General features: G+C 42.0%; 1 protein-coding gene across 1 annotated transcript; it reads right to left on the reverse strand.

Moving 5' to 3' along the window:
- Nucleotides 1-5,787: 5,787 nt before the first annotated feature.
- Nucleotides 5,788-72,326, reverse strand: VOPP1 (VOPP1 WW domain binding protein; the record flags this gene model as incomplete). The annotated part of the gene is made up of 5 exons (XM_080340118.1): nucleotides 5,788-6,490; nucleotides 10,268-10,404; nucleotides 12,480-12,557; nucleotides 27,796-27,854; nucleotides 72,276-72,326. The coding sequence occupies 5 exons, from the start codon at nucleotides 72,324-72,326 to the stop codon at nucleotides 6,309-6,311; spliced, it is 507 nt and encodes a 168-aa protein (XP_080196244.1). The 3' UTR covers nucleotides 5,788-6,308.
- Between the last annotated feature and the right edge of the window lie 51,654 nt (nucleotides 72,327-123,980).

A 123,980-nucleotide genomic window follows, 5' to 3' on the forward strand; every position in this document is an offset into this window, starting at 1 on the left:
ATCACCCCCCTCCTCCTTTTTTCCTTCCCCTCTGCTCTGACTGCAGAGCATATGAGGTGGCTTAACAGGGAAGGGACTTGCCAGGTGTGTAGGAACCACCTGCAAACAGAGAACAGAAGCCACCAGTCTTCCCAGCAAATCCTAAGCTCAACTAGGGACTTGACAGGCAGGTATTTTTGTTCAGTGGTTATAGACATGTATGACGCCTTGGCTGCTGAGCTTGGGATGGCACCTGTGGGAGCTGATTTTGGCTGGCTGGACCCCAAGTGGAATTAAAACTTTCTGGTTTAAAGAAGTATATAGGTGTATACACACTTAGAATAACTTAATACTGAGCAGATCTCTGAGATGCTTGAGTGCACCTGTCAAAATAATGAGCAAGTCAGCTACCAGCTCTTTCTGTACCATAGCCAGCCTTCTGCTGCGGTGAGGTCAGGCACCATCTTTCTCTGCAGAATCCTCTTGGAAACGTGCAGGACTGGAAATGTAATGTATCGAGTCAGGAAGCCTCTTGACAGTGCGTCTGCCTCATCTTCCTGATGTGACTTTCCCCATGGCTCTTTCTTTCTGTTTGTCACAGCGTTGTGATATCTAGGTTGCCCATTAAGAAAGGATATTGTGTGAAGGTGAAAAAATGCATTTCACCAAGGCATTGTTTTCAGAAATCACATCCAACTAAAAATATGGAAAATGTCTTAATATTCCCTGGTTTGCTTTGTCCGTGTGTAGTAGTCCATCTGTTGCAAAAAGCAGTAGTGTTAAAAATGGAGATGCTCTTTGGGCAGAAAAAGAGGAAAAAATTGCTGATGTTTTGTTCTTTGGCTTTATTAGTAAAGATCAAGCTATGTGGTGGTAATTGGTGTGATTTTTTTTCTTTTCCTGTTGTACTCCTTCCTTCTAGCGCTGCAGTGATAGCTGTCCCACTGATCCAGCACTGAACCGCCTCCTGATCTCATAGTCCTGCAGGATGGTACACATACCAGAGTATGGGCAAATTGTTGGGGTTTGTTTGGTTGGTTTTGTTGTTTTTTTGGTCTTTTTTTTTTTAACCTTCACCTTTTAGTAGCATTGCAGAGCTCACTGCTGCTTCTCCCAAGTGATTTTTAGTATATGTTGGTTAGTGCAAAGCACTGCTTGCTTCTCTGGTCACACAGGTCCTGTTGAACACTTTGCAGCTCAAGCCTGACTCCTGACTAGCTGTTTTTTAGGAACACATATGAAATTCCTCTGTGTGGCTTTCTAACATCTGTTTTCCAGTTTTGAGGAAGCTTGATGTTTTCCTTCTGTCTTTAAAAGAAGAAAATGTCAAGTATGCTGCAAGCGGTGGTCAGTATTTCACAAAGCCCCACGTGCCACTCAGCACGGCTGCTTTTTTGAGTTAATAGCATTATTTCTGGTCTGTAGATAAGGACCTGAAGGATAATCTGTACAAATTCAGCTATAGCTAGATAAATGTGATAGGGCTTTTCTAGCACAATAGTTCTCTGTAACGTCAAAATAGGGTAGGACAGGTGGGGAGGAAGCACTTGTGCTGCATGCTGCCAGAGCCCTTTCCCATCAGGGTGTTGTGAGGCAGCAGTCTTTTTCCTGGTGAAATTATCCCCTTTCACCCATTTGCTTTCATTGGTTTCATATCGATTCACAGGAACGTGGTCTCTGCCTTGGCAGAGCAGACATGATTTGCACGTGGGGAACAGCAGTGACCTATCTTCAGCCACTGCTTCTTGACATCTGCAAGTGGGCTGCTGTAAATCCAGCTGTAGCTATTAGGTAAGCTAGCATTAGGCAGCAGGAGAAAAACAGAGACACAGACACCTAAGGAGCTACCTCCATCTGCAGGGGCTGGGGTGGAAGGTCTGCTTGTCACTGTTCCCTCTGCTTTCTCTGCTGTCCCTTTCACCTTGCAGCTTGGGATGGTGGCTGCCAGTTGCACCTCTCCTCTTTAATAGCACCTTCCAGTCTGCAGTGCATTTGGCAGGCAGCTCATGACCAGCTGCTGGCACTGCCTGCATCTCTCCCCTGCTGCCTGGGTTTTGTGGCTGCAGCTGGCGGCAGGTTGGTTCACACATATGACAGAGGCAAGGAGAGGCAGGGGGTGCCTGCCCACCCTCCTCACCCTCAGCTTGTCTCCTAAAGCAAGATTTAAGAAGGTCTGTTTTGCCAAAGAGGTGCGTGGGCAAGTCCGGATACGTCCGTCCCAAGTGTTTACCCTCAGTGCTCATCAGGCAGCCAACTGATTTACTATAATCTAAAACAAATCTCAAGGCCTTCCAGTAGCTGTAGGCTGGTCAAATGAATGACTTGAAAAACACCGGAGAAATAAACTAGTCCCTCCACCTGGGGAGCAAAGTGACCCTGCACCACTGTGGCCTGGGAGACACACGACTGGTGGGACAGAGGTAGGGCAGTGTTAGATGAAGAGTTCATCAGGAAGCAAGGTGGATGGTGTGTTGGTCATTTGCAAGTAGCTACAGGTGAGAAACCCCAGACAGCTGACAGGAAAGGAAGCAAATGTGGCTCTTTGGTCTCACAAGCCATAGTGAAAGAAGAACTAGCAGCTGGAACCTGCTTGCAAACATGGCCAGGTCCATGGCCCTAAAAAAACACCCACAGTCAGGAAAGTTTGCTGTGTGAGGAGATAGCTGACTGTTGAGAGTGACAGTGTCTCAGGAATACCACCTTTAATAGCCTTTCAGAGACACATTTGATGACTATGCACTTGAAGTCATGAGCTGCACACAAGGATCATGGGGCAAGGTGTACCAAGAGTCCCTGGTAGCACCTTTTTTCTCAAAGTGGCATAGTTGGAGATTTCATTGTGGCAGAAAGGGACTGACTCCTCATTCTCTTTTCTGTCAGGGTCACAGCAGGGCAAACTCAGAAGTTTCCTTACCCATCTAAACATGTTCCTCCCAATCACTGCTCCCTCACAGGTACCTCAGACATGTTTTGAGGATGCACAACTGAAGAAATGACCTCAAGGAGGTACTGTTTGAGTTCCTGCCCCCTGCCCCAGACTCAGTGGCTCAGCTTAAGCATCTCCATTCTACTCAAGCCCTGCTCAAGGTATTTAAACCCCCTGTATCAAATGCCTCTTGCAAGAACCAGGAGACTGATCCACACAACATGTTAAACCAACTTCCTGATGTAGATGGTGAGATTTCAAAGGCAGGTGAGGAGTCAGCCTCATACCCTTGCTCTGGTGGCCCCTGGAAGGCACAGGGGAGAGCCCCACACATCCCCAGGGCTCCCAGCCATTGGCACTGACCTGGTTTTGCAGTCAAAACACCACCCTGCCTCGTCAGTGAGGCACCAAAAATCTGTTGTGTTACAGAGAGGACACAGTAGCAGCACCCAGAGAATCTGACATGGGAATCCCGATGGATAAAGCATCAACATATCACGCCAAAGTTCATGTTAGCAAAGCTGCAGCAGCTGGCGGCTCTGAAGGGCATCACTACTGCCAAGTAAAATCCTGTTGGAAGATGTTTTCCTTTACCTGTGGGACTGCACACCTTACCTGTCATCACTGCCTGTTGGTGCTCCTGCAGCCTGAGTGTCATATCTGGCTTGCTAAAGTGCTATCAAGTACAAATCTCTCAGTGGCATTAGCCCTGCCATCTTCTGCACTTAAGAGGTCACACTCTCTACTCAGTAACATAGTGAGCTTTAAACATCCAGCTCAGGAAAGAGCAATGAAGAAGGTTAGAGGTACAGCAATGTCCAAGCTTACTATAATAAAATGCATTTCTAAAGAAAGCCTGCACAAATTTTATGAACAACAGAAGCATCCGAGACTGTAGAAAGACCTGCTTCTGCTACATCCATCTTCTAACCCACCAACCTAAGCTTGCAAAACGTGGAATGTACACTCTCAATCAACTTCATATTGTTCATATCACCCTACTGAAAGTTACAGGGCTTCTCCTTTCTCCCCACCTTTTAAGCAAGACAACGAGAGGAAAGGCATGTAAACAGTTGGCAAGTAATTCATATAGGTGTTCACAGAGGTGCTGCATTTTCAAGAGAAGACCAAGCAAGTTTGCTAGTAGAGGAGTGCATGTGTTGTAAGAGGTAGTGTCATCCATCAACACCAGCAAATAAACCAGCCAGACTTCAGGAAAACATCACCAGAAGTTGAATTTCAATGTACAGCATAAGAATTCACTATAAAAGGCTTCTATTCAATGTGTCCAGTAAAATGCCAGCTGTCACAGATACATTTCATAATACAAAAAGACTTCACAGCATCTATCTACTAACATGAGGTCTGTTGTAATTTCTATTGACAGAAAAAGAAAGGTTGGATTTTGTTTTAAAAAATCATGTTGCATATACACAGCCATATTCAGTAACACATGCAGGTTTAACCTTCAAGTCCACGCTAATCTAGAAAATACATACAGTTGTGGTGTGCAGATGGGCCTAGTGATAAAATGTACTTTTTTGTCACCTTCAGTGCCCACCAAGCCTACACTGCACACACAGATGTACTTTGCTTTGTCCCTTGCTATGATGCACAGTAAGGGAAAGCCTTAGTTACTATTTCACCCAAGTCAGGGCTGCAGGAATGAGCTCCTCAAAAGCTAGCTGTGCTCCAGACGACTATTAAGTCCACCGGCAGCTTTTAGAAATAGTGACCCTTAGTGGTTTTCCTGCTAGAGACATGTTAATAATAAAAGGGATGCTATTTTCTGGCAGTTCTGCAAATCCAGCTTGCTGCCTCTGCACAAGGTCTCACAAGCCACTGGGATGCATGAACAGCACAAGAAAGCTTTGGCTCCCTGTGCAACACAGGTCTTCAGATTACTCCAAGTCATCTTGGTGGCCTCTGTGCCCAGGCTGGAGTGACACAGGAGCAGTCAGTGTATTGGCAAACTCAGCATTCATCTGGTACCCAAAGGACCATATCGGACTCCTAACCCTCAGCTATGCTGTTTCTGCAGGTCCTTCAGCAGTGGAAGGCAAGGGCATCATCTTTTTGTCACTCTTTAGTGACATGCCTCTGAATATGCATGGAGGGAGAAGGTTCCATTGATGTGTAGTCATGTCTCAGAGTAGCTTCACATCTTTGGTAGACATAGATGGGTGTGAGAGCCCCTCACAAAGGGGCTCTTGTGTGTATTTGACTTGTGGTCACTCCAAGAGTGAGCCACAAGCATGAGATGGTGAATTTGGGGGCTGCTCACAGCAAAACACATGAAGACCTAAGAGTCATTGAAAGCCAAACCATCTGCGCATCATATCAAGGAACTGCTCTTAAGCACCAGTTCCAAGAAGTTGTTTATTTGCCTGAACTAGAGAGGAGAGCAGTTTCACAGATCTGTCACCTGGAGATGACAGCTCTGCTTGGCACTCTTTGTGGCAGCAGTAAGACCAGGGACAAAACTCCCATCAATGTCAAAGGGAGCAGACGCAGAAGTGTGCTCCCATTCCTTCTTACTGTGATATCTACGTAGTTCAGTGTTTCTAACTGTTCTGTCACAAGGCACAAGTAGCTCCAAGGTTATAACACCTCCCTCTCGCTACCAACATTTAAGTCATCGTCTGTTTCACACAGTTTCACTGCTGGCAAAATGAGGGGAGTGAGGATGCCATCACACAGGCAGAGTCCAGGTGCTGACCAAGAAACACTCAAGTCCCCATCCTTCACTTTTCAGATGTATCATTTAAAGTAATGACTCCCTCTTTTCTAGGGCACTTGGCAAAGTCTCTGCCATGACTTGACCAATGCTGGTGTTCCAGTCACAGTGACTTCTATCTCAGCATCTTTCTGTTGTGCCTCAGAACCAAACTGTGCAAGAAAATTGTAAGAGAAAAAGATGGTGGTCAGCATTTCTGGTAAAAGCATTGCCCTGCCTCTTCTACATCTACCCTCTTTATATTTCATTTCCCTTAGATGAGGGCATTTCTGCTGTGGGGTCTTAGGAGAGCGCTCATCAGTCTGGGGTTGAATAAAGAACTGCTACCGGTAGCAATTAAACCCAGGACTGAAACAAACAATAAATAAAGAGAAAGACATATAGGTTTTAAATATAGGTTTCCATTAAAAGCATTACAAAGACAACTTCTCTCATTCTGAAGACAAAGAAAAAATCCACTTCTACTAAAAAAAAAAGAAAAAGAAAAAGAAAAAAAGTTTAAAATCACCCCTTTGCAAGTAACTTTAATGAGGAAAGGTGCAGGGAAGGGAGGGGGGGAGGACTTGGAGAACTAGCAAGTGTTCAAAAGGGCAGATGCCCTCCATCTCGCTCATTTTGCAATGGCACCTTCTTCTCACACAGTCAGGTCAGAGAGCCAGAGAGTCCTCATGTGGAGGATTTCACCACCTGCTCGTACGGGGGAGGTGGTGTGTTGCAGTAGGAAGGTGGGGGTGGGTAAACCGGGTTTCCTTGTGGGGAATTGGGCTGGACGTGGAAAGCCATAGCCATGGGATTCATCACAGGTCCACCTGGATCTGTGTAATACGGCACTCCAGGTTGTTGCGACCCTGAAAGAAAGAAAAGGAGAGAAAAGGTATCAACAGCAGCAGCAGCAGCATCAGGTCCTGCTCTTCCAGGGCCTGTGCTCTGCACACTCAGACAAGTTTTCTCAAAGTTTTCATCAAAGCAAAGACAAGGAACCACCTTTCAAACTCAGGTTTGCAGAACTGCATGCAATGGAAATCAATTAGTGACACAAAAGGCACCGATGCCCCAAGCAACAACCATACGAAAGAGAAAACAGCGAGAGGTGTGGGATCCTGGATGGATGACGGGGTTTCTGCTGAGCCCTGACTCAGGTGTCAAGTGTTGTGAAAGGACTTCACAGATTATTTTGTGGTGTGGTGGATCTGTAAGTCAGAGTGCATCTCAAAAAGATTATTTCCCTTCTAGGCATGAAATGGCTAAGGAATAGACACGTATGAAGCAAAAACCCAAGTTGAAGCCAATTATGACTGGCTAACACAATGGGACAAGATTGCTTTGCACTGATTAAATTTAGGAAATTATGTTGGAGCCTGCAGGGACAAGGAAAGGAAATGTATGCACAACTGCAAAATTCCTTAGCCATGACACATGCGGAGTAACAGAGACTGGTGCCATGAGGAATAACAAAGGTGGCATATCCTCAGATATCACAATTGATAGTGGAAGAGGACTCAATGCAATTCCGGCAATTAAAGTCACATACTGTCTTTATCTCAAGATATAATTAGTTTTTTTTCTCTTCCTCTCTGTTTATTTAAATAAAGCTGGACTGAAAAAAATCATGGCTGAGCAACAGGTTTTCTTCTTTTGTTGCTAGTCTGTTTTTCCTATGACGACACAGCCTCTAAGGGATTTTCCCCTCAATCATTCTCTTCTGTGACTTGGTGACACTGGGACTCAGCATTGCCACAGAAGGAATAAAGGCTTCTTGAAGCTTAGTACTTTAAGCACTCAGGAAGGAGCTACATACCAAACCCCAAAAGTGTCTCTACAATATTAAATCAGGTAGATAAGGCATAGGGATGCCAACTGTCCCAGAGCCTTGTGGGGTCTGTCTAGGGAGATTTGTTTGGACACTCAGGAGGAAAAGAGTAAGGAAAGCAGATTGGGAATGCAGCTATTTCTTTCTTAACGCAACGATTTTTAACACACCACCACAATACTTTTAACTTTTGCCTGTGTCACCAAAGTGGGCTGCTCTGTGGCCTCTCTTTCTTTGCCACAGTGACAAGAAGCCCTTGTTCTGCTTCCATGTACAGCATCAGCGCATGGCTGTGGGAGAGCCAGGCTGGGAAGAGCAGCAGAGTCCTACCTCTCCAAAGTTTGGGCTAATACCCTCTTCTGTAGCCTTTTTCTTAAGCATTTTTGATTTAAAGTTAAATCCTGCCCAGCTCTGCATTTCTGCAGTTTCCATCCGCATAGAGAAATATGGGAGAGGTTGATGCAGCTCACTGCAGTTTGCTCTTTAGGAAAAATAAATGTTTTCATTAAAACTTCTGAGTATTATTAATGTTATTGAATTGGGGGGAATAAATGTGAACACCAACCTTTTGAGATTTTTTTTTTTTCAGTTCACTAAACTCAGCAGAAAACAATATCTAAATATCAACTTCCTTGTGGGATCAGCTCAGTATTTGCTGAGTGCCTACAAAGCGACCTAACCTTCTCTAGCACCTGAACTGCCAGTCTGGGGCTATGTAGGCTAAGGCTGAAGTGATAGATACCACCAGGTCTGCAAACTGCTGCTTGTAGGTGGGGTGTTCAATCCATTTTCCCAGTCAGGCCCACAGAAAAAACACTCCCACCTTCCAGGCTGCTGCTGGGATAGTAGAAGATGCTGCTGTTGTTCCTGCAGGGAAAGGGGGAGATGGGCAAGGAGCCCTGTTTCACAGGGTCCACCTCAACAGTGAACTGGCTACTGCTACCAAATCCAGAAGAGGAGCTAGCAGAAAATGACAACTTGGTTGACTACTAATTCCCATTGCTGTTGAATATTCTTAGAATAGTAGAAAAAAAATGGCAGGGTTAGCTCAGAGCCCAAAGCTTTGAAGTAACAGTAATAACAGTCTGGAAGCAGGTGGCATAAGCAGGTCAAAGGGCTTGTGCTTACTTTATATTTACCCACAACTTGTGCTCCATAAAGTTTGAAGAAAAAATAGAACTGTGCTCTAAAATTAAATCTGTTCTTTTCCAATCCAGCCAAAGATGCTCCCTGTTCACATAATCTTGAGGTTATTTTTCAGGCTTAGAAATATTAGTTCAGTTAGTCTGGCTTGCCCCCAAATCTCCGCTGTTGAAAAATAAATACTCTCTGCAGAAACGCTTGTTCAGTCAAGCAGAAAAAACAGATACAGAATGGAAGCCCTAAAAAAAACTCTTAGGATTTAAACAAAAAGAAAGTGAATAAAGTGACAGTTTGTGTCTGTAAGATCTTTTTATCCATTCAGACCTGTGAGAGGAGGAGGAAATGCATGTCTATGAGTACACGCTTAAGGACACAAGAAAGAGCATTTCCAAAGGCTGCAGAAGGCACAGGTGTGCAACAGCTGGTGTGACAGCAGGGACAGCCTGAATGGTGCATCTCTGCACAATGCTCCTAAGCTAGAAATGGTTTTAGGACACTTTTCTAAGCAAGTTATCTTGAGACAGCCACAATATTGCATAGAGATGTAATGGTTCAGAAGATGATTTTTGATTGAGAGGTTGGAAGCAGCAAATTTTCAGAGAGATCCCCGCTCTCATTACAAAATAGTCCATTGTATTTCCACTTCTAAGACTGTGCAACAAAACCAAACTGACAAAAAGTTGTCAGAAAAGGTGATTATTCCGTGGCTTCATCTCTCTCTAATACAACGTGTGACAAAATGACAGCCTGGGAGGAGAAGTGTCAGGCTACCAAGCGTGTCTGCATATGTGTGAGTGTGCTTTCGGGGCCACAAATTAGCACTGGCTTATGCAATCAGGCCAGTGGTTAAAAATGTCTCAGTTTGGCTTTGCTGAGGCAGGAGGAAGACAAGAAAGTACACTCAGACATAATCTCAGCACTGCAGGAGGTCTTCCAGCTAGAGGCAGTTGAATTCAAAATGCACCCTTAAGGCACAAACATCTGCTTACAGGTGGGTGTCAATATTGCAGGCCTCTCCTAACCAGGACTATCTAACAGTCAGAGGGTAAGCAATATGAAACTTAGAAAGCAGTGTTGCTAGAGAAGCCACCAGCAGGTAGATCCTCCTGATGCTCACAGCCATTGCTGAGCAACCAGACTAACAAGAGGAGAAGGATCACTTCGCTGCAGTAAAACTGTAGCACAGAGCACAGAAGGCAAATAAAAAAGAGAAGACTTGTAAAAGAGACAGACTGTGGAAGAAAAACATAAGGCTTTCATTCACCTTTACCAAATATTATAAGCTGCATTTAAAACTCTTTCTTCATGTCACTTTTATTTTGGATACCTATCGTTTTGTCTATGCTGCACAGTGAGAACTTGCTATCTTCCTTCCATGCATGGACACACAGCTGTAAAGGTATTAGGAACCACAAGAGAAGGGAACTGGAAGTCCTGTCATGCTGGATTTCAAAAACACTTGTGTACACAGCAGTTGAATTATGTTGTTTGGAAGGCAGAAGGTGTCACTCATCACAGGAGGTGGCTGCACGGTTTAGTGCCGTGCAACCCTTTGTCCAAATCCCACAGTTTCCAAAAACCAACCAAACAAAACCTCCTAAACCCGCCGTTTTTTAAATGCCTTGGCAAACCTAAGAAATTAGTGAAACTTGTTTAATGAGCAATCTCTGACCTGATGCAGTGTTGACTGGTTGTCTGGTGTAAGACACGTTAAAAGTAGGTTCTTCTACTAGTGGAGGAGGGTACATCCGCCTTCGGATAAAGAAACCAGCTCCGCAACAGAACAAAACTCCCATCATCAAAAGGAACCTAGGCAAAGAGAAGAGGGAAGTCAAAACCCACCCACATGCAGGCAGCTCGCAAACCCAGACTGTTAGTTGAAAGAAACAGTGTCCTGTAATCATCAGCCTATGAGTTTTATCCAGATTTCTTAAACAGGTTGTCTCTTGAGAGCAGGCCTATGTCATTTGAGATACAGGCATTACTTGGGGCACCTATGGATATAATACAGACATCTTTAGCAATTAGTACTATTGGCTGATGTTTTCTGGCATGTAAAATACGAATCTGAAACTAAAATGCCCTTGAATGTTTGGAAAGTCCAGGCTCATACGTGACCTTTGCCACTGGGAAACTGAACTCACATTCCAGGTCCGTAGTTTCAAACAGCACCTCTTGGACACACACCTCACTTTCACAGCATTGAGGCTGGCCAGGAGGTTTGTAGGGGACTGGCTGTACAAAGAGGAATACTATTATGCAGTTGCCCCTAAAAGAATATTCTTATATGTTCTTCAATTACTCAACACCGTAATTTTGTCTCCCATAGAAATATGGTAGACGGCATTTAAGCTCAAGCCAGAATACTGAAGCATTCAGTATTGAAGATGACAAATTTTGCTTTGTGCTTTCTAGAGAGCATACACATTCCCAAGGAAAAGGATATCATTTTGCTTCAGTTCTTCTTCTCTCAGCTCCTTTTCCAACCTGACTAAACTGTCACCATTTCCTTGCTGTTGAAATAGGCACATGCAGCAAGAGCACGTCAGATTTTGTTTTTCAAACATCAGCTTTCACTGTGTTTCCTTGATTAGTTATCAGACAATGCTAGTGACTGATTGTGAGCTCCCGTAAACACAAACCGTTGTTCTGCCTGTAATGCCACTCCACTTGAGGGCTTTTTACTGGAAGACAGTGACAACTGTGCTTTGTTTGGAAGGGATGGAAGTTGGCCAGAGGCCACAGAAGCTGGCCCGGAGTGAGCCTACACACCACACTTATCTCCTTTGGAGCATTCCCAGGTTGCTCAAGAGGAAGAGTGTGATACACTGCACGGCAGCAAGAGGTATTTCATGCAAAGGGTCAAACTCTGTTCTTGTTTCTAGGGTGGAAATGAGAGCAGAAGGAGGTCCTGTTTCCCTCAGTCAATATTAATACATTGCCTTTTGGCAGCGTTCCTGCAAAGGATTTGTTCTGAACAGAAAAACAGATTTACGACGTCACCCCAGGGATTGGGATGCAGAGCTCTTCGGTTATATCAGTACGGATTGTACACCAAAATCCCACAGTCAGCTTCAGGAAATCTCTGTATTATAGTATGTATCAGGCTTCTGTTTTTCAGTGTTTATTCGTTTTAATTTTGAAGGCTTTTTTTTTAGCAATCTTCAACTTCTCCATTAAAAAAAAAGCCTGAAATCAGGCTTTCTAGGAGAGCTTTTGCTTTCTCTCTACTGTAATGAGAAGGTTTTATTCAGGTGCTTTCTTAAATTCCTCTCCAAAAACAACTTACCTTATTTTTTCATTATGCATGTAAGAGTGATTAGTTTAAGCTTTATCCAGATTACTGAGCTGCTGGTTTCACAAGCTCATATCTTTTTGCCTTCTTTTCCCTTGCTGTCATCTACAGCAAAATCCTCATAGTCATAAATGTACTTCTCTTCCTTTTTAATTGAAGTCTCAGTTCAGCTGGCAAGAATATCTTAAACCCTGCATAAATGCACAAGGCCCCTTATACAATCCTCTCTTAATACTGGGTGCCCAACAAAAACTGACAAATGCTGCCACATGGTAGTAGCTGGAACAGGCATAAGGAATTCAGCAGTTTTGGATAAAAGCAGGACCGCTGCTTGTACAGAGCAGTAGATGCAGAAGCAAGAAAGACCAACCTGGCAGAAGTAACCTCCTTTTTCAGTGTTTTCTCTCTACATCAGGAGAATTTTCTAAGCAAAAAAACAAAGTCCTTGCATTTCTATGTACTCATACATATTACTGAATACTTGTACCCACTTCACTTTAAAATACTAGGGCTGGCAATAGCCTGATTTCAGTCCTACAAACAAGACAAGAACAGGATAAATATGTAATTCCCAAATGCCCTGACCTACCAAAAATACCATAGTCGCTGGATAGAGAGAGCTCTTACACAGCATCTTGAACCACAGCAATCCTCATAGGAGCGACATCTGCAGAAAAAAATAAAGAGAAAAGGGCATTAGGTGAATGGTTGGCACAGATTAAAATGGCATCACTGACTCTGATGCAGTTCGCACCCCTGCCTGAGACATTATTTGTGACATCAGCATAAGCTTGGGAGGCAAAGCCTCCTGGGAGTGTTCAAGACTAGGCTGGAAAAGGCTTCGAGTGACCTGATGTAGTTGAACATGTCCCTACCAATGGCAGGAGGGTCAGACAAGATGATCTTTGGAGGTGTCTTCCAACCCAAACCATTCTGTGCGTCTGATTAAGAACAGACTGCCCTTGCTCATGTAAAGTTGTCTATCACATGTACATATCTGTGGCACAGCTCTATCACTATTGAAACTACCTTTCTATATACTTCCTTCAACGCCACCTTAAAAAAAGACTGAATGTAGTGCTTGATTCTACATAAAAGGACACGTTATTAAAAAAAAAAAAAAAGGCAGTACTATTATGTTTTCTTTCACAGTAAATGAACACTGAAAACCTCAAACGTGAGCCATTTTGGGGTTTATTCACTGCAACGGACACGGATTGCAAGGTCAAAACTGCCAAATCACTCATTCTTTGTAAATCAGTGGTTTTCAAACAGAGAAACAGAAATTTCAAATTTAATGTCATTTTTTGCTTCTCAGAAGTTGCACTGAACTGCAACTGCCAACAACTCCCATTATTTAAGTAGGCGTTCCTCTAAAAAAACAAACCAAAACAAAACCAAACACATTTTTAATTAATATTTCATAAGGAATAGAATAGTTTTAAAGGTATTATAGCATCAACCACTGTAAGCACAAGGTACAGCTCCACTATGTACCAGCAGCTACATACAGCATCCTCTGAACAATTTCTATGGTAACTGCCATTCCCCACACCAAAGAAACACTTTATGTATTTAGTAGGATAAAGGGCAGAGGTATCACAGAAATCATGCTATGTGACAGTCTCAGATGAACACATTCAGGTTATCATATCCCTATACCAAAGGAAAAGAGGAGGTTACTACAACCGGATCAATGTTTTTAATAGTGTTCACATCTGCATGCTCAAAGCAGAGATTTAATTAAGCATCTGGTTTGGGAAGATTTGCCCAACTAACTGCATGACTGTCCTGTATTTGTACACAAATATAAAAAAAAAAAAAGAAAAAAAAATCAATTGGATAATTGTACAGACAATTGCACATTTACACGCTCAATTAACAAGCCTTCACTCACAAAATACATCAAGTCACATAGGCTTCAGCCTCTAATTTGGTCCAGAGGAGGATGCTCTACGGATACATAATAAGTTGTTTTGCAAGTGAAAACAGTTACATGCTGTTCTGATGACAAGTAGGCAGCATTTATTTAAGCAAGTTGAAGGATCTGACATGATTAGCAAGGCAAGGTCCATTAATATACTCAGGCACTCGGTGTGAGATTCAAGCAGAGTAAGTTGCTCATGCCAAAGGACAAAATACCCACTTTGCTGTCCTAGAACTTGAAGACATCCCTATCTCCAGCCTTTCTTCTGTAAAGCTTGTCAGGACCCAAACAACTGCTCATACTCAAAGCTACCAGATCTCACAAAACTACTAATGAGACTTAGCGAGCCAGCATTAACTTCAGTCCCATCAGCACCAAGAAATTCAGCATCACTCCATGCTCCCCAACTGGGGTCAACCCAGTAAGAGCTTTCAAGACATACGTTAAATACATGCACAGGATCGGGCCCCTTACGAAACAGGGTGGCAGCCACTCCCTTCTGTATAAACGGTGGTCATGGTCCCCTTTTGCTTTTTAACACACTTGTGGTTGGAGCACCTCATCCACGTTGATGGGCACTTGTTCCTTTCCCTGATACTGCACAGCAAAGACTTCAAGGCTTGTCAGGCCAGAAAAGCAGAGCCAGGGCCAGGAAACAGAGCCCATAAAGCTAGAAGGAAGGAGGTGGAGGTGGCAACTGAACATTGATCTCTTCCTTTGTGGGCAACTTGTGCTAGCAAATAAAAAAAGCTTCCCACCCCTTCCTGCTGCTCCAAGTTTTAAAAGAAAAAGCCACACTCTCATCCATGAAAGAAAGGGAATGAGTTCCCAGCATCATTTGGGTCTGCCCTCTTGTAGCTTTTCTTGAGGCAGGTAAGGCCAAATTATAGAAGGATTTTATGGATGTGAGCAGTCTTTGTCTCTACATGCTGGCTCTGTCAACCTAGACACCTACGCCCAGCCATAAGTGGGACAGGGAGCAGGTAGGCCTCTCGCTCCAAAGCCATTCTGCAGATCAAGCCCCAAGAGGTGGACTTGTATTAAAAGTTAAACTAAAACAGAGAGCGTAGGGAGGCAGAACATACTCTTCCCCTGTGCCCACCCTTGCCAAGCATTTGCATCTGTTTTCTCCAGAGCCAGAAGAGATGGGAAAGGGCAACTTTAAGATAGGTAATTATGGCTGTTCAAGCCATCAAAATTAAATCAGTATCTGTATGGTGAGCATAGTAACTGAATTTACTTTTTAATCTCCAAATTGTCTAGGCTACAAGTCAGCACCATTTTTAAGCCTCAGTGGCTCAGCTTTTCTTCCTGCAAGAGAGGACTAAAGCACCAGCTGGAAGACAGTAAGGCTCAACTGCTGAATGTTTATGAAGCTCCTGAGACCACTGATGGCAAACAAACAGACCATCAAAGAGAAGTTTCATCTCCTACATGGATGACTGCACTTTCAAATGGCTGAAAACAATGATGCAAAGGCTGGAGGAGTCTCACTACAGCTGTGTTTAGAGAAGCTCCATTTTCCAATAGCCAGTAAGCTTTCTGAGGTAACTCATCCATGGCTAAGCACTGCATTTGCTGGGTGGATCTGTGAAGCTAAATCAGTATCATGACTTGGCGGGAAATCCCTTTGAGGTTTGACATTAGCAACCTGTTCACTTTTTACCCATAAAACCAAATGGGCACTTGATTTTGCATGCCTGTGAGTGTGGACACAGGTACCTGTATGTAGGAGCCTGGAACTGAGCATGACAAAATGCTAACAACCTGCTGTTTGTATTCCCCAGAAGCACCAAAAAAAGACTGAAAGAACAAACAGCCCATTTGCTGATACTGCCGGCAGGCTACTGCAGAAGCTTTGCTGATCTCTTGTTCTTGATCAATGCACCATGAAAAAAACAACACAACTTCTGCCAACATTGATCCCAATTACAAAAAAATAACTTAACAAGCCATATTTATTAGCAGGCAAAAGATGACAATAAAATCAGCTTATTAATGTAGTAACACACAAGCTCAAGTATAATCAGTCTTTGCTGTACTATCTCTTACTGCCTGACAGCAAATCCCAGCAGAATTAAGACCCTAGTTTGAAAAAAAAGCAAACAATTAAGCACACATATATGTATTTATTGAATTCATATGCATATTCTTTAAATTACACTCATGCTTTGACTCTGCTTAATAGGGAAGGACTGCTTGTGTCCAATGCCAGTTGAAGAAGAATGAGGCTTACTATCCTGAACTGAACACATCACCTACAGAAGATGTTTCTAAAGCCATTTTCCCTCTTTCACACCGGAGAACTGCATTTCCCTCAGACCAGTGTTTGTCTCATTGACAAAAATTTAACCCATTATGTGGGACAAGACGTGATCCATTAGTTAGCTGGGTAATCTGCAGCTTCACCAAGCATACGATCCCTATTTGAAAACTGTCTGCAATGTGATTTATGATGTAGAAGGCACATCTTGTCATTCATAATTCAGTAGAGTGAAATGAATGCATGTGCACGTCCAACAACTTGTTCTGCCAGCACACCAAGGAACCACTGTGTCAGAGATCAAAATTACACTGCATGTCAGATCACAGCAACAAGTTTTTTGTCTAAGTTTGCACCTAAATCATGACGCTAAATTTCTTTCCTTAATGGACAAGCAAGGTGTGAAGTTTCACATAAGGGTATATGGTACGACCCAAACCCCACAAACCAACACCAAACTTGCATGTGTTCTCTGGATAATAACTGCTCAGTGCAATGGTCCAGGAGCTCTTATCCATTTATATCTACATCTACAGAGCTGAACAAGTCCTTTCTTAGGAGAGCTACTGCAGGGAAGAACTGCACCTAAAAATAATTCCCTGAGTGGGACTTGCTGAAAACTAGATAAATTAAAGAGATAAAGGAGGGATTACAGTCTTCAGCAGACTGTATGGCCACAGTGGTCTGACAACATTGCCTCTTCTCACACAACATGGCTGTTCCCTATCAGTGCCATCTCTTTGACACACAGGCTGTAACATTCTTACGTTTCCTCCCTAAACTGTTTGCATCACATGTGCCAAAATCTGGTTTAACATTTAAGATGTTTGACTGGCAATGTCTTTTGGAAGAGTAAAACAGAACATAAATTGTTAATCCACACGTAGTGGCAGCAACCCTGCTGCAGGCACAGGGACCGAGAGAGGGTAAAAGAAAACCACAAAACCCACACAACAACCAGACACTGTAAACTGTATGACCTCTAACCAGTGTCCTGTACACAAGCATGACTTTAATTTCAAAAAAGGCTGCATGCCATTGAAAGGTTGAATGATTACCACATGTGTGTATTTTTGGGGGATGGCTAGCAGCATCAGATGAAGCTACAGAAGTCCCAGCTGTGGTCTTGATACTGGCACAGGCTTAAGGCCAGAAGAAGAAGCCCAAGTGTTCACAAAAACAGGAGGGGATAGACCGCTGAAGACTGCATCACCTCCAAGCAGACTCAGTGCTGAGCCCTCAAAGCCAGAAGGCTCAGGTCTGCTACCACCAAACAGACGAAGGCAGATAGCTGAAGTGTGCATATGTATTTACTTGTTCTAGGACCAAAAACACTTAAAAAAAAAAAAATTAATCTGCTTGGAATTCAACTGCCAGGATACAGTGATGCTGAACAGAGAAAAATCAAATGAGCCATGAAACAAAAAGAAAAACAAAGCAGGCAACCACCACAAAGCAACTAGCAGAAACAATTATGGTGAAGCTCAGTGTCTTGTCTGTGCTATAAGTGAGGAGTAATGCCACTGAGTTCAACCGGATTACACTGACACAAGACTCAGAATTAGACCTGAAGGATGAGGAATGAGGATCAATAGAAGGTGTACCAAGTATCTGAGAGAGAGTTATTTTTCTACCAAGCTTATTTCACCATTGATTAGTTCATTTCAGACCATTCCATACGTGCATTTCCATCTCCCAATAAAAAAGCAGTTTTTGAAGCAAAGCCATTGCCCATGCTGCTATGTAAGGAAAGATCAGGTTACTGACTGCATATATAGGGAAGACCACCAGACAAGTGGAGAAGCTTGATGCTACAAGCATGGTGGAGAGGTTATTCCAAGGAATCTATCTTGCTACAGCAGCCCACTAAACATGGAAATCCACAGAGAGTCCAACTCTGCCCTCAGGAGCCCGACCTAAGTAACTGTTTATGAGTCCCAAAGTGGTTTAATCTCTCTCCAGAAAGACACTGCAACACAACGGCCACATCCCTGCGCTACCATTCATTTAAATGTTTGAGGAGCAGCAACACAGGTAAGGTCTTTGCCTGATGGAGCAGAGTGATAGGCAACATCTGCTTTCCAACCTTGGTCTTAGAGCTGGTTGTGTCTCCTTGGCATGTCTCCATACACAGCCTAATTCTTAGCAGAGACACACCTCCATCACAGTTACCTGCAGTCAGAGGCACTCAGCATCCAAAAGAATTTATCAGCTTTTCTTATATATAGCAAAGGTGACCACCCAGTGCATATATGAACAGTGCCTTGCAAAATGTAGGTCTGATTTTGGCAAATATATAACTATATATATATATAGCTGCTTCATTGATGAATGAAGCCATGACCTCAGTGGAACATCTGTACTTGAGAGTAAAGCACTGTCACTGGTACCAAGGAGAGCACTAGAGATATAGTTACCCAGGCACTTGATAAATCACTCAGCCCTTAACTACATAAGAAATGGTAAGGCAAAAAGGAGGGAAGGAGCTGTCAAATCATTTTTCTACAGAGCAGAAACAACAGAGACAGAAGCAGTATTTGTTCAGTCCTGTCCTCTTTTACACAACTAAAATCAGGAGTTGGATTCAATGATCCTTGTGGGTCAGTTCCAACTCAGGACATTCTGTGATTCAATTCTATGAAAGTCTATGATGAGACAAGATACTTGACTCATGCCCTTCACACAGACAGGATAAACAAGAGCAGCCAACAGCTGAAAAAGGGATTATTTCTTAATTATTCTTCAGGTGAAGAACCTATAAACACAGTCTGTGCAAGAACTCAGCAGAATATGGTAAATCCTCCCTCACTTCTGATGGGATGAGAAGTATTTGCTTAGCTGTTCCTATCAAACTGACCCTTCTGCAAACCTTCTGCTACCCAATAATTTGCTGTAACTCCAGCCCTCTCTTCTCAGATCCCAGGAGGAAAGCTACTCTACAAGAAGGACCCTCCTTCTTGTCTGTAAAGGCAGCAGGTCTCTCCACATGGCTTTCTGGCCTGCTCATATCCATCTAGAAATTTCCTCTGCTCCTCTTGTGGCAGAACCTAGCAGGAATTGCTGTGGTTTAGACTTTGTTCCATGGCAGTATATGGTACCTTAAACAGCCATTTTTCAATATGGGATCCAGGCCTTTCTGCTGCAGAACAAAGCAGAGAAACAGCATAGCTTAAGGTTCCAACAAAAAGTAAGCCACAGATAACCTATACGACAAGTTTTAATTTTCTGGAGGTGGAATTGTGAATTTCTCATATGAACAGGACTGAGGACTTCTAGTTAATCATCAGGCCCCTTATTAAACACACAATTAGCTCTTCATATCTCAAGCTGCTCCCAGTGGGTGAGCAGCCCTACTGCATCTAATTGCTGCTCTGAAAGATTATAAGAAATCTGCTGGTAGGGGGCGATGGATGTCCATGAATTTGCTACCTGCCTGCACAGCAAATCTTTTTTCTTCACACAGCTAGAGCAGGATCATACACAGAGAAGGACATAGGTTCTAATGGCCAGCAGTTAGGTGCCACTAAGTCTTTCAAAATTTTAATTCCTGGTATCTCTATACAGCAAGGTTTAGAAGGTTTGAGATGACTTTGAGGTCAAGTGATCCTTGATGCTGTCCACTGGAGCTCAAACCAGGCACGAGCCTTCCTGTCCCACTGACATGTAGCCAGAAGAAATGGCTTCTCAGCCTCAAATTAGGGTTCTTACCCAGGACATGGAAGAGTTAATGCTTTGATGAATATTTCAAGTCAAATAGCCCCAAGAGGAAAAACACATGATGAGCCACAACTGTGGTTATTGCATCTTCTGGAAATGAGAGGGGAAGGACTGGGTTCCCTGCTCCCCCTGAGCCAGAGCAGAGCCTGGATTCAGAGGAATACTCCACGAGACATTGTCCCCCCTTCTTCCTTCCTCTCCTTTCTCAGAACAGGCTGCCTAAACCTGGTCAGCCTCCAACTCTGAAATTGTTCAGAGCTTCGAATCTCAAATTAGGTCAGTCACCTGCTTGATTGCCTGTGAAGGCTGAGATATTAAATCCCTCTCCTCTCCTCAAAACTCACTCCTAGCAAGTTGACTTGGTTGTTAATTTGGTAACCTAATTCTCCCCAGGCTGTGCATTGGACAACCAATCCATCGAAGTAAATTCAAGTGCTTGGCAAGGCATCTAGCAGCTGGGTCATTACAGCAGTCAGGACCACAACCTCATCAGATCCATCAACATCAAGGGAATCCAGTGCCTTATTTGAAGCAAGGAATGTATCACCTTAGGGCACAGACTAGTGAAGCTACTTGCAATGTTTTGTACCCTTATTGTTTATGGCCACATAGGACTGAGCAAACATACCAATGGTGGTACATTTTTGTTGCCTTTATAGACAGATGGTCTGATAATGACTGCTGTCATCCTTCACGATGCAAACTGTGCACTTGCGTTCTTGCCTTGAACGACATATGCAATCAGGTCCTTCCTGTGGCTGCTCGCTGCTAAATTGGTGGCCCTGGCCTGAATCAGGTCTCCATTTCTGTACGGTGCCGGCCATTCAAGGGCCCTGGAAGCGTGCAAAACCCTAACACTGCCTCCCTCTCCCTCCTCCATGCTGGCTTCAAATCAAATGGAAGATTAAATCAACAGCTAGATTACTGCCCTAAGCACACACCTGCTGACACTTCATGCAGCTGTAATTGCAATGGGAAAGCTAAGTGTATCATCAGAAAAGCCAACTTAATTAAAGGCAGTAAACATAACAGGATGTAGAGCACAGGAATTAGCTCCCATCCTGCAACATACCCTGTGTCTGGATTGGGGGGTTTTCTCAGCCTCTTGTACCCACACTGATGGAAGAAGTAATCTCTAAGCTATCTGAATAAAAATAACTTTTTTAATATTTTCATCTGGAACATTTTGCAGGTTCTTGATAATGCACAAAATTATTATTATAGAGTGATCACCAAGCACATAAGAGATTACATTCAAAACCCAGATGAACACGACTGTGTGATAAATCCCACAAAATTTAATCTGAAGAGAGGTGTGTGGAAATGCAAAAGAAATTTATTTCAAAAACCATAAAAACCCACAAACAATACAATCAGCATTGTTCTCCACAATAAGAAAAGTAATTGACTGTTCCCATGTAGGGCAGTAACATGTTTTAAACATGAAGAATATTGTTTAAACATGAAGAATATGCAAACATTCCTTTTTTAGGTTTACAATTATGTCCTCATACTAATTCTAAATGAAAAACAGATTTAATCAACATAAATGTGTACACGTGCAGCTGTCTGCTGCATGCTGTAAACTACTTTCTATGGCAAAAACACATTAGCCTAAAAATACAGGACTTCCATCTGCACATGCTTTTAACATTAATTCAAGTCCTGCTTCGGATAAGAATTGGAAGAGGTTACAAGATGCTGCTCCTCTATGTTTATTCTGTTCTTCATGCATTTACCAGCAGCGATGATTAACATTTTTTTTCTAAAGATAGTTTCTCTGTTTATTTCTGGAGGTCTTTCAACTAGTAGCACACCAGTGAACAGTCAAAACATACTTAGCCAAGGAACCCACGGCTGAGCTCCAGTTCAAAAGTCAGTATTCAGGAGGGGAAAGCAGGTACAGGCTACCAAGGAGGAATTTAGAAATCATCACATGCACAAGCAGGTGTGACGTTAGGAAAGCCAAACCTCACCTACAACTGATAGTTGCAAGGGACACCAAGTGCAGCCAGAAGAGCTGTTACCCCTACACTGGCAGTGGATGGTATCTGTGGACAAGCCAGAGAGCAGCTGATGTCATTTAGCTCAACTTCAGCAAGGCTTTCCTCACTGTCTGCCATAATACTCTTTTAACCAAGTTCAGATATTACAGTCTGGAGAGGTGGACAGCTAGATTGGTTTACACCCTCCCCACAATCCCCCTCACACAAAGGCAAAAAACAAACAAACCAACCCCACAAAACCACAAACTGGCTGTTTGGTGGTGTTCCGAGGGCAGTGGTCAACGTGTCACAATCTTCCTAGAGAGTATGAAGTAATCACTGGTAGTACCACAGAGGTTTGGACTTGTCCTGTTGACAAACGTTGCTGGAATTGGTCATAGAGTACTTTCACCAAGTTTTGGAGATGGTCCCAAACTGGGGATCAGTCAATGAGCTCAAGGGCAGGGGCTGCCACTCAAAGATTTAGACTGGTTGGAGGAATAGCCTGACAGGAACCTCATGAAATTGAACAAAACCATATGCGAAGTCTTGCCTGTGGGAAGGATGGACATCTTGCTGGCTGTGAAGCAGCTCTGCTGAAAACGCCCTAGGGGTCACGGTAGACAGCAATATGAACATGAGCTAGCAGTGTGCCATGACAGCAATAAAGGCCAACAGCATCCTGGACTGTGTCAACAGAAGCCTAGACAGTGGATAAAGGCAAGTAACTACCACCTTTCACTGAGAACTTGTTGGACCACATCTAAAATACCACATTTGGTTTTGCCATCCCCAGTAAAAAGGATGAAACTGATGAACTGGAGCAAGCTCAGCAACGGACCACCAAGATAGTCAGAGGCTAGGGTACCTGCCCTATGAGGAGAGGTTGAGGGACTTGGGCTTGCTCAGTCTAGGGAAGAAATGGTTTTAGAAGGACCCAAGAGCAACTTGCCAGTAGGCCAAAATGAGTTACCATGAAGATGGAGCCAGATTGTTCCTAGTGGTGCAGAGTGGGACAACAACGATGGATGTAAACTGAAACAAAAATTGGTTCTGACTAGGTGTGTGGGAAAACTTATCCACCATGAAGACAGCCAGGCAGCAGATCATGTTGCCCAGAGAGGTTGTGCTATCTTCCTCCTTGGAGTTTTCCCAAGACCTAACTGGTTGAAGGCCTGAGCAACCTGGTTGACCTCATCGCTGACGCTGCTCTGAGCAGGAGGGTGGACTGGAGGTCTCCTGAGAACCCCTCCCACCTCAGTTATTCTCTGTTCTCTAATCAGCATTAGTCTCCTTTCCTCACTACTTCTCTTAGAATATTACTTTATTAAAAAATTCAATACACAATAATACATCAGGATGAGCTGAAATAATGTTGACTTAATACTGGACAGCATCAAAGCTCTTTCCTCCCTCCTAGTGAGCCAACTCCCCCCCACCCCGTGGGCAACTACTTCACTGACCCAGTGACATTGGCCATGCTATTTCTAATGCTGTGGAGATGTGCCTACCACTCGTACTCAAAGATATTTGTGCTGCTTTATAAACATGCCACAGAGCCTGGGAAGGAGAGGATTAGAAACACGTAGGTTCTAGCATCTGGAATTTATCACCTCATTAAAATCTCCAATGTGACTGTAGCTAACAACAGGAGGAAAAGTAAACAGAGACCTATCAGATTGGTCCTTCATACCCAGGAATATGCTTCACCCTGCAATAAGGGAAACATTCACAATCACTCTAATGAAACTATTTTCATCAGCAAAATGTAAGGCAGCCTTCCCTCTACTATTAAATCACAATTTAGAAGTGGAAAAAACAATTGGGGTATCTTAAGTGCTGCTGGCATCTGCCTACAGAGACAGTGATTTCACAATCTAATGCATTCACTATATTATTACTAACATTATTGCCAAGTAAGAGAAGTATGTTGACTGTCTCTTCCACCAACCACCAGCACTTCAGGTACATCTACAATAACACTGAGCTGGCTTATTTAAGTGAGAGTGGGATGAGGATCCTTGTAGAGGATCGGAGTCAAATCTGTTAAGACGTCTTTAATTCTGAATTGCTTTCTGTGCATGTACACAAGCAGATGTATGATCTAGCTCTTTAAGCAAAGTCAGGAATAACTTGGCTCCCTGATTTTCCAAAGGATAAGAACTAGACTCCAATGACTAATTCCTTTCTCTGCTTCATATTTGTTTACTTATTCTTCCAGGCCACATAAATAAATGGTTTTTGCTGAAGCAGGAGAAAAGTAGCAACTGGCAATATCTTGTGACTAGAACACAGAGAAATGGTTGGTTTGGGTAGTGAAGTAAGCTAAGAGCAGTCTCGGAAATTTTCTTATCAACACTAGAAGACTAATGTATGTCTCTAAAATTCCCGGGAAGCTTTACATGATGGCTTCTAGCCTGAAATAAGCTGTATCTTAAATTAACAGATTGACATAGACGAGGTAGAAAAGTTTGGAAAATGATCAATTCCTCAGACCAGCCTTAAGAAACTTGCTTGAAATAAACTAAAGCTTACTGTTGAGCTATGAAGGCTAGAACAATTATGCCAAGTGTAAATTTTAAATTGTACTAATGCCATTAACTACTTGGACAGAGACATGTATCATTAGTTTTGTAACAGCGACGTCCAGCCTTCACCTTAGCTGTTAATACAGCAAGCATAACCGACAAGTTTTAAGAAAGCTTTAAGCAACATCTCTAACAGCTTTTTCTTTTTAAAATAATTAAAAAAAAAAAAAAGTTCAAGCTCCAAAAGAACAGTCAAATCACTGCAAATTTTACCCCCCAATCTAGCTGAATTTCCAGTACACTTATTTTGGCACAATGATTTCTTATCCCATGTTCCTCTAACTTTGCAGACACAGTCTTATCTCTGTGTTTGGATGGCTGAAGTAGAGCCTTTACAGGAAAGATTAACTCAGCTATCTTGCTTTTAAACTTCTGATAAAAGCAACAAACCATTTTATGTGACAGTCCACCTTGGACTTCTATTACTCTGAGCAACTGAAAGAGAAGCAGGCACCTTCGAGGAGGATGTGCCTGCTCAGAAGAGATAAAGCATATGGACATGTCAGTCCAGGGATGGCTTGGTCTGAGTACGCCACACTAGGTCTGTGAATAGACACAAGATGTGGTATTTCTGAGCTGACAAGCCAACCTTTTCATTATAATACAAAGTGTCCCCAAGAGACACCTGACACACGGTCAGCACGGGATTGAAATCACAGGGAAATCATTAAAAAGGATTGCATTGCTGGGTTTCATAACTCTCCAAAGATAGCCTCAAGACCAAAGGAGAGACTACATATGTTAATTGGGTAGAAAAAGCTTCTGTCAGAAAACCAGTGACAGAAAGGAATGGAATCTATTGCAAACTCGTTTGACTAAATATATCTGCTTCTTTCCAATTGTTGCTACAGAAATTGTAGGATAAAATAAAACCTGTTTCACTATAGCACATCCTTGTTCTCGATTTGCACAGAGCATATATTCTCAGGGTAAAGTTACATATTATGCCTTTAGAAGATTTAACATCTAACCATATGCTGATGGATAAGATCCTACTCATACCTCCTCCCCCACAATATGCAGAATACTCCTTTCCCATTTCACCAGTGTTCACCAAGAATCGTACCAAGCTGATTCAACACTGACTCAAATGTGCTGAAATGAACAACTTTCTGTGGGATCAGCAAGTTGAATTAATTCATTGAAGGGTCAAACAAGTGCCAAAGCAATGGGACTTCATTGTGCCCTTCCTCCACCATACAGGTGTGAAAAGACAGAACAGGTAGGAAGCAGCTGAGAACCATAGACAAAAGAAACTGAAATTGCAGAAGTAACAATGTAGGAAACCGCAGGAACCACAGACGTCAATGTCCTTCCTATCATTTTGGTGGAAGCACCCTTTAAACCTACTGGGCTCCTATGCACTCAAATACCCTCTCTTCCCTCTTTTCCACATTTCTTCACTTGTCACACGTTATCTATTCTTTGAGCTTTACTGTTCCCAAATCCTTGTTGTCTTTTCTTAGTGCTCCTTCTTCCCCACTTTAATTTATAATCGCAATAACAACAATAGCATTAATGTGACACTCATCACCATTGCAATCATCCCTGAGCACAAATATCTTACCCCTTTTCCCCTTCGTTTTTCCATTTACTTACGCTATCCAAGGGACTGACAATCGCAACATGCTCATACAATGGCTCAGATAACAGGGTGCTGCAGTAAAAACCACACACAAAACTACTACTAACAGTCTTCTGATTGACCTGACATAGTGAATATACAATAGTCTTCCCCCCACATCAAAATGTCTCCCAAACCAACCAGCAACCCACCAACACCACAGCCCCTTCTACAACTTTCTTCCTGCCAATATTTAAAGCTGTGCGCAGTTCCAATTAACCTCTTTGGCAGATCATAAAATAAACACACCACACTTTTCTGGAAGATACTCCATTTCAGCACATGAAGAAAACTGTGAACTAGTTCCCAAAAAGAAAACAATTAGAAAATAATCTTGCATGCATCACATCTATTGGAGAGAGTGAGCCTCCCTCTTGTACCCCTTGCTTTTGCAGCACTCAGTATGTATTTACCTATGGCATAAAGAGCCTGAGCTAACACCCCATATTCAAGTAGCTACCCCTTTGTATTACAAAGGGAGACAAACATGGGCTGAAAAAGCATGTGGGCAGAAACGTAAGCAGAACACCAAGGTGATGATGAATAACACACTCCTGAATGTCAAGGTGCAGTGGGATTTTCATTATTTCATAACATCCCAGCTTCTTTCCCACGTTGCAGCAAAATAAAATAAAATGTAGGTGGAACTAAAGTCCTGTTGTTATTAGCATGCAAAGAAAATGAATTTATTGAAATTCACCCATCTGTTCTGGCTGACCATTTATGAGTAATTCTCAACATTTCAGTCACCTGAAAAAAAGACAGTGAGTTCTAGGCACAAACACTTCCTAAGCAGTTAATAGTCAGGATCACAGATGATTAAGCCACACAGTGTTTCATCCTTTCAGTGAGCTTTGTTTCTTGCCTGGCTTACTGGCTGCTTTTTGTCTCTAGCATTTCTCTCTTGTTTCTGGCAGATGAAGTGGAGGTGGAGAAGAAAATGGAGGAAAATTCTTGGGCAGCATAAGGATTACAGTAATTTCCAATCCTTCAGCAAGGAAGAGCTTGCTCAGGGAACAGATGACCTAATGCTGCTACCTACTCCTCAACCTCACTATTTTTTTTTTTAAACTCATGTTTACAGATGTTTGCAATCATAAAGTTATACAACCCAGGGACAAAGTTTAGTACGTTCATGTCCTTTCTGCCCCCAAATCCACAGGGAAGATACCTCCTACCCACACTTTTCCTTCACCTTTTTGGTGTTGCTGTGGGCAATTTAGAACAGAAAACTGCAATTCAGAGAGACCCTCAGCCATGAACCAACAGGTCATTGACATATCGTTCACACTCAAGCCTGATGTGAACATATATGCCACTTATTAAATGGACAGGTATGCCACAGATAACAAATCATCCCAACTCCCTAAATTAAACAACAGTATTAGCAGAGGGACAAACTTACTGTCAAAGCATTCTTGGTATTCTGCTCGATTACCTGCCCTTGCTCAAAACAAAGGGAGAACTGTCCTCACAGGGCTCTACTTATGTTTCCCTTCCAGTGTTCTGAAATAAGAGCTGTTTAAGATCTTGCACTTTTGTTTTCAAATTGGAAAGGTCACCTGGACTGGGTGGCAAAACGAGTCTGTACACTATTTTAAATAAGGAGAAAGGGAAAGAGATGGGACACGGTGAAGAAGGGAAAGTTTATTACACCTTCATTTTAAATTAGAAAAAGTCTTAGGGAAGTTATGGAAAAAATAGAATTAGCGAAAGGAAAGAACAACACTCTAAAAGCCTACAGATTCTAATTCTCTCTTCAGCACTAGAAAACTCAACAAGGAAAGTGATGACTACTTACATATAATATGTAGGATATAATCCTTCAAAGTACCAGCAATGCTTTTTGGCCTCTGTACACTACAAAGAAAGAAAAATATAATATTAATATTTACATAAGACAATGGATGATTATAAATACAAGCATAGAGTATTTACAGATACTGTGACTTTGAGCAATTAGAGAAGGTTTCTATGGCCAAAGATTTCACAAGCCTGACACACGCAACAACTAGGAAGTCAGTTTATTAGAATGGCAGCGTGCCACATTAGGATTCACACCCATCACATGGGGCTTTGTCTGCAGGGCCTCATAGCTTCCCATGATTCATCAGCAAAGTCAGTAGATTCAGTGCAGACACAGGATCCCTGGAAGAACTGGTGTTTTAAAAGACCAGGGAGAACTTAATAGGCTGTTGTGGTTGTAGTTACATAAGAGAACTCCACGGCATAAGCTATGCATTATGACTATACAATAAATTAAATATTTGCAGTGAATGATTCATCTTTCTGTAAGTCTGTGGTGTGCAGAGCCAGGCTCAGAAAGGAGCAGAGTGGAGAACTCATCCATCCCATCTAGTCTTCCTACAGCTTGGAAATATCCCAAGTGTTCATTAAAGTACAGGGGAAAGGAAACTGCTTTCTGCAGCCCAGCAGTATTGTTCTCTTCTGCAGATTGCCAGCACATCCTTCTTCAAGGATGACGACAGGCATTTTCTCAGCATGTGGCAACACGGGAAGCGCACATTGTTAGAGACACTACCAGCGTACAGACGGCAGCTCAGAGTACTAGCAGCGCTTAAAAAAAGAAAACCAGATGTCAGGCCCAAACTCTATATACAATGCACAAAATATTTCTGTGTAACCCGTTGACATCGCTAGCATAAAATGCCGTCTTCATTGCAAATGTAGCTCCAGGAGCTCCACCACAAGTTACATTATCTGATCACACACAGCCAGGGCATTGTGGGACACCCTCCACAGAGCAGCAAGCAATATCTTGCTAAGGTTTTAGCAATAATTCCCTCTGCTACTCACACCTGAAACCCCATGTTGGAGAGCACTCAGCACACCAGCGGTGCTTGGATCATCCTTCATGTTCACTTAGCAGCTCACCTTTAAATAATAGCTCCTATAAGTTCATTAGCCTCCCTGAATATCATACTATGTGAATCCAGTTAAGACAAAGACAAAATGGTTTTAGATCCCCAACTCTCACTCCTCATGAATAAGAAAGGCTGCAAGCTCTTTAATGAGTATCTGATGAGCTAAATCACAGACAGATCAATTACAGCCCATGAAGACAGACTGCTATGGATTACATTGTTACGAGTGGTACAGGACATAGGGGAGAAGGAGAAGACTTTTGATGCGTGTGATCAGGCATTTTCACTAATATGACAGGCTCACACCAGTCTTCAAGATGCACAAGCTTTAGCTTCTGTTGAAAGGACTGGAGCTTTTCCCTTATGATAAACACTGTGGAAGCATCATTCCACTCTCAAATCGATGCCCTGGTCCAGGCAGTATATGCAGGAGGGCTCCACAGCTGCTCCTGGAGCAAGTGGTGTTCAAAGATAAATCTCCACATTTGTCCTATTCCTCTTTGCCCTGCCCTCCTTCAAAGCTTCCAACTTCTTAATGCTTCCTTATGAATATCTTCATCAGCTGGCTGTTTCGTCTCACTCTAAATATGCCAAGTTTCTCTCCATATCACCCTGCAAATGTATATGTATTGTAAACCCAGCAGGTCTGCTGCCAAGTCAGTGAAAAATACTTCGGCACTTCAACTTTGAAGGCTGCAGATCAGCAGGACCTGGCTAAAATCCCGGTGCCTGCAGGTTGACCCTTTGGGAAGCTCCATGTCAGAATCCAGCCCAGGGTGTACACTGTTAAGCGTTTTTCCTTCCTGCTTCTCAACCAATATGAGTCACCATTTACCTCAACAGCCTTAAAGCCTTTGTCAGTCTCAAGCATTTTAATTGATGTTTTCCCAGCAATGTTTCTGAGCACGTGGAGCCTGTGTACCCTTTACAAGTGTAAAGGAGACATTTATATTCAGCACTCATTCTGCTTGCCCTCCTCCCTGTGTTTTAATCCACTTTACGAGTTCTAAAATGCACTGGGAAGATTCCTCCTTCCCACATCTCCCAAGCTGTAAGATTTCTGTTCCTGCCTCATAATAATTCTCTGTTTCAGACAGCCAATATGCTGTGATGTGATCATCTGCTCCAGCCCAGGCAAGTTTTGCCAGTAACAGTTCTCTCTAGCTTACAGCACTTAGGTACCTGTACTAAAAATGCTTTGGTACACAGACTTTGCTTTTATATGGGCCCTGGAACAGTAGGTACCAATCCCAATTCTGCCTTAATAACACAGCGCTCTGAATACTGAATGGCAGTTGTCCAGCTCTCCTACAAGACAGACAAGCAAGTGGACCTCAAATGTGAGCAGCACAGCCAAATTTGATACACACGACATGTCAAACAGATTTACACACACAGGGCAAACTGTTCTAGTTCCCGCTCAGTTAAAACTCCTACCAATCTCCATGGCAACTCTATACCAGTAAAGCCCAACATACAGCAGGTGGTTACTAACCACTGTCTCTGTTGCTAGTTAGCACATCTCGCAAGAATTGACTGCTAAGAATAAGACAGGAATGTCATTGCCTCTAAGGATCTGAGCCTCTTGAATAGTCGGGTACCAGACAGATAAACAGAGTAGTCAGGCCACAGATTAGTTTTTCCCATCCCATGCACATCCTCTGAAGCAGACTATGATCATCCATCTCTTGCCAAGACCCATGTTATTCTTCTGAGTGGTACTGGCCCCTCAGTTAAGCTGGTGGAGAGGAATACAAGCATGTGACGGAATGTACACCATCAGCACCAGGCTCTCATCCTCACAGAGCCTTTAGAGGATGATGTCCTTGCAGCCATTTGAGACTATTTAAACCCTCAAGAAACCACAGCTGCAGCAACTCATGGCAGTCCACAAAACAGAAACAAAAGGAAGATAACTCCTATTACTGCAACACGAAAGGACCTCAGACATCACGGTTAGTGCTCACTCCACTAGCTCCTTTATGAAGACAGGCTATACCTCAGAGTTTCTAACAAGGTCACACCTTAAAAAAGTAATTTATCCGTTCATTAATAGCAAAAAAGTGTGTTTATGGTTTTTAAACAAACTTAGGTACAACACTGCTGATGCTTTCAGTTTTTCTAGAAGGACTCCACATTTTGCTTATAAAATTCCTCCTATGTCCTTTAAAATTTGTCACAGCTATAAAACATAAACACAAGACTACATTCTTTTTTTTTTTTTTTAAATAAATGATGCAGGTCTAATTGGGTGTGCATATGTAATCTTTAGAGAATATTATTGGTATGTGAATTAACCAGATGCTTGAATACATTCTTTAAGATTGCACATTGGGAAAGAGAAAACACACAAGACTTGGGGTTTTGTTTGTTTGATTTTAAACAAATCAGCATCTGTCTTGTAGCCTGTTTTATTTGACAGACTGCAGCAATGCGAACTTGTAAGTCATTCTTTTCTGTGGCCTCTATATTTATGCAGATTTCCTTTAAGAAAAGAAATGTGCTTCCTGCCACAGATTGAAAATGCAAATGTTACCACTGCTAGTAAGAACTGTGAGAAAGAGAACTTACTAAAACATTAACCAAAGACTGGTTTTGATCACACCATAAAATACAGAATGCAAGTACATATGTATGCACATGGTGTGGGGGAAGACAGCAGGCAGCCTGCTCAGTGAATGTCGGATGGTACTCCACAGATCATTAGTTATGCTTTGCAGGATTTGCAGAAATACTATCTCTAGCAGGAATATTCTCCACATTGCAGATCATTATCTTTCAGTCCACAGGATAGTAAAAAGAAAACAGATCAAATCAATTAATTACTCTTCACAATCAAGGGAGCAGTGAATTCATGCCTAGTGCTTCTATTGGATGTTTAGAAAATAATAATAATAAAGTAAAAACTATTACAGCCCCATCTGCAGATAGTAAATATTTTCCAAGACAAGTACGCTCCATTTTTGTTACGGATACCAATGAAAAAAAGCAGCCTGCTGTGGAGGGACACACTTGTGGAGGGCAGCAGAGAGGGTGATTTCTATCTGTATGCTGAAGGGACATTCAGAGTGAGTTTGTGACATCTCCTCAAAGCCAGACTCTGTAAGAGGCACAGGTCTGCTATCGATCACAAAGTCAATGAAACCCTATCAGTTAACAGCAGTAAAGGGTGTGGCTTTTTCTTTTTAACCAGACAAAAAGCTAGATGCTACACACAAATTCTATTATGTATTACAGTTATAAGGACCCAAATAGGTAGATTCAGAAGGGGGCAGGGGCAGGAAGTAGGAATTTAACTGAGTGATGTGCCATGCTGATATCAACGGCTCCTAGCATTCTGGGATGACCCACTTAGTGGCTGCTACCTCCCATTCAGCTGGGTATATGCTGTATGTTAGTAAGGTGCAAGCTGATCCAAATGTCACTCTTGTGGCTCCAGGGGTCTGCTAGGATAAATTCACAGATGATCAGGAAGAAAGTGTTAAAAGTATCTAAGACACAGAACAAGACCTCGTAATTTCTGAGCATCAAACAATCCTATTCCAACATACACCCTCAACACCATATTCCACACAGCTAGATCAAATTAGTAATTGCGGTAATCAGGACACATTTCTGACCATATGGCTCCACAGCATCTGAGAAACAACTGGCTGCATCTGCTGCCTCTTACAGAAAACCTCTTGCAAAACTCGCTTGAACAAGACTCTTCCAGTTTTATTGGTCACTGCACCTGGCAAGTACTTGGTGGAACCCAGACAAAAGGATGCGACAGTCTACAGTGCAACTCCAGACTAAATATTCAGTTCCAGAGGGCACATTATTGTCTAAGAACCACAATGTTTTATAGGATCTGGCCTTTAAAATTGTATCAGTTTTCAGAACACTCTCCATTTCAGTGCCTTGACAAGAGCTGAAAGCATTATGAAATACAAGGTGCTCATTAGATGTGGTGCACTGAAATCAGAAGGACTTAGGCATGCTGCAAGTTTGAAAGATTGGATTTGCAGAGACAAGAATATGAGCATACTGTTCTTCCATAGCCAAGAAAAGGGCAAAATATCATCCATTAGAGTTAAGAGACAACATATACTGAAACTGAAAAGTGCAGCCTAAGGGTGAAAACAATTTACTACAGAAAATACATTTTGCTTTAGCCTTGCTCGAATACATCAAAATTCATCCCTACTTCTTCCCTGGCGATGCTAGCAGCTGAGGGTAAAAGTAACCCATCTCCAAACTATTGTAAGAAACTGAGCTTGCAGGCATACTCTTCACACAAGACAGAAGCAACCCTTACTAAAAACCAGTATTATGTTAAGGTATTTTTATTTACTAAGGTAGTCAGGAAACCGCAGGAAACTCTTGTATAGTAGGATGCTGATCCTTTACCAAGATTTCCCTCCCATGTAACAGTAAACAGAACAGATACTATTCCAGATACACAGTTATTTCATCAAGACAAAGATTACAAAGTCATAACTCACAGTATAAAGAATGATTTTCATATATTTCAGAAGGAGTTGTTTCTGGTCAGTTTTTCTGGTTGTTCTCCAAGAAAAAAAAAAAAAAAAAAGATAATATTTCCCATACAGGATTCTTAAAAGCAGCAATTTTTCCACCTTGAATTAATCAGTGTGTGTTTTGCAACAGTAGAAATTTTCAGCACAAGCAGCTAATTCTTATTAATACTTCTGGTGCTCAGAGCACATGCATTCATCATCATATTTTTATTTAGAATTAATGTGAGTTTAGCACTAGATAGCCTCCCATCACAAAGCATTACTTTACATTTAGATCTATTAACCTTTCCCACAAGAGAAATACAAATATCCCTTCCATGCAATTTCATTTCAGGAGCCTGACTGGTTTTTTGTCCCCCCCTCCATTGTAGAGCAAATTGCAAATGCACTTCAGTTGCAGAATGATACCATTTCAATTTAATATAATCCTTTCATCAGTCTCCTAAGGGAAGAAGAGAAGGAAAAGCAAGAGATCCTCATTTTTCGGAGCCCCATGAGAGCAGGATGGGGCCCCTGCCTAGGGCGCCATCAGCACAGCGGACAGCACCCTCCCCCCCACCCCACTGCGCAGCGCTGCACACCCCGTTCAAAACACTTACTCCATGTTGTAAAGCAGCTTGGCGTGATAAATCACCTATAGAAGCCCTCACCCACATACATCACCTCACTCAATTCTCATGTGCGTGCAGCAGTCACACCTGCTAAATATTTCACAGCATATGGAAGTGTTAATATGAGCTATTAATAACAACAATTGACTGTCTTGGATGGAATAACCATATTCAGTCTTCAAAATGTCTGGGAAACCATAGTTATGATAGTTATTGTTGTTATGCGAAATATCCAACTTCGTCAGAATGTCAAGCCATATGCTTATGAAAGTACCAAGAGAAAAGGTTAGGACTTGCTTTACATTCTTATTTCTGCATCCATAAACTCAGAAACATTTGTACAAACATAAAAGCTGGAAGGTTTTAAACCTTTCTGATGGGTCTGACCTTAAAGTTCTTGTGGCAGATCTGCAAGAAAGCATGAGGCATGCCACATACTGAAAGCATTTTTCACCCAAGAAAAGCAAAAAAGATTCCACATTCCACTGGAGTCTCTGCAGCTTTAGGAGGGTAGTGGTAGTCTTTTGTTCCAACTTGAAGGAGACAGCTGCAACATTTTCCCAACTCTATAAGAACTGGTTGATCTATTCCAAACGATACTGCGCAGGTTACACAGCTCCAAAATTGTATTTAGTTTCTGCAATTAATTGTTTCCTTTTATATGTGCATGAGAAATAAAAGCAAGGTTATTATTTGCATTCTTTAACTACAGAATAAGTCATAAATCATCTTATAAAACAATCCATAAAGGAAGGTGCATGGGGGGAAGGGATCATTTGGCAAGAATTGAAAGTAAGATCATGTGAAGAGTGAGGATATTTGCTATTTCCACCCTCAGTCTCTTTAGAAATAAAACAAAACAAATGCTAGGTTTTACAAACAAAATGATTTGGTGATAGACTGATTTTACTTTTACGCCTCTAATGAATGTAGGCAACACTTTCAGAGTCACCATCAAGACACAGATGCCAAACTTGCTTTCCTTTGGCTAAGAACTGGAAGTTCGGTTCATCTCCAGCCTGCACCCTAAGTAGCCACTTATTCCTTGCAGGAGCTGACACTATCTAGAGCACTATTAACAGCAAAGTCTAGATTTGGGCTTCCCCCACTTTTATCTAAAACCATGCCAGCATTCATCAGCATTCATTCCCTTCAGTTCATGCTGAACTGGCAAATTTGCTTGTTTCCCATGTGTATTTCATTCTTCTGCTTTACCATCCCAAGAATGAAAACAGCATCTAAATTACCTAGTACTTAAACCCTCAGAGGGCATCTTTCATCTCCCCTAATAATAAAAGCAAAGCAAAGAAAGACTGAGCAAAGGAAGATGGATTCAGAAACCAATTTTCTCAGTCATTTGCTATACAGACAAGATTGGGGCAGTAGCAGCATTGTACTACAGATGCCAGCTAGTTAAACTATGACAGCCCATCCAAGACTTCAGGAAAATAGATTTCTTTGATGGTCACCAGGACTAAGGGCAGTTGCTTTGGGAATTCCCAGGCTTTGTTCTGTTGATGTTATACATCCTCCAGATGCTCATTTGTTCTGCAGAGAAAAAGCATGAGCTGAGAGGACAGAGCACAGATGCGTAATCGCAGCAACTCTTGCTCCCGTCCCTACTACCCTTGTTTTTCATTCTTGACATTTAATCCAGTGATGCACACTTTCCTCAGATCCTTCTTACAAGGAGTCATTGGAAAACAAAATATTATTTTAGTCAACTAAGACTTTTTCCTTTTCAGTTTTCTGACATTCCAAAACTGCATTTCTGATATTCCAAAACTGCAAATACTGGATCAAAATACTTTGTACTTTGAAGTCCTGAAAACATCTGTAATACTGAAGGTAGCAACTACTCTGTCCCACGAAACAAGATGCAGAGTCCTATGACCAATCACACAGCCAGTGCAGGGAACAACAAAAAAATCAATACTAATGAAATATCATCTAGAGAGCTGTTCCCCTTGAAGGTATGCAAGGCTAAGGCAAGTTCTCACCTTCAAGAGTTCATTCTAGAAACCCATCATGTTTAGTGTTAGATTGTTGTTAGGAGCATCTGTTCGTTTTAAATCAGATTACACATGCCGTGTGTGTTAAAAAAAGTGAGCATCTGCATACAGTGGAGAGTAAAGAGGTTACCTTGGAAACATTCTGATATTTGAAAACCAGTTCCTAAAAAACCCCAGCAAGTCAGAATCCAGGTGCTTCTTTGAGCAGAAGCATCTACTTCAAAACTCTACTGGGAGAAGGTTTGTTCTCAGTCAATCCCCATCTGCGTCACAGTGAACTGTCAGATGCCTACTTACAGATACTTCCATGAAGAGCCATTATTACTATGTTATTTACATCCTCACAAGGCATCTCAGTCTCTCAAATGAAAGGCACAGATGCATGATTTATGGTACAGGCCCAATCTGGTTTAATGACCAAAGTGGGATAGGAGAAAGTTCTAAACAAAACTTTCGTTCATTTGGCCCAGCTACATTAGACTAACTACCTTGAAGTAAACACTGAGACTCAAATAGTAACACAGCAAAGGTGAACATGGTCTGGTCTGCAAGGCTAGCTCATTGACCAGGGCTGAATTAGTGTATTAGAACGCTGAAATATGATCATCTCCATGTTACAGTCCAGAAAACAGTTTGCTTTGGGAGTCAGTTCCTGGAACACTGGGAGGAGTTTATACATTTGAGTTCATCCAGGCTAATAATCAGGTTTTTCTATTTTTGCACACAGCCTATTAAAGTTCCTACTGACTGGCATCAAACACATCTTTCTCAGGCCAAAACCCTCCTCAAAGAAAGAAACAGCAGAAAAGTTTAACCGAGTGTAATTTGAATTTGATAAACAGGTCAGTTCAAGCTTTCAGGGAGATGCTCTGTTGTGGCTTTTGAGCAAACACTCACCAGGTGGACTGAAATATCAATGCCTTTTAAATTAAACTAAGAGCCTAAACTGACTCCTACTCAGACAGTCCAATACACTGCCATAGTGATGACATATGATTATTAAATTCCAGTGAGACAGATCCAAGAGTTGTACCTCACAACTGCTTATCTGGGCAAGAAGAAATACTAAGCACTTGTCCTTGGAGTATTTACCATGAAAGGACTAGAATAGCAAATAAATAGTCAACCCTTTCTGGCAAGTAACGATGCCTACTAATGGCAAAGCATTTTTCCAAATGAAGTAACTTCCTACATAAGACCATAACATTTGCTTTTTTTCTATTAGGAGACTGAATGTACCTAAACAATAATCTCCAATGTCCCAGTTTGACAAATTTCAACATAATCCACTAAGAGTGTTGACAGATCTGTTCATTTAAATCAAAAGCATACCAGCATTTGGCACTTTTTTAACAGGATCTTTTCCTTCGTTTGAGTGATCACTTGAGTTTTTCTATACTTAAAATAGCTTCTTGGAAGGAGAAGAAGAAGAAAAAAATAATCTACTGCAGGTTCCAAAGATGACTGTCTAGATAGAGATACTGGATATACATAACCAGGCAAATTCAAATAATCTCTTAGTTTAGCAGCCATGTCACAGCTCATATTGCTTTTCACTCCTCAAACCACCCACTGCATAACTTGATGGAGGACATGCTTGCTGTGGATGCCTCCTCTCCTGCTCAGTCAGTGCATGCTCTTTGCCCAACCACACATCCAGATATGAGGATTTTCTTGGAACTCCATCAAGCTTTCAGTTTTCTCTAATAACACTTACAATGCACATTTCCTAGCCATCACTGTTGGACCTCTAATTACCACCCTTTTGGTCTGTGGTTCATTTGATGTTGTGTTTTCCTTTACTCCTGCTTGCAGATGATACATCATACTCGCACATGAGGAAGTTACTTGACAAGACACAAAGAAAAGCCAGGATGCTGCAATGAATCCTGATCTTACCTTTGACACAGGCATGACAAATTTCTTCACTAAGGCTATTTCCTCAGAAAGAATATCTGAGGCTGCCTCGGAGGTGTCCAGTAACTGAGAACTGTGAAAGCGAGATGAGGTATAAATGAAACATTCGCTGTCCATTAACACACAGTCCACACTCCAAAAAAAGCTCAAGATCCTTGCCTGGAGGTATTGCTATGGATGGATAATAGCATGAGATATGGCTATAAATGTTTAATTTATAAACCTAGCAGCTAGAAAATTAGTCAACTAGACTGAAAGTGTTGAGGATTTTAATAGTGCCTGCCCACATTAACAGATGGAAATAGCACCAATAGCTCAGAAATGTGCACAGATGCATTCATATACTTGGTCTGCATTGACAACGTCATGTAAATTGAACTTTCAGATAAAATTCAATCTCTAAGCAGTGGGCAACTCCAGAGGCACTGAGGGCATTGCTTCTGCTTCCACAGGACACAGCTTGGCTTGCTGCCCCTCTCTTCACAGGCCTGCTGGCTCATCTTTCAAGTATTACAGGGTCCATCCCAGAGGGGAAACAGCACCACAGAATGAAGGCACTGAAGCAGCATTCCTATATTTTTTCAGAGAAGTTCTGTGCAGCCAAAGGACCCTTTAGACTATAACTATAAATGCCAACTCAGAATGGGAAAAAAAAAAAGTGGAATAGGAATAGCAGGACAGAGAAGCAAGCAAGAAATGATGTGTCAAAAGACAATCAGCAAGATGAGAAGTGGAATAAAATTTGTGTCTAATTCTTCTTTCACCAGGGTGTACACCAGCTGGAATTAGCAGGTCAGAAGCAAAGCATCAAACCAGAATCATGTTTAGTCATCTCTGTGACCCCACAGGTGTAGTTTTCAGGATCTGGATTATCCAGAAGGATGTCAGACCCCAATCAGGTCACCTCACCTTCTCCCTCCTGCTCCTCAGAAACAAAACCATCAGGCAGCAGAAGAGGCTAGCCAAAATAAACAGTAACAGCTCTGAGCCACAGTCAAGGCTCCTTCCCAGCACTTCTCCAAACAGGCTTCAGAGGTCAAAAACCAACAGGGTGGCAGCCAAAGAAATCAGAAAGGCAGACTCTGAATGGCCACCACAGAAGAATGACAGCATGTTGCAAAGGGTATTGGCGAGGGGCTGACTTCACCAACTTCATCATTTTTATACTGCAGATAGATGGCTGGTTCACCTCTCCTCCATGTGAGGCAGTAGCTCCCATTTTTCACCAACAATAGAGTTTAAAACCAGGAGACCTTTCTGACAAAGAAGCATGACATCATGAATTAGCTACAGCTTCTCATGCCAGCCCAGGCTGGAAATCTTGTTATTTTCCCATAGTACACAGCAAAAAAACCCATCCAAGCAACACGACAACAATTTTTAAAAAAATAATAAGAAGAAAAAACAAACAAACAAACAAAAAAATCACAGCCAAACAAAAAGCAAACCCTTTGTTTGGAAAAGGAAAAGCCTGGCACATCACCATTGAGAGGCTGCTCTCCCTTGGCTCACGCCTGCCACAACACTGTTCTTTTTCAATGAAAATTTCTAATCGTTTAAATGCAGCGGTTCCAACTCATGTCAATAAAGCTGTGTTTCTCTAAAGCTGCAAAAATTTTAGTTTACAGACTCTCAGATAAGACATCAGATACCAAGTAAAGCTTCAGTCCTTCAAATATGTGAGTAAGATTTCACAGACGAAGAGGACCCTGTGTTATTATTCATGGTAGTGAACTTACGCACTTGCACAAGTGTTAGAGGGAAGTGGTGTGGCTTTGCCATTAAAGTTTTAGGTCACTGAGTAAGAACAGCAAACCACCTCCCTTATTCATTTCTACTCAAATTCAGAAATACACCACCACATTTTCAATGTTTTTAAAGGAATGACTATGCATTTTTCAAAAATGAACTCCAGCCTAAGGAATGGATGTCTTCCAATGAGCTGGGTCACATAAAAAGATGAAAGAACCAGAACAGTTGCCTCTTCAGTTAAAAGAAAAAACATTCTTGCTAACTTTCTTGTTAAACTGCTTTTCAGATAAACAAACAATTCACTTATTTCTACAGTTGCTCAATGGTTTCTAAGGAGAATCTTCTTGTACTTTCAGAAAGGGTAATGCTACAAGACAGGCTTCCTCTCATTCACTCCTGCTTTCAACAAGTGCTTAGTCAGAATATTAAAATGGCCACAGATTAAGCAAAAACCTGATTTTTCCCCTAAGTGACCCTTCCAGCTGCTGTTTCTTGCTGTGCTCCAAACTTCAAGTCAACATCCTAACTCCTTGTGAGGGATATTAATTCCATGTGCTCCAAAAAGCAACAACAACTAACACTGTGATATCCATTCTCCCCCAGCATCATCTCCCCATCTTCCCTCTGCACCCGCAGAGCTGCCTGGCACTGTGGGAAAAGGAACAGAGTAGGAGCCTGAACCCCTTTGGTATCAGGGCAAGATGCCAATTCACAGATCTGACCTTTTGTTTTAAAGCATGGTCTCCACCTTGTCACTCCTGACCCATGATCACACGACTTCTGGGAAGAAATCCGACTCACTGGACTATTGAAGGATAATTAAGAAATAGTGTTTTACAATCATCCTCTTAGGTTTTCTTAGCTTGATTTTTAGGGTCTCATCCAAAGACCGCTGAATGCAGTGGCTGCCGTGGATTTAAGTTTATGTGTCTGGCTAGGAGCATAAAAAATAAAACAGAAAATTACTTTGCTGCCACCAATCTTTATGAAATTCTAAGACAGATGCTACTAGCAGTAGGACTTTTAAAGGAGAGGGCTGACCATGGAAGGTGCCGGTTACCTCACCATGTGTCGAGGTGCCACTAAAACCCTGAGAAAGTCATACCAGCAACCAGACTAAGAGGCCCACATAACACTGAATAAAATGCTAGGCTGCTCTTGGTACTATTTGTTTTATGGATGCTTTTGTTCAGCATGGCCTTTTTTTAATTAAAAACAAAAAGACAGTCTCTTGGGGGATCTATTTTCCTTTCCTCTTCTGACTTCAGCTCAAACACACCAGAAAAATTACAGCCACAGTACAAATAAAAATAGCTGAAGAACTTGCAGCTGTTGTTAATTTCCAAAGTATTCAACATTGCCCATTTAATGATGGAATAATATGCTCTAGTTTCAGTCCTGGCACAAGGCTATCTGAGCAGGAGGCAGATATTTTAGCTCACGCAATTGCCAAAGGCAAGTCAACGACTACAGTAAGCAGAGAAAGGGCAGGAGGATAATATTATGTAGACCACTGGATGTCCACACCAAACATTTTCTCCTGCTTTTTCTTTCTCATTTATAATTGTTAGTCAACTCACCAGCTGACTAGGTCAGGCTTGCAGACTTACTAGCATGTATAGAAGGAAAAAAATCTGCTTAATAAAAATTCATGAAGTGGAAAACATTTTTACAGCTGAAGAGCTGATTTTTCTTTCTATTTTAAGTATTGAGTGTATCTGGTGTGTAATGCATTACACAGAGAGGTTTTGCTTCCTTATAGAATAATTGAATCCTTGTGGTTGCAAAAGACTTAAGATCATTGAGTCCAACCATTAACCTAACACTGTCAAGCCCACCACTAAACCATGTCCCTAAGAACCTCATCTACATGTCTTTCAAACAACTCAGGAATGGTGACTCAACCACTTCCTGGGCAACCTGTTCCAATGCTTGACAACTCTTTTGGTGAATACATTTTTTCTAATATCCAATCTGAACCTCTCCTGGAGCAACTTGAGGCCATTTCCGCTCATCCTATCACTTGCTGCTTGGTAAAAGAGACCAACACCCTCCTCAGTCTCTGAATAAAGTCTTTAACCAACTTGTCTATAGTCTGGATGAGTGGATTTCTCTAGTGTAGTACAGAACAAAGTAATAGCATGTATTTGTAGGGAACAGAAATGAATCAAAACATTACTCTTAAGATTGGCAAGGAGAATCTAAAAACTAAAACCACATCTAAACACAAAATCCACTTTTGAAGCACTGAAGTCAGATGCAGCAGAAATGCTTATTCAGTTATATCTCTGGCAGCTCTGTCTTCAGTTGCTAAGTATCTTCTCGTGCTTACCTGCTTACAAACTAGTCTGAGCAGAATTAGTAAAGAGACAATGCTTATAAATTCAGACACAACATCCACGAGTAGCCATGAAGTGCAAAAGAAAAATTAAGACTTAGGTACACGAGTAAAATTCAAAGGCTCAGAAGTGACAGGGAAATTGGGAAACTGTTGATTATCATTGGAAATACAGAGCTTCTGTCTCTGGTTTCATTCACCTCATTCCCATGCATAAAGGCACAGTCAGAAGTCACAATGTCAGAGCATTCAGCAGATAATATTTGGCGGGAAAAAAATCTGTTCTCCTCTTGCTAAGGCCGCACTGGCAGAGCAAAACTTAAAACATGGTAAATAACAGTTTTAAAGGGGAAGAGAGAAGAATAATTATTTTTTTTTTAAGTCAAACCTTGCAACATTGCCAAGACACCACTATTATGCTCAGATACAGTTTTAATCTACTCCAACCAAAAAAAATTAAAAAGGCCCCAACAACCCAGCCTTTGGAGTGGCTTCCACACCACTGGCTGAGGCAAGCAATGGTATCTTTCCTTGCAGAAAAAAAAGGCTCAATCCAACACTCAACAAATCAGAGACTCTGGTTTGGACCTCTCTAACATCAAATAAACTACCTGGTGAACAGGACTGAGGTGGGGAAGAAGATCCGGGGGAATCTTATGCAAAGGGACAGAGCAATGGTGACAGCTGTAGAGAGCTTCCTGGAGACAGCTTAGACTCCAGCTCTTCCTCGGGCTTTTGAGCTCTCCCCTACTTCATCCTGCTCATAGAAGGTGTCATGGGTCCTTCCTGCTTCCTTCTTCCTGCTGTTAAACAGACCAAAGCCAAATCCCTCCGGTGGCTACAGAGACAGCAGTAATACAGCTGAACTCATTATTCATCTTAGATTAATTGTTCTGGCTGTCTGCAGCTCGTTCCCCACATGCATGTCTGCTCACAAAATCACAGAATGTCAGGTATTGGAAGGGACCTCAAAAGATCATCTAGTCCAATCCCTCTGCTGGAGCAGGAACACCCAGATGAGGTTACACAGGAACGTGTCCAGGCAGGTTTTGAATGTCTCCAGAGAAGGAGACTCCACAGCCTTCCTGGGCAGCCTGTTCCAGTGTTCTGTTATGATCACTGTGAAGAAGTTTCTTCTCATATTTAAGTGGAACCTCTTGTGTTCCAGTTTGAACCCATTACCCCTTGTCTTTTCATTGGTTTTCACTGAGAAGAACCTGGCTCCATCCTCGTGACACTCAATCTTTGCATATTTATAAACATTAATGAGCTCACCCCTTAGTCTCCTCTTCTCCAAGCTGAAGAGACCCAGCTCCCTCAGCCTTTCCTCATAAGGGAAATGCTCCACTCCTTTAACCATCTTTGTTGCCCTGTGCTGGACTCTCTCTCCATCCATCTGCCCTGTCCTTCTGGAACTGAGGAGCCCAGAACTGGACACAATATTCTATATGTGGTCTCACCAGGGCAGAGTAGAGGGGAAGGAGAACCTCTTTTGACCTACTAACCACCCCCCATCTAATACGCCCCAGGATACCATTGGCCTTCCTGGCCACAAGGGCACAGTGGCTCATGGTCATCCTGCTGTCCACCAGGACCCCCAGGTTCCTTTCCCCTACGCTGCTCTCTAATAGGTCATTCCCCAACTTATACTGGAACCTGGAGTTGTTCCTACCCAGATGCAAGACTCTACACTTTCCCTGTTATATTTCATTAAATTTTTCCCCACTCAACTCTCCAGCCTGTCCAGGTCCCGCTGGATGGCAGCACAGCCTTCTGGTGTGTCAGACACTCCTCCCAGCTTGGTGTTATCAGCAAACTTGCTGACAGCGCACTCTATTCCCTCATCCAAATCATTGGTTAATATATTGAATAATACCAGTCCCAGTACCAACCCTTGAGGGACTCCACCAGATACAGGCCTCCAACTAGACTCTGCCCCCTTGACCACGACTCTCTGGCTGCTTTCCTTCAGCCAGTTTGCAGTCCACCTCACTACCCAATCATCCAGACTGCACTGCCTCAGTTTAGCTGTAAGGATGCTGTGGGAGACTGTGTCAAACGCTTTACTGAAGTCAAGGTAGACCACATCCACCTCTCTGCCATCATCTATTCACCTCGTTATGTCCTCATAAAAGGCAATGAGGTTGGTCAAGCACGACTTCCCCTTGGTGAAGCCATGCTGACTGCCCCTAATGACCCTCTTATCCTTGATATGCCTTGAGATGGCACCAAGGATAAGTTGTTCCATCACTTTCCCAGGGATGGAGGTGAGGCTGACCAGTCTATAGTTACCTGGGTCTTCCTTCTTGCCCTTTTTGAAGACTGGAGTGACATTTGCTTTCCTCCAGTCCTTAGGCACCTCTCCTGTTTCCCAAGACTTGGCAAAGATGATGGAGAGTGGTCTAGCACTGACCTCAGCCAGCTCCATTGACAAAAGATGCTTGTGCATATTAGGTCACATCACAGGACAATAAATATATCAAGGCATGTAGACACCTATCTAGCCAGGTAAAGGCCTAGAGGCTATAGTCCCCAGTGCTTAAAGACAGGGCCTTCATGGTTTGAAGCAGACACTGCTGCTGCTCAGCATTCTCAGACAGGGTTCATTCAGAGCATATTTTTCTGAGAAGACACCAGCTTGCTGAAATGGGGCAAAGAAAGAAAGTAGATCACAAAAGTGATTTTATTCAGCTTTTAAATTTACTACTAGAACCACCAATAATATAAGCAACTGCCTGTGCCACAGAGCAATTGTAATAACTAGGTAAATGTGACAAGGAAAACAGAGGCAACAACTCCACAGAGAATCTCACACCTGGCATCACAGCAGTGCTCCTGCACACACTGTAACGTGAACGTGATGCATGGAAGGGGTGAAACCAGACCCTGGTCATCACTGAACTCCAACAATCCACTTAATACAGAGGTTTCAGAAGGGGAACGTAGCTGGTATTACACTGATATGAATGGACCCTACAGGTGCACAAGCACACAGTATCTGCATCCATCTGGACTAGTTCATGAGCCATCAGTGGTACTTTCTATGACAGTCTCGAAACCTTTACACTAGAGGATGTTCACACTTCAAGCCTAATCCAGCCAGAAGCTTCCAACAAGACTTTAGGGTTTGGAACTATACCACCAGGTGATACAACTAAAGAGCTAACTTAGGTTTTCCTTTCAAGTAGGATGAGGACGGGGAAAACAAACAAACAAACAAAACAAAAAAAACACTCCCACAACACACCACACAGCTATTTTAGCATGGCCCCATGTTCACAAAGTATTTTTCAGCAAAACAAAACAAAACAAAACCCAACATCCAGAATGACTACATCTGTGAGATGACTCAATGACTTCTTCCAGGCACATCCATGTGGACTGCTCTTGGAACAGTACAATGTTCATTTAAATAAAAGGAAAAGGAAAGACGGAAAAGGAAAGACGGAAAAGGAAAGACGGAAAAGGAAAGACGGAAAAGGAAAGACGGAAAAGGAAAGACGGAAAAGGAAAGACGGAAAAGGAAAGACGGAAAAGGAAAGACGGAAAAGGAAAGACGGAAAAGGAAAGATCATTAGGAGAAACCCTCCACTTTCAAACTGAAATTAGTGGGACTTTCCAGTGGGACGCTGTTGGGATTTTTTTTACACGGTATGTTCTTGTGTTGACTTTTATATCTCTGTTCAAAAAGAATGAAATGTCAAACTTTTTTGTCTGCAAAGATCAGGCTACAAACCTCCCTGTTCATTCATGAAAATAATCATAACCCCATGACTCTAGCAGCTCATCTTGGTGGGGAAGAGGAAGGTCATCAATGTGAGACTGACAAGTAAATGTCAAAGATTACTAAAAATAACAAATCCACAATGCACTGAGAGTCTCAGGATGATCATTTGGAAATTCTTGTCCTATTTCAGGACAGCTCTACCAAAAAATGCAAATTTAAAAGTCTAGTAGAGTAAAGGCATTCTTAATAGGTTAGAAACATCTCTTTTAAACCAGAACAGACATCAGGAGCCTGGAAACAAAAGGACAAACATTCTCCAAGGGTCCACAACTACAAAGGCCAGTCAAAAGAAGCAAGGAGAGTAGCATATGGGACCAGGACATCAGATGGCGAACTCTCAGATTGCTGCCAGTGACACTGATGAACAAAAATTACTCTCAGAATAATAGTTTTTTAAAATGTACACATGCAACCTCATCTACCTAGATGACTGGCAGATGTTCTGCAGGGACAGTGAAACAAATCTTAACAGAGAAACAAGATCTGGACAAGAGGGAAAGGTGATGATGCTGTGCTGTTTACCCAGTTCTGCAGAAGCAAAGAGATGCAAAGGAAGAGTCCATACAAACTTCTTAAATGCTCTTCCAGATTACAAGAGCACAGAAAAAAGTCTCAGTTTCCTTATTTGTAGCTAGTGCACAAATACTAGAACATTACACACAACAGAGGGATATTAATTCTTTTCCCAAGCTCTATTTTGGGATAATTTCATCCTCTCTCCTATCCTCTCTCTCACCCTCAGGTCCTCTACATATCTCTTCCAGCATCTGGCTTGTTCTAGCTGATACTGCATTTTTAAATTGTTCCAGCTGACCAGACATTTTTGGGAACACCCATACTCAGTGAATGTTTTAGGACAGTTTAAAATGCTGAAAGCTTTTCCTGGAAAATAGCAATCATGACATCTTTAAGTGAAATATAAAAGGGGGGGGGGGAGGGGGGGGGGTTCAGCTTGAAAGAAGGAAGATCAAGGAAGAGACAGGGAAGAGGAGACCAAATCTCTCAGAACCAGGTATTGCCTCTGCAAGAGGTTTAGGCAAAGCCTAACCACAAACCATCCAAAAAAAGGGTGTCAGCAGAGCTAAGGTCTTCTGACAGTACCAGGGTGCAACCACCCTGACAGGTAGCCATGTCTGAAACCAGTCCACTGGGTGTCCATGCAGTGCTTTTGTTTCTTAAACACAGCAAAACACTAGAGGATAATATATATGCAGAAGGTACTGCTTTATACTCGATGAGGGTTAGTAGGTAGTTTCACAGTTTCTGCATACTTGGAAATACACAGTACACTGATTGTATAGGCACGTTTCAAGGTACACTTCACAAAGTTCCCAGGATTTTGTTGTTGTTGCTCAATACAGAAGTCTCCATGTGCTGGGTCCCATGAGATGGGCATGCTTCCTCTCCTGCCCCCCCCACAACTGGTGAGGTAACCAGGGGCCTCATACCATGGACATCTTGCGGCTCCTTTGGGCCTTATGGGGAGAATCCTGCTCTTCAAAGCCAATACACTGTACCTGGCACATGGGGTATAATGTTGCAAATACATTAGCTGCTAGTATTGCAGGGGGGGAGCATAAGAGGTGGCCATATGAGCCATTCTCATGCATAAAATGCAAAACCTGTCAGGTTTCCACTCACAGGTCTCCAAGTTAACTGGAAAAGCTCCTCGGGCGCCTGGGCAGTTGCCAGCATTGCTGGAAACACTGTGAAGGGTATTTATAGGAGACAAAGCCAGAATATAAAATAAATTATAAGAAAGTGCCGACTTCTTGACCTCACAGAGCTCATGGCAGCCAGCATGCATAAGAGTGGGTCTCTGGATTCACTGGCACTTGGTTGACTTCTTTTTGGAGCAAATTCCTGGACTTGTCACTGGTGTTTTTCTTTGTCAAGAGCCAGTAATGTTGTTTTGCTAATGGCTTACGCAGGAGTACTGGAGCCAGCAGCTTGCATGCTGGTTGCTTTTATTGGTCTATTAAAATGAAATGAAGCTGGTGCTAAAGCTTTTATAATCATTTAGGTTATTCCATTATGAGTTCAGGGCAGAAAAGTAAGCAATGGCGTGTTATACAACTGTGCAGGCATAGAGCATCTACCCCTAGGTCTAAGGAGAAATCTATATGGACTGAAGGGAAATGAACAGTGGGAAAGTTAGTACTTAGGAGTTTCTCCTGGTATAATAGAAGCAGCTGTTTCCTGTGCTGAGCACCACAGAAAGAAATAAAGGGGAAAAAAATTCACCAGAAAGTATGTCAGGATGACTGTTATTTCATATTTGTCATTAGTTGCATCTAGAAGCCCTAATGATCAACATTGCTGCACAGTAACTACACAGAAAGGGAACGAGGATTATTAAAATACAAAAGAAGCAACAGAAACCAAGATGCAAATAGAGGCTAAAAGCAAACAAAGAAGCAAAATTCCTTGTCATGACAGCAAACAGTCTTGACACAGCCGCTCAACTGCTGTCATGTTTTGCATTCATGGCATAGAGTTTGCATAGGACCTGCAGAAAATCAAAGGAGGAAATCGCAAGTGTTTACTGAAAGCCTTTACCAATGGTTAGGGGGAAAAGCAGCATGAAGGAAGCTTATTGAGGACTTCATAGATTTATCTGAAGGTTAGGCTGGCTTTATGAAGAACTAGGATCAGGACAATAGGACAAAGATGCAAAAAGCATTATTGACTACCTTATTTATGTTTTTATCCAAGCAGCAGCAAAGCAAGAACATCTTGCAGCATAAGGAACATCACAAAAACATGAGGAACATCAAAGAGTCTCACACCAGTTTCTTTCCTGATACCACAACGAAACTAAACACTGCTATTCATGGCCCTATGTTTCTGCAAGTCTTCTTTGGAGTGCAGTGTCAACAAATACCAAATATCCACAGTAAGTGCATTAGACTTGCAAGCCTAAAAACATATTCATTAGGGATCTAGTTCTCAACATGTCACCACTATCAGCATTCCTACAGAAACAGTGATCTTTTTTTTTTTTTCCCAATCCCATCTACATTGACAAGTTTTCTACTTGATTTTCTGGGTCCAGGTAAACAGAAAGGACTTTATTTTGGCATTAGGGTGTCAACTAATAATTTCCTCTATCTTTTTTTTTAAAGCCCTATCAAGAGGCATTCTTGAATTTGTAGAACAATTTTGAAGAGACCTAGGAACTAAGTAGAGGGTTGGTGGTGTAGTACTACTTCCAATTCATCACAAAGGAAAAAGTGCACGCATGGTGCTAAGTCTCAGAAGAATTTAGAGTTGGGATCAAACAAAGATTTCTGTGCTTGAATTTCACATGTCATTCATTATACTAGCTCAGGTCTAAAGCATGGTCATAAACCACTCTTAATTTACGTGACTGTCGTGGTTTAACCAGAGCTAGCAATGTAACCATGACAGCCACTCACTCACTCCCCACCCTACCAAACAGGGGAGAGAATCAAAAAGGGAAGGGAAAAACTTACGGATTCAAATAAACACAGTTTAAGAAAAATAACAAAATAACACTAATATACTAATAATAATAATACATATAAAATGGAAACAGAATGTAAAATAAAAAGATACTCAATGCATTTCTTCATGAACCCCATCTGCACTGAGCAGCCATTTCCAGGGAGCAGCACCTGGTCCTGAACAGCCGATCCCAGAGAGAAGAGAGAAAAAGGCAAAAAGGCCCAGAGGCCTCTGCAAAATGGCAGAATGGCAAAAGGCCAAACTGAAGAAACTCCTGAACAGAACTCCCTCAAACAGGTCTCTGTCTCAGCTGCAACCCGACTCCACGCCTAGCCAGAAGATCCCAGCTCTCCTTAAATATAGAGCATGATGCTAATGGCATGAAATATTCTTATTGATCAGTCTGGATATGAGTCAAGCTCTGCCCCATCCATGCCGCCTTTCCCAGCTGCCTCACACCTGTGGGCAGAGCTCAGAGGCCCTGGATCCCAGGCTACAGCAATTAAAAACATCAACTCTGTCCTGGGATGCTATCTTCTTCTCCAACTAAATCCAAACAATGACCATGCTAGCTACAAAGAAATAAAGGTTTCTAACTTCACAAAGAAAAATTAACTCATTTTCAGTCAAACCAGCACAATGTCATATAAACCATAGGTGTCTGATTTTAATATCAGATGTGCTTAAAACAGGCCTTCTTAAAAAAAGGTAGATGAAGTTTATAAAGATCTATGTGAAACAGACTGTATGTATTTGTGTTTAAAAGAATGGGCAAACAAGAGAGGCAGTAGATCCCAGAGGAAGTGGCACCCAACTTCTGGTTTTCCACAAGGAACATTAAAATCATGGGCATATGATTTATAAAAAAAAAAAAATATCTCTATATTGATTAAAAAAAACCCTTACAGTTGTAATACTATAGGCCCATACCTGGAGCTCACCCAAAAAAAACCCAAACAAAAAACCCACCATGTAAGGCATTTAACGTAAGATACACTCACAGAAGCAGTAGTTGTTAACAGCCCAACTATGTAATCTGTTTGATAGAACACACATCAAAGCATATAATCCAGTTCTTTCTCCAGCAGTTTGTGTTCAGATAACTAAATTCAGGCTCAAAAGGATCAATTCTCTTTATTTATAGCAATATTGAAATGGGTAAAAGTGACATGGATGTGAATGCTAACAATCTGTAGATGAGTTTCAGTTCCATCTGCAGCTGTACCACTGTGGTGACAGGGTTAGACAAGGAAGGCAAAATGGGCGGCAGAATGCATTTTGAGGATATTCCATTCACCTCTGACTCTCCATACACATCCACAAGTGGTTACATTTGCCTGAAGTTTCAGAGGCAGAGCACAGTTAAGAGACCCCAACAGCTTGGAGGTCTCACTTCATCCTGCAGACCATGTCTTGGCATGGGTGCCTTTGCCATCTCTCAGTTGAACTATGGCACAAACAGATGTTTGTGATATACCATAAAGGCTTCGGTGCCTCAGAAAATCCAACAGGCACTGAATATCAAAGTGCATTTCCTGAACAACACATGCTCAAAAAATAAAAGACCAACACCAAATCCAAACAACAACAACAACAAAAGACACAAAAACTTAACAGCAAAAGAAACCCAACACTTCCTCTTCACTCTCTACAATAAAGTTTCATACAATACAAAATTGAGCTCAAGGAATTGCCATGGTCTGAGCCTCTTATCTGAAAAGTCACTCAGCTCACTGGAAGATCTTGCCCAGCTGACTCCGGGTCAGTGTCTTCACCCAACTTGGCACAAGGCTCTCTAGAAAATCATCTTAGCTCATCTTCGAGAAAGCAGAGTGAGACAAGCTTCCCCTCTGATAGCGGCCCAAGTCTAAACTCTACAATCTCTCAAGCCTTACTGAAAGAAAGACAGACAGAAACCTTCACAAACACCACTGCTTTTCTTTCCAAATGCACAATGCATCTCCCTGACTTTGCCTTGGAAAAAAAAAAAAAAAAAGTGCACAACGATTTATACATAAAAAAACCAAACACATCCAAGCAAACCAAGAGCTCCACCACAAAGCCGCCTCCCTCAAGAGGCACAAACACCATAGGACAGATGTTAGCTATGTTGCTTGGTACGTCCCTGAAAAACACTGCAGCAGTACAGCCATAAATGTGGGACAGCTATATAAAACAAAACTTACTCATAAACAATAGTGTGAGCTAGAAATCACATAATAAAACTTCTATGTATGCAGTGCAGCTCTTACAAGTCAGACATGATGATAAGCAGCCTTCCTTCTGATGCTCAGGCCACAGTAGGCAAATGAGCATTTGCTGCAGAAGCAGAACATGTATTACAACCATCTTCTGAGAGCTGCACTCATCCACAGTCCTTTAGGCTAAAATCTGTCCATCTCTTCCTACAGGCACACTCAAGCAAGCCTCTGAGCACTGGGTTTTGAAAATTATGCTAGACTAGTTTCTCTCTTTCCAGTGTCAGCACAGGAGGTGAACACATACTAATTTACCCCCTAGCCAGCCATATCAAAAGCAATGAAGCTTCACCAGGCATGAGTCAACAGGTATTATTCAATGCAGGTTTCATGGTCTTTAGCTCTCTGTGTTGAAAAGTCCTTTACTCCACTAATAACCCCATACAGAGTAAGTTACAACCAGAAGTCAGTAATACTACTGGAATGCAACTCAAAACGTAGTTATTTTGTTATAGTATGATAGAATCAGAGAATGTCCTGAGTTGGAAGGGACCCACAAGGATCATCAAGTCCAACTCCTGTCCCTGCCTATGACAACCCCACAGTTCACGCCGTGTATCTGAGGGCATTATTGTCACTTCTTGAAAACTGTCAGGCTTGGGCTCATGACTGCCTCCCTGGGAAGCCTCTTCCTTAAAAACTTAGAAATTAAAATTAGCTTTATTTTAAATATCAGTTTGAGCTCTTTTTACATATAAGAAGGCAAGCCCAAATTTTCGTGAGATACTAGAGACCAGTTTCTCTCTTAGGAATTTGAAGTGCACCTCCAAGTCCTTATTTCCAAGAAGTGTTTGTACTTAGGAGTCCGAAGTACAGAGAACGGCAAACACAATGAATAATGAGATGGAGCAGGTACCCTTCAAGAAGGGACTAAAAGATTTCAGAACCTTCAACTTGGAAAACAGCTGCCTGGGTGACAGGCAAGAGCAAGGCTGAATGCACAGCTGAATGAGGCTGAACACAGAACTATTATTTGCCAAGCCCTGTAACATTAGTTTCAATGAATGTTCTAGCAGGAAATTAGTTTAAGAAGTGCTTCTTTACACAGCACACAGACAAAATCTGAAATCTGTTTCTGCAAGAGATTGCAGAAGCAGACAGGTTGAAAAAGGACTAGAAAAATCCATGGAAGACAGATCCAAAACAGTAATTAAAGGAAATAAAAAGGAAGTTCGACCCTAATATCTCTGATGCATGTGGTCCATACGCTGCAGAAGTATGAAGGCAACGGACAGGCTCATGGCCTTTGCTGGCACAGCACCTGCCACCGTCCAAGACAGAGCACAGGTCTAGATGGACACTTGTCTCAAGCATCTTATTTCTTTCAGTCTTGCAGTCACATATATTTCTCAACATGCAATTAGCAAGAGTTCAATTAATAAAAGGTGTGAACACAACACAACTTTAGTCTGTATCTGCAGGTGACAAGGCAAAAAGCCTTTATAAAGGTGCCAGAAGCATCCTTATAGAGCAAGACAACAAAATCCCTTTTAAAAAGTCCTCAAAGAAATATTTGCATTCTTGAAGCAAAAAAAAAAAAATTAGAATACTGAACAGGTTTTTAATATGCTAGTCTTAATGTCTTTTGAAACAAAATCATCATGGCAGCAATATATTTTATTTCCTATTTCAAACCAAATAAATTAAATATTCATCTTTCAGTCTAATCACTGTATAATCACCACTTAATTGAGTTTTAAGCACTACCACATATCTCAGAGGCAAGCATAAAGTATTAATCACCTAAAACCCACACAACATGTATAAAATATTTCAGACACATGATCTCTGACCCTACAGAGAGTTTGAGAAACTAACCAACTAGTCCCTCAAAACACCTTCTGCAAGTTGATAGATGGAAAAGCTATGCAGCATTCAATACTCCATTAAGTATTCACACTTCCTATATAGCTGCAGTCGAAGAATACAAAAGCCATGATTATGCAGATTTAAAAATCCATAAGCAACCACAAAGATGACCTTACGCCTGCAAGACACAGACCATCCCATTTAACGCAACAGCTCTCCAAGCAGGAGGAGCATCTCCACTCACCCATGCAAAAGTCCCATTGAACTTTATGGCCTGAGAACTGGCTGGATGAGGATGTAGAAAGGTATCTGATTTTGACCCAACACTTCCCAAACAGCAACATAACACATAGATGGGTCTGTGTGGTAGCTTATTGAGGGTGCTTTTCATGAAAGCATAATGATAAAATCAAAAAAAGTATTTTAGGTTTCAAGACAAATTGAAATCTCTGGAAGACCTTTCTCATTTAAAACATTTTCTGACAAACTTGGGCAAGCATCTGGGAAAACATGGAGAATCCATGATTTTGAGATAACATTATGACTGAATTTTGCTTGGAGCTAGAGATTTGTCTTCAAATGAATTCAAATCAAAGCTGCATGGATTTAAATAGGAAGAGTTTACTTTTTTCTTGCAACATGATGTATCCAAGTTCCAGAATCAAGATGCAACAGAAACAGGATAGCCCTGCTCTGATAAAAAATGGGGGAGAGTTTAAGACTACTCAATGGCAATGCCTGTGGCTCCTTAGGATACAACCTTATCACAAGTCAAGCACTGCCTAAGGCTTCTCAGGCCAAGAGGAAAGTTGATGTGACTGAGGCCATGAAACAAAGGTAAAAAGAGAATCCCAGAAATTAATATTTTTCAACAAAAGGAATGAAACTAATATCCAGATTTTTGTTGGTGGTGCTGGTTTTTGGTTGGTTGGTTTTAAGTTTCATTAGGCAAAAACCCCACAAACTATGAAAGAGAGCAGACCTACTAAGAGAGGACCCTAGACCATACTCAGTGTGAGTGTTGTTTGATGTAAGAACCAACAACATGGCAAGCAATAACTCTGTGGTCCTCGGTCCTCCTCCTTAGTACTCAGCAAAAGGCTACCAGAAATCCTTCTTCCTCACCCCTGTTAAAGGTAGAATCCGCTCAATTTTATTTAAAACAAATTTTAATTAAATAAACCAGTTCAGTCAAACTTATCTCTGTCTTTCCCATGGCTTTTAATCCATAGCTTCCAAGACAACCTATGAATAGAAGTTGATCATTCCTTAAGCTTTAAAAGAAGACCATGGGACAAAGATGGTGAAGAAACAGGCCCAGGTCTGGCAGCAGGGATGAGAGCAGAACCCCACTTTTCTAAGTGACACTGCCCTTAGCCATGAGGCCATACTTTTATACTGAAGCATGAAGAAGCATGAAGCATGCTAGATCACAGATAAGAACACTGGTTGGAAAAATATCTTCCAACATATGAAGAAAGGAACAAGGTAACTGACTGATTACTTCTAACATAAACCGAGCTCTAAAGAAATAACATACGTGTTTCTTAACTGTCATATCACCACACTAAGCTCTTCTGCACCCAACAAAAATGTCATCCCCATCATCAGGATTCATTATCGACTTTGTCGACAGCCTCACCTCTTGCACTGAGGAGGTGAGAAGCTTGGGTTGTGTATCCACCCACAGATATATTCCCTCCAGGTCAGGTTTGAGGTGTATTTGCAAGGCACACATGTAGGCAGCTTGCTTCCACATTGCCTGCACTGCATCTGCCTGAGAGTAGAACAGAGAAAACTTTGGGGACATTGTACAATTTAGCACTATTTATGTGCATAAAATTGTGACCACAGGCTGAAGATGAAGGGTTTCCTCTGAGCCTAAATCCACAGTGTGCAACAAGAAACCTTGAGGGTCCACTCTACACATTGGTACAAGGAACTTTAGGATTGATGTTGCTGATATACATACTTTTATTTGAAAACTATTTCTCTTTTCTCATTTCACTGCATAGAGCCCTTGAATGGTCTCTCTTGACTACAGAGCTGCCAGTACTAAATCAATCCTGATTTACCAGCCCTGTCACTGGCCACAAAAACAGAGTGGAAAATTGGACTAGGTCAGAAAAAGTGTAAAACGTTGGATTATTTTAAAATATTAGGAAAAAAACCCTGTCAAACAAAACCAATTAGAGCAACAGACATAGAAGAGACTTACACAGGAACGTATAAATTCACCATTTATTAAACATCCAGTACCAGTGACATTTGGTCATATAAATAACTTTTTTTAAAAAGTATCTAAGACTTCCTTGAGATTTTCATTAAAGGGAAAGGACAGCCCCCAAAGCAGCCTCATCATGAATTCCCTACCCCAGTCCTTATCAGGCAGGAAGGAGCTGAAGCAGGTACTCTGAACTGTCACAGCCATGTCAGCAACACCACAGCTCCACAAAAATCTGGTGCCTAGAAAAGAAACTACCAAGAGTCTAAGCCCAAATGTTACACACATCTGCTTTATAACAGTCTTTAAGGTTGGGAAAGGCACACTAGGCATTGTCTTCTCTGCAGTCTTCATTGTACTACCTTTCCTCTCCCCCTAGTTATTGCAGAGGAACAGTGATTATGTGAAGTAAATCTCTCCAGTATTGCCACACTCCTTGCCTGGATGTGCCACAACATTCATAATGCTCCTCCAAGACACTCTTAAGGTAAAAGAAGGAGGGGAGACAGATTTTTACGAGCTATTTATTAAATATAAATATTTCATATCAGCATATGAACTAATTATGTAGCTGCAGGTAAACTCCAGATGGTGCCAGCTTGATCTGAAACTTTAACAGAAATCTGAGAAACCCACTCATATTAGGGAGTTGGGCACATAACTGCATTCTGGGGGGTTCTGAAACAAATTATTTCTTGCATTCCTAAAACAGAAAAATATACTTGTTTTCTTGGCATCTGTTAAGTGTCCCAAAGGGCACATTTGCAGAACAGAGAGGTAAGGGAAGTGAGGCAGTAATGACTGTCAGCTTACAGTCAAGTTCCACCCAAACCAGTTAACATGCTCTTCCAGGATATGGAAATGTGTGTTCAAGTCTCTCTCTCACCCAAAAGACTCAAAACTCTCTCACGCTCCTAGAAGTGAACAAATACCACACTGCAAGCAATCGGAGACAACATCTCAGATTTTTTTTGTGCTGGCAGTGTTTCTGCCTGCATGAAATGCGTAAGTATAGGAGCAAATGCCCATCTACACCAGCATTCTATGTCTGCCAGGAGACAGTAGAAAAATTTTTGGGACAACATGTAAAAACCAGCAAGAACAGAATTACCTCCTTCTCTAACAGACCCAAGCAGATTCCCCAAATCCCTCACATAAGCGCTTCCCATGTCAAGGCCACGGTGCTTAGCAGTAACCAAGAGACCTAATATCTCATCCTTTTTTTGTCTTTAACTTCTATGTTCTTCTGTCTCTGAAGGGGTACAATTGGAACAAGCATTGCAAACACGTCTCCCTGTTCAAAGAACATCTAAACCACTGAGCTATTGTACAGCTTTGACTTAGCTTAGTGCATATTTCCTTTGTATTTTACACTGAGGAAAAGAGGGATAATGTCGACAATTGACATAAATCAATTCCAGTATACCCTATCTCCTGCAGGCTAGGAACTCTTCCAGAAGAGTGATACACACTTAAATCATCCTGAGGACATAAAGGAGATAAAAATCAGCCTCCCACACACTGGGTGAATGCCAGGGTTTTCAGAAAAAAAGTTCCAGTCTCCTCTGACCACATACTGTAAAGCTATACTTCCAGTTCCTTAACTTTCGGAAGTATTTAAACAAAACCAGCCTTTGAAAGTGCTGAAACTGTTTCAATGTGCTGTTATTTCTGTTTTGGCCACAACTACTTGGTGGCATTGACCCAATTTCGCACAACTTTAGACTGTCCTAGGACTGCATATTTCAATGAATGATTAATTAAAAGAAAAACAAAACAAACAAAAAAACCCTTAAATGCAAGTCTTAGTTCCTGTGGTATTTCAGTGTGAGTGAACACAACACTAAAAAGATAACAATAAGTTAAACAGATTGAGTCAGCTATCCAAAGGTGAGATGCAGGTGAAGACTCTAATTAGTTCATATTTTACCCAAATAAATGTTGCCATCACTAACAGTCTGATGTTAATTAGATCAACAGAAAGTCATGAAGTCAAGTATACAATCCCAATACAAGTATAGCTTAGTGGTAAATGTCCAAGTGCATAAATCAAAAGACCAGGATAAAGATGCCTATAGGATAAGAGTTTGGATGTATTTGTTGATCTTAGATACACTAGTAACAGGACGCACTGAACAAACATTAGGGTGATAACATGATAATTCTGCCAGGAGAGGAGTCCCAAGCCAAGAAACTTTCTTCCAGACAACTCACGTGCCTGGACTGATTCATCCTACCTACAAGATCTCTAGCATGCGACTTTCAAAAATGCCCATATTTAGAAGTCTGTAAAAAGGAAGAGCTTGTTGCAAAGCATGCGCTTAACTAAACCAAAGCAAGTGTTTACTGTGAAGTCAAAGGCAGTTTTCTTATACTGCACTGGAGTGGGAAACTAAGAATCAGAAATATTAAGCTTCTAACTCTCAAACATTGTACATGACACTTTCATGACTTTCTGCCCAGTTACTCATCCGTACAATGCCTATGAATCTGGCCTGGATGTGACTGGAACATGCTACAGCATATTTAATGTTTAAGTACTATGAAATCCTTCTGTGAGAGGTGCCAGACAAGCACATTTTTTGTTATTACAAATAATCGCAAAATTCTGGTTTCCCATAAAAATCTAAGTACTGCCATAGACTTCTGAAGCATAACAGCTCAATTTGTTCTTTATTTAATTACTTGTGTTTGAATAAAACACAAAGAAATACCATAAACGCACAAATAGGTTAAATCTAATTTGGAAGATGGATATTTGGAGAAGCCATTACCATGATCAAAGTCTAGGACATAATTAAGAAAGACCCACACCTCCACAACAATGTACAGCACTGAAAGTGAAAGGAATGGTGATTTTTTTTTTGCAGTTGAAGAGCCAGGTATTAAAGTCAGGTACATGATTTAGTTTTGCTGCCTTCAGCACGTGTGCTAGGAACAGGCATCTGGGTATGAGCACTAGGACCTCTGTCCCTGCAGACCTTGCAGGCAGAATTTGTAAGCACCACGCCAGCTCTGCAGGCACTTCTGTGACACGCTGTCACACGTGCAGCTTCCTGGCACAGAGGTGGCACATCCCAGCCATTGACTGGCTGCAAAAACACCTACAAGGCTGAGGGAGAGCCAAGTCCAGACAAATCTGGCAAGTCTGTGTAGAATGAGATCAAACACCTTGGAAGAGTCATTTGTTCCTGTGGATGGCTCAGGTCTCAGTCCTTCCTCAAGACCCATGTGTTTACAACCCTTACAAGTGAGGAAGTCACCTTCGAGGAGATGTCCAGGGAGTCATTAGCAGTTCTAGAGTAACACTTGCGGATGCTGACAATTAAATTACAAGTGCCACCCCTACTGCTGTGAATAAGGCTGCCAAGCTTTCTCCAGGTGGTATCAGGAAACCCAGTATTAATTGGCCCTTCATAACCTTGCTTCACATCGCATTTAAACGTTCTAGCCTGAAGGAAAGACTTTTTACAAAGGCTGCCTGTTTCCAAACCTCTCTAGATCTTTTTTAAAGCTTGCTGCAGGAGCATTTCAAAAGCAAACTTCTTAAAAGTTATTAATTTGGCTCCATCAGGCATTTCCAGACAGTGGGACATTTGCAGACAGTGCAAATTTTTTTTTCCCTCAGTCAGACTTGCTTTTGGAAATCTATTTAACTGAACTTGAACCTTCATAATAAATTTAATATCTTCACAGCCTACTTCTTCGAAGGGAGAAAAATCACTGATTAAGATTAGAGTTAAAACTCCGAAACACATAACCCATTATCCTCCATCCCACCAGTGAGTGTGTCTACCAAGTCTAATAGAACTGGCACATTCCAGCTGAACTCTGGGGGTTTGTCCGTGGACTTAGCAACCCACATTTTCAAAGCCTGCATCTGGAGGTCACAGAACATAGAAGAATATACACTCCTACTAGAATTAATATGATTACACATGCTGTATCAAATATTGGCAACACAGACAAAGAGTAATCTTGTACAGTGTGTCTGCTCCAGATCTGAAAATTGCCCTTATACCTCTTTATACCATATTTATATACCCTGAGCCCTCCTATCCCTCTGAAATTAAGAAATAATGTATTTCTTTGATCCTAGGCAGGGGTTTACAGACATGTCTCTCATGCTGATGTAAATGAGACACCATTTCAGTTTCACTGGTTTTAGCAAGTTAATATAGTAGATGAATTTGGTCTTCCTCCTCCCTTCACTACTTCACACTTGCCTCTCAGTTCCATTAGGATTATTCTTACTGTACCTGCACAGCTGCGAATTAAACAGTTTTCATGTTACAGAAGCTCCCACAACAGCTCTCACACATCCTTACATGCTCTTGCACAAAAACTCTCAACTCACATCTTTTTCCTCATGTGTAGCTTGAGACTGAGATGTTAAGTTCATTAAACATCTGAGAATTTAGATAGTATCATAATAATTTTCTATTACCCATGGCCTGTGCCTGCCCCCATTCTCTACAGTTCACAGAAAGCTTACCAGCTGCACACGCAATCTCCTCTGCCTATTTTCCATCTACATTATGCAACAACCGTATGTTTATTAAAAACACTCCCCTAACACTTCTTTACCCTGACAGCAACAGCAGTGTATTCCAGGATTGATATCCGACTAAAAAGAGGGAGTATAAATATGAAGCAGAAAGGGTCTGTATACAGGGCAGCCCACTGTAATGAGGGGTCACCCATGCTGCAAAGGGAATTCTAGTGAGATGCAGAAAGCTGAACTCTCAAACCTCTATCCCAACATACAAAAAGGGGAAAAAGACGCAAGGAAACAGATACTCCAGTAGAAGGGACAGGATGAAAATCTGTATCTTTCAAGTAAGAAGTATTTTTAATTATTTTTTTAATCTGTATACTACACCTAATTGCAACACGCAAGAAATGGATTTACAGGGCACTTCTAAGTGCAGATGGTACAGCCTTTCCATCTGCAAAAAGGAGACAGTAAAAAAATGAGAGGTGAAATCCATATGGAAAGGGGATGTGCCAGGGCTGAATCATAGATGGGACTGAAGAAAGCCTAGAAAAGAGAAGAGAAGAGCAAATTACAGAAAAAGTTAGAGCATTTTAAAAAAAAAAACAGGGTCTCAGCAGCCAAGGAAGTGAAAACTATTGCAAATCATTAAATCAATAACAGGGCAAAAGAGAGAAGAAAGCTATCCTAAGCCAAGAAGGGTGAAAAAACAGACTGGAGCAAGGCCGAGAGGAGTGGGAAACCAGGTCAGTGCTGTAGGTGGAGGGGATTATGTGGCAGCTTGAAGGTAAGGTTAAACAGCTTGAGCTTCAGGCAGCAAGAGATGAAGTGCCAATAAAGCATTCAAGGTAGACAAGATGATGTTACTGGAGCAAAGAGAAAAGGTGGCAACTATACCTTCAGGATAGTGCGCAGGAGGGAAAACTAAAAACCGGCAAAAGCAAGAATAGGGGAAGTCAAGAGGGAAAAGGAAAAAAAAAAACCAAAACCAAACACACCAGCAGCTACCTAGACTCTGGCAGTCGAGCTGAGAACTGCAGGAACATTTTCAGATCCAGGACTGATGTTCCTATATGAATCACTGGCGCTCAGCTCCTTTTGCTTGCTTCCTCTCCCTGCCGCAGCCTTTCACCCCCTTCCCGCTTCCTCCCAAGCTATCCTTAGTCCAACTCTGCACAAACTTCTCAGGGCTGAGAGACTGCAAGGAAAGGCACCCACCTCCTCCCCAGTTTCTGCTCGAACACTTCATTTAGCACTAAGGGAGCTCTTGCTAGCTTTGGCTGTATCCAATTTTTTCATGAGTCACCTTCTCTGCAAGTAAGGGATAAACCCACAAGCAGAGACACAGGTAGGATCCAGGCTGACGCACATGTTGCCTTCTCAGTAGTCTCAAAGCAGCCCAGAAGGTTCTTTGCACTTCAACGGGATCCTGGAAATTGTCCAACACCCACCAATACCACATGGGAAGGGTACTGGCAACTTGAGCACAAAAGAACAGATAATCTGGGAAACAAGAGAAAGCAAAAATGGCCCAAATTAATGGAGAAGCAACACATTTTCCCTTCTCCATCACCTGCTCTGCCTACGCATTGTGCATCGTTGTAAAGATGCCACCATCAGCTAGCACAGATTCACCAGAAGAGCCAAGACAACTTATAGTCAGAGCAGTTTTACGCCATCACCGTACCTGCATAGCAGGTCACACCATGCTACAGGGCAAGGAGAACAGGAGCTGACATTTCTCACCAGAGTGGCACAGGGGGCGATGGAGCTGAGAAGCCTCAGTGCAAACACACACACATCAAGTGCCAAGTATTTCACCCTGCACCACGTCCCGACACCCACAGTTTCCAGCGCTTAATCACTGTGGATGGCTATCACAGAAATAAACGCATATTCACAAGCTATTCTTAGCATTCACTGGAGAGGCGATTACCAAATTACCCAGTTACATAATCCCTTTTATATAATCACTACGATGCTCTTCTCCTTATGCAACACGGCGGGTGACCGTGGCCGGCTGAAGGAGCTCCTTCTCCAAGGAAAGCTACACCGGCAGCACCGTGGGTGGACGTGCTGGCTGCTGCAGGTACACGGATGAGCGACGGCAAGAGCCGACTTGAGGCAACCAAGCTCTTCAGAAGCAGTGATATATAACATGCCTTCAGCCCAGGGAAGACATGAGCACCCCTGCCCACACTGCTCCAGAAGATACACAAAGATGAGATCACCTGCACCTCAAGCTGGTTGAGACAGCAAAGTCAAAAGCACCCCGCACTCTTTGAGCAACATGACCCAGCACTCACTAAAAACAACTGAGATGTCTCCATTGACTTTTAATGGATTTTGGATGGGACCCAGGATTAGTGCTTTAATAAAAATAGGAGGTCAAGATTACTACAGAATTAAAACAAGCTTAATCCAAATGCCTCTGGCTTTGTGCCATAACCATGCCTACGGTTTCCGTGCACTGGGAAAGTCAGGCAAATCAGCAACCAAAATGTGCAAAATGTGTTCCTGTAGGGCACCTCATGATGGGCGTACACACACATGCTGGCAGCATAGGACAGCATAGCCACTCTGGGAAGTTTCACCCACCGGAAGATTTTGGGCATAGCCCAATGCATTTCCTAGAGCATTTTCAGGATCTCCTTTGATGCCGTCTAGGAATACTGCAGACATCTATGCAGACAATTGCCAGCTATGAGGCATAACGAGACTCAATTTACTAACATTCACCCAGTGCTTTAATAAGCCAGCACCAAAAGTGTTCCCTGTAGTAAGGGAGAAGCACAACTTGAGTCCCATATTTCAGAAAATACGGCCTCTGAGATCTGCAGATCACCTGCAAATCCTGGGACACTTTTACATTACCACACTGCGGGTTCAGCACTAAGCTCAGCTCACTGCGTCCTGCTGCCATTCAGGGAAAATCCAGAACTCTGAAGCCTCTCAACAACAAGGCATTAACACTGCTAAAAAACCAAGTCCTCATTCTGTAAATATCAAAGGAATGGAAGACAGAACAAAATAATGACACCAATCTCAATTCTCCTCTTCCAAGTGACACTCAAATCCAAAGGCATCTGCCTTCGCTTTTTCTCAGGGTTTTGCAACTAGTAGTTGACCATTATTTGGCACTTACTGCCTCCTCCTCTCCCTAGTTTCCCTAGAAATATAGGTCATCCTAAGCACTATGCAGGCAAACCCCCAGCTTTAGCATGGCATGATACACTTTATTCAGGGACACACATGCATGAGTTTGGGAATAGAGACTTTTATCTTTTCAGCTACAGAAAAAAATAATGAAGCATCTTAACGTTACCTTACACTATCTCGAATTACAAGATGACCACGTTCTAGAGAGGTTTAACCCAATCCCATATGCTATTATTACTTCTGTATGACAGCCAGGAGGTATGAGTTGCCTTAATCAAAAAGCAGATCAGAGTTTTGCCAGTCCCTCACACAGAATCCCACTGGCACATGTTAGTGCATGTTGTGATGACACTGCTGATAGCTCAGGACTGGCAGGCATCCTCAGCACTCAAAACATAGTGATCCTTGGTAGGGATATGTCTTTGGGACAGAAAAGGCAGCACACAACACAGGAGCAGCTTATGTCAGCCTTCAAAAGAAAAGCAGCCATGTAAAAGCAAATTTAAGACCTTTCACACAGCCCTTCCTCCCCCCCCCCGCCTTTTTTTTTTTTAGGCTAGGCAACTGGACAACCACTTGAAAGCAGCATTTTCAGAGAGCAAGGCTTCCCTCTCTCTTTTGACTGAAATCCTGCCAAACTTAACGGAACTTGAACAAATGAACATGGACTTTTACATCCATTACCTTTTCCTCCACTGGGTTGAATCCTCTGCTCAAAATGTGGTAGGGAAGTAGGGCCCTGAACTGGGAACTCACACTGTAAGAGATCCAGCAGTGAATTTCTGGATCTCATGCCAGTATTGAGATAATTATCTGTAGCAATGAGCAATACATTTTTCCCCCCGAGGAACAGAAATGAAAGAAAGCACTTGCTTGACTCATCCTTGCCCAGTTCTTGCAGCAAGAGCTGAAGCACGCTTACAGTCCCCCACCACAGCGAGAAGCGCCTGCACCCACTTTCTGCATTTACAGAGATATTGTGGGGAAAGCAGAAAGGAATTTGCCATGTTAACAAGTTTTCTATCCACTTCAGTGAAGAGATTTCATAAAATTTGGAGAAATGAAACACTGAGTTACACCTGGGCAATTCCCTAGGTAGAGACCTTTACACTGTCTGTTATCACACCACCATACTAAATAGTCACTGTGCAGCACAAGCACTATAGTATCAATCTGTTGTGTCAACACTAAAGGGACTGTACAAAAAACAGTGTGGTATAAACAACTACACTTGTCCAGTTAGGCAAGGCATGCCTCCTGTTCAGAAAGGAAGAAATACAAACTCAGGCCAGGACACACAAGAGAATTTTGTTGGCCTGCCTACATCCCTCAGGTGTGCAAAAAGAAATAACTGTGCCAGCGAAAAAAACAAGTTTGCAGCAACTTAAAACAAGCCTGCTTTTGCTACTACAAACATTGGCTTGTTTTTTTTTTTCCTAGTATACATTCTCTGACAGAGCTCCTAATTTCTTGAAAACTAAACCTTCTAGATCACAATCACACTACCAGCTCTTAGCTCAGTGGTAGCACAAATTTGTCACTGCAACCAGACTGCTACCAACACTGAGCTAAGCAGAGCAGGTCTACAGAAGCATCACCTTCCCTTAGGTGGCAGCACCATTGGACCCCAAGAAGAAGAACATGTGCAACAAAATACTCCTCTCACATCAAGTGTAAGGTTCTTGAAACACATGCTGCCCGTGGTCTTTGGTCTGCTGTCAATGAGAGCCATGCCACCCTCCCCCATGCTCACATTCCTCTCATATTAACTTCATTTCAGGATTGTCCAGCTCCTTCTCTAAGACAGGATCGAAACAGACCAAACATCTGTAACTAGAAAGGCATAAAAACACATTAAATGTACTTGCCTTAACTTAGCATATTGGAAAGACAGATTTGTACAGGTATGGGCTGCATACTTGAGGTCTGTGATCCTCACCTCTAACTCCACCAGTGCAAGGAAGGATCCACCCTCAGACTATTGCCAGCGATTTAGTTGCATGGTGCCCACCAACATCAGGGGTGAGAGACAAAGTCCACCCTGGCACATCATCATTCCTACTCTGGCAGGCAACGAACAAGCTGCTCATAGAGAGCTTGAGTGCAGCTTCCAAAAACAGAAGCTTTCCACTGTCATTGAACTTCGAACCAAAGGCGCAGATCACTTCATGGTCACCTCCAGTGAAAGGGATGTAGCCAAAGTGTGGTTTGTTAGGGTTTTTTTTTGTGGTTTGTTTGTTTTTTCAGACCTCCAAACAAGAGACATAGAGGGAATGGTGCGTTGAAGGACTGCTGGGTTCAGTTATCCATCAGCTGGACTGGAGGATGATGGTCCCTCCTGCGCTGCAGCTGATGGTGAACCTTCCCTGGGGTATGGCCTCCAGCCACAAGCCTCTCCGGTCGCACAGACAAGAAAGGCCCAGGAGGTCATTAGCTCTGTGTTGAGAACTTCTGCTCTGATGGACACTTGGCAAGTGATGTGGGAAAACAACAAGACACCATCTGGAGAAGTTAGTCTTATCTAACACCATCTTTCAGGGGAAAACAAGAAACAGACTCAGCTAGTCTTTCCTTCTAGCATTGCATGGAAAAAGTCCGTAGGATTTTCTTTGTTTACAAATGCAGTATTGTCTGTCCTGCAACTCTATCTAATGCACTGAAACAATAAGTGTGCTGGTGGGTTAGTCTTCCACAGCATCAGCGGGTTGATCCAATTCCTCCACAGCCAGATGGTACCTAGACCTGGGCAAGCATACTTGCCAGCAACAGCCTGCCCCTGTGTTGGATCAGACATAGACTAGAAACCATTCCTTGGTAATTAGTTTCCTTCTAAAAATCTACAAGACTGAAAGCTGAGTCATTGAGAAAGAGGAAGAGATTTTTATTTAAGTTACTTAAGGGTTTAGTTAACACCTATTCAATGCAAAGCCGAAGACACACTTGAGAAGACATTTTTAACTCAGAAGTGAAAACTTTTCCACTTAAAATGTGAGAAACCTGTCAAGATACATTGTTCTCAAAAAGAAAGAAAAATAAAAATTTAAAAAAAAGAGCATACAATAAACCCAGACCCTCGCCCTCTCACGGCCCCTCAAAATACCCGGCATGGTATTTCATCTTGTGTATTACTACCTTACTGATGGTAGGAAAGTGATCATATCCACCATTTGAGACCTTATGTTCCCTTGTCTTAGAAGGGCTGTTTAACGCCCAGGATCCCAGGCTGTATCCCCAGCCTTCAGACAAACCTAAGATTTGTTGCCCAAAAGGCACTATTCCAGCAAAGAAAAAAGATTGGTTTAGAAAGGCTTTACCTCTTGCGAGTCAGAAGAAAGTTTGTATTTGCCATAAGAAATACTAACAGGATTTCACCAAAGCCTTCAGCAAAACACAAAAGCTGTGGAAACAGATGCATTGCTGAGGATACAAAGCAATGCAGCATCAGCAAAAATTAGGCTTAAAAATTCCAAAATGCTAGCTTTCTGCAGGATTTTTAATGATACAGATTTTACTTTACTTTGCGGATTTCACAGGAGATCGGAAGCACATCAGTAGCTACCTTGTCTCAGTAGGAAATTAGAAATTTTTATTTTAAATTCTGTAGCATTAGCTCAAGCATTGATCTGTTCCTACCTGTAAACTCAGTCTACACAAATGAGCAGGGGAAACCTGTATGTTGACACAGTCATTCCAGTTTTCCTAGATCTCTTCCTAGTGGAGTAAACCAAAATAAATTTACAGTAAACCAAAGTTTCCATTGAGCCTTTTTTTTTCCCCACTGATCTTAGCTAAATCTGCTTTAAAAAAAAAAAGTAGCTGAAGACTAAAGCCTTGCTTTGATCAAGTTTGATACATCTGTCCAGATACCTGCATTAGCCAAGTGGGAAGTACCGAGATAAGAGAGTCAGAGGACTTTCCTTTTATAGAGAAAGCATAACGGAAGGTGCTAAACATTTTTGACTGCTGTAAAAAGGTTTTATAGATGCTTTTTCTGATTTTTAAAAAAACCCCACACCGAAAAGTCCCCACCGCATAGCTAGTCACACCTCCTCTTAGAGGATGCAAATGGCACTTGGCCACCGTTCTCTTCCTGTGGCAAACATGAATCCGTCTTCTCTTCAGCAAGAGCAAAGTGAGAAAAGTGTGCAGGCTCAGTCCTCCTGCCTGGAAATCACAGCCCATTTCGCTGCTGTCAAGACGCAGGGAAGACTTGCCAGCACCAGTTGGACCCCCAAATCATAAATCAGAAGCAAGCTCTTTCCTGCCTTCGCTCAGCAATTCAATATTTGTTTTTCAACCACCACAAGATTATAAGGAAAAAAACAAACCAAACCAAACGGAAGTTGTTTAGGCTGCTAAGCCCCTACATAACTAAAACTAACAAGCGGGAAAAGGTTAGTGGACACACCTGCACTAAAAACTCCTTTGCAGAGTTTTGGACATAGATGTTTTCCCACTAGTTTGGACAGGATGATTCCTCCCACCACCCACTGATGCAATGGCCACAAGAGTTAAAACATCAATAGGACATTATCAGTGGGCTTCCACAGAGAGGGACATCATGGAGATAGCAACTCTGGTATGCATACACATTTGTACATCCAAGGGCGTGTACATTCCTGTAATTTGCATGTAAAGGAAACCCTGACAGTTAATGGACAGAAATAATAGAAAAAAGTATCAGAAACTCAGGGGGTGGGTGTTTCTTCATAATCCTCACAACTTCTTGAACTCTATCTGTGTCTACTATGATCAAAATGTTGACCATCTTTATGTGTTTGTACAAGGGTAAAAAAACAAACCAAAAAACCCCACCAAACTCTGCAGAGATTCTAGGTTTATCTTATTTGCCAAAATCTGTCTTGCTGAAGTCCACTTACAAAAATAATACTAAAAAGCTCCACATAGCAGTTACCCGAGTGGGAAGCAGCTAGTAAACATTGATTTTATTTAAATAAATCTTGTATGACAGACTGTCAGGAGCGCTTGAATTTTCTTTCAAGATAACACATTTTGCTGTTCATATGACATGTCCATTCTTTCATTCTTTTAAAAAGGCACTTGACTCTTTTTGTAGTATCTTTCATCTGACAAATTAACAAGAGGACTATACTGATCACTTTTCTCCAAGTACCAAATCATCAGTATTTCTGTCAGCATCCACATTGTAATTTTTAGTAATGAGAAACTGAGTATGTAGAAATATCAATGTGTGATATCAAAGTGATAATCTAAATTTTATATAGCCATGTGGAAACCGTAGGGATGGGATTCTCACCCACATCTCATACCACCTACAGCAACCACCAACGGCCTCAGCTTACCTTAATACAGAGCACTAAAAAGCTTGACTTACATATTCAAGCAGATGCATTACTTCCTGGGTTCCTCTGGGCACACATATGGGCCAACCAGAAGCTTAGACACCTAAAATTATTCAACAGTTTGAAAGCTGAAGATGGTATCCAGCAAGCTAGTCAGCAGCAGTAACAATAAAACACCTTGTTTATTACCACTGTAGCACAGGCAGGGGCCTCTACTGGGCTTAAACAGCTCTGCTCAGCTCTCCTCCTCCCAGCAATTCTGCAGATAGTGGGAGAGAAAGCAAGCACTCAGTCTGAGAAGCAAGCCACACCAAGATACTCTGGTGCTCCCGTTCAGGCTGAAAATAAGCTTGTTTCATCATCAAGGGGGCGGGGGGCTGCATGTTTGGTTTTATTTTTTCCCTCACCTCAAAGATAACACTACTTAAAGTCACATTTAAGCTCAGCTGGCCAAAGCCCTTAGGATATCTGATGAAATAAAAGCAGAAAATCTTGATCTATACCCCAAACAGACATCACTTTAAGGACCTCCTCAAAGCTTTCCATAAAACTAAGAGCTATTTACTCATACAAAACTGAGACAAAAGACAGTCCTGTACATGGAACCATGAACTGCACTAGTAAGCGAGACCACTGGCTATTTGTGAATGTTGAATCCACGTACCCCGGTACTACATGTCTACCAGACAGCCGGGTTCCTGGTGAAAAACAGTGTTTCAGGCAACTGTGGTTAGTAATACACTGCTACCTCCAAGTAGTCAAAATAATTTGAAAAGGACAGATGGATGAAGATTCAATAGTATTAATTTCTCCTTGCAAGAACTAAAATCACCTGTCAACTTATCCACCTTAAAAGTTCTTCAGTTTAGCTTATGTGTTAAAATTTTCAATGATGCCTAAGTTGTGAGCAAAACCCATGACATCTCTGGCTTTCCTCTCTTAACAGCAAGGTCTTCTCAGAACAGAACTGGAGGGGTTTGAGATTTTTCTTCCATCATGGGAGGAAAATAATGTCTTTGTGGTTGTGATGGAAAACCCTTGTCAAACACAAAAACTCAGAATTAATTCCCCTTTCCTACCACCACAGTGCTCTGGGCATTTCTGTAATTAATGTATCTCAAGCTCTTCTGAAGACCAGCATCCCAGCATCAAGAACCAGCAATTTCTTATGTGTAAATTCTGCTTCAATAGCAATGCCTTCAGTTGTCTTCAAGAAACCACCTGTAAGCACATGCAAGCACCTTTCCCTGACCCTTGGTCCCTTTTACATCTCCTGCTTTTACATCAGGAACAGCAAACCATCACTTCTCTGTGAGAGCACAGCTCAACCAGTTTCTGACTTGGCTTCAACCTGAAAGCCACAAAGAAGCATTTCCTGCATCCAAACTCACACCCACCTTGAGTTTGATGTATATTTACTTGTGAAAGAGTTTATATTCCATTCATCCGTATAACCAGAAAGAGCACTTTCAAATGAACACAGACAGAAAATATATTAACATCTTGCAACATGTATTTTGGGTCATTTAAGCAAGGAGAACTTTAAACATCAGTAAACTACTGCAGATTGGTCTGAAGGGCTAAATGGCTCTTTCCCCTCCCATTATTTGGATAACAGTCAAAGCCTTTTCCAAAATGCTGAATGAAAAATATATTCCTCTGCTCACACTGTGTTAAATATTCACTAACATCATGCCAAAGCTGCAAACAGATTTAAAAATATGTAACAATGCTTTCTCAGAGAACAGCCAGTATGGAAGTTGGTGCAGAAGACAGCAAAAGTTTTAAATACCAAAAAAAAATCTTGAACAACCAGATGTTTCCAATTCAGTTATCTCCCAACATTTTGTTTCTGGATCTATTTTTTTTCTTCTCCTCTCTGTAGGGTACAACTTATAGCAATTTGTAATACTTATTTACATAGGACCTCATTTAAAAAGGTATGCAAAGCACTTCCAAAAAAGAAAAACAAAATCCACAAAACCAGATGGCAAAACAAACATTCTAGATTACCATAAATAAATAAATAAATAAAACTAAACCAGTATAAAAGCTTAAATAACAGCAACATGGGCTACATCCAAAGAGGATTTATGCAAATTACCTTTCTGAGGCATGAAGGATCTTTTTCAGAATACGCATTAAGAGAGCAGAAACATCTAATCAAACAGATCCTAGAGGGGCAAAGCCTTTCACACCCTTAGATGAATAAATTCCCTCTGGGAAATGCCAGTGCCCGTTTCATTTAATCAACATTTTGCCATTCGTAGAGCGTCTGCAGAGTCAAGGAGCAATTACGGGCCAGGCTCTGGGCCAGGTTTACAGCCAGGGTAATGAGATGCAGCCCAATTAACTTGAAAAGAGTTACATTTGTTTACATTAAATGGTGATTTGGATCTGAGTGTTTTAATGGGATGATGCTAGATGATATAGTGGGCAACATACCAGGAATCGTTCATCTATGTAGGTGGCATAAACACATAGTAAGCATCATTTTCATGAATTATATCCATTACCGAAAACAGTAATTACACAGCCAGCGCTCTAGTTTCCATGTATGGCTTTGGTGGCACGTTGTTTTTTTAAAAAAATAATTCATTTTTTGTCTGAACTGCTCCATCACAAAAGCAACACAGCTCTCCACACCTCCAACACCTTCAGCTAGACTGCTTCTGGGCTTTATAAATGTAAAGATGTACCCAAGACAAGCCCACAAGCGTTTCTGAAGTCACCCCAGTACACTGCCACTACATGTGTCCTGATGATGACTCTGGCACGCTGACAAACCTGCCACCACGAGCTGCACATGGCAGCATGTCCATGACGAACCCGTTCCAGGGTGGTCACCGATGCCCCCAGCCTGCCCCCAACTCAACCCAAACACTAAACCAAAGAGCGAGAGACAGCTCGTCACCAGGAAACATCTACGGATCTGCCTGCTAAAAATGGAGTTGATTTCCTAGTCCCATGACATAACTGCGTGGCACAAATCTCCCCTTCAAATTAAGCTACTAGGGGATTTTTTTTGTCGGCTTGTTTGCTTTAACTATTAAAGCTGCGCTATCCAGGCTTTCCGAGAAGTTTAACCACGCTGCTCCATGCCGCCTGGGCTCCTCCTGAGCTGATGCCACCGCACCTCTGCCTCGCAATGTACATTGTGTCCACTAAAGGACACTTAAAATAAAAATTTTAAAAAGCACCTCCCATTTAACCCTTACTGAAAAGCACACGTTTCGTGTCCCTTGGAGAGCTAACCAGTTGATTAGAAAGAGACAGCGTCCAACAGCCTCTGTCCCTGCCTACAGGTCCCGGGTTACTCCGCTCCAACACACCACAGATCATCTTTTACTGCTCCCGCAACAAAACATTAAAAAGACAGCAAGCCAGGTCGCTGCAAACAGCCGTAACTACTGCACCTCCTAAGGCAGCAGAGCCGGGTTTTGCCCAGCCCGGCCCCACTCCCTCACACTCCTGATGGGTCATTGTCCGGGAGCCGGGGGCGCCCAGCCCGTTCCGGCAAAGACATTAACCCCAAATGAATACTGTAACACTACCTCCCGCCCCCAGGCTGGGCACGGGCTGCCAGCTTCCCCTCCGCCGCCCGCGCAGCTGATGGCCGACCCCCGCGCCGCCCTCCCGGGTGAACCAGCCGCCGCGGGGCTGTCGGCGCCACCGCAGGGAGCCAGAGCCGCGCTGCCCCCCGCCCCGGCCCACCTCACCTCCCACAGCAGCGAGAGCAGCAGCGCGACCCCGGGCTGGAAGCGGTTCATCTCTCCTCCTCCTCCTCCTCCTCCTCCCGCGGCGGCGGGGGGCTCGCCCCTGCCGGCTCAGGCGCGCACGGGCGCTGTCAGCGGCGCCATCCCCGGCGGCGGGGGAGCTCCGCGGGCGGCGGGAGGGACACGGACACAGGAACGGAACGGAGGGGCAGCGAGCTGGGCGGGCTGACAGGCAGCCCGAGGGACGAGGCGGAGTAAAGCGGCGGCGGGGCGAGGACGAAGGCGGGAAGCCCCGCAGCGGGGCGAGGGCGAGCTGACCCGCCGATCCCCTCGGCGGCAGCAGCAGCGGCGGCTGAAGCCGAGCGGGCAGCGCCCCGACGAGGCAAGGCGACACGGAGGGCAACGCGACGCTTGGGCGGGCGGCACAAAGAGGCCGGCCGCCGCCGCGGCTGAGGGCGGGGAGAGGAGCCGGCCCGCCCCGGCACCGCCCCGCTGCCCGGCCGGGAGGTGGCGGTGGCGACGGCGAAGGGTGGAGGGAGCGGGATCACCGCCCCTCTCCACTGCCCCGAGGGGCAAGTAAACGGCTTCCCGGTCGGCTTCCCGCGGTCTGCCCCTGATGTCGGCCGCGCTGACCTGCCCTGGCCCCACAGACCGGCGGCCCGCCCGGGCGGGGTTGCGCGTTGTCCCCCGGGGGAGGTGACCAGCCGGTCGGGGCGTCTCGGGTGCCGGCCCCGAAGAGAAGCAGCAGGGGCCGCGTGAGCTTCGTGGAGTTCAACGAGGCCAAGTGCAGTGGGAAGACGTGACTCTCCCCCTCTGCTCTGCTTTCCCGAGACCCCACCTGGAATATCCTGTCCGGCTCTGGAGTTGTCAGCACAGGAAAGACATGGACCTCTTCGAGCAAGGCCACAGAAATTATCAGAGGGCTGGAACACCTCTCCTTATGAGCACAGGCTGAAAGAGTTGGGGTTGTTCAGCCTGGAGAAGACTCCAGGGAGACCTTATTGGGGCCTTTCAGTGTGTAAAAGGGGCCAATAAGAAAGTTGGGGACAGACATTTAACCTGTAGCGACAAGATGAGGTGCAACAGTTAGAAACTGGAAGAGGGCAGATTTAGATTGGACATAACGAAGACATTCTTTACAGAGATGGTGTTGAGACATTAGAACAGGTTGCCCAGGGAAGCTGTGGAGGTCCCTTCTCCAGTCAAAGTGAGCTTGGTCTGGGCTTTGAGCAGCCTGATTTAGTTGAAGAAGTCCCTGCCCATGGCAGGGGGAATTGGACTTTAAAGGTCTCTTTGAAGGTCCCTTCCAATCCAAAGCATTTAGTGGTTCTGATTCTATACCAGTGCTGCCTCTGTCAGCCTCGTGGGTGAGAACTGAAACCGGGCAGGTGGGCTTCACCCCCCTGCATCTTTAGCACTTCAAAGCAGAGACTGTGCCCCCACACTGGTCCTTCATTTCCTCAGCATGCTTGGTAGCGGCCCGGGGTTATCTTTTTATAAATGTCTCAGGACTGGTCCGAGACCAGATCGGAGGTGCACACTGACTAAAGCAGTGAGCCCCATGACAGGTGACTAGTGTAGTTATGTCCTGGGTTTTTCCTTCACTGTCATCTTGTCCAGGTGCTTTGAGCCTCCTTTTCCAAGCCTTTTCCCACCCTTACCACAGCTAGACGCAGCACTGTGTTTGGTGGGAAGGAGGCTTTAAGCTTAGGAGGGACCAGAGTTTGCTAGAGGTCTCCTGCCCTTGCTATAAAGCAAGGAGAGCTCGGTGCTTAGTCCTCAGGAAAATATCAAGATAGATAAGGGCAAGGGAAACTTTTACCTTCTCCTTGTTTCCCTCTGAATGATAGACCTTTCCCAGCAGCATTTCTGAAGGAGGTATAACCTCCCACTGTCCTCTTGGGGACTACCTATTTAAAAACAATCAGTTTATCATTGCAACACACAGCTCCTTTGTTCAAGCATTTCCTTGTTGTCATACTTTTCAAGGAAGAAACTTGCCGTGTCCTGATGCCAAGTTTCCCAGTGAAATGTCATCAGGTAGTTACTATTTCAATACACTGAACTTCGTGGGAGTTTAGGAGCAGCTTCCAGCTGTACCGTTAATCATACATCGCGGGTCATGTACTCTACGTAAGAAGTAAACATAAACTTAAACAAATTTCTGCACACTCTGTGACATTGTGTACTCCAAGGCAGTCTGTACAAATCCTTCCTGAATTACCACTGATTTTGATACCTCTATTTGATGCCAAACAGTCTGAGGCTGTGAGGTGCGTTTTTAAGATGAGCACTCACATCTCTTACTGAATTTGCTAGAAGGTGCCTGAGGTGATGTCACAGCCATCACTTTGTCAAACAGTGAAGGCTGAATGAGGCACCTACACATACAAGTCTCTATATATAGTCTGACTTGAAAAGTCACACTTTCTTATATCAGGGGTATAGAGTAAGACACATTATATACTGAGTGTCATCTAGGATGGATCAGATCGTGTTGCCTCAACACACGACTACAAAGTCAGGCATCACTTCAAAAAGGGTTCAATTCATACAAGTTTGAAAAGGACAGTTTTAAAAGCCCTGTCCTGACATACGGCTTTAATACTAAAGTCCCTTCCCATTCCCAGTTTCTGTGTTACATGACCCAGGAAGTGGTGTTTTAGAGAAACACTGAGACATGATGACTCTTCGTGGAGAAGCCAAACAGCCTGACCCGTTTAGGGACACCAGATGAATCTGAATGTCAGTGCTGAGCACTGGTGCTGCATTATTTACCAACAGGGATGCTCTGGCAGTCTGGAGATTGGCAAAAACCCTTATAGCACAAATTCCAGGAAGACTTGAGAAAGCACTAAGGCATAAAGAGAAGGTAGAAGAGGAATCTGGAGTCTGGCAATCTAGGACACTACTACCATGCTTGAAGACCAACACTGCCTGCACTTTCAGCTGATGGCTCACTACCCAATATGCATAGACAAGAGCCAACTATCAGATACATTTCAGTTAATTATTAACAGGTGAATCACTACCAACTTTAGGTTGAGAACCAAGAAAGCATTGGATTTTTTTTCTTCAAAAAAGAAAGTTTCAGCTGGGGAAAAAAAAATATGGGGGGGAAAAAAAAAGAATGCTGATTTCATCTGATAGAGAGATTAGCCAGAGTGAGATGTAAGCGGCAGGCTGGAGGAAGAGAAAGCCACACAGTCTGGAAGCATATACTTCCCAGTGCATAGTTTATTATCCAGCTTAGATAAGGGTATGGATATCCTATGCTCTAAAATGCTTTCCAGGCCAAGAGATAAGCTGAAAAAGTAAAACCAGCTCCTGACCCAGGAATAAATGGTTCTGTGTTTCATTTCAGTCATATCTCAGCTCCCTTAAGTGATGTCTTCTTTTATTTCAGCCTAGCCTCAAGAAACCATCTTCATCCCTGGGGAAAACCCATTAGCTGTAATGGAGTTTGAGTACAAATGAACTTAGCCCAGCACACAGCATTTTCTCAGCAAAAGTGCGAGTTGCAGCAGAGCCCCTTGGAGCCTGTCTGGGCGATAAATGAACGCTTTCTCTCCACCGTGCTGCAGCTCATTGCGAGGCAGGCAGGGCGCACACACCGTGCCGGTTTGACACAACAGTGAAATGAGATAAGGCTTTTGTTGGAGCCGAGGTCCCTAGGTAAAAATACATCCCCTTCCTTCATATCCTGATTCCAGTCTTTCTTTGGACACACTGTTCAAAGAGCTTAATACTGTAGAGCACCCAGAATCTGCGAATAGAAACAAATATATCTATTGTAAAAAAATTAAATCGTTTCAGGAACAGTAGCATTAATGAAGCGTTATTTTATCTGATCGAGGCTTCCTCTGTATCTGGAATATTCAGAATATCCCTCTCCTCTGTGCATTCTTAAGTGTTCCTCAATAATATTGCCGTTGTTCTCTCAGTGGAGGTGCTGATATCAATATATTTCTTTTACTTGGCCATCTCTATTTCCTGAAGCATAAAAGCATATATTATTTTTGAGACTGCCAATCCTTTACCATTTTTTTTTTCAAATTGAGTAACAGGCACAGAATATCCTAAGGGGGACTCACAGTATATATACACGTGTGTCTTCTGTAGGCATTATTTATTTTCAACTCAGACTGGTGAATATTTTTAAAGAATATAGTGCTTACAAACTGCTTTTGATTGAGTGTTTGTTTGTTTACATTGAAACCGTTGTTTCTAATACTATTGAGAAATACTCAATTCCACAAGGGCTGTGTGTGAAGCAGGTAACAACTTTATTATGAACAAACAAACACAATGTTGTCATTTGCTTCTCTGCATGAACTGTAAATTATGTACATCCACTATTCTGTATTTATTAAAGTATGCCACTGCCTCCTTCACATGTGCTATTAAAAATCAGTCAAATTCTTGTGTGCTTTCCAAACTCTCTATTTTAAGTGTAGGATCACCTCAAATACATTTTGAGATTATTTTGTTGTTGTTGTTTTTTATAACTATGTAAAGGGTGATACCCTTCAGTAAGGAAAATAAAGCTCTTTTAAATGACATAAAATATTCAGTAAATGTCAGCCTTCCAAAATCATCACTGATATCTGTTGAGAAACTACATTAGCATTATTCATTTAAAAACAGGTAGAAAAAATATTAATGAATGCAATAACCAGCTAAGACAAACATGATGTCATATTTCTACAGCTTCTGTATCTTGTTCAAAGCACTTTGTTTATCTATGGTGTGTTTTATTTGTTTTTTGTTGTTGGTGGTTTGGTTTGGTTTGGGGTTTTTTTTGTGTTTTGGGTTTGTTTGTTTGGTTTTTAATTCCTGTGCCTCTTTTAAGACATGTGGGACATTTTCAAAATAACCGTGACCATTTTTTCTAACTTTCTAGCAGTTTACACAAAGGTGTAGTGTCTTGGCAGAATAATAGTTGAATTCTAATCCAACTTCCCAGAATAAAAACAAAATTTTTTCGTCACTTGCACCAATAACTGCTCACTGTGACTGACTTTAAATGCAACTTCAAAGGAAATCTGACTCAGAACTTGCTCAAGTTTTAAGAACCTCCTACAAATTCAGTAGCATGTTATTCCCAGTACCTCTGTTATCTTCAGTAAGAGTCAGTGTAAGTTTAGAGAGATGATCCAGGCATTCTAGCCCTCCTTCAAATGATAATGTAAATATTTATACCTCCTACAACTTAATTTTATTATGGAAAGATTTATTGAACTGAGCAGCACCAGTCAAAAAACTGTACATGATTTGTATTTTAGTATTCCAATACATCCGGATATTAATTTTTTAATGTAATGCCAGCATCATCATTAATGTCTGCAAGGCACATGAAGAGGTCAGTTTTCCATAACTACTGCAATTAAATAGAATTCACTAAACAGAATGGCCGCTTACTGGGTTGTACTTGGAGACCTCCAAAGAAGAGTCCATAGGAGTCACAGTCACTATCTACTACCACACTGGAAATCTGTGACCACTTCAGACACCATTGCCAAGAAAACATAACAGATATGCTAAGAAATGAAGGGTGGAGTGATTATTGATAAGGCACCCTGTCTGGGCTCCCAAAGAACAACCCTGCTGCTCACACGCTGTGACTTTCAGGCTTTCTTGGTGGAGTCAGATATTTGTCCATCATATTAAACAAATAATTCTATAGCAAACAGTATTTTGAGGAGCAGCACATACAGTATTCTTGAGGACAAAGCTCATTGATTAAACATACTATCCAATGCAATGAAAATAGCTCTGTCAATCAGGTCAAATGCTTTTTTGTTCAGTTTTCTCAATCAAGAATGGAGTTTTATCCTCTCAGCAAAGATACTAATGCTTTATGTCAGAGAACTCAGGAGCTCAGAGGGATTATTTTTTCCTGCAAGATGAATCATTTGCAAATGCAAACTCTTTGTTTGCAGTCCATGGTGAAAGGTCAAATGCTGGCTTGGTGGAGGGATTAAGGAAGGTTAAGTTCATTCAGAGGATTGTTACAGGACTAAAGCACAGTGCCAACAAAACATTTAGGCTCTGAATTCCTATTTGAGCTCCTATTATTGATTACAATGGATATTCAGAAGTTTGAACCCATGCTGTTAGAGCTAGACATGGTCCACATTGCCTCAAACCTGAGCAGAGTAAGTATGAAATGCTGTCAAATTAGACAGTAACTTTCTATGTTGCCTTCAAATGATTTGTAAGGAGACAAAAGGAACAGGTCTTCTGGGTAGATGATTATGTCTGCCAGGGGAAGAAAACAGGGCTGAATTGCATCTATGGGAGGTAGGGAGATCAGATGAAACAGTCTAACTTTGGCCAGACACAACCAGGGTCAGAAAACGAGTAAGATTTTGTCGGGTCTGGAAAGCACAAGAGGACAAGGAGACAGAGTGGGGTGGGACTCCGATGATAAAAAGCACAGCACAACAAAGCAGGGTGAACATAAGCAGTATAGTGCACAAGGATGAAAATGGTCTGAAATGGAGATTCCCAGTGGTGAGACATGTACCACTGATGGTCTGCAAGCCATGGAGTGCTAGTGACATGGGGCAGATAAATGCAGTTTGCATCCTCCCTTGGGAAAGTGAGAGCCTGTGGTAGGTAGGCAGGATAGGGGAAGAGGAGGTGGTAGTGCTTCTCCCCTTATGGCCACTGCCTGCTATCGCTGAGGCTGAGTAACCCAGATGTAATTTATTTATAAATATGTACTGAGCCACTTTTTGTTTCAGAGTCTTTATTAGGTGGTACAGTAATCTGCAAATGGAAAAAAAGGATGATCTGGCTAAATGTCTATGCACCCTGTCAGCCCTTGCTTGCCCTCTGCTTTTTTCACCACTAATTTATTCTACTGATCAGCCACTTGTGGTAAAAACATGGTTATTCTCCCTAAGTGTTAAAAGAAAAGAAATGAGGAAAGAGGTGTTGGCAGAGACTAAGAGCTAGAACTGATCATTGTCAGGAGTACATCACGTATCCGGACACAGTTAGTGAGCTCTCTTAGCACTCTGGAGAAAATACCTGGGGAATGCAATTTCAAGCACATGGTGACATAATGGAATGCAAAGCCATACCCTTTGGCCTGCGAGGACGAGCTCCCTGGAATGAAATAGTCTGAAGCACTTAATTTTTGCTTTGTCTTCCTGTCTGTGCCACGAACAGTCTCTCAACCCTTACAGCATCCTCCTAGCCAGAGAATAAAAAGCTCTACCAGGTCAATGGTTACAGTCTGGAATAATGAGACCTCAGTGATCCAGTTCTTTTCATATCAATGTAAATTAGGATTAATTCCACTGAAGTCAACAGAGCAAATGTAAGACCAGTGCAAGTGGAGAACTAGGTTTTAGATTTCGGCTTGAAGTCAAACAAAAAGCTGAAGTGAGTCACATAATAGGGGTTTTCCTTCTTTTTTAAAGTAGTAACCATTTCCTGCTTTTTTTCTCTTCCAGTGTGAGTTTATCTGTAGCACACCGAGAATTTCTCCACTGCTATAGCCTGGATATTTCAATGTGAGAAATAACATCCCATTGAATAAAGATGGAAAAATGCATCAGTTGTCTGGGAACTACAGGTGATATGTTTATTAACTAATGTCCCCCCACCAATCTCAATTTTCTCATATTGTAATGAGATGGGAACACATTTAAGCTGTTGCTGGACTGAAAAAAATCAACACTAGATGTATTCTAGAAATCACAAGGGATAAAATGCAACCGATGTCAGAATTACAAGAAATCATAACAGTACAGAACAAGGACATCTGATCTGTAAAACAAACCATTTTCAATAATGGAAAATATGTAGGGCTTTTAAAAGGAGTGTGCAGTGATGCTGTTCACTCGGTCTGTTGGAGCAACCTTAGAAAGCCTCATGGGGTCCATTATGAAAAGGAATATTATTTAACCTTTAATCAACCTTCTTTGAGATGTGCAGTCTCCATCTACGTTCACACACATGCAACACTGTTAGTCAGGGAATATTTGCCTTAATAGTATCACCCAGTGGCATCTCCATCCACCTATTCTCCCATGTTCTACTGCTGCTACTACCACCACCACTACCAGGGTTACATGCAAAACCAAAAGAGGACATCAGACATATCTCCTTGCTTCCTGAAAATTCGACAGGGACTGAACCAGAGAATAGAAGGTCAGCGGTGTTAGATGAGTAACCTTTCCCTCTCACTTGAGAGATAGTCTGCAAGTGTGCCCAGTGGGTAACCCTAAGCCCTTCAGTAATACAAAGTCTACTTACCAGCCAAGGTTGTGAAGCAGTCTTGATGGCATGGATACACAGCTTGAATAAAAATATAGGGCAGGTAGATCTGCAAAGCTGGCTAGCATGAACAGCATGAGGTATAGCAGAGTCACGACTCATGTTGTTTAAATTCTGGAGAGGGTTGTCCATCACACACTCATGTCAGGTGAAGAAATGTCAGGCAAGGAAATTTTCAAGAGAAGCGATGAGTCAAGGAAAGCGAGTGGGGATTACAGGAGGCTCAATGTAGGTTTTGTCCCTTGAGCAGGGTTTCCAAATACTCATCTCAGAGTTAAGTTTCATAGAGCTAAACCACTCAAGCACAAAGCGCAGCATTGATATGAGTGTTGTCATCTGGATACCTTTTGCTCTCCTGAGAGGCTGCAGTATGAGGAAGCTTTAGCTTTGCTAGAATACAAGCAGTGAAGTGATTTCTGTGTCAAGAGTGAAGAAAGAAGCTCAATGGACTGTAGATTCAATATGTATAAGATTTCTTTGGTGAAGGTACTAGGTAGTGGGTTTTTTCACTGTTAAAACGAGTATCTCCAATTTTCTGTTTCATCTCCAGCCACCTTCTTGAGGAAACCTGAGGACCAGAGCCAAGAATTTCTTCCTAAGCAGTAGTGTGAAGGGGAGTGTGCAGGCAGGAACTGAGGCATGCAAGGCTCTGCATGAGGAAACTACTTTGATTTTCTTTAAGTGTGCATACTGCTCTTCACATAAAGCAAGCTGACACCTTCAGCTGAGGAGTATCAGTTCACTAACTCAAGAGGCATTAAGTCAGTCTGGGTCATTGAGTAAATCTAAATGCAAGGACTTAGTAAACAGTAAAGTCTGCTGAAGTCAGTGATTTATTATTAACTTGGCCTTAACAAACCACTAATGCTGTTCACTGCGAACAAACATCTCATACTTACCTAAACTCCAGTACAGCATTTATTATCCGAGGTGCTCCTTTCCTGGCTGTTCTGAACCACTGCAGTGTGCCATGCATTGTTAAATAACTTTCAAGCAGATTTATTTTCAACTATACTAGATTTTTACCAGCACAGCTTGCTTTATGTTAGCACATATTTGCCTGGCCCTCAGTCAATTTCAAGTCCGATCATTACAATCTGTATTTGTGCTCTCATGCCCATTTCTTGTAATGCTCTGTCCTTCAGCTGGCCCAGCCTTGAGAAACTACACTATGAGCATGCTCCAGGGCATCCTTCTGTTTTAGGAAAGAAGTCTTGGTTTTTCTAAGCTTGCTGATATTGAAGCAGAGGTAATGTGTGCCCATCTATAGAAATAAAGCTATTCCTTGAGCACAGGAGCCAGGATGTGGTGGGGGTAAATCACACTGCTGGGATATGGGGATGGAAATAGTCCTACCAAAAGCCAAGGGAAACTGATAATCTTACACAGCACTCTGTAGCAACTGCTGCTACACAAGGCTGGATGCTATGAGGGGCAGGTATCTCATCAGCACTTCTCTCTCATAGTAAAGACTACATTGCGTTCAGATAGAGCATAAGCTGGTAAAAATTTGAGGCAGAAACCTAAAATGATGCAGACCTCACAGAGAAGCAGCAACTTTCTGCTGCAGCCACTCAGAAATAGTACAAACACGAGATGGCTTCCTCCAAAAGAAAAAAACGAGAAAAAAAATATGTTTCTGTGTTCATTGCCACAAGTCTTTCCATCCTCAGTCATCCTTTTCTTCTTCTTCTCTTTTCAAAATAGCAACTGACTATGCAAAAGGAATAAAGAAAACAGCAGAGTTGAAGTGTCCCAATACCTTCAAGATTACAGCCATAATGCAACCACAGCCCAGTAAAATAACAAATCCATTCTACAGTCAATGCAAAAACCATTCCCAGGTGCAATTTTTGACAGATAAATTGAATTCTTAGTAACAAACAGCAAAACACACAAAGGAGCAGAAAATAGGTTTAAACCAATAAGTTTCCCCATTGAAAAAAGTGGATCCAAAAGAGTGTCTTCGATCTACAGCTATGTTAAAAGTTGGCTTGAGAAGAGTTATGGTCTGATACAGTGTTGCGGGGAGTTGCTCCCACATATAGAGGAAGTGTTGGTATCCTACATCTCAGTGTAACAACCTTTACACACCCATGGATTAGACAGTGGAGTGACAAAACAGCCAGATATCAACAAGCTAAAAAGCAACACAGCTTTTGCCAGTGGAATCAACCATTCAGCTTACCATGCACATAGCAGAACTACCCACAGCACCAAATGGCAATGTGAACATCAATTATTTAACAATTATTATCTATGTATTATTATTAATAGACCTTGCTTTGACATTTGCAGGGATTCTGCCTGGAAAGAATGACACAGTTCCCAAAATGAAGTGCTTCTGGACTCCATTCAGGATGAATATCCACTATCCTTTCATCCTTTTTTAGTAGTGGCAAGAGGTATTTACAGGAACAATAGGACTGACAGGAGAAAATATCCTTCTTAAGGAAACATTAGTCCACTTTTCATTGTACAAAACCAGCAGGTTTGAGGGCAAGCATAAGAAGACTGAGCCATCCATTATTCCAGCAGTAGCTCAGCCTCAAAGTATTTACACTGTTCCTAGAAATAGTCAAACTCAACATGTTCATTGGTAGATGAGGCTGGTAACACACATCCCGCTTCTTCTGTCTGCTGTGTTCATACCACATGAACGAGAGGCCTCAGGCCTGTGCTAAGATATGGAGAACAAGCTGTCTACTTCTCGCAGTCACCAAAGCTTGGGATAACATGTTCTTTTTATCTTAGGCTAGAGAGTTCACAATATAGATGGTCTTAAGAAGGTAGAATTATCCTCAGTGTCAGTGAATGGTATTACTTTATTACTAACTAGATGCATATGCATTTCAAATGGCATGTGAAATCTCATAGCTAAAAATAAAAGAGCAGAACTATTATTTTTCTTGTTGAAATAACTGATCACTTGGTCTTGTTGCGTCCTAATAGAATACCATCAGGCCTGTAAACCAAGTAGCTCTAATAGCTGTCTTTTCAGCCAGTCATTCATACTCACAGAAATAAAGACAAACACAGTGTGTTACAGTGTTTTTTCAGATCACTAGACCAACCTAATCTAATCTATGCCGGCAACCTTTAATTTTAACTAGGTCAATTCACTCTGTGAAACCACAGAGAAGACTATCCTGACAATGCAAAATTATAAAGTATTGCGAATAATAAATGTCTAAAATTGCATGTGGGAGAACAGCAGTGTACAAATGAAGGTAGCCACAATTGAAAATATTGTGCAAACCTGCTACAGGGAAGAGAAACTCACTTTCCAAAAAAAAAAAAAAGAAAAAAGTCATTTACTTGCATTGGGTGAGATCCAGCAAGCTATTGAAGTCAGTGAGGGATCTTCGTCTTGGTTTCAGTGGGCTTTGGCTCGGAGCCATTGTTTCTCACAGTTCAGAGAATCAATTTAGTTCTTTCACTCTCGAGACTGAATGGAACAAGTAATACTTGCTTTGATAATGTGAAAACCCTGCTTGACTAATACAAGGATGTTTTGAATGATTGTGCGCAGGCCACCTTTATTGCTGGTGTCAGTGAGCTTTACTGAGCCGGGACCCCCAGGACTTCTCGTGCCCATCTGCTACCCTTCGTTCTCTGAGAAGTACAACACGTAGAGGTGGGCGACACCATTTTCAGAGACATTCTAGAGCTAGTACACGTTTTAGTATTCCTAACTCACAGATTTTAATTAAATCAAATGTCAGTGGAATCATATTATTTTCTGCTGGTTAGATTTTAATGAAGTTTTAAACCAATCCTTCACTGTAATGAAATAATTATATAACACGGGGATGTGTGCTACTATTCATCTGAATTAATAACGTGATCGCTTTGTGTGCTGTCATTTTCTGCCGAGGAAGAAGAATATAAAGCAGCCTTCTCAGTCTGCAGATAAATTAAGTAGAAATCTGCCCATTTGTGTTTACTGATACAAGATACGCACTCTCTCTTATGGACTATGTCTCACTTTCAGTGACTTGTCTCCTTCACCTTTTCTTACTCCCAAAACTCATGGAGTCTATTTTGTTTCTGACTGAAGAAGCCAAGTTAGCCTTTGTCGGGGCAGATGACCACTGCATGGCTGCTCAAAGCAATGCAAGTAGAGTCCAGAAAGCTTACTCATTTCAAAGGAATGAAGCATTAAAGCCTTCTGTTGCAGGCAGTCAACAAAAATAGACAAGTTCAAGCAGCTTTGTGAATTAGGAGATTTGGTTAGGATAAAAAGCTATTTAAAGGAAGTGGGCACTTAATGCTGAGATGAAAGGACAGGTCAATAGGAAAGGAGGAGGAGATGGCAGCAGTGTTTGACCTGGTGGTGTTTTTCAAGGGCCTGTGTACTTCATTTGAGCTTTCATCCTTCCTTTTCTATAATTATTCTGTATGCATTGAAGTAATTAGAAAGATATTTGGTGCTTTGGTGAGCCTTTGTAAGCCATTCATTTCTTTCAATAGTACTGTCTTTGCAAGGGGGAAAGACTCTGAAGAGAAACGATGTAGAAACCCAGTGAGCTCACCCCAGGGAAAATTCCTCCCTGTTCTGGCAGCCACACACAGTTTGGCTTGCACTTTTAAAATTTTCATCTCTAACAAGGAAAAAAGTCATCAAAAAGAGACAGTTTTACAACCTAGGTACACATGGAAAACACCGTTGCCTCATTTCACCTGTGGTTAACCATCACTATGCAGGGTGTCAGAGGGATATTCCTAAAGAATGAGATTTCTACATGACACTAAGCAGATGAATTCTCAATCTAGTCTTGTCTTATTATAGTGCTGTACACAAAGATTGCTTTCCTGAGCAAAGCAGAAGAAATTGCCTCCTGTAGCGTGCTCAGAGTCACAACTGATTATCACTCCAGCGACACCAAGTCCACAAAATCCTCTCCCCTCCCTCTCGAGGTCATGCCTTCCTCATGCATTTTTTTAATCTTCCCTCGGGAGTTGGAAATGTGGGTAGGCTAAAATGGCAACTGTCTCAAGAGAGTTTTTATAACTCAGATATGTTCTGGGTTCCCCTTTTTCATGCACCATCATAATGGTTTTGCAATATTGATAAAGCTTCTGCGATAAGACCTGAGCTCTGTGTTTATCTGCTCTGAGTATCTGGGGGTTGGCCCAGTGTGAACAGTTTTGCATTTCTTTCTGATGGTGGAAATTTCCTCTTTTCTGATTGTGTGTGACAGGCAAAGTTTACTGTCACAACCCTCACATCTCTGATTTTATTTTCAGAACACCACCTTCACTTTTTTCCACAATCTCTAAATATAGCTATTCCTACTCCCAGCTGTGGCGTGTGCTAGGACACGTAGAAACATGCTTGGTCCTGCTGTGAAGCTGTTGGCAATGTCCCCTTAAGGACCATTCTTGGGTTTTCAAAAGCCCCTTCCATGTGTCAAGCTTGGATCTTAGAGGAAGAACCTAAACCTTTCTGGGTACTGGAAGGGAAAAGAAACCCATGTGATGAAGTGCCAAAGTGAATCAGGAGATAGCAGAGAGAAATTATGGAACTTGCAGAAGTTTCCTTAGAGGGTGGAGAAAGCTGGATGAGCAATCAAGCAGAAGGCTGTGTTCCAGAAAACCAAGAGTAGCCTTTGTAAGTGCATTATGAATGTGCATATTGTATGGTCCCAGATGCATATAACCATCAAAACACTGTAGTAGAGAACAAGGGCCAAGAATTCCTGTTGTCTTTTTCTGGGCTTCTTATTTGACAAAAATTTCCTGCCTGCCTCTCAGTTGTCAGGCATTCTCTCTCTCACATTTGTCCGGCAATGCTGTAAAAGGAAAGGCTCAACAAGCCTAGGAGATTTTAAAAACTGTTTTTTTCAGTCCTTTCACTTTGGCTAACAGAAATAGGCATACACATGCAAGACTGTCTGTTAAGAATCCGAAACGGAACTGTATGACACCTGGGTTGGAAAGCGTAGAGGCTCAATAAAGTACTTTGCAGTTACATACATTTCAAGAAGTAGTAATATCAGTCAAAGAAGCCTCTAAAATTAAATCCCATTCTTTCACTTTCAGTTCCCGATGACCAGAAGAAGTGGTGAGCAGCTACACAGATCATCCAGGCATCTGTCTGCCACACTTCTGACTGAGAGGCATTTTGTTGGTTCAGCAGAGTTGTGTCCTCAGCTTTAGGGAGAGGAGAAAGAGGTTATCTTCAAGGGTTCAGCAACTCCAGGGTCCTAAATATTGGCTGTAGTGGTATATACTGATATGCTCTGTGTTGAGGGCACATAAAAAGAGCTATGGTGGCCATTTCTAAACAGTTTTCAGTTCACAGCTCTGCTTATTTCTCTTGATGCCTCAATGACAGAGCTGGTATGACACGTTTCTGTCCTTAGCTGGAGATTTATGAAGTTTCATTCACTTCAATTTGTATTCTAGAATTAGCCTAAAACTGCCTCTTGATTGGGGTTTTCCCCCATTTAAAGGCTGCGATATTGTTATTCCTCTTAGTGCCCTACATTGGGTTGTGTGAAGAAAGAAATTTGTTATGTGGACAACTGGATGCCATTTCCCACATGGTGTAAAAATTAGTGGTTTGAAAGTGCCAGAGGGCTTGACCTCTGCCTGATGAGTTTTTTGAGTCACCCCACAAGTTAGTCCTTTAGCAGTTAATGTCATTGTCCGTCATCCCTGGGTGATAATTAATAGTAGAACAAGGCAGAAGAGCAAAGAAGAGAAACTGAGGGTCATCTGTTGACACAGAAATCACATCTTGACAGCTTTCTTAAGCACTTTAAATTCACAGCAAATTTCAACCATAATTCATCTGAGACACCTCCAAGATGTTTTTGTCTCCTATTGTTGTTGGAATGGATGATTAATGAAACTCTGCTTGTTATGTAAAAGCGAATAAGCATGTGTTTCCTGATTTGTGTAAGGAAGAAGGGAGCTATCATCACTTACCAGAAACTCTGTGGTTCTCAGGCACGTTCCTGCCTTATACATTTTTTGCTTTTAATGAAGTCCAGATCAACTATTTGGCTATCAAATGTTCTTGCTCACTTGACACAGGTCTACGGTTTTAGTGCAATTTCCTCCTTTTAAACTGGATGCAAAATCCCCACTCTTTCCCTTTGCAGTTGAATAGATAGTTCATTTCTAGGTCTCTTGATATTTTTACATTAATCTGTGCTTATAAGAATCCAAAACTCCTGCACATTTCACAGGTTCAAGGGCTGGCCAGGTTGCTATCAAGTTTGTTAGCTTTCTCAGCCTGAGCAAACTCTACTTTCTGTCTCTCTGTCCCATTTTCCACACTATTTGAAGGACTTTTCCTAAATGTTTGTGATTCTTATCCCAGGATTATCTTATATTTCAAAGGATCCTCCTGACTGTGACTGATTTTGTCACAGTAGTAGTATTTACCTGAATTGCTTTTCTCTGCTTTTTTTCTGACTGCCAGCTTCCTGGCTTAAACCCAATTTAACACTTTTTTCCATCCGCTCCAAGCACCACAAAGCAGATGAGAATCCCTCTTCTCCACCCAACTTGGCAGCATCCCACTCTTACAGCATTGACTGTGGCAGAGTCCCACACTCCTTGCTTTCACAGGAGCTTCCTCTTCTCTTGCCAGTGCAAGCACTGTGATGAATATCACAGGCTACTAAAACCTTCTCAAGACTTCCATGCTGAGCCCTACAGCCTGCCTCCAGCTACATTTGCTTGTTAAACTCCACTGCAAGCCCTCTGTCGCTCCCTGGTCCAATACACCAAGGATCAGGCTGGCCTGATCCTGACCCACTCATCCCTGTGCAGAGGAGAGCCAGCCATGGAACACATCATGCTAAAGTCACAGTCAAACACTCAAAAAAGTCCCATCAGGGGACAAGCTGATTATGTGCTGAGCACTGCTGGGCATATGTGCTGCTGCTCAATCAAGCCTTGAAGAATGATCCCTTAACCTGAGCTTGCTCCTTATGAAGAATATGTTGCTGACACTCAAATGCAGCTGAGCGTTTATTAATTGGTCTGATAAGAGATTCCCCATATGGTCTGTATATGTGGATACATGAAGAGCGCAGGGCTCCTCACATCCTCTGTTGTTCTGCACGGCTCACTTCTCTCTCTTCTAGCAATAAACTAAAGCTGCTCTGCATCGCAAGGATGTGACCAATCTATCCCTACCTTTGACATTCAGCCTGAACAGATGTGAATAAGCAAACATTTTCAAAGAGTGAAAAGGAAGTAGCTTTGATTTTCTAATCAAGTATCGATTGCCTAATGTCACTAACATTGAACGTGAGAGTGTTTTTCTGCCTTAAAGTGTTATTTGTTTTTCAAGCAGGCAGTTCTAGTTAACAGATGAAAAAATAAGGAATGACAGGTTTATACCAGGAGCAAAATAAAAGACCATATCATGGGTAGTCTGCAAAAAACTCTTCCCAGCACCACCCCCCCCGCCCCCGCCCCGATAAGCAGGAATTCTACTTGAAAAACTATTTCAGATTTTGTGCCTGTATGAATAAGAACTGACTTTCTTACCCACAGAACAGCCTTTTCCACAGAGGGTTAAATAACTAACAACATAATTTGTCTTTACTTTGATCAAAGTTTAATCAAACAGTAACCATGGGGATGCAAAGATGTAAAGGCAGAAAAATCAAACACCATGCATAATACCTCTTAATAGAGGTTCAGCAACCATAAAAATAAATAGACTGTCACTGTTTCTAGGTTTCTTGATCCAAACAGATGAAAACACAAGATTTTATCTGCATTGCTAATGTCACAAGATTGCAACTAGAAGAATACCTGGGCACGTGGTGTTCTATAGAAATTATTATCTTTGACTAATTGGGGTGTTTTCCTGGAGGAGAGGAAGGCAGTTCTGTCTAAAATAAACACAGTTCTGTATTAAGGACTGAGGTTTGAGTTAGACACTGAGGGTCAAATCCTGCAGTCCTCATTCAAAGAAAAACATCTTCTTTCTGCTTTAGCAGCTGAGACTAATAAACTAGCCTCACTTTCACCACACAAACACACACAGAAACACAGAAATCTGCAAGCTTTGTACTGAAAACAGAACCGCAGACTTAACAAACAAACAGCACGTAATTATTTGCTCAATTACTCTCAGCACAACATCCTGTTACCCTTGAGCTGACAAGGGAAGGACAGTGCTCAGTTCTCATTTTTAAAATATTTTTTTTTCCATAGGTTTATAATATTCCTGAATCTTGTCAGATCATCATGAAGATTGCAAATACCACCTTCCCATTTCAAAGTATTTAAAAAAAAAAAGTTAAACTTTAGCATAGATAAAATAATGTATATTCTCCAGGTAACACCTCAAAAAAACCCTCAAAACAATGGCTTGGAAATTCTCCAAAGCTATTCCGTCTGAGCCAAGTATCTGGTGTGGAAAATTACAGTCCAAATGTTAAAAAATAGTTAGAAACAACTGAAACCAGCTTTTCACAAAGGAATATATTGGGCAACCTTACTGATAGGCAATGCAACAAGTTCTGCATGGAATAATAAAAAACTATACCAGGTAAATAGCTTTCGTTTACATTGGTCCTGTCTCCTGCTGAGAGGATGAGTGGTAACCACTTAACGACTTACTACAGCCACTGAAGTGATAAATCAGAATTGATGGCTTTCTCTTAGAGCAGGTTGTGAGATTTTGCTGGTCCCCGCTGGTGCAGCCCACCGCCTCTGACTTCACTCTCCTCCACCACACCAGCGGGTGCACTGAACATGCCACTGCCTCGCTCAGCCTCATTAGCAGCCGCAGCCTGACAGCTGTTCAGACCCTTGCTTTTTGAGGCAGGGGGGGACGAGGAAACAGAGTCAGGCAATTTAGTTTAATTGCATGAGGCGGGCAGCCGCGCTGCACCCTCCTGCCCTGGCTCTCATCTTCCCCCTCACGGAAAGGGGCTGCTGCTCTGCAAAGATCAGACATGCATCACCCTGAGCCAGCTCTTTGCCTTTTATTCTGCTATTTATTAACTGATGCCCACAGATAATTCCAATGTACTTGGGCCTCATTACCAGAAGGCAGGCTCTCAGTTCAGTAATCTCCCAAGATAAAAGAAAACAAAGAAGAGGAGAAAGTCATTTATGTACTTCAGGCACTGCGCCGAGGCTTGAGAAGCGTGTGCTGCTTTCACAGCTACCACAAAAAGAGTCCATAGGCAGGAGGATGGCCAGCCTTTGTAAAGATGTGCCTCAGCCTGCCTCAGTTCATGCCTTGGTGATGGAACACCCATAGTTTTCTCTCTTCCCTTCTGAGCTGGGCGCTGTCTCTTAGTTGTGCTTGGCCACCCCACTGCTACAAAGGGATGGATTTAGCACTACTGTGACACCAACAATTACAAAGAGATGGGATTATTATTGATTGGAAAAAAAAAAAAAAATCAGGCTTTTACTTTTGCCTTTGTTTTCTTTCTGTTGTTCGCCCTACAAGCCTCAAGCCCAGCCTCCCCTTGATGGCTGGTCAGAGGGTTGGACTGCGGGCGGCCAGAAGTGACCAGTACCTCCTTCTAACCTGGCCTCCTCCACTGCCCCAGGGTAGGGCTCTCTCCCTGTAATTTCTAAGCTGAGCTCCTAGAAACTGTGAGTTAAAACACAGTTTAAACAGTTTAACAAAAAAAAGAAAAAAAAAAAAAAAGAAAATCTTCCCAACCCAGAAGTGTTAAAAATAAAAAATCAAAGTAGGTAACTCTTCCTGGAAAAGCAGCGGCTTTTAACAGTTAACTTTCTCAGTTCAAATCCAGAACAATGACTTGTAAAAATAAAAACACTGAAGCAGAGTGAGATTTGCCACATTTCCAGTAGCTGAGCTCACAGCAGAGGCTAAAACCCAGACTCCATGGCCCCACTCGAGGCAGCTGAGACTGTACCCTGCCCTGCAGCATGCTTCCCTCCCACTTGTGCCTTCCTGACTTTGAAAGGTGCTCCTGTTAAGCATGAATAATGAACCAATCTGGGTTAAAAATAACTTTCCTTTTCCCCTCAGCTATTTTTTTTTTTTAAACCAGATCATCCTCACAAATCCCATCCACAAAGTAGCTCTGCAAATCATTCATCTAACAGAAGGGCTGCTGCCTAAATGCAAGGGCAGACCAAGCAGTCCTGGGCTTAACACAGCATTTGATGATGATCCTCTCTCAAGAAACCATTCCTGCATGCAAAAACCCACTGATTTTTTTTTTCCCCCCATAAGGCTAACCTTGTGGAAGAACTGAGTGGCACCTGGGCAGAGGTGCCACTGCTCTCCACCATGTGTTGTTGCATCTTCATTGAGGCCGTTACTCTCATGTATCCTTGTCTTCATCTAATTCTGCACTTAAAGTGAAAGCCAGACCCCACACACGTTCAAACCCTCCTTGCATTCACATTACATGAACAAAACCGCAGCTTTTGTGGGACGCCAGGTCCCACAGTCACCCTTAGGAAGGACCCGAGGCCATATCTTTCCTGCATAGCACTGCCTGGCAGATCAGCTGGCGGTATTTCCCTGTCCAGGCTACTCATCTGCATCCTACCTGTGCTTCCATATGCTGTAAGGCCTTCCCCTAGGAAGGCAGAGGGGATTTATTGGCAGCCAGAGCCCTGCCTGCCCAGTGTGCCTGTGCCCAGCGTAGAAACCTGCAGAGCTGTGCTGGGGCATGTGGTAAGCATGAGCCTGCTTTGTGGCTCTGACAGTCATTACAAATGTGGCTCCTCATCTCTTCATGCTTATTATTATACTTTCCAGTACCACCTCCTGGTTCCCTCTTGCAGCTTATGAAAGCTTGTGACCGTTTTTCATTAATGTCAGGATGCATATTCTATAACCATCCTTGGGTTTTATCTGCAGGCAATTATTAAACTGCCTCTTTCTTATCTCTCCTCCACTGCTAAATATGTCACCCATCCCAATATCTGCTCTACCATGCTGGCTTAGTATCTCTCTCTTTCAGTCAAGTATCAGCACTATCTGCTCTCTACACTAAAAATAGGGGAGATCCAGACTACGGGGCCTTCCCCCCCACCCCGGCCATTTTCACCTTGAGTCCTTTTCCAAGTCTACTTGCAGTAAATCAAACCCTTTCCCAGTGCATAAGCATCTCTTTGCTGCAATAGTCTCTGGGACTGATGGATTCCCTATCACTTTTGCATAATGCCCTTCTCAGAGCCTGTACAAAGTACTCTGTTATCTGATGTGAGGCCAATTTAAATATCTCCTGCCATACAAATATTTGTCACCCTTCAAAGATGTGTTGTAGACCTTAATCCAAAAGCAGCTGTGCTGGCAACCCATAACTGAAACTGCTTCAGCTAATTTTATGGGAAAGGTTGCTTAGTAATACGTACCATTTCTGTCCAGAAAGAATATCCAACAACCACAACCTGGTACAATTGCTTATTCTTCCCTACAACAGCACTGCTTCTTCAAAAATCATGTTTTCCTTTTCAATCCAAGCAGAATGCAGGACTTCCATTGCAGTTTTATAAGTGTCCCACTATTTTTTTTTTCTTTTTCACTCTTAACTCCTACACCATAAAACACCATGCAACAACATTTATCCTGGAAGTCATTAATCTGTAATTCTTTAATATACAGCAAATGCACCAACAATGCTGTAGGGTAATTGCTCCCACCAAAGTAGTCATTCATGTACATTCATTGTTAGAAATGCATTCAGTTCTAGCTCCAACACTCACTCCTTAGACACACAAACTGAGCATAGTTTAGTAACCTCTAGCCAGGCTCCAAGTTCTGCAAATGAATAAATTTAGGAACAAGATATTGATTCATTTCAGCTGGGATTTACAGTGGCTTTGTTGCACCCACAGCTCCTTAAGCTGCCATCACTCTTTGAAGTACCTGCAACTGGTGCAGCCCTTTTCATAATTCCACAGATGAAATTTTGCTCTGCTTTTACAATTTATCCAAGTGCTTTTTACTGGCTTTTGCAGCACATATACCACAGACCTAGATTTGAGAAATTTAGAAATGAGTTTATGAGTATGTGACTGCACTACGTAGAGCTCTGCATTTTACTTTAGAGTGTTCCTCACATCCAGCACATTTGGATCCAATTTCTACCTAATTACCATAGCCTCTAAATAACTTTGGACAAGTTACCCTAACAGGAAAGCTGCTTCAGCTTTGCTTTTAGCTGTGAGGTTGTAAAATCATGCTCACTTACCTTAAGCTTGACCTAGGGCACTTTTGTTGTCCAGTGCTTCCTGGACCCTTAGAAGTAAAGAGATTTGCTGCTTCTACAACTACCTCAATTTTCAGTACCATAGTGTGTATCCTCACATTAATGATATATAAGCATGCTGTCCCCTCCTTATATACGTATGGTCCCAGGGAGCAATACTGTACCTTTTTAGCCGAGAAACAATTTTCTGCCAAGCATCTCTATTTTTGCATCTCAGCTGTGTGGCAAACATGGTCATCCCAGCTCTGGGTCAGCTGCTCTGCACTGCAGCTTTTCCTAGAAGTGCTACCAAAACTTCTAAGTGCTAAGCTCTAACTCCTAGATAACATGGCTTCACCCATTCTTCTGAATTCCGTAGAATATCTGGACCTATACTGGGCCACATCACCACCATTTTTTTGTTTATTTTAAAGCCCTTGATGAGGCCTTCATTAAGCCAGTGATGTTTCAGTGTTGGAGCCTTCTGTGAGTGGCTTTGGCCAGAACTGTCTGCCCACCTCCTGCTAGCAACAACTCCTTTTTCTACACAGAACACTTAATTCTCCCTCAATTCCAAGCATTTTAGCCCAAACACCAAATATTATCTCCCTTCAAAAAAAAAAAAAAAAATCAGGCTACTAGCAGGCAGTTTGGTAGGTTGCTCTGTTAAAAGCTGTAGCAGGCACACACACAAACCAGTTCATCTTTATACTTCATTCTCTTCCAAACCCAGTGTTCTTGAGGAATTCATGTCTTTCACTTGAGAAACCTACTTTTTCCAGTCCAAGTATGGCTAGCATCTCTTTTTCTAGATTCATCTTCCATAGCAGAGGTTTCTTCCGTCTGCATGGCAGGTCCACTCTCACAACATTTGTAATCAATCAGTCACAATCGCGCCATAATCAATAGATATCTGCCTCTCTGTAACTCCAGATATCCAACGTTCCCACCTCATCTCCTGTCCTTCTGTCTTCTCCCGCTACAATATGAACCTTACCTCCATTATGTGTGTATTTTCTTATTCTCTTAACAATCCTTGTCTTAATGAGAATTTTATAAGTCTTTGTATAAGATGCTACACAGAATTTGACAGGTGTTTTGCTTGCATAAAAAGGGAAAGTATTTCTGGTAAGTAATGTTATTATTACATTATGCCTAATGAGATAATCATATAAGCATTTCAAAGTTTTAAGTAATGTTGAAATGTAGAGTAAAGCCCTCCGTTTCTATACCAACTGCATCCCACATGGAAGCAAAAGTTTGATTGAGCTTTTCCTCATATAAAATACGTTTTGTGCGCAGCTTATAGCATTGAAAATATCCACCATGCCACAATCACAAGAGACTGAAGTAACCCCTTCCCAGGTTTCCATAGCAAGGTATCCATTCCTTCCTTCCATCTTTTCCATGCAAACACACATCTGAATTTAAGAAGCTTACTCTAGGCCCAGTTGCTACCTACCCATCAATCCATTTGTTGTCAAACAGGAAAAAGCAGGATTCTGAAATCATTACCACCAAATTCCTGCCCTGAGCAGAAGGCTTTACTGACCCCACCACGAGGTACAGTGCTCTCATTTCAGTAGAAACAGGCATGGCCTCCTCATTGAAACTAAACAAGACAACACAGATGATGTTGGAAGAATTCAAAACTACGTCCACCAAAGTAATTTTTTTTTTCAATTGAAAATAAGATATACTTGCTTTTCTAGATGCTCAGCAGGTTGGTCCCTCTGTATTGTTTAAGGCCATGTTAATTGTTAGCAAAACTCAAGTGCAAACACTAAGGCTCCTTTGGCCAAAGAAGCCCTGCATGACAGAGCAGGCTCTGATTTTATAAACCTCAGTTTTGTTATCATGGAAGAAAAGCCAGAAGATCCAGGTTTAGGCATCATCTGATACAGAAAAAAGGTCTCTAACAGGAATTGTCTCTGTTGGTGAAGAAAACAAGGGATGTAGAATGAACTTTTCAAAAGGTCTCAGCCCTGCTCTGCTTCCCCAGCCTCCTGCCTTTAACTTTAAAAGGACCAATACCAACCAATCCAAACACTTGGAAGATCTTTTCTGTAGGATTTATAGCTAAACTGTTCAGTACAAAATGTTGCATTGTCTTTTGGGAACCATAAGGAACAAACATATTTTGATAAATAATTGCATAAATGGTGTCACAAAAATCCATATTTATTATCTTAGCAGTTTCTCAGTTAAACATCTCAATTTACACCTAATATGTTTCCTTTGGCTGCCAGCATAACAAATGCAGTCTGTGGTGCAAGAGCAAACCTGGCTCTTGGTGATTCTCATGTCAATAAAATAAAAATGCAGCAGATCAGGCTCTGCCTCCAGATGAACTTGTGCATGAGGGAGCTTACTTTTATCCTGCAATTGGCTGTTAATTAGGTATGCTGTACTAAGTAAAACATAAGGCAGAAAGAAAATCTTACAGAATCTTTGTAATTAGCGAAAAAGTGTATTTAAGACCACAACTTGAGTTAAAACACACACAGCAGAAGTAAAATCTTTCTTTGGTAAATTCAAGACTACTGTGATGGGTATTTTCAATGGGCTGAACCAAAGCAGTTGAACAGATAAGATCTGGATTTACATTTTGAGGTGTAGATCTACTGTTATTTATGAACTTCGGTAGTATCTAAATGGTTGAAAAATATTTATACAGCTGTTATATAGTGCTCATATAAGCAAGGAAGAGCCTGCAATTATTTCAAAGTAGCGTGTTGCTACCAAGTGAGAATATTATCCAAAACACAACATCCTCAGAGAACATGTCATGCATCTCCAGCATGGTAACACAGGATGGTCATGGGTTTTGAACAGTACCTTCCCTGTGGTTGGAATACCTCGTCTTTCCTACTTTTTACTGTAGGTCTCAAATGGGAACACTAAGTGAAATATGATTAATTTTTTTATCATCTAAAATAGAGAAAAGGAAGAAGGACACTGATGGAATGTGTGCTGGAGGTTGTGATAGACGACACACTAGAAAGAAAGTACCTGCCAAGTATGGGGAGACAAGAATAGAGCAAGAGTAAAAAAAAATGGATAACACAGAGAAGGAAGCAGCATGGAGGGGTTTTAGTAAATAAATATGTTCAGCTCATGACTGTGATTCAGTTGCAGTTCCAATGTAAAACTGTAGCATTATGGTTTCTGTTTAGGGTCTTAATACTGCAAGCAAGGAGCCCTATTTGTTTATAAGAGCCAGCTTAGCAGATGTAAGCTGAATATCCTGTATGATTTTCCACACCTTGTTCCCCACTAGTGAGGTTTTCTCTGCTGTTACTGAGATGCACTGTCACCAGTTGCACAGAAGCATGTGGTCAAACAGGCTGTTGATGCCCAGGCAGCGACAGACCTCACCTCTTCAGCACAAATTTAGCTCAAGTCTAGCCCATTATTTTCACAGTTAGAATAAAATCTTTAAAGAGGAGAAAATTCTATTAATGTAATAGCTAGGTAGCATGTGTGTGACACAAAAAAATAAGGTCCCCACTAAAATTAGCATCCTAGATGCATCATCTACATTAAAGTCAATGTAAGCAATATGTGGCAACAGGCCCATGAGCTGAGGATATATTATTGAAAGGCAATGAGGCTTGTCTTGCTGTGGTGGTTTATAAGAATGATGTAAATAAACACTAAGAAAAAATAACTAAAGACTCTTGATTTGGAGATTTTCAGTACTTTATGAAAGACTCTGTGGGTGCCAAAAAGTTTTTAACTGCCTTTCAACTAAATAAATAAGGTATATTTTTCCTAGGATTATTTTTCTGGTGTGAGGAGGAAACTCGAATTCAAAACAATTACTTCAGACTTCCAGGAGGAGACTGGACTGCTTAGGCTTTTGTGTTCACAAATGCATTAAAAATGTCACACTTTGAGAAAAGAAGGCAACTTGAAGTCTGGAAGTACTTCCCCAGCTATCTTCAAGGACATCAGAAGGCCAAGTGAATTTCAGCATATTTATTTTGAAGTGCAGAAATGCCATTTGCCCTTGTGACCTGGATTCTCAGAGATCCTAAACTTACCTTTAGGGATTTTATGTCACTGTTTAGTATGTGAAGAGATAACGGATATTTAGCTTATTTGCTGGGTCTCCTGTTATTCAGGCTAACAGTGGAAAGTAAGTTCAACAACATAAAACATTCCATTTGTTTGTAAACACGATAGCCAACTCAATACACCAAAAATACCGTATTGATTTCTGCAAATCTTTCATATGGGCCTGAATCTTCAGGATACCGATTACTGCACATAGCTCCTTTTTTCATTGATGTCTTTGGAGGGCTATGGTCCAGGGGTGGCATTAAGGTTTTAGCTGGCACACTTACATGATATATAATCCCATGGTTTATCTGTTATATATGTGACTCAAAGTTAACTTGTGCAAGGGTCTTTCCGACCACAGGGCTTTGATGCTTGACACAAGTCAGACCTAACCCAGTGTTTTTCCATTTATGAACATTTTACATAATACACCCTTTCCAGCACTGGCAAAGCTCAACGTCCAAGCTTTCATCTCCGCCTCCACAACCTCCTGGCCACTGGCAGCGGCACAACTGCTTGGCCACCTCCTGCCTACTGGGAAGGCCTGGGATCCATTCCCAGACAGGAAAACCTGTGTGGTGACTGGAGAATTAATGATTTCCTTTTATTCTAATTTTAAGAGAAATGTATGGATTTCCGAATCCTGTAAATTAAGCATTTCTATCTGCATCATTTCTCTGCCTGTCTTGTATTTACCTCCTGGTCAATGCAGCTCAAGCTTCTTCTCAGGCGACCTCAAATAGAGACGATTACAGAGATTGATCCTCAAAGTCCCTGAGGAATTATACGCACTCTTGCTTATAAAAAGCACTGTCATTTTAAAGAATTGTTTTCTGCTTCAGTAAAGTCATATGAAGGCCACAGTCTCAGCTCCTTAAGCTGAATTACTCCTCTGGCTTTAAATGAGCTCATTTGACATCCGTGGCATATAGTTGATGTGGTCAGATTCTCTTCCCCTTTGCTATAGCCAGGTGTCAAGCTGCTAGAGAAGCCAGGAGCGCACTAGACTGCTATTTTAAACCTCAGCCACCTATTTCACAGCTGGATCCTAAAACACAACATTAAGAAGCCAAACATCACTGTCTTAACCCTGCATGAGATAAGGAGTTCCCCATTCCCATGAGAGCAAAGCATTTTTCTGTTACTCACCCTGTCCTACCCCTGATTGTAATTCCCTTCTCTTGTCCTCTATTGTTTTATGCTTTTTTATACTAAGTAAGCCAGATGACAGCCTTTTTGTCTTCCTGTCTGCTGCATCCTCCATTTTCTCACTGAAGCTTGTGCTAGAAGTAAAATATTATAACACCACCATATCCCCACAGTCACTTTCTCCTGGCCCAAAATCTGCAGGTGTTACTCATGCCTGAGGCCACAGAAAGGATCTAGCAGCCCCGTCACCAACCATGATGTTGACACCTGCACCATGTCTCCAAGTAACCAGTTAATATTCACGAAAAGAAGAAATGAGAGGGCAGCTGCTTACACTTTCCCACACTAAATCCTGCTGGTGTGTCTTCCCAAAAGCATTACAATGCCAAAAAAAAATTCAAAACATGTTAACTCTCTCTGGCTTAAAAAAGAAAAAAAAATAATTTAAAGGAAAAAAAAAAAAGAAAAAAAAAAGTAAACCCCAAATTAACTGGTATGTTTATTTACGTTTATTTTCCCTCTGATTTTTGTTATTTCCAGCCAGTTGGTATTTTTTCTGAAATTAACATATTGATTAATTGAAAACTCTGACCATCTTAATACTGAAATGTCATATGTCCTAAAAATTATGAGAGCAGCTTTAATCCTGTCTATAGTTTTAATTCTGGATTACGAAAAAAATAAAATTCCGAGCTAATGAGTATGCTATCCTTGCTTTTATGAATGAAAACCACAGAGTTATTTGAGACAGAAAAAACCAGTCTTGTTATTTTCAACACAGCAGGAAAGTGACAAAAACCTAGGGACCAAGGCTTTTGCACTCTTTTTTTCCCCTCTGGTGGCTGCTGTAACTGGCTTCCAAGCTTTGGACTCAACCAAACCTGGACTCAACTATCCAGGCATAGGGGCAGCTTTTCATGTGAAGTGGCACATGCAGCACTGTGCTGGTAACTACGCTGAGGCACAGCAATCCTGTGTTGCTTCTTCAGCTCAGCCCTGTGGGGCTGGAGGCCACTGCCTTTGAGTGGGATGCCTGCTCCAGTAATAATAAGCACAGACCATTGCAGTCTGCCAGCTAAATTGCCAGTCCAACCCTTTACATTTTCTTCTCACACAAGCATGAATATTTATCCAGCTTGGTTGCTGTTCTCCAGTTGGCAACTTCCTTCAAGATGCCCACATGTTCTCCTAGATGTCCACCATAATGAGGAGAGCTGAGGAAGCTGCTTCTCTCACTACTTATGGGTGCATACATCAGGACATACCCAGCTCCCTGCCTAACCATATTTCATCTCAGATGGTGCCAGGCTGGCACTTTTCACCAACAGCAGGACTAATTTGATGAGAAATGTGCTCTTCTGAGGATGAGCCACTGTGTAGTGGTCCCTGGTAACCCTAATACTTTTGAGGGCCATTGACCCATTTCAATCACGTTTGGAAAGGGGAAGAAATTGTTTCATACCTATCTGGAGTCCTACAAGTTGGGAAAAACAAGGAGCTAGAGAGAGACACTGCAGATCACAGCACACTTGGTGTCTCCTGAGGGAGGCATTTTACAACAGGCTTTCTCTGCAGAAAAGGGAGTCAAGGGACAACATGCACAAACAACATGGCAAAGCAGGCTTCATTAGCTCTGCCACTCACAGAAAAAACTTGTCTTTGACTCTGGGCAATTATCCAGCAAATAATGACATCTTCAACTCAGCATAGGTAGATGAAGACAGGGGAAGTTGAGAGGCTGTTCAGTTACATGCCATCCTACATGTATAAACATGCTCTACAATAATTTAGTGTATTGGAAAATTTTAATTTTACTTTTACATAAAAGAATCCAAAAGATAGCTTAGGTAAGGAAATCAGCTGTGAAAGTGAGGAAGATAATTGTTTTCCAAAATGGCTGAAAGAAAAGTACTGTGGTTTAAACAGTTTATATTGACCAGAGGACTTAGTATTTTATTTTCTTCTTTTTTTTTTCCTGTCAAGAATACTCACAGAATATGCCATGAAGTTTTAATTCTCATAGCTTTCCTATTCTGAGACTTCCACAGTAGTTTGTTTGTTTGCTTGTTTTCAAATTTGATGAAAATAATTAAGGAGGCTGTTAAAAGACTTCTATTGCTTTTGGCTGGCTTCATCCTTAGGTTTGTGTTGACAGAAGGAAAAACTGATACTTGTTAAAAGCTAACGAAGGCAGTAGTTATTTCCAAAAACATGATTAAAAAAAAAAAAAGGAGGCAAAAAAACCAAACACAAACAAAACCTGGAGAATATTCTAATTTAATCTTTTCTTTTGTACTTGTTTTTAGAGGTCACTGGAAGTTTTAGGAGTGCTACCACATGAATTACCAGGCTGTTCTGCAGTATGGTCCTCAGCTTATTTTGTGGCACACATTCCTCTGTCAACTCTCCTAGCATGAAACAGAAGAAAGCCAGGTGCGATGAAGAGCAACATCCATGCATGAGCTTTGGCAGACATATTGTTTACAAAGAATTTGTGTGTTGAATTCGTATGGAGCCTGTCCAAATGCCCTGAAGCAAGAAATGTCATTTATATTCATATCCCAGAAAGGAGAAAACTATTCCAAAAGATTTACAGGCTGCTGAGCATGGAAGAACACCAGGCTTTCAGATGAAATCTGCATTGCTGTGTGTAGGCACAAGAAGGGTATTTTTCCTCTTTGGAAAGCCACTTATTTCTACATGGATACTGTTTGCCATCAATACCCTTAGGTTTCAGGATGCTGCACTCCTGTAGTATAGTAACATTTTTCCGTAGACTAAGCAATTACAATGAGATGCTGCAGGGCATGGGAGGAGGAACAACAATTGGTACTCAATTGCCTTTTTCTTACTACATCCCTTAGCAATGGCCTTTGTCCTTACGGTCTGTTTTGGACCATCAGGTGGATTTCCTTGCTGGTGCATCAACCAGTTTTTCCTGATTACCCGTGGCTGTGGCACAGTGTCAGTGAGAGACCTGATTCAGAGCTAGGTCAGGCCTCAGTAAGCCCACTGCTCTCTCAACCTTCCTCTGGTCTCAGAGACCTCCTTACATGTTCTTCAAAGATTAACATATCAGATCTGTTCTTTTGGCCTAAATAATTTATGAATTGCATTATGCATGTCTTTCTTGCCTTTGAGTTACGTTGTTTGCCTGCAGAGCACTGAATTACTGGGAGTGAGCACTATCCTGCTGATAGTGTCAAGTGTATTTAAAACCTGCAAAAATATACACCTCACCACTGTAAAGGGTCCAGGGTCACCTGAATTCATACCAGTGAAAGGCACAGGCTCAGACAGACAGAAACAAATCTCCAGCTGCTCAAAAACCAGAAGGCTTTGCATGCTGATTTGAAATTGTCTAAATATCACCTTACTCAGCTAAGAGTTCAAGTCTTTGGCTTTGGCTGTCTCACAGAGGAACACAGAGAGAAGGCGAATGAGACCAGCCCTACTCTTCCTGGCACCTTTCGAGGTGCAAGGGCGGCGATGAACCGTGTATGTGATTCCCTGGCATTCAGGCTGGTGTTCTGAATCAGTGAGACATGGGGGACAGGCCTACATGTCTGTGCAAGATTAGGACAAATAAGGCCTTGATTTGAGTGATGTTAACATCTTCTTTTAAATCAATTTTTCAAACCCTGCAAAAGTGTCCCTGTTGTTCCTGCCACTTCTAATCCCCCTTTCAGTGCTTTGGAGGAGCACCCAAGGTAATCCATACACCAGGAACAAGTCCCTTTAGTGTGGGTGTTCTGACAGGTGCAGGTTACCTTCAGAGCCAAGAAACTCTAACTGATGGGAATTAGGAGACTTGCACATTTCAGTCATTTACCACAAATGTACAGCAAACCCTATTCAGCAATCTACAAAACCAAAACCTAGAAAACAAATAAGCAGTAATATGAAAACACAATTGTTTGATTCTGCAATCAAGAGTTTGCCATAGACTGCGTATGCAAAGCAAGTTGAAAAACTTGGTTTTCGCCAGTTACTCAGTCATTACCCACATTATCATGTTCCAATGAGATAAGAACTGATTTTGTTCTTTGCTGGGATGTCTCAGTAATATTATCCTTCATCTTGTCCTTCCTTCCAGAGAGTAGATGCTGACCTGCAGGTGTGGAAAGCCTGGGAAAGCCAAGGTAGCTTCTCTTCTTCCAAACATGCTGCTTCTCTCCAGCCTGACCGCATCAGTAAGTGGCAAAACGCAACAGAGAGAAAAGGGGACTAGAGGGGCAAGGGAAGAGACATGGGGAGCGGGAGCAGTAGGTGAAATGGAGGCACCAGATGACAAGGCAGGAGGGAGCAGGAAGGAGACCCTAGTTCAGCAGTCATCCTTCCCTGAACTAAATGCACGGATTCCTGGCAAAAACTTTATTAAAATGGAGCAATTTAGCCTGGATGTTGAATAAGCAAAAATTGTCATAGCTCAGTTTTGATGTTGCAGAACCAGCCACAACTGCCTCTCTACACACAGTGGGAAACACAAAGCTTTGTGTCACCCTGGCTACAGGGGCTGAAGGAAGGGAAAATCTGAGGATGGAGGATAATCCAGTAGCTGGAGCTAGCATAGAGACTATTTAGTCATCGGCCCAGCATAAGCCTCTCAAATTTCCTAGACCTTTGCTGATTTCAAAGCAGTGGGCCACGTTTTGAAATACAGCATTATATAGCCAAAAGCAAGGAGATACCTGTAAGCAACGTCTAACGAAGGAATGTTGTTTTTACAAAACTGGGGACCTGGCGCCTGATCCCAGCTGGGAGGAAGGACTGAGACACATCAGACTATGAACCCTTAATGTAAAACAAAGTCTCTTCAAACTAATCTCAAAATGCAAACTGATTACTGTATTTAAAAAGTTAAGCTAGGGGGAAGGGTAACCAAAGAGTCAGGAATACACATTTTAAAAAAATCAGTAAGGGGAGGAGATTGTTAGAATTAGATGAATGAAATATGTAAACTGAGGCAGGTGTCAGGTAGTCTGTAAATCCTGAAATACCCAACCAATGGGGAACAGGGGAGGGAATTTGCAGCTGGGATTTGGGGGGGATATAAGCAGGGGCTTTTTGCCCTATTATATGTGCCTACCTTTAGGTAGAACACCCGGTCTTGCAAAATAGTTAATAAAATATGCTTTGCTGAGAGATCCTGCCTGGGCCTGTTATACTGGTCAGCTGATCATTTCCTACGTATTTAAGCACTTATTTGCATACAATTGGCTTTTCAAAAATGTTTTATTGCCACTTCTGAGACTCAGCTACTGAGCACATCGAAAGAAGAAAAAACGCACCTGTGAAATTTTGCATATGACAGAAAAGAAAAACTGATGGATTTCTTGCATTGTCCAGTTTCTGTGCTTCTCTCACCTTTTCCTTCCTCTAGGAAAAAGTGGAAGACAATAACCAAACTGGGGCAAGAAGGTCACATAAGGAGTGTCTGAAGTCAGCGTTCAGAGTACAGTCTGCCCCATGTGTAAAGGCACACAGCACATCCCACTGAAACAACTAACTGAGCAGAATTACACCCCAGAGTTTTTAGTACTAATGAAAAGATTTCCATTGATCTCAACTATAAGTTGCAGAGAGATAGAGCCAGCTGGGCTCCACTCCGGAGCACCTTTGTGTTGCTATGTGCCAACTCAACAAGTGTCATCTGCCAACCATAAAATCAGTTTGTTACTGTTTTTTATGCACCATGATCTGTATTCTTGTAGGCTTAAGAGCAGATCTGGGGCATGCTGACCCATAGTCTCAACAGAGGATGCACAGCATAAGGAAGTGGGAAGAAATAATGACTAAGGGACACTTCTATGAGTTCCTGAGCCCTGCCAGTTCTCTTGGCATTGAATGCCAGAATGATACCATTCCACAGGCCAGAAATTGTGAGGGTGGGTAAACAGGTCATTGCTTATCTTTGCAAAGAGAAGTCAAGCCACTGGCACTGTCATTAGTCCAGGATCTGTGCTCCGTGGGAACTGCTAGATATCATTCTCGCGATTAATAATTTTCTTTCTACAGGGGTACCAAGCTGGGAAACTAGGCCCCAGGGGGAGCAAAACATCAAAATTTTCCAGGTTTGTGTTTCATGCAATCTTTCCTGTAAATGCAGCTTCTCTGTCAATTCCTTCATTCACAATTCCCTACTCTTTCCATCTCCCTTCACTCCAGGCCTTTGCTCCTATGCCTTATTTTAAACCTCACTGGTGTAGGCCGTCAGTCAGGAGAGATGTTTGCCTGGGGAAAAAAAGCCAAAGAGAACATTTTCATGTTTTTCACAGGTACTGATGAGTGGAAGGGAGAGTTCACATCAGCTTCTCCAGCAACACTACTTTTTTTCCTGCCTCTCAGTAAAACAAGCCTTAAGAAGTAAACATAATTTGGATCACATGCCTATGTAAATCTTCTTCCTAATACTTCAAAACCTCATCTTACAGACAATAGAGTCAACAACGGCCTATTCAAGAACTGCCCCTGGTAAATTTTTACTCTTCTGTTTTTTTCTGTATTTTCTGAGTAAGAGTAAGAGCAGAAGTTTCCTGAGATTAAGAAAGAAACAGGGCACCAACATACAACAAAAGTGCTGCGTTATTCAAACTGTTTCTGTGGGAAAAATAAACTGGCTACTGGAGCTGCTTCAAAGCAGCAAGAATATCATGAGATTCAGAAATACATGTCTGGGGAAAAAATGCATCCCAAGCGTAGCTGAATAGGAGATATCCAGATGTCATTTTTTTCCATTCTGGGCAAGGGGAAAAGGTTTCCTATAAAAACATATTTTTTTTTCCTCTGTCTCAGGAAAAGCTGCATTAATAAATAAGCATCACAATATGAATCTCTGCCCTAGCTCCATCTGTTAAGCCACTACAAGACTCCAGAGAGAGTCTTCGCACAAATAAGACTAAATATAAATTTCAGACTGCTCTTCATTTCTTTCTCAGAACAACAAAATCAAGAACAGCTAAGTCCATGCTGCCAAGGTGAAAAATGTAGGCTGAATAGTTACATTTGCCTAGGTTCCTTCATTGGTAGCTCCTAGTGTACAAATGGACCTTAATGAGCATTGGTCAGTTTTTTTACTGAACAGGTCATGTTTTTTCCACCAAGGAAATGCCAGGCAGTTTCTGCTTGTCCCAGAGGTGCAAAGAGGTTATCCTGAAGCACGTTTCCCCCCTGGAATGTGGTTAACAACTTGCAGCACAGACAGCATGGACGAGAACCAAAGCTGATAAAGCCTCTCTAGAGAAATTTCTCTCCAAAGAATCTCCCAGCTATGTTTTCTGTAGCACTGCCCTGATGCACTACGGTTTTGCACAGTTAAGTTGCAGCTACAGGACAGGAGGGTGATGGGGAATAATAAGCGGATACCAGCACTTTGGAGGTGAAATGGTCAGCTGCAACTGGAGAATGACCTTGGGTGAACTTGGCCTTAGAGAGTAAACTATGCCTTGGCAAGACTGTAGGTTGCAACTTCAAAAGCAGGAAAGGACAGTTTTTGGAATAATGTTCACCACAAAAATGACCTATGGGTGCTGTTTTAATCGGTTATGTAAAGTAACTCACAGGTACACCTTGACAGCAGGAGTGCAGTCCTCTGGGATCAATCCCAGGGACTCTCTCTGAGATCAACACCTCTCTGGCATCCCAGCCCTTCACTCTATTAATGACACCTGTGTTTTAGAAATCTTTAATTTCCATATTTTTTCTACTCTTTGTTGTTGTTGTTAATAAAAATCCTTCTAGTTCACATTAATTCCAGCTAACTTTCCAAGTATTCCTTTTCCTCTTGAGTTTTCTAACTTTTCTGCATCCTCACCAATCTGGTCCTCTTTCTCTCTGTACATCAGCCTTCTACAACTTTGCTAGCATTCATTCATATTTTTACGTAAGTGTCCAACAAGCTCTCATAATAATTCTCAGTATTTTGGAACTTCCAAATCCTTTCCAGGGATTCAAGATCTGTGCTTTCCATAAATTTCTTCAATTTTCTTTCTAAGTCTTCAGCTTTTTGCATGAGAATGACCAGCAGCATTATGTAATTGTATTAGAAAAAGCTCGGTAAACTCCTGTGCACAGTACCTATTCTGATTACATATGGGGTAGCTTTAACCAAGCAGAATTTCCTAGCAAATCTACATCTCTGTGGAGACATGGACTTCTTAGACTATCACCTCCTTTATCCATCTGCTCACTAACTTGTCACATCTGACTGGAGTGCAAGGGGAACTCTGTTCTGCCGACCCACTACTTCCAGAGTAGCAATAGCAAAAGGTCAACAGCTGAATGTTGTGGGATTTGTGACCAAGGACTCCATGTCTCCTGCTTGTGTTACTTGTTCAATTGCTAAACAAAACCCCCACCAGTCACGTCAGCAGGCTTGTGCCACACACTGGACATGCTCTACACCACAGGTTACCCTGTTCTTGCCTTGGCTACAATGTGCAGGCTGGGAGCTCTTCACCCAAGGGAAATCACTTGCTAGCGATGCACCCTCCAGAACCTTAAAGCAGCATCTCCAGGAACCCACTGTCCTGCCTGTGTCTGTGGAGGACATGGACCTGTACAACACAGCTTGGAAAACACCTCCACAGTGTCTGCAAATATGAAGAATATCCAGCACTGCCACAGGTATGTTGACAAATCGTGCCCCCTTCTGAGCAGAGCGGACCCCCAAGGACTCCATTTCCCCTCTATCAATTCACATATATTATTTTGCCTTGTTCCAGCATCTTGTGGTTTATGAACCCAAATACTTTCTTCCCTCCCTGTCCCCCTGCTGGCTTCTCTACATCCTGCTTGTAACCTTGGTACTAACTAAGGTGCTGTGTAATATGCAGGAACTTGTTTTTCATTTATTTGCCTGGCACGCAATGCTCTAATATTTATACTTCTTAACTAGGTGTCTTGCCACTCACATCCTGAACGGCTTTTAAATCTTCTTCTATGTCCTCCTGCTGAGAACTATTAATGTCCATCAGTAACCTCTGTTCCAGGGCCCTTACTCACTGTTTCTCCTCCCACCAATCCCTCCTGCCCACAGAGGCCACAGGCTGACATTCTCCCTAGAATTCCAAATGTCTTTTTCCTGCTGTTTTGTAACATTTTCCCTTTTGGGATGCCAAATTCCCTCCCTGGTCCCAATACCAACTGATCTACTGATTACTTTGAACTCATGAATCACTTCTGTCACCATTTCCACATAAAAGTACGCCTAGTTTTTGTGACAAAGCTGTCATGGTAACTTGAAGTTTGTCAGGTTTTCACATTATACATAATCTGCAAAACTGCACGTTATTAAATATGTTCTAACGCTCACAATTACTTAGAAATTATTCCATTGCCAGATCCCACTGGTATATTCAGTCAACATTTGTCATCCTGAAGAAAACTTCCAGATTAAGTTGCTGTTGCTTCAGGGCATTGAGGGGGGAAGGTGCTGTTCTGTCATGCCTGGAGCAGAATTAGAGGAGATCAAAGTCTCTCATACTTTGCTGGATCAGCTGGTGGATAGACTTAAGAGCTGCTGTAGGTTGGGCTGCTAGGGAACACGATTACTTCTTGCTTGCATCAACTGAACCTTAAAAACATGATACAACAGCTGTTGTTATCCCTTTTTGAGCACTTTTTAACGCTCACATTTTGGTAAACTAGAGTCAAATAAATGTACGCTGATAGCTCTAGACATAACTCAGATAATCCATAACATTATGCTGAAACTGTAGTAGGTACTAACAGCCCTGCGCTCCCCAGCTTGGAGCCCACAAAAGTTCTACTAATACGTGAGCCTGGCAGTCAAACATTTCACACACATCTGTACTGCTGTAAAGACATTTAATTCACTAAGTTCATTTTCCATTTCATTTAACTTACGAACACCTATTCTGAGTCTGACCCAGCCTCTGGTTTATGGCAGACGGATTCTCCTTATTTTTTATTAGGCAATGAGGCTTAGGTGTGGGGAGACAATTTTATTTCATTTCTGATCTTAACTTCAAGTACCTGCAAGTATTTTTCCATCTGTTACCTGATTTTCATCTTCATAGGCTTCAGATATTACCAGAACTACTTCATCTTGCACAAAATTCTTGCTTTAAGAAAGAATACAGGGACTTCAAAGGCTTTTCCCTGTGGAAATCTAGATGGTTTAACCAGGTATAATGCACTGATTGATTTATAATTTTTAAATTCCCAATTTTTTAACTCTAACTGCACTTTTTTTACTGCACAAAACCTATATAATAAATAAATAATTTATGAATCAGTTGTAAATAATTACAATAACAAATTGCTTAATAAAAAAATTAATAAAGTAATAAATCAACTTGCTATTTCTCTTCTATATGCAGAGTAACTTCTGGTTTATTCCTTTTTTTGATGCAAAATTACATTTGTTCTGCATTCTCTGAACAGCTTTAGCCATAATATTTTATATTTGATCCCACTGGGACATCCTGGGATAAAAAGCTCATAAGAAGGTATAAAAAACTGTGTATTTGTCCCTGTTTCTGGAGTAAGATCAGACAGAATTATATACATTGCCTTCCCACAGACATTAATTCTCTGCAAAGCTCTGCAGCATCCTGAGGTGCTTCTTTGGCATTACCAAAGAGGACACTGTTACAGTTTTCTCCATCATTTCTCAGGAGATGCTGCTATTAATATTTTGGAGCGTCTGCAGGATGGCCGCTGTGATGTGCTACAAATTCATTCCCATGTTATTGGATTCTGAATGCAAGAGTGGCTATTGATAAATTATTTTCAACTCAGGAGTATCTGACTTGAAACCTTCCCCTCTAATCAAATTAGAAATTGGGTTTGGTCTCTGCACTCTGTTGAAACACTTCAGGACACCCTCTGTGGTCTCATCCCAGTGGCAGTACCCATTTCTCCTCTATATAGTCTCTTTTCTTCCTCTCTGATTTTACCAAGTGAGCAGGAAAATAATGATGGGAGTTCTAGCTCACTGCCTAAGCAGGTATCTGTAGACAAACGTCCATTTCCCAGGTGAATGCCTTTACCTTCTAGCACTTCCATCTCACAGCAGCCTCTATGAATTTTCCATCCTACACATACTCTCCAGTAACTACCAAATTACCCGCCTGTAACTACCTGCCTGCTTCTTTGATATGTCACAGCATTTCTCGGCTTTTTTCTGCCACGTCATCAGAAGCTGTAGCATGCATCAGCTCTCAGTTCTGTGATCTTCCGCTTGAGTTTCTGATTTTCACCTTCATCTCTTTCATTATCTGTACATTGAACTTTTCACATCCTCTTTCAAGGCCTCATTTGGCTCTGCTATAGGTATGGTCGGTATCTGTCAGGCCCTGAACAACTGCAGCTGTGCTCTATTCTTGTCAATATTCTGTTAAAATACAACAACAAAAAATATTTAGGGATTTCCAGCACATGTTTCAAATACATTCTGATTCATTTGTATAACAACCTTTTTGAGGGATTCAGTGCCAGGTGCTGCCAAATACTTAACTGTGCACCTTTTGTGGAACACCTAGCATCCCATATCTCTTACCTACTATTCCCAACAACTTCAATTCACGTTTAATTCACAAGATCAGTAAGAGCCCCATCTGCAAACTAGCTGCAAATAGCACTGTATTTATCCCTCTGGGATCACCAGCTTCTTGATCTCCTTGAATCTTGATCTTTATAAAGTCTCTGAAAATCCCTTCCTACATCTACAGTACTAACTTCAACTTTCCTTTTTAACATTTGCAATGTCACTGTAGGTGGTGTCTTTAGTTTTAGTCAGTTATGATTACTTTGTATTACACAGGCTTTTCTAGCAAAATACATTAGTAAGGTTTTCTAGTGTAAGTAGCATTCTCACTCAGAAGCCCAATTTAGCCTTTGACACTTCTTTCCTATAACACCATTTCCTCTCACTTGCTACAGCTGCATTTGTAATTATTGATCCTTGTACACAAATGGTCTCTTTTTATTGCATTTGCCAGTGACCTATGGAGTTTCTCCCAACACAGAAGGATTTCCAGCTGTTTGCAAATGTTGTCAAGAGCAACTAACAACAAGAATTTAATAATCTGGATTTTTTTGGAGGAGAAACACCTGTCTCATAGGTCATGTTTTCCTTGCTGTTCTAATCTCTTCCCAGCCATAAGCTCTTCCAGTTTCTCTGAAGCTGATTCAGAGCAGCAACGCAGGTGGAGGAACACCTCCCTGGGGACATGAGCCAGCTCCCGTTTTGGAAACAGAGCTAATTTTCAGATGTCTTTCGTTTTCCCACATGACAAAGGGGCATCTATTCTGCCTCTTCCTCCTCCCACTGAGAATACGATTTTTTTTAATGTTTCAGAAAATAAGCATTAATAAATAAAGATAATAAAATTAATTCTTGTCCTGGCTGAACCTTCTTGCAAAACACAGCAAACAGCTGCCTCTCAGGGAGAGAAATCAATGGCAAACTTGTATTTCAAGTAATACTCTAAATGTTAATTCTGTTATGTGATTTCTTTTTTTTCTTTTTTTTTTTTTTTAATTTTTGTGGGGTTTAAATTCTTTATTTATTTTTTATAAGAAGAAACAAAACAACCTTGAGATTTAGGAAGAAATATTACACCTTTTTGGACTTCTATTATCAAAACCAACTTTTCATCAGAAACCCACCTGAGTGCCAGAGCTAACAATTAGAACAGTGTTTAAAGTCTTGTATCCAAGTTGCTGTTGTATCTGTCTTCCTGCTTTCCCCCCTAGTTAGATAATTCTCCAGCTTTCCCTGCTCCTCCACCTCCACTTCTCAGGAAAACTCTGCCCATAAATGATCATCCTGAAGATCCTAATATGAGTCTCTGTTCTGAGTCTTGCTTCAAAGCTAGGGACTCCTCCCACACAAAATAATTACATCTGAGGCTTCTTTTTTTAACCCAACTCAAAACCACAGGTATGAGGCACTACAGGTAAGCCAGCACCACTCCTCCATCTAACAGATCTCCTCACAAAACCTCTGGAAGGCATTGCATAGCTCCAGCCAGCTCGAGTCTACAGAGGAAATGTTTTTCTCACAGGTCTCAGAGGACATGCTTTCTGTGCTAAGTCTGCACAGATTTGTAGACAAATCAAGCTGGATTTACTGAAAAAAACCAAACAAACAACAAAAGCAAACCAACAAACAAAAACCAACCCAAAACAAACAAAATAACACACACGCACAAACAAACAATGAGAGAGAGAAAATAAAAGGATAGAAAGACCAACCAAAAAAAAAAATCTCCCATGTCTTATCATGTCTTCACCACAAGGGCACCAAGGCAGCTCAGTGACTTGTTGCCTTTCCCTTCAGCACAGCTTCAGCACAAAAATGCTCCTTCACCAAACAAGGGTTCATAGAAAAGCACTTAAGTGTTACCTGGACTGGACTTGACTGAGTGAAGAAGTGACAAACCTTTCTTCCATCCCCCAACCTCTCTCCTGGCTGCTGGGCCTTTGGAGAAAAAGGGTCTCTGGCACAGCTGGCCCTTGTTAGCCATGGGCAGAGAGCACAGCCAGACACCAGCCCCAGGGCAGTGACAGACCAGGAGAGAAGAACCTCTCTTGAGCATCAGGAGAGAAGATGGTGTGAAAAGAGGCAGAAGCCCGAAAGAAAGGAGTGGACTTGATCTCAGAGATGCAGGGCAAGAAAGTTAGAAATCCTTGATGCCACAGTCAGTTTACAGAGTGAATATGTATTGTTTAGAGGAAATATACCTTTAGTCATTAATAAATATATAGGTTACATATATATTTAAAACCACTTAATGCTAATTTCCAAAACAAGACAAATGGTCCCCCTGCTTTCTGCTTTTGCTTGGACTGGCTGACAAAGGCAGAAGCAGTTTTTACATCCCTTCCCTCTGCCAAATTCTAGCTTCCTCTTTTAATTACCACCAGAGTCTGCAAGAGGTTGTGATTCCTCTCAAGAGCCTGTGTCTTCCCTGCATCCTGCCCACACTCACTGCCGGACTCCTCCTCTCCATCCTTAGGTGAACAACAAGAAGGTTGTCGTACTTTAAGAAGAGCAATTCTTACAAACAAGAAAGCTGTGTTTCACAGTCTAAATGCTACAAAATGAATTTCCCGATTTCCCAAACCTGTGACAAAGCGCTGAAGTACCAGCAAATAGTTTTCTGACAAACATATTACAGCAGAACTACAAAACACATTTCCAAATAGGGTGGTTTGAAAATACTGGGCGGGGGGAGTATTTATCTAAAACATGACATAAAATAGAGCTCAGGTGAAGTGCAAGTATTAAACACAAAAGATGAACTGTAAAACTATTCAACAAAACTATATCAAGCAAACAATGACCTCAGGAACCACAAATATTGAAATAAAAGCTGTTGATCACCCTGGAAACATGAACATGATGACATGTATGAGGAAGGGTAAATGTATCCACACATGCACACCTAAAACTGAACACCACAAATAATAATAAAGCAGAACAGAAATTAATGTAGAATTTCTATAATACACTTAATATTTATTTTAAAACACTGCTGATGATGGTTTGGATAGGCTCCCTTGTTACACATGACAGGGAGACTCAAAGTCTATTAAAGTTCCTGGGAAATCAAGCACAAGTATCCCACCACCCCTGTCACTGTCTGTCCGAAGAACAGTGAAACATGCCCATCTGACAGTACTTCCTCTGAAATGCTTGCTATCTCTTGCCCAGAACGTGTGCAAGTAAGACAATTATAACTATAATCTTCATTTTTAAAACACTGGTGATCTCTTCATTACATTTATGAATGCATGTCACACCCCAGATCAAGCATCACAACAAGTAAATCTGGACTTGAATTATACAATGCAGCTGAGTGTGGCTTCTGTAATGGACTCACACAAACCCAATTCTGTTCCAGAGGTTGCAGCATTTTGTGCTCATCTTGTTGGTGTAAGGAATGTTTAACAAAGAACTGTTGTTTTTACATGACTGAAGACCTGGCATCTGACCCCAGCAGGGGGGAAGCAACAAGAGACCTCGGACTATGAATCCTTAATGTATACATACTGATACCTGTATTTACAAGTTAATTTAGGGGGAAGGACTGAGAGACATCAGACTATGAATTCTTAATGTAAAACACAGTCTCTTCCTGGAATATATACTGATACCTGTTTATACCTGTATTTACAAGTTAATTTAGGGGGAAATGTAGCCAAAGTACCAGGAATCCATATTGATAAGGGGAAGGGTATTGTGTGCGTCAGGGTAGTCTGTAAACCCTGAAGTACCCAACCAATGGGGAACAGGGGAGGGAAATTGCAGCCGAGATTTTGCGGAGATATAAGCAGGGGCTTTTTGCCCTATTAGGTGTGCCTGCCTTTAGGTAGAACACCCGGTATTGCAATATCGTAATTTTTAAAAATTGCTTTGCTGAGAGATCCTGCCTGAGCCTATTATATTTGCAAAATAGTTGTTTCCTACATCAGGTTGCACACCCAAGGTACTCAGTACTTCTACATATTGCCTGCTCATCAATATAGGTAAATGGAGAAGTGGGAGATTGCAAACATATGGCCTCTTCAAGAACTGTCTTCAAGACACATTGGTTGCAGAGGTTGGTTTCTGCTATACTCTGAGGGTAGAGCAATAGAACAAGAGTTATCCTTGGCATAGGATAGTGGGGGAGGAGACATAAGAAACAGCCAGCAGCTGTGCCCAGTGCACAAACACAAAGGGCAAAAAGAGCCACCTGGACCTCCTGAAAGGAGAGACAAAGCATGTAACCAAACTTTCAAAAAAAAACAACCTAGAAACAGAGAAACTACAAATACAAAAGCTACAAACAAACAGGATAGATTCCAATAAGTAACGTACAAAAAACACACATGAAACCTAAAAAAAAAAAAAAAAAGTTAAAGACAACAAAAATAACCAATTACTGATCTATGAAACCCAACCAACGACCCAGCCTCAATCAACCAGCTTCAAACAGCCAGCCCAAATAAACAAAACCAAACTATGTAAAACAACCTAAAACAAACAACTGCAACCAACCTAAACCAAAACTGCTTGAACCATCCAGGCTGAAACTGCCAACCTAAACAAATCAAACTCAAACAATGAACCCTAAACAACCTGCAAACAATCTGAATGGCAAAGAAGCCATCAGATCCACCCAGCAGCTGTGCCCAGTGCATGGCCACAAAATACAAGGGACAGCCCCCGGGCCTCCTAAGCACAGGGTGTGCCTCGGGGCCAGCACCTAAACAACATCATGCACAAAACCCCCAACCTGAACCAGAGAACCAAAACCAAAGCAAACTATGAAAAGCCTCCTACCAAAACCAACTGAACTAGAACCAACAACCCAAATAATCCTAAACCAAACAGCATCAACCAAACTAAACCAAACAACCTCCCTCTCTACTCTGCCTTGGTGAGACCACATCTGGAATATTGTGTCCAGTTCTGGGCCCCTCATTTCCAGAAGGACAGGGAACTGCTGGAGAGAGTCCAGCACAGGGCAACAAGGATGATTAAGGGAGTGGAGCATCTCCCTTATGAGGAAAGGCTGAGGGAGCTGGGTCTCTTTAGCTTGGAGGAGACTGAGGGGTGACCTCATTAATATCTATAAATATATAAAGGGTGAGTGTCACGAGGATGGAGCCAGGCTCTTCTCAGTGACAACCCATGACAAGACAAGGGGCAATGGGTATAAACTGGAACACAGAAGGTTCAATTTAGATTTGAGAAGAAACTCCTTTCACAGTGAGGGTGATGGAACTCTGGAACAGGCTGCCCAGGGAGGTTGTGGAGTCTCCCTCTCTGGAGACATTCAAAACCTGCCTGGATGCCTTCCTGTGTAACCTCATCTGGGTGTTCCTGCTCCAGAGGGGAGATTGGACTAGATGATCTTCCTTCCAATCCCTAATATTCTGTGATTCTGTGAACCTAAATCAGTCTAAACTAATGCAAAACAATGCAAGCTAAAGCAATCCTTTTAAAAACAAATCTAAAAACTACTAGCTATTCCGCCATATCCAAAAACTACTCAACCAACCAAGCTTAACCAAGCTAAACAGAAACACTGCAACCAACCTAAACAATGCAAAGCAAACCTACTTCAACTCACTTACCTAAAGACACACATATACACCAACCTACCTAAGCCACCTACTGAAAAGGACCGACCTAAAACACCTAAATAACCTCAACAACCTAAATCCAATCACCCAAACCAACCTAAACCAGACAACCCAAACCAAACACCCTAAGCACACCTAAAACAAAACACTGAAAACAACCTCACCGAAAACAACTTCAAACATCCCACCTAACGAACAACCTTCATTACCAACCTAGCACAACAGACATCAAACAACCTCAGCCAAAAATCACCTCACCCAACCAACCTCAACCAGCCACCCTTAACCAACCAGCCTTCTAGAACCAGCCTCCAACAACCTGCCTCAAAACAAAAGCCTCCAACAACCTCAGCAACCTGAACCAAAATACCTACACCAAAACACTCAAACCAAACTCTAACAGCCAGCTCTAAAGAACCTTCCTAAAACAACATCAACCAGCCTCATCAAAACAAGCAATACCAAAACACCTGAACCAAACAACAGAAATCAACATTCAAATGACATCAAACAACCTCAAGCCACCAACTAACCAACCGCAACCAAGCTAAATCAACAAACCTAAGCCAACCAACCTAAACCAACCAACCTAAAGCCAACCTCAACAGCCCCAAACCAACCAAGCTTCAATGGCCTACAAGCACACAACCTGCAAACAAGCAGCCTCAGCAAAACACCCTCCAACAACTCAGAGAAACCCAGCTAAAGCAACCAACATAAACCAACATTTGAAACAAAGAGCTTCAACCAAGGTAGAAACAAAGAAACTACTAACAACCTCATCCAGTGTAAAAAACACAACCAAAACCAACCATTTGTAAACAACGAGTCTCAACCAGCCAACCAACCAGCCCCAGCCAACCAGCCTCAACCAAGCTAAACCAAAAGACCCAAACCAGCCTAGAACATACAAGCTCGACCATCCTACACCAAAACAGCCTCAACCAACCAACCTGAAACAACCAAACTAAAACAAACAAGCCTGAAACAAGAAAGCCCAAACAACCAACCTAGAACCAGCAACAAACTTTCAAGTACCTACACACAGTGCACAAACAATCCAAATGGCAAAGGAGGCGTCAGGGCCACCCAGCAGCTGTGCCCAGTGCACAGCCACCAAACAGCAGGGACAGCCCCTGGGCCTTCTGAGCACAGGGACTGCCTCGGGGCCAGCACCCTAAAGGCTTCCTCCATAGGGTGCTGGGCAGAGGGGATGGGTGGGAGGGGCTTCTGTTGGCAGGACTGCACGTGTGGCTCTGTCACCCTAATGTCACAATGCCAGCACCCGGCCACACAGCACAAAATGGTCATATTTTTATATAGATAGATGAAGGATAATAGTAATAACATATTCATATCAAAATGATTTAAAACTGAAAATTTGTAATTAAGTCAGTAAGGCAAATCAGCTCAATTTAAAGAGCAGGTTTTAATCCAGTAGTGTGTACTTCGTACTTATTTCTGAAACCATGACTGAACTGCATCAGTGATTAGCCACTGATAACACAAATAACTTTTGCGCAAAACTTACATTTCACTTTTACTTAACTTCTGCTACTTAAAGAGATATAATACAAGGGATGCACTTCATATATAACCTACAGCATACGCACTCCGATTCCCATTGATAAGATTTTATTATCTTATAAAAAATTGGCATTCTTTTTTTACTGAGCTATTAATACTTCACTTATTTGCTTTGCATAGCAGACTATTCTATTGCATAAGTGCAGTAATCTAAAACTATGGTGAATGCACTGAACAATGAAGAAAAATAGTAAATTTACCCTTAATATGTGCTGTATTTAAAACTGGTTTATTATAAAGGAAGTATAATCTGGGGTTTGAGCCTGAAGATTTTAAAACTGTCATATAGCCCCTCACACCTAGTTTGTAAGCACAGGCCCAAGGAACCAAGCAAGTATTTCTGCTTTTTAAACTTCCAACCAAATTTTTTGTTGTTGTTATTGCTTAGTTAGTATTTGGAGGGAACTACACTGAAATAAAGACAATAAAATGAAAAAAGCATTCTATGAGAAGTTATGGCTATAGAAAGTTATTTTATCAATTCAGAAAACTCTGGCCTCAGTCATTCTGCTAGGAGCTTCCCACAGTCTCAGCAACTTTTTCTTAAGTGGTAAGTATGCACTGGGGTTTTTTGCTGATCGTATCACATTATTTTATTTAATTTATATCATAACTACAGGCATTGCATTTTAATTTCAAATTCAATTTTAAGTAGATTTATGTTTTAAATTTTTATTGTTTTTTTCTGTAGGTGTTTTGATTTTTGGGTTTGGTTTGGGATTTTTGTTTTGCTTCGTTTGTGCTTTTTTTTTTTCTTTATTAAAATCTGATTTAACTATTTTTTGTCTACTATGCCTGAAATACAAACATTGAGCTGGCTCAGAAAATTGGAATTTCATATGGTGTTACTCAATCCTGGAAAAGCATCCTTCAATCTTGCCAATTGAATTGTTTCATATTTTATGTTTTGTTAAATATTTTCTCACAGAGACAGAGTCTGCATTGAATGGCAAAAAACTGGCCTGTGAAACCTCCACTTGGAGTGGCCTGAGAAAAAGAAGAAAACAAACAGCTCTATTCTGAATGCAGTAAAGCGTTACTTTGGGTTTTACAGATCTCAATCACTATTCAAGCTCAAACTGGTCAGAAATTCTGCTTTCTCCCAGTCTGGATAAAAATGATGCCACAAAAGGGAATTTTTTTTCCCAGGCAAGCTCAGGATGGCCTTTATTCACTGGGCATTTATTCTGTCACAGCCAGACAAATGACATGGTTCTATTTCTGTATCCGCACACTTCCACTGAATATCTTCCTTGGATAGCTCCCACTCCTTGATGTTCCTGGGAGCAATTTTGTGGCATCTTCAATCAACAGGTGTCCCTCCAGCTTTGCTTTTCCCTTTTGCTGTGATAAGCGGTACAGCTTACCTGCAAGGGTCTTAATTGGAACTCAAACCAAGTACCAACTCAAGAGGCTCTTCATTGATTTGCACTTTGAAGAAATGTGTGAGATGTGGTTCATTTTGATGTGGTTGCCCTTTGAACTCTTTTGCACAGACAGGAATTACTACATGAGGCTTAAGGTGTGAAGACTATTTCTATTTCCTTTAATCTGAGTGAACTGAACAGTCAAAAAGAAAATAGCTGCAAGACATCATTTCAAACAAATCTGTTCCCTGACATGAATGGCTAAAAGCAGACAGGCAGATTAAACTGTAATTATTTCATGCATTAAAAATCAGTGGAATATGTTCATGGGATAGTCTGAGTTCTTGATATATCTTAGTTTGGGTCCTGAATTTCTAAAAGATCAGAGCTGCATTGATAGCAAGACATTACACTGCCAGTAATAACTACCTGACTAAGATTTACTGCAGTTTTCTGCCTAATAAACAAGTTTTAACATACTCAGTGATCAGAGCACTTTGAGTGACACCTTATTATAAGCTGTTGCAAAATGAATATCAATGAAAAAAAAAAAAAAAAAATCATTTCAGCTACATATGCAGAGGATACATCAACCTTGTAGAGTATTTTACACATGTAGCTAAAAGTACACGTAAAAAAAAAAACCTACCCTTTTTTTATTGGAATGATTTAGTTTTCACACTCTTATCCTTTCCCATATACCTGTGTCGTAATAACTTCTCACCCTCTGGAACATCTGGTCATGGCTTTGTACAAGGGCTGGCAACTTGAATCTGTACAAAATTCACATTCAGTGCCTTGTAGTACTTGTGGTGCTAGAGACCAAGCTCTAGTTTAAATTTTGCTTGCCAAAAAAATAGATACTTTTACCCAAAGACGTTGTTAGAGTGTAGGACTTGCCTGGCACAGCGGTATGGCCATCCAAACTCACACAGCCTGGCAAGGCAGTGCTTCTTTCTTCAGAGGATGGCTGTAGCAGAGCTCTCAGAAATAGAAGGTACAAATCCTGCTGTTCAAGGGGTGATAAGCAGAGGTCAAAGTGACTTTGACCAGCCCAATCACATATTGAGTCCAGAGCTTCACCCTGCAGGGAAGCTTCTGAATTCTCCGCTCTAGACTTTCCAAAGCCAGAAGACAAGCTGTCACAACTGCAGATCACCCAATAGGAACTTAGAAGTTAGAAAAACAGGGCAAGGTGTCCCGGTGAAACCCACTCCTGGGTGGGTTTCCACTGCTTTCCTTGCTTTCAAGGTGAGGCATAACTCCTACTCACAGCAATAGAAAGCAGAGGTGGTGCTGGGCTCCAAATTGTTCCACTCTTCCATCTCACCTCCTTTCCCAGAGCCAGACAGTGCTGTGTGCTGGCAAGGAGCACCCTGTGTGGCTGCTAAAAGGAATGTGGCTCTTTGCTAAAATTAGAAAAAAAAAAAAGCAAGGTACATCTGAGGAAGGTGTATATGAGGTAAGGGACAAAGGGAACCTTCCTCTATCAGGTTCGCCTTTGCGACTGATAACCACCTTCATGGACACTTTCTGCCTTCAAAACCACCTCTGAAAGGACATCAAGGAGATTACTTGATCCGAGGCAACCCGATCTGCCAGACTGAAGACAGTAGCTCAAGAGAAAGGAGTGAATGGAGGCAAGTCCACGCTCAGGCTGGCATACAAAACCCCCCTTGCCCATTTCACCCTCCCAGGTGCCTCTGTATAACAGGAATAAGGCTCTGGATGTGGAAGGCCAGTCAATAGATGAGGAGGATGAAAGTCCATCTACATCAGCAGTGTTGACAGGATCAGAAAGTCCTACCCACCATATTACGACCACCTCCACAAGGAAGAAAAGACAAGTTAAGGTTATAGTTGTAGGTGACTGCCTTCTGAGGGGAACAGAAGGTCCAATATGCCAGGCAGACCCTCCCCTTAGTGATGTCTGCTGCCTCCCTGGGGCCTGGGTTAAGGACATCACTAGGAAACTTCCTAGCCTGGCACATCCCTCGGACTACTACCTGTTACTAGTCTTCCATGTGAGTGGCAATGAAGCTGCAACCCATAGTCCAAGGGTGAACAAAAGAAACTTCAGGGCCTTGTGACATTTGGTAAGGGAATCAGGGTAATCAGGGTGAAAGAGGGGAGATTCAGCCTAGGCATAAGGAAGAAATTTTTTACAATGAGGGTGGTAAAATACAGGAACAGGTTGCCCAGGGAGGTGGTAAATGGCCTGTCCTTGGAGACATTCCAGGCCAGGCTGGACGGGGCTCTGAGCAACGTGATCTAGTTGAAGATGTCCCTGCTTATTGGAGGCAGGTTGGACTAGATGGCCTTGAAAGGTCCCTTTCAAACCAAACTGTTCTATAATGATTCTATGATGATGAGATCAAGAGCCTGGGTTGTGAGACGGGGTCCCTGAGCCCAGTTCCCTACAATGTCAGCTTACCGTGTAGTAGATAGATGTTTAGTACAGAAGGATCCATGGTACAACCCATGTGTAAGCCTTTGCCCACTTCAAATGCAAAAAAAAAGCCTCTCAATACCCGACAACAAACGTAAAACTTGACACAATAACAGCTCCTGAGAGAAGATGAGTAACCAGTCAAGGAAAGCAGGCTTGCCTGGCAAAGAAACTTGAGGTCATGAGCCTTCTTTTTCCTTTGTTTTCTCTTGTTTTAAAAGCCCTTCTTCCACTGGCCCTTTCTCAGTACAGGAAAAGGTGTCTCTGCATGGAGAAAATCTATAAATGCAGAGCAGCCAAATTATGGTGGGACTTTTTACCCATGGGCATTTTACACTTAAGAAATCCAGGCATCACCTACAGAGAGATGCACTTGGTGGGGTTTGGGTTCTTGCAACTCCTTTCGACAGCAAATTGGAGCAACTCTGGACCTTTCATATACAAACACCAGGAAGAAAGATTATCTGTGTTTTCTGACTTGTTTTCCACAAAAAAAATTAACGTCCCTTACTGGATTTTTTTCTTTTTTTCTTTATTTCTTTCTTGGTGTGGGAGTGCTAGTGAAGTGCCAGCTGAGAGTGACAGCTCAGCCTCCTCCCTCTTCTTTCTATGCTAGACTCCATGCCTCTGGCTGCTGCCCAGATTTTGGGTGGAGAATTGCTGCTGCCTGTTCCTCCCTTCATAGCCCTTCCCAGCCCTGCAGCGATCTCACAACTAAACATCTCAGGGATGCACCCTGTGGCATTGGAAAAGGGGCCACAGCAACAGCAGCAGCACAGCACATCTGGAAGTACACCAACAGGTATGGTGGGAGGGGCCACAGTTGCATGTAGGCAGCTGGGCAGGGAAAAGCCACAGGCACTTGGTGGTCCTGACTAAAGAAGTTGTACCCTAAAACACCATGGCTAAGTTCCGACATGTAGAGGGCTGAATTCCTGAGAGCACAGTACCTGTGAGTGGATTTGCAAACAAAAAAATAAGGAACACTTTTTGCTTTACCCTGTCCTTCCCTCCAAAATCCATGATGCTAGAAGATACTTAAAAGAGCTTTTCATGTGAAGCATTGGAATAACATGCTGGCTGCCATGGTTTTTCAAACTGGAAGGACTGCAGAGAAACAGACTGCAATTAACAGAGCTAATCATCACGGTGTTGTTGGTAGATGTAGTCCACATAATGCTACGCACCAGGGAAAAAGGTACAGATACCTGAAGAGCCCCCCCATCTCCAGTGACAAGTTCAATTAAGCAGAATAGAAGAAAAACCCACACACCTAGTTGCACCACTTGAGCTACATGAAACCTCATTATTTTCCAGTGAAAAACACCTCCATGCAAAGAGCATCTCTGATGAGTGAAATCAAGGACATTCCAAAATGATTAATGAGTGCATAACCTGGCTACAGCTGACAATAAGATGACTGTGCCTTGACAGGCTGAGATGACAGGCTGAAAGATGAGCTCCTAACAAAATCAAGCTCAAAAGCAGAAATAGAGAAAGCTCTAATAGCTGAAAATTTAACACAGAAAACCTTAAGAGACAACAACACATGGGAGTGCTCTGGGGTGTGCAGTCATGACCCGAACGGTCATGTAATAAAACAGGCATCTGTAATAAAGCCGATATGAGCAATAGTCTCATGAGCACACAGAGGTGTAGGTACAACAGCAGGACACGGTGTTACAAGAGGAGCAAGTGTATGAACACAGCAGGTTTGTGGCTGAGGTGGATTGCACTGTGCGAAGTAAAAAGCATGTCCAGTGAGAGACAAGATAAAACTACATTTAAGCCCATTCTGCCTGAGTTCACTGCAGCTAGACTGGCAGACAAGGTCAGGATGAACAGGGTAGAAACAGTGACATTGGTGGTTTAGGTCTGTTTGGTTTTTACCATAGGGCAAAATAAGACAAAGAGGGAGAGAAAGCAGGTCTTCAAGAAATTTCCATAGCATCTGGGCACAAATAGACTTCAGCATAGTAAAAGTCTAAACATAAACACCATGTGAATGAGACTAGGAATTGAAACAGTCCTCATATGCAAAAATGCTATATTAAAATGCAGGTACAGTCAATGGTAGGAAAATGTTAACATCCAGGCTTTTTCTACAATAAAAGCGTATTTTGCATCAGTACTAGAAAGAAAAGTCTTACTGTTGAACTTGATAATAAATCCACTGGCAGTGGAATTCATAAAACAAAATCTCACATCGGAGAAAACTGAGAAAATGTGTCCCAATTCACTTAAAACCTTACTGAGATTTAGCAAAGCCAAGTTAACTACAAATATTGCTAATAATAAGGACCAGAACAAAGGAGAGACGTCATTTTACAAGGGAAATTTATGTTTTAAAAAAGGCAGAGGAGCCACTGGTGTAGGCAACAGAGAGAGAGATATATATATATATACACACATGTATAAACAGCTCCTTAAGAGCCATGTAGAACAAGGATACTGCTGCCTACCCAGCCTAGGACACCAGCTATAAATCCAATATATCAAATACAAAAAACAAATGCTGCCAGTG

The sequence above is a fragment of the Nesoenas mayeri genome, assembly GCF_963082525.1.
Source record: "Nesoenas mayeri genome assembly, chromosome: 2".
NCBI lineage: Eukaryota > Metazoa > Chordata > Aves > Columbiformes > Columbidae > Nesoenas > Nesoenas mayeri.